This window comes from Myxocyprinus asiaticus, chromosome 6 (assembly GCF_019703515.2).
Source record: "Myxocyprinus asiaticus isolate MX2 ecotype Aquarium Trade chromosome 6, UBuf_Myxa_2, whole genome shotgun sequence".
In the NCBI taxonomy this organism is placed as follows: Eukaryota; Metazoa; Chordata; class Actinopteri; order Cypriniformes; family Catostomidae; genus Myxocyprinus; species Myxocyprinus asiaticus.
The window spans coordinates 48,664,471-48,808,649 of record NC_059349.1 but is presented as its reverse complement, the minus strand read 5'-3'; the positions used below and the strand labels follow the sequence as shown (position 1 = coordinate 48,808,649).

The 144,179-nt window shown below is 37.7% G+C and overlaps 5 protein-coding genes across 8 annotated transcripts; all 5 read left to right on the top strand.

Moving 5' to 3' along the window:
- Positions 1-40,743: 40,743 nt before the first annotated feature.
- LOC127443132 (supervillin-like) lies at positions 40,744-128,811 on the top strand. 2 transcript variants are annotated; one of them, XM_051701666.1, is made up of 39 exons: positions 40,744-40,914; positions 46,466-46,529; positions 50,693-50,772; positions 50,898-50,949; positions 51,276-51,439; positions 51,754-52,465; positions 58,400-58,570; positions 58,704-58,741; positions 60,311-60,375; positions 60,554-60,690; positions 63,200-63,295; positions 65,372-65,633; positions 65,994-66,080; positions 68,653-69,289; positions 72,014-72,608; positions 73,472-73,607; positions 76,403-76,450; positions 77,130-77,210; positions 78,536-78,683; positions 79,470-79,565; positions 80,946-81,026; positions 81,249-81,429; positions 81,783-81,955; positions 82,034-82,189; positions 83,782-83,918; positions 84,395-84,542; positions 84,667-84,812; positions 85,535-85,710; positions 91,346-91,493; positions 91,585-91,882; positions 95,050-95,204; positions 95,287-95,392; positions 96,574-96,781; positions 97,048-97,181; positions 97,298-97,453; positions 97,548-97,691; positions 97,838-97,962; positions 99,129-99,284; positions 127,850-128,811. In XM_051701666.1, the coding sequence occupies exons 1-39, from the start codon at positions 40,857-40,859 to the stop codon at positions 127,934-127,936; spliced, it is 6,642 nt and encodes a 2,213-aa protein (XP_051557626.1). In that variant the 5' UTR covers positions 40,744-40,856; the 3' UTR covers positions 127,937-128,811. The 2 variants fall into 2 exon arrangements, with proteins under 2 accessions (XP_051557626.1, XP_051557627.1); XM_051701667.1 differs by having other exon boundaries at positions 51,754-52,469; positions 58,404-58,570.
- Positions 104,339-109,644, top strand: LOC127443181 (uncharacterized). 3 transcript variants are annotated; one of them, XM_051701765.1, is made up of 5 exons: positions 104,339-105,632; positions 106,972-106,993; positions 107,190-107,280; positions 107,685-107,951; positions 108,733-109,644. In XM_051701765.1, exons 3-5 carry the CDS (start codon positions 107,193-107,195, stop codon positions 108,861-108,863), a joined length of 486 nt encoding a protein of 161 aa, XP_051557725.1. In that variant the 5' UTR covers positions 104,339-105,632; positions 106,972-106,993; positions 107,190-107,192; the 3' UTR covers positions 108,864-109,644. The 3 variants fall into 3 exon arrangements, with proteins under 3 accessions (XP_051557725.1, XP_051557723.1, XP_051557724.1); XM_051701763.1 differs by having other exon boundaries at positions 106,972-107,280; XM_051701764.1 differs by having other exon boundaries at positions 104,339-107,093.
- Positions 115,498-117,948, top strand: LOC127443159 (macrophage mannose receptor 1-like). The gene is made up of 6 exons (XM_051701719.1): positions 115,498-115,582; positions 115,654-116,016; positions 116,107-116,442; positions 116,544-116,852; positions 117,317-117,580; positions 117,767-117,948. The coding sequence occupies exons 1-5, from the start codon at positions 115,549-115,551 to the stop codon at positions 117,571-117,573; spliced, it is 1,299 nt and encodes a 432-aa protein (XP_051557679.1). The 5' UTR covers positions 115,498-115,548; the 3' UTR covers positions 117,574-117,580; positions 117,767-117,948.
- A 3,852-nt stretch (positions 128,812-132,663) lies between the features above and the next one.
- LOC127442752 (uncharacterized) lies at positions 132,664-135,261 on the top strand. The gene is made up of 4 exons (XM_051700924.1): positions 132,664-132,727; positions 132,811-133,119; positions 133,521-133,787; positions 134,556-135,261. The coding sequence occupies exons 1-4, from the start codon at positions 132,664-132,666 to the stop codon at positions 134,684-134,686; spliced, it is 771 nt and encodes a 256-aa protein (XP_051556884.1). The 3' UTR covers positions 134,687-135,261.
- Positions 135,262-141,397: 6,136 nt separating this feature from the next.
- On the top strand, positions 141,398-143,853 carry LOC127443160 (macrophage mannose receptor 1-like). The gene is made up of 6 exons (XM_051701720.1): positions 141,398-141,482; positions 141,554-141,916; positions 142,007-142,342; positions 142,447-142,755; positions 143,222-143,485; positions 143,672-143,853. Exons 1-5 carry the CDS (start codon positions 141,449-141,451, stop codon positions 143,476-143,478), a joined length of 1,299 nt encoding a protein of 432 aa, XP_051557680.1. The 5' UTR covers positions 141,398-141,448; the 3' UTR covers positions 143,479-143,485; positions 143,672-143,853.
- Positions 143,854-144,179: the final 326 nt, after the last annotated feature.

Genomic DNA, 144,179 nt, shown 5'->3' with positions numbered 1-144,179 from the left:
TGTTACGTGGGTGTTTTGCGGCTGCAGGAAACGGCTATCCTGACTATGTGACTGACACCATGGATTCTTTCAGATATCAGGCCATTTTGACATGAAAAATGTGATGCCTTTAGTGTGTAAATTGAAGCTCGGTGATCAGTGGACTTTCCAGCAAGACAATGACACCAAGGATACATCCAAGTTGTCTAAAATCTGGTTCAGGTATAGGTCGTGGAATGTCCTTAAATGGCCCTTTCAGTCCATCATTAAAATCCCATTGCAAACCTTTGTTGGGATTTCAAGGAAGCAGTGGCAGCACAGAAACCAAAGAATGTCAATGAGCTGGAAGCTTTTGCTCATGAGAAATGTGTAAAAATTATAATAGAGAAGTGTCCGAAGCCTGAGAACACTTACCTGAAATATTTATTTGCTGTTATTAAGGATAAAGGATGCTCCACATACGACTGATCTTGGGGCTTGAATATTTGTGACGACATCTGTGGAGAGAATTAGTTATTTTTTATTTAAAAATTTGGGTAAACTGAACTCTTTGTTCTCAAAATCACTCAAATGTGTTTTAAAAACTTACTTTGACTGTTTACTGAGGTTTTAGTTGATGTGTTTTAATTCACATCATTGCTGGTCAGGGGGGTTGAATAATTTTGATTGCAACTGTATGTATATATATATATATATATATATATATATATATATAAATATAATATATATATATATATATATATATATATATATATATATATATATATATATTGTATTGATTTGAATCTTTTTTGGTAGTGAATATTTTCATGGGTTGAAATATAGACATAATTCCTTATTTTAATATGAAATTTTACATTTTAAAAAGATGAATATTTGTCTTTTCTCTACCCTTAATTTTCACATTTAGAAAAAGAGCAGACGGATTATTGAATAGAATGCTGAAATTGTTTACAGTATTGTCTACAAAGCATAATAACATGAGGTATATATTAAAAAAAGTTTCAGAAGGCGTTATGCAGTTAAACTTCACATAAATCAGATACATTATTTCTGTGGATTAGCAAATCTTGTGGAAATTCCTTTTACTTAATTCAGACGTAGACAGTCTCATTTCTGATTTTATTTACTCTTAGAACATCTTAATATTTCAGTTAACCCCATTTTAAACAAGATTTATAACTTTGGCTAATTGCCATTTAGATTATGTTTGTGATCCAAAGCAATGTACAGTTGTGCTGGACAGTCGTCCTCATCCAATCTGAGATTAAGTATCTTGCTCAAAGCCACTATGTTGATGGAAATAAATTTACCTAAGTTTGATGTGTCTATTATTGTTCCACAAAGCAGAAGGTCACTTCTAGGTCATGATCCACATCGAAGAATGTCTCAATTGAGAGATTCAGTATGTTCTCTTTGGAAATGAGCCTAGAAGGCAGAGAAAGTGTGTTAATGGTTTTAAAAGGTGCAATCCATTCAAATAGCCCATAAATATAGAGTGTGCATGTGTGAGAGCAAATAATGTGAGAATGAAATGACTGTCCTCCAAAATCTAGAGCATGCTGCAGGATTTGAAGTTTCATTCATAAAATGCTCTAATGGCATGATGCATTGATGAAATGTTGTGCAAATATTATGATCCATCAGTGGTGTGCTTTGCAGGGACAGGGGCAAAAGGATAAAAAAGGGCACTGATTCTTTTTTTTGTTTGTTTGTTTTTTTTTTATTAGTAATTATAAATACTTAACTAATTTCTTTGCTTTTTTGAGTATTTAACCATTTTCTTGTGTGTGTGTGTGTGTGTGTGTATGTATATATATATATATATATATATATATATATATATATATATATATATATATACTGTACATTTTTCTTTTTTTCAATTTTTACTTTATCACAACTAATAGTCTATTCTGTTATATTTCTCACAAAAAGCACCATGATAATACACTTGTTTATTTATTTATTTTCAGACATGGTCTGTGATAACCCCATGTTTATGACGTGTCATATTAAAACCATGGTATTTTTTAAAGTACCTTGGAGTACCACGACAGTGTCATGAAATATGAACATGATCAATCAGTCAGCACCATGGCATTACCCTGGTAACGTGGCGATGAGAAAGTGCAAGCGCGAGGGGATCGACTTTGTTCCGTGAATGCTACGGGGTTCTTGAATAACGTTTAGCATGTGAGTAAGGGCAGCCGGTGGAGTTTCTGGTGCTCCCCTAGGGTATGATTTTGCCCCACTATAGGAGTTGGTGCCCTACGCAGACTGTGTAATATGCGTATAGGGAGCTGCGATACTGTGGTAGCCTAATGGTATTTTTTCTGAAAGTGATTAGTCTAATGGCTTATTATTTTTAACTAAACCAAACTGGCTTTGGCTGAACCTGACAGCTCCTTCAGTTTATGTCAATACTCTATAAAAGACTAATTTAATTTATATCACTGAAAGCGACGCAATTGCTCCCATTTTAATGAATAAATCTGTCTACACTAGTGGCACGCAATGTCGGAAATGTGGTAGCAATCGAGTATTCTTTTGATGAACTTAAAACACAATACATGGAGTGGACTTTTTATCTGACCTGTTACTCGTCTGAGGTAACGTCACTTCGATGTTCTGGGGCAAATTCAAAACTGCATTTCTTGCTTCCTTGAAGGGCACTGCTGTGGGAGGGGATGCCACTCGAAAGTTCGTTCAAAACGAAAGTGAGAAAATGAATCTTTTCTCAGAGGGCCCTTCCACAAGACTGTTAGCGAAGGGTACATCCATACAGTAATGCCATGTTTCCTTCAGAGTACCCACTTCAAGGTCTCTGCAGTTCGGGCTGAGTTTAGGGCATAGGGAGGATCACATGCGATTGGTATCCGCCCCCGATCTGCTGTAGCGCGCGCTCTTAAAGGCACCTCCGCTTAATTTTCTTTAACACATCTGCGATTTTCAAAGAAATCTCATAATAACGCATTACTGTTATTGTGAGATTGTGACGAGATTTTAATTTTGTTTTATTTAACTATTTTAATTTAATTGTTAAAATTTCTCCCCTTTTTCTGGACGACCAAAAGGGCACCTTTAGATTTGCAAACGAAAGGGGCAGGGGCTTGCGCTCCTGCTGCACCCGTTCTGTGCACGTCAGTGTGATCCATTGATAGAGTTTTGCCAACATTTGGATCCAACTGGCAGATTAGTGTGGCAGTCTGGCTAGAGAAAAGTGTTAAAATCACAAACAGACACACATTATCTCAGATTCTTCAGACTCTGTTCTCTAACAAATGGAAATGCATGTAGTTGTGCTTATGTAGGCTATTTATTAAAATAGACACTCAGCCACTTAAACTCTGTCATGGCACCTTTCACCTTCAAAATTGAATCAAAATGGAAATAAACATGCAAAACAAGTACAAAGATGCTCAAAAACAATAAAATGTAAAAATGGTTGGAATATGTCTTTACCTGCAGTAGAGTTGCTCAAAAGCAAAACACTCAGGTATAGAGTGCAACAATGCCCACCCACCTTTTCAGAGGTATGGGTTCCGAAAGTATTTTTCCCATTCATTTTTCCCATAGACTTTTCAGAAGATCCTTCATAAAAGAGTTGTAAGACATGAACCAAACCAACCAGCTCCAAGGTAAATCACAACATCTCGAACTTTGTTTTGAGGCAAAAACGTATTTGAAAATCAGACAAAAAGACAAAGGTATAAGACTGTGTACTTACCGTCTTTCATGAGGGCACAAACTACAATCCCATGAAGCATTGCGAATGATGTCATTGAATAAAAAAACAATAGGAATACTGTATATAAAACTATTGATTTTGGGTTGTTGATCATAAGTATAGAAACAATATATTTTACATTTGTTGCAAAATATTCTGATATGTACAAATAGATAAGTAGTTTAAGTGTGAAGAGACACCGACTCGATTACGTCATTCACAGTGTGTCATTGGAGTGGGCGGTCGCTCCCAGGCACGTTTCGTGGGCTTGGTTGGCCGCGGTTCTCTGATTGGTGAAGCTGGACCATAGGTAATGTAGTTGTTTACCATGAATTTTCAAACACAATTTTTAAACAATAAAGATGAAATAACACAGACAGATGGCTTCAATGGAAGCTTATACCATCACTGAACAACTTGTTAGTTTACGGTAGGTAGTTTTCCGAACCAGACTGTTGCGCTCTATTGAACTTGAAGGCCTTCTTCGTCACTAGCATAGGATGCATTTGTTGCAGTTTTTTTTTCAATGGATTGTATGTAAATATCCACTTCATCCAGCACTCTGTTGGTTCTCTGTGTTCTGAAGTATCCCGTTACTGTTTTACAGTGTGAGAAACAGTTCCAAATGATTCAGTGTCTGCAGGAGCCATCACAATGATTCTGAGAGAATCGCAAACCAATCAGACCTTTTAACCGAGACATCGAGCACGCGAGACATCGACTCTAGCTCAAAATGTCCCTTCCTCTGACTGCTTTATTAATAAAGATTATATAATATGTATTAGGCTACACAATAAAGTAAGCAAATTACGAACCGAAAATTATGCCTAAATACAGAAAAAAATAAAAATAAAATTTAATTGGGAAAACTTTTCCCCTCTGACAGTTTGTTCAGCAATAATTTGCCTCAGGATTAAAAGCTTATTTATCATACAGTTTTTAGAACCCAGTTATTTAAATACAATTTACTTTGCATCATTTATACAAGATTTGATTTAATGCTTTGTGTCGCAAAATAGATACAATTCCAATCAATTTTAATGGTGTTGTTCATTGGTTCGTTTCACACCGGAAATCTCGATCGACGTGTCAATCGGTGTAAAAATGCCACCAAACATTTTCATCCCGCGGGACTGAAGTGTCGGTCGGGTCAGCAAGAATGAAACATCTCTTGTATGGTTATTATAAAAGAAGGAAAACAATCCAAACACAAGTGAGCAATTTTCAAGCTTAGTTTGTGCACCAGTTTCATTCACACAAACGATCATTCAATGTGCACGTAAAGGTAAGAACACCTGTCGTTCATACACCGCTATTTTTCAGTTGCTATTTCTAATATGTATGCATTGCTTGTTTGTCTGTCAATTTAGAAACATTGTTTATATTATATCGCTATTTTCTTCTTATTATTTTTATGTTTTCTGCTGGATATTTGCGTGGACTCTGAATGTAATTCTAATTTTCCTAAAGTTTTAAAGGAAGTTTGATACGTAAAGAAAAGGTGCATCATGTTAAAAGTTTGAAGTGATAAATTAATGGAAGACCAAACCCCATGTCTGAGAGATATCTTTAAAAGGTTTATAAACTTAAGGAGTGAATCTGATTAAAATGTTAAGAAAACAAATGCATTGTTGGGTTAGGTCTGCACCTCTTGCAACCCAGGGATGTTAGTCAAATTACAAACCACTTTAATTAAAGGAATAGTTCATCCAAAAATATCAATTCTCTCATTACTCACCCTCATAGCATCCCAGATGTGTATGACTTTCTTTCTTCTGCTGAACACAATTTTTTAGAAGAATATCTCTGCTCAATATGTCCACACAGTTCAAGTGAATGGTGATCAAAACTTTGAAACTCCAAAAAGCACACAAAGGCAACATAAAAGCACCACATATACCTCCAGTGTCTTCAGAAGCGATCCAATTGGTTTTGGGTGAGAACAGACCAAAATATAACTAATTTTTTAACAATAAATCTTGACATCAACAGTCTTCTTGGCGATCATGATTTAAAGCTCGATTACACTTCCTAGCACCATCTAGCTTATTCTAAGTGTAATTGAGCTTGAAATCATGATCATGCCTATAGACTGCAATGACAAGATGTACAGTAATGTGACATGTTGACACAGCACACTTTGCCAGTTGTATATCACAGGTCAATTTACCTGTTGTTATGTACCTTTCTTATCGAATACACTGCAATATACCTTTTGTGTGTGTTGGTAAATACTGTGATTGCTTCAATTTAATGCGAACACAGACCATTTGAACAATAACCGTTTGTACCATAGCACACAGATTCATGAGTTCCTTAAAGATTTAGACTTGCACGAACGCTATTTAAGTATGCATTGCTGTTCCAATTCAAACAAAGCAGTCCTTACAGTACTGCTTGTAAATTCCTTTATTATATAATCTTGTAAGATATGCGCATTCGAAAAAAATTTGGCATATTGCGAGAGTAGTGTGTGTTCTTGTGAGGGCCAAAGTTTCCTCACAAATAGTGATGGGTGTTGAAAACCGACTTGTAAGGACAATTAAAATCAAGTAGTCCTAATTATTTGCAAGGCTCATAAATCAGCTAAATCATATTTTGCTACAAATCTAAGGATGTCAACAGGTTTCTGTGAGGGTTAAGTTTAGTGTATCGTAAATATCATTATTGTATTATGAAACCCATTGTGTCTATTAGATGTCCTAATGAATATACCTTCTAAGGTCTGTTTTTTTATTTTATTTTATTTTATTTATTTATTTTTTTTTTGCTTCTGTTCATGAAAGCAGCTGAAGTTGAAGATTCATGAATGAGCCCAATATGTGGCCTGGTGTGTTTGCATTGGTACTAAAGACTATAGGAGCACTAATCAGCTTTCCTCTGCCTGGTCTCATGCTGCCTGTTTGGGCATGGATAAAACTCATGAAGTCTAACACCATGACCCCGTGATTGAGGTCGGGTGCCGCGAATTGGATAACAATATCTCACTTCACGCTTCATGACCTTGGTCCACTTGGTACGGGGTGGTACATTCTGCATTTAAAGCATTACTGTTTTAAAACTTCCAAACATTGGGGAAGCAGCAGCCTAATGGCCAGTTAGTGCAATATCTACCAAATAAATAATGATTTTGTTTCTCAATTCATGTTTTGTCTCTCATACATGGGGAACTGTTTTAATGGCATTTTCCTCTGGATTAGGGAGCCCTGGGTAGTTGCAAGAATGTTGCTAGATGGTTGCTAGGTTGTTAGGGGTGTTTGTGGGTGGTTGCTTATTGGCTTGAGTCAGAAAGTCCAGCCCCCAAGTCAATATTCTTATCCCTAGATATGGTTGGGGTCCTCCTTCAATGGGATTTTTCAATGGATATATAATTGATTTTAGCCCATTTAATCATCTGCCTATAAGCAGTATTAATAGTATAAGCAATATTAGCAATCACGACTAATAACCTACTTGCATTACTACTCTTGTCATAGCAGGATATGTCCAGCAGATGGTTTCCAAACCTGCATGACTTTCTTCTGTGGAACACAACATTCAGTTAGGCAGAATGTTAGCCAATCACCATTCACTTTCATTGCATCTTTTTCTTTCAGTGGGAACAAGCAGACTCTGCTGCTAAAGAAACACTTTCTACAGATCTTAAAAAATGCTCCATACCACCCTCAGATTTGAAACATACCATAATCTCTTACATCAACAAATGGCAAACAGATTGGGATCAATGCATTACAAACAAATTGCATGAAATCAACCCTGTAGTGGGCAAAAGACGCATCTTTTAATTTCAGTAATAACTACTTTCAGATCATTTACACCGATTGCCGAATTGGACATTCCAGACTCAAAAATACGTATTTAAAATCTGACAAAGATCCACCATTATGCACCGTATGCCAGAGTCCACTATCTTTGAAACATATTTTATTGGATTGTGCTGGTTTTATTTCTTTTAGGAAATTATTTTACTCTGCAAATACTTTTGAAGAGATTTTTTTTAACAAGGCCAACTCTGAATCAGTTTAAAAATAAAATTTTGATCACTCTACCTTTTTAATATATTTTAACTTGTTTCTCGCCATGAAAATAGCCATGGAAGCTGGCATAGCGTAAAATCTCTAACTAACTTTTCTTACGATGTGAGTGAATAGTGACTGAGGCTGTAATTCTCTTTTTGTGTTCCACAGAGGAAAGAAAGTAAAACGAGTTTGGAACAACATGTTAGTAAATTGTGACAGAATTTTCATTTTTTGGGTGAAATATCCTTTTAATGTCAAGTAGGGGACATGCAGATCTGTTTTCTGATGGATTCACAACATTATGTACATATGCACATAAATTTGTGCTTACGCTTATGTTAATTAATCCAAATTACTCGAAATATGTGAGTGCATGCCTGCAGTTATTTATTAGCATAATATACACCCAAACCAATTGAAACACAATAAGCATCTTTTATAATGGCCTAAACTACTCTATTGGCAGCATTTTTTTTTTTAATTTTTTTTATGCAGAACCATCATTTTTGTTACCCTGAAATGAAAGACTTAATGTACAATTTCTAATAATTATTTTTATATATTTACTGTACAGCATTTTGGCTACTTATTTCTAAGTTTGTTTGAAGTCTGTGATATTTGTGAACTTTAAGTTTTATGTAGAGGTAGACCGATATAATCGGTGTCGATAGTTGATTTTTGAAACTATCATTTATCGGCAAAAAATCTATGCAGATATTTGCTGATATTTTTTTATTTTATTTATTATTATTTCTCTGTGTTCCTTTGTAGTCGAAGTTGGAGGATCTTACAATTAGAATGTTTTGGTATCTTTTGTTGGCCTTTTCCACCACCTTAGTTATCAGTATCGGCAAAATCCACTAATGTTCGACCTCTAGTTTTAAGTTTGTATCTTGATGTTAGACTAAACTTTTTGATGAAGAATGATTTCTGCTTGAACATTTTTGTAAAAATAATGATGTTTATATAATGCCTTTCCAAAAGCTCAAGCTCACAGTCAAGATATATTTTAACAGAAGTTACAATCACAGTTAGGGAAAAAACAAAAAAAAGAAAAGAAATTCAGCAATCAGCAATGGATAGATAGTTCTCTGAGAAAAGATGAGTTTTAAGATTAGACTTGAAGATGGAATGGAGGAGATGTTGTGGAGGATCTGAGGCAGTGAGTTCCATAGTTTAGGTACAATTACACTGAAGGATCTCCCACCAAAAGTGGACAGACGAAATCTGGTGATAGACAGCAGTTTGGAATCAGAAGAACGAAGAGAACGTGCAGGTGTGTATGGATGCAGCAGATCACATAAATAACAAGGTGCCAGATCATGGAGAGCTTTGTTGGTTAAGAGAAGAATTTTAAATTTAATACGGGAAGAGACAGGAAACCAGTGAAGACTAAACAAGGTAGGAGTAATGTGTGCGGACTGCTTAGTGTTTGTGAGAAATCTAGCTGCAGAGTTTGAGATATATTGTAATCGGGCAATGGTTTTAGTGGGTAGACCAATGAAGAGGCAGTTACAGTAATCAAGACGTGATGTTATGAAAGCATGAACTAGTAATTTGGCATCCTTCAAACTAAGAATGGGTCGAAGTCGTGCAATGTGATGTAGATGGAAGAATGCCGTTTTAGTGGTGGTTCTGATGTGGGCTTCAAAAGTGAGAGATGGATCAAAAGTGATGCCCAGATTTTGTTATGGTTTTGGAGGGTTTGGTCAGATTTCCATCAGTATCGATACAAATGTCAATATTTCTTGTAAGTGTTTGTGGTCCAAAAATCATGATCTCTGTTTTGTTCCCATGGAATTTGAGGAAATTGCTGTTTAACCAAATTTGTACATCATTGATACAGGTTGTTAATGAGTTGATTGCATGAATTTAATCAAAACGGGTGGATGTATAAATCTGTGTGTCATCAGTGATAACTTAGACCATGACAACAGATGATTTGACTAAGTGGGAGAACGTAAATTATGAACAATAGAGGACCTAGAATGGAACCCTGGGGGATACCCTGAGTGAGAGGAGCAGTAGGGGATTTATGTTTATTAATTGAGATAAAATATTGTCTGTTAGTAAGGTAGGAAGAAAACCAGGATAGAGCAGTGCCAGTAATACCAATATCTGAGAGTTGGGAAAGGAGTGTGTTGTGGCATATAGTGTCAAAAGCAGAGCTCAAATCAAGCAGGATCAGAATACTGAGGTACCCAGAGTCAGCAGAGTGGAGAAGATCATTAACAACCCTCAAGAGAGCAGTTTCAGTACTGTATAATAGACAAAAACTGCTAGATGTGATTGTAACTGGGAAGCTACAACTTTTTCCAGGAGTTTAGATAAAAAATGCAGGTTGGAAATAGGATGATAGTTGAGTAGGGTAGATGGATCTAAGTTGTGATTTTTAAGGACTGGTGTAACTGCAGCAGTTTTAAGATCAATAGGAACAAAAGTGATGTGTTTATCAGATGTGAAATAGGTGCAGAAATGACAAACTCAGTGTTTAAGAAGGAAGGTTGGGGCAGGGTCCAACTGACAGGATGATGAGTTAGACTGTAAAATTAAATCACTGACTGAAGATGGGCTAGTGGGATTGAAGCAGGAGAGAGGGTGGATAGGGTGTTCAGGTAGAACCTGTGAAGAGGAGCTTCAGGAGTCGTCGGAGTGAATGATTGGTAAATTAAATTTATTTTATTTTGAAAGAAGTGGAGAAAAGTGAAACAGAGTTAATCAGAGCTGTGAGATTCCTAAGCCAGTGGGTAAATTAGCTTGTTTACCGTGGCAAAGAGGACTTTAGGTCTACAACTTGCATTCTGAATGATAGAGGAGAAATACAATGAACATGCAGCGTTAAGTGCAGCTCTGTATTTCGGCTGATGTTCAGAAAGAGTTAAGGAGTGAGTAGTGTGGCCTGTTCTTCTACAAAGTCGCTCAAGGTGACGGCTGGTTCTCTTCAATGTCCAAAGCTCAGAGGTAAACCAAGGCGATGAGCATAAAGAGGGTACCAGCCTTGTCATAATGGGGGTGTGCTCTTCAAGAGCATCAGATATGACAGAAATATAATTTGAGAGGATCTCTGATGGACAGAACAGTTTAACAGAGTCAGAAAGTTAGGGTGCAAAGATGGATGCAGAGAAGGATTAAGGATCAGCTGCTTTGAGGTTGCTATAAGATATCATGGGTTTTCTTGTATGATTTACAGAGAGGAAAATTAAAAGAAAATTCTATGTTTGTGATCAGAGATGCCAATCTGTGAACCAGTTGTAGAGACATTATTAAGTCCTGAAGTACAAACTAAATCAAGTATGTGACCATGGTTATGGGTAGGAAAATTCACATGCTGTACTAAATTTAAGCAATCAAAACATTCATGAGTTCAGTTGCATTTGTACAGTCAGTGTGAACATGAATATTAAAATCACAAAGTAGTATAAAATGGGAGGACACAGCACAGGCAAGAGTGAGTAGTTCACTAAGTTCAGAGAAAAAATGGGGCTGAGACTTTGGAGGATGGTAAATCAATAACAATGAGGGGAGTTTCACCAACAATCTTGAAAGCCAGTTATTCAAAGGATGTGACATTATGGAATTCAGTCAAAGAAGTTCTCATGCCTTCTTGACAAACAAAAGCTAGTCCACCCCCCTTCCTTGAGGTCGGTGTTTAGACAAATGGTTGTATCCACGCGGAGTAAGCAAATTTAGTTGTAAAAAGTCGTTAGGTGTTTGCCAGGTTTCAGTTAACAGTAGCATGTCAAGTTTTTTTTTATTAGTAATTAATTCATTAAGAACTGACGCCTTGCCCATTAGGGAATGACAGTTCAACAGTACCAAATCTTGACGAAAATGTCCGGAGTGTTTTGATGTACTGTAATGGTCATCTTTAGTTAATTGCCTTAGTGAATGAAGGTTTGAGCACTTCGTCGATGTAATATTAGTTTGTACTCTGGTTTACGCACAAATGCTTGCGTACACAGACCAGTTGTCTCCTGTGCAGTCTTTATTGACTGTGCATACTCTATGTGCTTTCTGTTCATTCTATCTATATGTATACAACTTAGAGATTTTTGATCTAACAGCTGATTCAGTCCCAGGGTCCCATTACCCCTCTCTCTCTCTCTCTCTCTCTCTCTCTCTCTCTCTCTCTCTCTCTGTTTCTCTCTCTGTTAGGCTATTTGTGGCAGATTCCCCTCCAGTACTCTCAGTTCTCAGGCCATACATGGAGTCCACCGAGTGAGGTTACCGGTGTGGGTGTGTGTGTGTGTGTGAGCCGAGCATGTGCGTTGGCGTGACTCACAGTAGAATGATCTGTCACTCTGGAGTTGTTAGCTGAACAGGAAATTCAGAATATTCCCACCTGAGGATTTTCACTGACCGGCAGAAACTCTCCACAAAAACTGCATGGCTCCTTGGAATATTTTTCGGATATTGGACATCCTTGGAATTTTCTAATTTCGGCACCTGCATCGCGTTTTGTGTAATTGACTGCTTTATCATCCTGTATTTTCTTTGTCTTTCCTCCCTTCCAAATTATTAATTTCCCTTCCTCTCCCCCTCTTTTCCTCCTTTCCCTCCCCCTTTTACCCTCATTTTGCCAATCATCAACAACATTATTTGTTTATGCCATAGGCATAATTATTCGTTTATGTCTTCAATTCATATGGATCAGCATCCTTTCATTTATAGGGTGGAGTATGATGGACACCTGTTAACTCTTCAGCCCCCACCTTTCACAAACTGACTTGGACTCTTTTGCACAAAATACTCTTTTAGAAACTTTTAGATCTGCTATCAAAGTTGAGTTGCGCTTGGAATCTATACTGTAAAGGAAACTGGGAAAGTTTGTCTAAACCCTCTCCAAGGCAATACAAAGAAGTAACAGTAATTACCATTTCCGTCTTTCCCCTTTTCTGTTTTTCTTTCCACGTCTCTTTGTGGCGGCAGCATAAGCTCTCTGGCTTAGCCGGCTTTGTTAAGCCTCATGATAGCGTAATCTCCCCCTGTGACTCTAACCCACCCTGATATGCTCCCTGCTGGACAATGAACAGGTTGGAGAGCGTATGTCAGTGCTTGTTTTCTGTCTGTCTACGTCCTCTTACAACTCGGCTCAGGTACAGTTTGACAGAATTTTCTCTAATGTTCTGATGCTGATGTTGCGGCAAAGTCTCTTAAATCTTGCATTGGAGTTAGGGGCAGAGGAACCATTAGGGATTGTTACTGAAGGATCCAGGAACTTCTGTTAAAGGTTAATCTATTAGTGTATAAAGAAATCTCTTTTTGATAATTACTGGTGCAAGCAGCACTATTATCAGTGATGATGTAACAAAAAATTCAAAATTGGGGGGACCGAATGTAAAAGTTTAAGAATCAATCATTGATAAACCCTAATAAACCAGTTCTTGTGAATATTATGGGTTGTGGTAGTTATGGCCCTAACTACTATTATTGGTCATATTTTGGGTTAGGGGTTTGTTCAGATCCCAAAATATTAAACTTTGGTGCGAAACTCGTCCTGCATCGTTGTGCTATGGGCATGAATGATACTGTACCTAAAATTGTGTGTGTGTGTTTTAGAGAATTGTGCTATAACTTTTCTAATTGACAAGACTTGGCATTTTGGCCTTGCGGACAATTAAACGTGCATTAAATGTGCCATATCTAAGGTCCCGAATGTTATGGAGACTTGAAGGTGGGCTCTTTTGGCTTGTGCATGTACTGTAAGCAACCACCTAGAACACTGGAGCAACGTCCTGGAAACGCACAGTGGCAGTGAGTTCTGCACGGGCAAACACTTCTCTTATTTTCTTTAGAGAATTTATGCTCTGTATTTGTTCAGCAAAACCAAAGGTTGACACGGACATCTTGTCTTGATACATTGATATCTTTGCCGTGTTGTTTTGCTCATAAATGTGAAGGTTAGGACTCACTGTGCCTTCAAGTCGTCTGATCTCATCTAGAATCAGCTGTTAATGGCAGGGTTGTAACCGGAGTGTGTCTGAGATCTGTGCCAATGTTTGCCGGTATGTTGAAGCTTGGCAGCCCCTGTGTGTTTATGTTTGCAATATCTGAAGAAGCATGCAACCACATCAAGAAAATCATCTGCTCCTGTGGTTGCTCAGATATTGCTCAAATGATCACTAACAAGCAGTAGCAATTTTAATTTTACTTGGTATCCCTTCTGAGAAATACAGCTTTTTAAGCAATTTAAGATAGTTTGCTGATCTTAGCTGATACCATTCTGGTCATAATGGTCTATTTGTTGGTTTTAGGGGGGTTTTTGGCAGTTTTCAGCTGGTTAGGCTAGGAAACCTGCTGGCCTACCAGCTAAGACTAGCAAACCATCTTAGGCTGTTTTTGTTTTTGTTTTTTTTTGCAGCAGCATCAGGGATACTTGGTACAATCCACAATGCTTCTGCTTGTTTTGTTTTTTTTTGTTTCTGTTTTTTGACTAAATATGACAAATGTTTTATGATGTCATTTGAGGTCAGACCTTTAGTTCAGATTTATTTTTTTTATTTTTTTTTCTGAATTAATATCTATTTTTAGATTCAAAAAGACATAAATGTGGCAGTGCACAGATTTCCCCTCTCTAAAATTGTTTGGACTGCAGGTTCTGCAGTCATTTGGACTCAAATACATACATAAATTCTTGATCTATGATTCATATCACATGCTACTGTCCCCAAAGGATGAAGATTGGTCCAACAGACCTCAGTCCTAAATATGAGACTGGCTAGAACTCCATAACCTCCATGGCTGAAACCTTACTCTGCCCTGAAGATGACCTACCATCCAGAGCCAATGTTTGGGCAATGTGCTTCCATGACATTTCAAAACAGGGCATATGCATTTAAGATAATATTTGTTCTTGATATACAATTTCAAACGTGCATCTTGAATCTTGCTTCCTAGATACGGTGGCCATATGCAGAGCTGTATACAGTAATATAGAGTACAGAGAAACACTATACTGTAGCTTTCAACTTCAGGACTAGTGTAGGCCCTCATGAAATCTGCACATTGATTTCAAAATGTCTTCTATGGTTGTTGGGGAAAACCTGAGCTGAGAGTACTGGGTCATTCCATGTCAACTCAACCAGAGATCTGCAGAATTTTTTTTCTTTTCACCAGAAAAAAAAAAAAAATATGTTTAGAGCCAAAATATTAAATGTCATGGATTCATATTTACTAAGTAATCCATGAATTTGTAGAACGGGGTCCAAATGCCTATTTTTGCCTATGATTTCGAGCAAAACTTCAGGTTTATAAAGGTTTTGTAATATATATTTTTTTTATAAAGGTAACTGCATCATTGTTCTATTTTTACACAGAGATTGGTAGATATATTACAAAAATCAGTTGACTTCAGCATCTCTTGTTGCGTTATATGCCAATGGTGTGAGTACAAATTTTTCAAATTTGGAGTGATATCTCCAGAAGTATAAAGAATATTTTAATATCCATTTTAGATTCTGGTTCAGAACACGCTTTCTTTTTGGTGTCTTCATATTTAAAGGAAAATTCCAGGTTCAGTACAAGTTAATCTGTATCGACAGCATTTGTAGCATATATTGACTTCCAAAAAAAAGTTTACACCCTCTTCTTTTCTTTAATAAAGCAAAAATCTGGGTTACAGTAAGTCACGTTCAATGGAAGCCATAAACGTTATGTAAATAATCCCTTCTTCAAAAGTATAGCCACAAGAAACAATGTGTATTAAAATGATTTTAGTGTGATAAAATCACTTGCTAACCTTTTCTGTGTGAAGTTATAGCCAATTTTACAACTTTGTTGCAATGATGATGAAATGTCAACAAACCCTAAAACGACAGTAAAAGTGACTATTTAAACAACTTTACAGTTGAAATAATACATGAGTTTAAATAGAAGGATTAATGTAATTGCTTTTAACAAATTATAAGCTTCACATTTCTGACATTAAACCCTACTAAAAATTGGCCCCATTTACTTCCATTGTAAGTGCATCACTGTAGCCTCGAGTTTCTTTTTTTAAAGAACAGGGATGATTCGAAATAATTTTTTTGTGGTTATCAACATTATGCAACAAATGCTATCGACTGAACTTAACTTGTATTGAACCCTGAATATGCCTTTAAGACCTTGTATGCTAAAATCCATTTCATTGTTACATTTTACTAATTTTCAGTGTTCAAAAACCAAATGTGGGTCACATGCCATTGTATGAAGTTAGTTTTTAAAAATATTTATTCACAGAAAAACGATGTCAAAATCCTGAACTTAGAATTGGACAGAATGCATAATTTCCGCTCACATTTATATAAAGGTTAAAGGAAAGTGTCTTAACACTAATCTGTTATTTATGAATGTTTAGATTGCAACCTGTAGGATTTGCTCTGTTGTACGCCAAAGTACATGTGTGTTGATAAACGGACTAAATGTAGATCAGTTTGGAAATTCTGTGAAATGGAGATCTGCTGAGTCACTGGAGTTATGAGGCTGGATGCTAATTTCAGATGGCACTCAACAGCCCATGCATATAGCCCCTTTGTATTTTGTGTGTGTGTGTGTGTGTGTGTGTGTGTGTTTTTGGGGTGGAGGGGGTGTCTGGGTCTGGGGCCAGACTGTGATATTGCAGCTGTTGAGTTAGCCACACCTGCCCTCTCTGTCAAAATGAACAGTGAGATATACTGTCAACACTTAACCCGCTAAATTCACTGTTCTGTTAAACCAAGCTTCACACATGGCTTCTTCAAACATGTCTTTCAGATTTATTTATTCAGGTCATCCATCCATTCAAAACTGCAAAGTCTATTTTATTGTTGAATATGTAGAATTATTAGTTAGTGGTGTTTGCTATGGCAAGTATCACATTATATCAGTTTTTATTGATGTGAACAAACACCTAACTCTGTGTATTAAACAATAGTCATGCCACTCATCCTGCGATTTACAATCAGGTGGTGTGTAATCTTACTTTTCAAAATGATCAGACTCGGATTTTCACTTGGCACACAATAAAACAGGCAAAAAAATCCCACAGACTGGCATTGAAGGAGTGACGCGAGCCATGTTTTACTGAATAAGCTGCAGAGTGGACTAGACTTTATGCTGATAGTCAAAAGTCTGGGTTTGCAAGAATACTCCCAGTAACTAACTGCCGGCGTTCTATGACAACATGGCAAACATAAATACATTTCCCCTGCCTCGGTTAAGTGAAAATAGAGATTCTATTGTACTATGTGTATGTGTGCTGGTCTACATGCAAACCATGCTTTGCTCTTGTGTGTGTATGTGTGTGTCTGCGAATATGCTTTCACATTAGCTTTGCAATGTGTCACCATTTGATGTAATCTCAATAGAGTCTCAATTAAATTCATCCATAAATCTTCCACTCCCACTGGTAATGTTTGCAGCACACAGCAGTCAGTCTTTGTCCTTTGTGGTTAAGCTGCGGTTCCCTGCCACAGTTTATGTGAAACTGACATCTCTCTTCATGGAGGCTGAGTTTGTTGTTGGTGTAGTAGGTGGAGTCAGAGATGCGGTCGGGCTAGAGACAGTAGGAGGAGGTGGAGACGGGCCACTAGTAGGAAAATGTAAATGAGAAATCACAATGCTCAATATATCGTCTTTAAGAACGGAAGTTCTTCAATGGCTTTTTTTATTTACTGTAGTATGTGCTAGATGTTGACCAATATCAGATTTTGCTGTTACCGTTAACTAAGGAGGTGGAGAAAGCCGATAACTGATTTATCGGTTGATGGTTTTTAAAATGCCTTTATTTAATGTATTTTGTTTTTAAGTAAAAATAGCTATCTGGAGAGTTTCAATATGGTCGGTAAGTGAACATTTTTGCCTTAAAGACCCCATGAAATCAAAATGAATGTTTTGCTGCTTTTAGTTCATATCTACTAGCTTTAAGGTCAACTACATGCTAGTGTATTTCTAAAGGCTGACAAAATTCAGTTTTAGAAGATATAAGCATTTAAAATCTACAGCCATAGGTCGTGTGTCCACCAAAACTTTTTTTGCCAGCTGAAAATGCCATGCGCTCTTCTGAAAACACCCAGCTGGGAGCGCTTGAGTGCTTTGGAGGCGCAGTGTTTTTTCAGCTGAAACGCTTTGGTTGCTATGATACGGAATATCCGTGGAAGTAATGTGTTGCAAGTAACTAATTTCACTGATAGTTTGTGTTATCAACAAGTACTGAATGTAAAAATGTCGGCACAAGGAAGAGTGCTTGCTCTGGCCCTTGCTTTGGATGAAGGGAAAGCTGAAGCATGTAATGTTCCTCCAAGCATTATTTTTCATATTAATATTGTGGTAGTCCGGGAATGTCATCTGGTACAGACATGAATACTCAGGGACCAGCAAACTTCTCCATTGTCATTGTACAAGTAGGATGTGACGATTGGTCGGTGTGGTATTTGTCCCTGCCCTCCTCTACTGTGATTGGATGGCTGGGTAAAAAGTGACAGTGACGATCACTGTGTTTTACCCAAGTTAAACATTTTTCAGCGCTCGGCAGCCAGAAAAAAATGGGATAGACGCTCAAAAAATGCAAAAGCATTTTGGTTCACTTTGCTGTAATCAATCAGTGAGGAGTGAAGACGATAGAACAGTTTGCAAATCAATTTATGTAGTAATGTGGTCAGTTAGATTATCATTCAGTTCTCAAATCAGTGGGAAAGTGGCCGGACTCTGTGTTGAGATCATTTATGCAGACCCTCTCTGGCATAAGCAGCATGTGAAAAATATGTGTGTGTACGTGTGGCTTTGCTGCCTGCGATTATAAACTAAAGCCTAGTATCTATTTTTATAAAGGCATGAGCCGTTCAACATGTCCTGCCCCAACTTGCAAATTGTAGCAAATATGTCAACAGACCAGGCACTTAACAGGGACTTTAAAGATATGTTGGTCCGCCACAGGTACAAGTGTCAATTAAAAAAATTGGCCAACACCATTACCAACTGCAGATGGGCTTTGCCATCATCATGCCACTTTCCCATTACACAGCAGTAGTGTCAAAGAATGGTCGACTGTGTGTGTGTGTGTGTGGTGGTTTTTGGAGGACAGGAGAAAAGGATGGAAAAGATTGTAATGCAGAAGAAGAATGAGAATGATGAACACAGGTGTTATGTGGCAGAAGTTCAGAAATATTGACTGTTTAATGCCTTGTTTAGATCTACATCTTTGGGTGAATCGCACAAACATGTCCAGGCTATATTTCAACTCAATCTCAAAATTTTACAGATTGAATAAGATTGATTGAGAGGAAAGATTTTTGCATTGTGATGTGTCTTTTCATGACAATTAAGCACATTTTACCCCAGAATTCTCCTTACTGTAATTGGAAAAAATAATGATACATTTTCTAAATGAAGTATACATCATGGTTGTATTTTTTTGTATTGCCTTTATGCTGGTTTAAATTAACATTGTGTCCAGACATGTTGACACTCTTACAGTGTTACAATAATAAGAATCTAATGAGAATCATCATTAGCAATGAGAATCACAAAACAAACCTAAAATTAAACATCCAGATACATTAAGGTAACAAATTCTTGAGATTCACCCCTGTACTCTGTTTAGAATGTGTGCTGACGTGGAGTCAGGTATTTCCTGTCAATTAGAAGTTTTAAAGGCTAACGGTCTCTTTAAAGCATAACTGAGCCAAGAACGTCTCTTTAAACATTTCATGGAGAGTTCCGTTTTCTGAGCTGAGAGATGAGACCTGTGAGTGATTCTAGCTCTTCATAGCCTTATAAGAGCAGAGAATGTGAGGCCTCACAGTCTGTAGACCTCAGAGAGACTTATGGGCTGAATGATGTTCAGAATGGTATACTAGTTTTTACTGAATGCTGCACAATACTGCCCAGTGCCAACGTGTTTTTTTTTTTGGTATGTGAAACTAGTTTTTTTACATTTTCTGAAGATGCGAGTCATGCTTGCCTTTGCAAAACTCGCTGCCAGGATACTAGGTTGTTGTGGATGGCTGCCAGGGTATTGCTATGTGGTTTCCGAGTGGTTTTAGTGTGCTGCTAGGGTGTTTTGGATGGTTGATTTACTGGCCAAAATGAAAAGAGCACACCCTTAAGTGTATATGATATTCTTGTCCCTAGATATGTTCTGGGTCCCTCCTTCAATGTAAATATACATTTTATGTCTATTTTATTGATTAGAACAACATGATCACACAGGAATTTGGCATGTTGTTTCCTTGAGTTCCGGTACTCTATGATCGGTCACAAAATGTCGACTCGCAGACAAGCGGCACCTCCTATTAGACATTTTTGCATTTGCCCCAGCATGTTTACCTTCCCTTGTGGCATGACCAAAATTGTGTTTCGTCAGCGGCATGGTAGACCTGGGTTCGGATCCCGCATTGAAACCTGGAAGCGTTCGCGTTTGCATAGTCAGTGACTAGCGTGATTCAGAGGATGCATTTTTCCCTCTAACATAACATTTTTACTCCACTGATGGTTAGGTTCAGGTTTAGGGTTTGTTTTTGGGGGTACAGTTTATAAAATATTCATTCCTCTTCACTGTAGCTAAAAACAACTCTCTTCACAACTTTCTTTTGGTGCCCCTCCTTGGACATGACACCTGCAAAATAGAGCTCACATGTGCCCATATGCCCAACAACACTTACCGCTTTGGCCACTGTTTCATATTTTGGCAAGCGCACACATATTAGCTAAAGAAATTAAACATACAGTTTCCGATTTCACTGTGAGAACAGTCTGCTTAGAAAGATAATAGCACACTTCTCCTTAACCAGCAATATGATTTCAGGAATCATTTATATTGATGGCACAAATGGTGCAGAATGAATTAAGCACCATAATTTAAGTCTTCATGTAGTCTGCAGCAGGGTTTAGGAGTAACGAAGTACATGTAACGGGAATACGTATTTAATATACAAAATATAAGTAACTGTATTCCACTACAGTTACAGTTTAAATCACTGGTATTTAGAATACAGTTACATTCAAATAGTATTTTGATTACTGAAGAGATTACTTTGCATTTTATTGTCATTTGTTTCATTTAATATTTAGTCCTTTCAGATGAAGAACATTTATACATAGAAATGATGTGATCCAAAGTGCATTTGAACAGCGGTGAAACACTTTCTTATGATGTGTTACATTCATATGAGCAGACAGAGAAGTAAGTTTGAAGTAAGTTTGGAGCAGCAGAAATAAACCTTGTGTAAATTGTCAGCTTTACGCTAAGCTAAAATGCTATTTCTAGCCATTTTACATGCACATTACCAGGCACGATCTTATTTTTTTATCAAGAAAATTCAAGTTCGAACAATTACTTTTTTTCTAGTAAGACCTTTGATATTAGGGCAAAAATCATATTCTTGATGATAATTTTTGTATTTCCTGTAAAAAAAAATATCTAAAAATCCTTAAAACAAGATCAGTTTGATTTATCTTGTTTTAGAAACAACACTGCATAAGATATTTAGGTTTTTCAGAGAATGTATTTTTATAGTCAAAACAAGTGAAAAAATCTACCAGTGCTGAAGAAGTAATCCAAAGTATTTAGAATACGTTACTGACCTTGAGTAATCTAACGGAATGTTACAAATTACATTTTTACAGCATGTAATCTGTAGTGGAATACTTTTCAAAAGTAACCCTCCCAACCCTGGTCTGCAGTTCAGCAGTAATTCAAACAAACCCAGTCTGCCAGTGAGCTCTTGTGTCCTAATAAAGGCAGAGGATGGAGAGCAGAACAACTAGGGAATGTTTTCTGAATGAATCCCTCCTCCATACTCCGCCAGGACAAACGAAATGTAATTAATGTATTGGGGAGTTTTTCCAAGATTCCCCGAGTTATTTAAAAATTTCTTCTGTCACCCTAACATCTCTTTTATTTCTACAAAGAAAGTGATGAAATAAAGTCTTTTTCTAAAACAAAGTCACTTTAACGTCTTTAGTTAAACAAATCTACAATGATCTACAGAGTATTCAAGCATAAACTGGATTTTATATATATATATATATATAATATCTCAGTTGTGCTCAAGTTTGCAGACCCTGGCAGAAATTGACATTTTGGCATTGATTTTGAAAATATGACTGATCATGTCTTTTATTTAAGGATAGAGATCATATGAAGCCATTTATTATCACATAGTTGTTTGGCTCCTTTTTAAATCATAATGATAATAGAAATCACCTAAATGGCCCTGATCAAAAGTTTACATACCCTTGAATGTTTGGCCTTGTTACAGACACACAAGGTGACACACACAGGTTTAAATGGCAATTACCCACACCTGTGGCTTTTTAAATTGCAATTAGTGTCTTTGTATAAATAGTCAATGAGTTTGTTATCGTTCACATGGATGCACTGAGCAGGCTAGATACTGAGCCATGGGGAGCAGAAAAGAACTGTCAAAAGACCTGCGTAATAAAGTAATGGAACTTTATAAAGATGGAAAAGGATATAAAAAGATATCTAAAGCCTTGAAAATGCCAGTCAGTACTGTTCAATCACTTACTAAGAAGTGGAAAATTCAGGGATCTCTTGATACCAAACCAAGGTCAGGTAGACCAAGAAAGATTTCAGCCACGACTGCCAGAAGAATTGTTCGGAATACAAAGAAAAACCCACAGGTAACCTCAGAAGAAATACAGGCTGCTCTGGAAAAAGATGGTGTGGTTGTTTCAAGGAGCACAATACTTGTTAACCCCTCTCCAAACATAGCGCTTATGGTTGTGACCATAAAGCTCTATTTTGGTCTTGTCACTCCAAATTACAGTGTGCCAGAAGCTGTGAGGCATGTCAAGGTGTTGTCGGGCATATTGTAACCGGGCTTTTTTGTGATATTGGCTTCTTTCTGGCAACTCGACCATGCAGCTCATTTTTGTTCAAGTATTGTCATATTGTGCTCCTTGAAACAACCACACCGTCTTTTTCCAGAGCAGCCTGTATTTCTCCTGAGGTTACCTGTGAAATCTTTCTTGGTCTACCTGACCTTAGCTTGGTATCAAGAGATCCCTGAATTTTCCACTTCTTTATAAGTGATTGAACAGTACTGACTGGCATTTTCAAGGCTTTTTATATCCTTTTCCATCTTTATAAAGTTCCATTACCTTGTTACGCAGGTCTTTTGACAGTTCTTTTCTGCTCCCCATGGTTCAGTATCTAGCCTGCTCAGTGCATCCACGTGAGAGCTAACAAACTCATTGACTATGGGTCTAGTTTTGATTAGGGTCATTTGGATGATTTTCTGTTATTACAGTGCATCCGGAAAGTATTCACAGCACTTCACTTTTTCCACATTTTGTAATGTTACAGCCTTATTCCAAAATGGATTAAATTCATTATTTTCCTCAAAATTCTACAAACAATTCCCCATAATGACAACGTGAAAGAAGTTTGTTTGAAATCTTTGCAAATTTATTAAAAATAAAAAAACGTAAAAAATCACATGCACATGAGTATTCACAGCCTTTGCCATGACACTCAAAATTGAGCTCAGGTGCATCCTGTTTCCACTGATCATCCTTGAGATGTTTCTACAACTTGATTGGAGTCCACCTGTGGTAAATTCAGTTGACTGGACATGATTTGGAAAGGCACACACCTGTCTATATAAGGTCCCACAGTTAACAGTGCATGTCAGAGCACAAACCAAGCCATGAAGTCCAAGGAATTGTCTGTAGACCTCCGAGACAGGATTGTATCGAGGCACAGATCTGGGGAAGGGTACAGAAAAATTTCTGCAGCATTGAAGGTCCCAATGAACACCCATCAGCCATAAATGGAAGAAGTTTGGAACCACCAGGACTCTTCCTAGAGCTGGCTGCCCAGCCAAACTGAGTGATTGGGGGAGAAGGGCCTTAGTCAGGGAGGTGACCAAGAACCCAATGGTCACTCTGACAGAGTTCCAGCATTTCTCTGTGGAGAGAGGAGAACCTTCCAGAAGAACAGCCATCTCTGCAGCACTCCACCAATCAGGCCTGTATGGTAGAGTGGCCAGACGGAAGCCACTCCTCAGTAAAAGGCACATGACAGCCCGCCTGGAGTTTGCCAAAAGGTACCTGAAGGACTCTCGGACCATGAGAAACAAAGATTGAACTCTTTGGCCCGAATGGCAAGCGTCATATCTGGAGGAAACCAGGCACCGCTCATCACCTGGCCAATACTATACCTACAGTGAAACATGGTGGTGGCAGCATCATGCTGTGGGGATGTTTTTCAGCGGCAGGAACTGGGAGAATAGTCAGGATCGAGGGAAAGATGAATGCAGCAATGTACAGAGACATCCTTGATGAAAACCTGCTCCAGAGCGCTCTGGACCTCAGACTGGGGCGAAGGTTCATCTTCCAACAGGACAACAACCCTAAGCACACAGCCAAGATAACAAAGGAGTGGCTCCGGGACAACTCTGTGAATGTGCTTGAGTGGCCCAGCCAGAGCCCAGACTTGAACCTGATTGATCATCTCTGGAGAGATCTGAAAATGGCTGTGCACCGACGCTCCCCATCCAACCTGATGGAGCTTGAGAGGTCCTGCAAAGAAGAATGGGAGAAACTGCCCAAAAATAGGTGTGCCAAGCTTGTAGCATCATACTCAAAAAGACTTGAGGCTGTAATTGGTGCCAAAGGTGCTTCAACAAAGTACTGAGCAAAGGCTGTGAATACTTATGTGATTTTTTTTTTTGTTTTGTTTTTTATTTTTAATAAATTTGCAAAGATTTCAAACAAACTTCTTTCATGTTGTCATTATGGGGTATTGTTTGTAGAATTGAGGAAAATAATGAATTTAATCCATTTTGGAATAAGGCTGTAACATAACAAAATGTGGAAAAAGTGAAGCACTGTGAATACTTTCCGGGTGCACTGTATGATTTAAAAAGGAGCCAAACAACTATGTGATGATAAATGGCCACATATGATCACTATCCTTAAAAGACAGTGTTTTTTTTTTTTTTTTTTTTTTTTTTTTTTTTTTTTGCGTGATCGGTCATATTTTCAAAATGAATGCCGAAATTTCACAATTTCTGCCAAGGTATGCAAATTTTTGAGCACAATTGTGTGTGTGTGTTTGTTTTTTTTATATATATATATATATACAGGTGCATCTCAATAAATTAGAATGTCGTGGAAAAATTCATTTATTTCAGTAATTCAACTCAAATTGTGAAACTTGTGTATTAAATAAATTCAGTGCACACAGACTGAAGTAGTTTAAGTCTTTGGTTCTTTTAATTGTGATGATTTTGGCTCACATTTAACAAAAACCCACCAATTCACTATCTCAAAAAATTAGAATACATCATAAGACCAATAAAAAAAACATTTTTAGTGAATTGTTGGCCTTCTGGAAAGTATGTTCATTTACTGTATATGTACTCAATACTTGGTAGGGGCTCCTTTTGCTTTAATTACTGCCTCAATTTGGCGTGGCATGGAGGTGATCAGTTTGTGGCACTGCTGAGGTGGTATGGAAGCCCAGGTTTCTTTGACAGTGGCCTTCAGCTCATCTGCATTTTTTGGTCTCTTGTTTCTCATTTTCCTCTTGACAATACCCCATAGATTCTCTATGGGGTTCAGGTCTGGTGAGTTTGCTGGCCAGTCAAGCACACCAACACCATGGTCATTTAACCAACTTTTGGTGCTTTTGGCAGTGTGGGCAGGTGCCAAATCCTGCTGGAAAATGAAATCAGCATCTTTAAAAAGCTGGTCAGCAGAAGGAAGCATGAAGTGCTCCAAAATTTCTTGGTAAACGGGTGCAGTGACTTTGGTTTTCAAAAAACACAATGGACCAACACCAGCAAATGACATTGCACCCCAAATCATCACAGACTGTGGAAACTTAACACTGGACTTCAAGCAACTTGGGCTATGAGCTTCTCCACCCTTCCTCCAGACTCTAGGACCTTGGTTTCCAAATGAAATACAAAACTTGCTCTCCTCTGAAAAGAGAACTTTGGACCACTGGGCAACAGTCCAGTTCTTCTTCTCCTCAGCCCAGGTAAGACACCTCTGACGTTGTCTGTGGTTCAGGAGTGGCTTAACAAGAGGAATACGACAACTGTAGCCAAATTCCTTGACACGTCTGTGTGTGGTGGCTCTTGATGCCTTGACCCCAGCCTCAGTCCATTCCTTGTGAAGTTCACCCAAATTCTTGAATTGAATTTGCTTGACAATCCTCATAAGGCTGCGGTTCTCTCGGTTGGTTGTGCATCTTTTTCTTCCACACTTTTTCCTTCCACTCAACTTTCTGTTAACATGCTTGGATACAGCACTCTGTGAACAGCCAGCTTCTTTGGTAATGAATGTTTGTGGCTTACCCTCCTTGTGAAGGGTGTCAATGATTGTCTTCTGGACAACTGTCAGATCAGCAGTCTTCCCCATGATTGTGTAGCCTAGTGAACCAAACTGAGAGACCATTTTGAAGGCTCAGGAAACCTTTGCAGGTGTTTTGAGTTGATTAGCTGATTGGCATGTCACCATATTCTAATTTTTTGAGATAGTGAATTGGTGGGTTTTTGTTAAATGTGAGCCAAAATCATCACAATTAAAAGAACCAAAGACTTAAACTACTTCAGTCTGTGTGCATTGAATTTATTTAATACACAAGTTTCACAATTTGAGTTGAATTACTGAAATAAATGAACTTTTCCACGACATTCTAATTTATTGAGATGCACCTGTATATATATATATATATATATATATATATATATATATAAAATACTGTGTGTGTGTGTGTGTATAATATACTGTATATCTGCTGAGGCTTCATTAAAGTGAAACTTAAATTTGCTGAATCGTAAGATATGACAATGACCCGCTGTTACAGTCGATGTTGGTCGCTTTTGGTCAGTGTCAGTGTTTGTATAGGGTCGTTGTTATGGGAACGGATGAGCGGTTATGTCTGTGCAGTGACAACGAACACAACAAAAAGCAAAATGATTGGAGACTCTACTTTTCGAGACGATCTTGAACAAGAGTATCTAAACCTAGGCATGTGATATGGACCAGTGTAATTTCCAGAAGAAAATTGTATTGCTCTGATTTTCAGTTTTCAGTTGTTTATTTTAAGGATCAACTTTTGTTTCTCAATTTCTTAGGAGAAAAGGAAATAGACACGAGAAAATTCTTGACATACAGTAAGACTATAAATATATAACATTAATGTGGATAGAAGGCTACAGAACAGATAATTTGGTCTTTTACATTTTTTTTAGTTAAAATTGAAATCTGACTGTACGGATGCTAAAATACCACCACGTTATGTATGGCATGGTTGGTGTCTCAGTACTCCGATTCACACTTGCTATTGTTACAAACTTGAACATCACACAGCTTACAGTGATCTGAAGGGCTAATGCCAACCAAAAAGCAGTGTGCATGTGTGTGTATAGTGTTTAGTAATCTCTAGCTTAGGTCGAAGAATTTAGCCTGAACTTTGTGTTGTTTTAGTGTGATGCCGGTTCAAATGGAGAAACTTCCCATAATGCTTTGATGTGGACCACCGCTCCGCTTTGTCTCATGTAAACAAGATTGTTGCTTGGCAATAGCACTGAGAGTTGCTCAAGAGTGATGCATGTATGAAACCAATCACTTATTTGAATCCTGCATTTATTTTGATGTCATAGACTACTGTAAATACATGCTGGACATCATTAAGAGTTTTAAAACTTTTGCAAACGTGAATTGAATGTGTTTTACATTATTCCTATATTAATTCCTATATAAGTTTCTTCAACTTTGGGCACTTTTAGCTGTGTGGATTTCTAGAAAGAAAGGTTTCACACTCCAGTAATTTTCCAAATAATTTGTCTACTAACAATGTCCAACAGTGTATGTACATGGATCACAGGAAATGTGTCATTTATGTCATTTATTTTTATTTCATGGACATTCAAGCACATCTCAAATTCTGAATTGTGTTCAATAGAATTCTGTGGTGGAAATGACACAGAAGTAAAATAGCCCACTGCTTTTTCTTGCCAAGGCTAATTTTATACCTAACATTTTATGTATACTAAATGCACACAATTAGATAATCTTTTCACATTTTTGTATAATTTGGCAAAATAACAGCTCGTTTGGAAGTGACGGCAAATAAAAATACTCTGCTTACAAGTGAGATTAACCTTAAATATTATTTTTCTTCAAACATAATTTCTCATATTTAATCTCAGTAATGCCCTTCACTAACAATTTTGATGACTTGATTAACAAGTACACTAACTTTTGAAAGAAAAAAAAAATATATATATATATTTTGGAATTTTTGGGTGTGGTGGAAATGACGCCACAACTGTGGGACAGTTGTAATTTAGAAAAACTGATACATAATTTACACACACACACACACACACACACACACACACACACACACACAAATGAATTGGTTGTTTTTAATTCACTATTTGTTAAGATTTCCATAGTTTTAAACGTGTAGTAATTTTTTTTAATAATGTATTTTCATAGTTTAATATTGAAAGTTTAGGTCTGGGACTAGGCTAAAACTGTAAAATCAATACATTTTGAAAAGTACCGAATTTAAATAATGAAGGCCTGGTAAAAAGTTTCCAATTCAGTTTTAATGAGACCCTCATAGAACAAAATGGAAAAAAAGTAACAATCTGTTTGTTTTAATAAAAATCTACTCCTGGGACATTAAAGTGCCCAAAGTTGAAGAAACACCTCATTATGATGATCTAGGTTTTATTGTCTATTGATCTGTTACTTTATTGTTTTATTGTCTTAAGGTTCGGCAGTACTGCATTCTTTACAGTCATTCCCAGCTGAATTGAATTAAATTGAGGAGTTGAATATTAGATCCACTCTTCTTGTCATTCAGGCAACTAGCATCAGCAGTTTCATCCAAATAAATCATTCTTTATTATCTTCACTGCATGTTCCTTCTGTTATTTTATATTGTCTCTTTTATTCTGTTAAATAGGCGATACTCATGTGTACATTTACGTGACCCAATATAACCCAACTGAGACACAAACACGCGCATACACATAAAACTAACCTACTTCTAACCTTGATATTACCAGAATAAACGGAATGCATAACTCCTTGGCTTACTGGAAGCCTTACGTCTAGTTATTTTTGTTTGTGCTTTTTGGTGGTGGTTCTGGTTATGTGGTTTATTTTTCTTAAGTTTACACTCTAAAGAACAGTGCTTTCAGGGCAGGTAAAATATCAACATGATTGCATGAGAATTCGTATGTATTCTTACGTAAAGTGTAATTCTATCAAACGTACATTTGCTTACATATGTATATACACTGACACGTACATTATTGATGTATTGACAGCATCTAAAATGTAATAATTTTTATTTTATTAACACCTTTAGAAAAGTATTGTTTTTGGGAGTAGCAACCCCCCCCCCCCCTCCCCTCTGGGAGAGGTGATTACTGCTTTTGTCAAGGGTCATAAGTCATCAGTATATTACTCCCTGCTAATTCAGTGTCTGGGGGTCAGAGCTTTAACTTCTATCAAGAGATTATGGGAGAAAGATTTAAACTTGGTATTGGAGGAGGAAGTGTGGGCTAGGATTCTAAAAAATGTCAAGTCAGCATCTAGAGATGCAAGGGTGTGCCTTATGCAATTTAAAAATTTAACAAGCAGATAAATTCAATCACAGATTACATTCAGAAAAATGTAACAAAAAGTCAGTACTCAAGTAGTCCAAAGGACAATGCACTGCATCTGATCTGCTCCTGCGGGCTGAGCAAGCAAATATAAACCATCTGTCTCTTTTAGCGAGTTATCAGGATTACCGTAAATGCTCATATAAATGGGCACTATACAATTTATGCAAGTGAATTGTCATTCAGATCAGCAGTCATCTGTAATAAAGGCACATTTTGGGTCATGTTACATCCACCAAACCCTAAATAGCAGCAAAGTCCAAATTTCAAGCTTTTAAATTACACTTTTTGAGAAGCTTTTAATAAATTAGCTAGCAGTTCCAGGTTAAAGAGTTAAAAATTATAACTTTTTATTTTATTTTTTATATAGGTTATTGGTATCAGCCATAGTGAGCTGTGAATTATCGGTATTGGCACAGAAATTCCATATCGCTGAAAATCTTCTCCTGATCCACTCCCTAAAGGCACGGAGTTAATTTTTTTTCCAATTAACATTTTTTATTGATTCATATATACATAACAAAGAAAAACCCAACACATATACAACGAATCAACATTTAACCCCCACTAATATCCCTCCCCAATCACCAACCCCACACTGACCCCCAATGAACACCCCTGTGGTCACATATAATAATAAACACACACAAAACAGAAAATATAAGAAACATACATAATAAAACTAAACTTCTCTCTCCACATCCCCTCCCCGAGAGTCCCCTAAAAACGCTAAAATTGCCCCCAAAAAAGTCCCAAATCCTCAGCCTTCTACATGCCACCTCCTCAAAAGCTGCCACCCTCCCCATCTCCGCACACCACTCTGGAAATGAGGGAGCTCCATCAAACTTCCATCCCCTTAAAATAATTTGCCTGCCAATCATGATACTGGTCGGAACCCAATATTTGTTTTATCCCCCAAATTTATGACCGCCCCATCACCCAAAATACAGAGTCTGTGGCAAAGTAAGGTTTGAGTGGCCAAAACGTCACACATACAGCTCTGAACCTTCAACCAAAATTCTTGGATCTTAACACGCCCCCAAAAAACATGGGTTGCGTCTCCATCTTCTGATTGGCATCGCCAGCATGTGGGTGTGTCTTTAAGACCAAATCTATAAAATCTAGAGGGGTCCAATAGAAGCAATGTAAAATCCTGAATTGGTTGAGAAATTGTTATGGTTAGGTTTAGGAGTGGGATTAGCAGCTCTAATATATACTTACAGCTCTGGAAAAAATTTACGAGACCACTGCAAAATGATTAGTTTCTCTGGATTTACTAATTATAGGTATGTGTTTGAGTAAAATGAAAGTTTTTGTTTTATTCTATAAAGTACTGATAACATTTCCCCCAAATTCCAAATAAAAATATTGTCATTTAGAGCATTTATTTGCAGAAAATGACAACTGGTCAAAATAACAAAAGTTTTCAGACCTCGAATAATGCAAAGAAAACAAGTTCATATTCATTTTTTAAGCAACACAATACTAATGTTTAACTTAGGAAATGTTCAGAAATCAATATTTGGTGGAATAACCCTGATTTTCAATCACAGCTTTCATGCGTCTTTGCATGCTCTCAACCAGTCTTTTACATTGCTGTTGGGTGACTTTATGCCACTCATGGCACAAAAATTCAAGCAGCTCGGCTTTGTTTGATGGCTTGTGGCCATCCATCTCCCTCTTGATCACATCAGATTTTCAGTGGGGTTCAGGTCTGGAGATTGGGCTGGCCATGACAGGGTCTTGATCCAATGGTCCTCCATCCACACCTTGATTGACCTGGATGTGTGGCATGGAGCATTGTCCTGCTGGAAAAACCAATCCTCAGAGTTGGGGAACATTGTCAGAGCAGAAGGAAGCAAGTTTTTGTCCAGGATAACCTTGTACGTGTCCTTCACAAAGACAAATCTGCCCGATTCCAGCCTTGCTGAAGCGCCCCCAGATCATTACCGATCCTCCACCAAATTTCACAGTGGGTACGAAACACTATGGCTTGAAGGCCTCTCCAGGTCTCCATCTAACCATTAGATGACCAGGTGGAGGATCTGTGATCATCTGGGGGTGCTTAAGCAAGGCTGGAATCAGGCAGTTTCGTCTTTGTGAAGGATGCATGAATCAAGCCATGTTATCCTGGAAGAAAACTTGCTTCCTTCTGCTTTGACAATGTTCCCCAACTCCGAAGATTGTTTTTTCCAGCAGGACAATGCTCCATGCCACACATCCAGGTCAATCAAGGTGTGGATGGAGGACCACCGGATCAAGACCCTGTCATGGCCAGTCCAATCTCCAGACCTGATCACCAAATTATTCTAAAAATTATGTTGGAACTCTTCCTAAGTTAAAACATTAATATTTTGTTGTTTAAAAATATGAACTTGTTTTCTTTGCATTATTCGAGGTCTGAAAACACGGCAACTTTTGTTATTTTAACCAGTTGTCATTTTCTCCAAATAAATGCTCTAAATGACAATATCCGGAATTTGGGAGAAATGTTGTAAGTGTTCATTTTATTCAAACACATACCTATAAATAGTAAATCCAGATAAACTGATAATTTTGCAGTGGTCTCTTAATTCTTTTCAAGAGCTATATATAAATGATTAACTATACATTAATCTGCCTGTTGAATGTTAAATAGTAGTTATGTTTAGGGGTAGGATTAAGGGATCTAAAATATCTATAAAACAGTAAAAAATTATAAATATATTTATTTAGTATAAATATATAATTTATCGTTTTGTGGATTCAACTAATGTATAATGGATTTGAAAATATTTTGTTTTTAAAACTTTACGTACAAATGGTTACGTTTTAGATGCTTTTAAAACGTCCATCCAAACGCGCACAAATTTTCATTTAAATGTTTAAAATATTAACGTACAAATAGCTACATATAATAAAATCAGGCTGAAAATATAGTCTTCATCCAGATACAGTACATGGGGAAAATGTATACATGGGGAAAATGCATACCGTTAAGTCTCTATGGCAGTATTAATTCAACAAAGTAGGACATGGTCCTTGATGAACATACTTGTTCTAGAATAACATTCTATAGAACCCCAAATGTTATGGCGTATTGACATTTGTAACAAGCCTTTTTATTAATCAACTTTAGCATAATTTTTACTCAGTTTAGTTAAAAATGTTCTAGAACTGCCACTGGTATTAATGGTTATGGAAAAGGTTGGGTAAATGCAGATTTGTTTATTTGTATCCTGAAATGATAGAAAGCAGATGAAGGAAAAGTAGTGGTATGACTTCCATGATAGATGAGTGAAGAATGGAGTGAGAGAGTGTGGCAAAGAGAGAAGAGCACATGCACAGCTGAACAGGATAAACATAATATAGCCACGCCCCCTTGCAGATCTCTTAGCCAATCAGCTCCAACATTACCTTATTTAGGGCAGCAGTGGTTGAGTGGTGAGTAAAGGATGCACATTTGCATGTGCTTTTGGTGCTATTACAACCCTCTGTCTAGTATGGCTTGGGTTTTCTTATAAACACAGCAAGCTTATTTTTCAAATCTGTTCTGCTCTGGCCTCAATTTTCCTGGCCTTGCTTTATATCTGCATTCAGAATGGAGTCAATGTGTTATTTGTTTTATTATTTTTCTTTCCCTGAAAAAGACAAAGCTGTTGCACAAACAAATGGTTATGTCCAATCTAAATTTTGTCACCTTCTGGCTGCAATTTCAACATTATTAAACAGACTGGCCAGCCAAAGTTAGAGCCAGTTAGAGTTATAATTTAAGACTAGCGTTAGGGGCTTGCCCCATTCTTATAAACCTATCATTTCCCTTTAATTTTATGGTTAAGGTTAGGAGTAGGATTGTGGACAGAATTAAAGCGATAGTTCACCCAAAAATGTACTCGCCATCATTTACTTACCCTCATGTCATGCCAGATGTGTATGACTTTCTTCTGCTGAAAACAAACAAGGATTTTTAGAATAATATCTCCACATTGTAGGTACTTACAATGCATGTGAATGGTGGCCAGAACTTTGAAGACCCAAAAAGCAAATAAATGCAGCATAAAAGTAATCCACATGACTCCAGTGGTTAAATCCTTATCTTCAGAAGCAATATGATGGGTGTGGGATAGAAACTAGGGCTGTCAATCGATTTAAAATTTATGTAATTTATTACATGGTATGCCGATGAATTAATCACATACATGAATATTTGTTGAGAGCCCCTCAAATAACAATAATTCAATATATGATTAAATAATTATATTTATATTTAAATAATTATAAATAAAATCTATATTATAAAAAATAATAATAGAGATAATTAAAATGTATTACATTATTTTGGCACACAAGTGAAGCATTAAAGACAATATAAAAGTTGCTTTTGAATGCAATATATTGTTTATTTCCATATTATTGAACATAAGCCAATCATAGTGTTGTCTGCTCTCTTTAAGTGGATTGTTCTGTCTGTATAAGCTGCATGTTGCTTATACAGCGAGTTTCGCTTACTGCCCCCTGGAGAAAACAGGTGGTACTCCATGCTTGAATTGCTCATATGGAAGGAATATTCCTCATTACGGTCTGGGGACATGATTAGTTGCATACATTTATTTAACGTGTTTTTTTAAATATATTTAATCACACTGAATTAACACGTTAAATCGACAGACTTAATAGAAACAGAACAATATTTTTGTCCTTTTTTTTTAACCATAAATCTCCACTTTCACTTCCACATTCTTCTTCTTTTGTTTTTGGTGATTCACATGCTTTGTGCATATCGCCATCTACTGGGCAGGGAGAAGAATTCATAGTAAAAAAAAAGGACTTAAATATTGATCTGTTTCTGACCCACACCTATCATATCACTTCTGAAGATATGGATTTAACAACTGGAGTCTTATGGATTACTTTGATGCTGCTTTTAAATGCTTTTTGAACCTTCAAAGGTCTGGCCACCATTCACTTGCATTGTATGGACCTACAGAGCTGAGATTTTCTTCTAAAAATCTTCATCTGTGTTCAGCAGAAGAAAGAAAATTATTCACATCTGGGATGGCATGAGGGTAAGTAGCCTAAAAGAGAATTTTAACATAACTTTAAAAAAAACAGTGCTAAATGCAAATAATAAAATGCAGCAAACTTTGTCACGTTACTGTATTGTTAACAGTCATTCTCAGCCAAATAATTTTGTTACAGGATGAACAAACAATATCATAATGCATAGTTAGGTTAATAATACATAAATATTAGAGATGTCGAAGTTAACGCATTAACACGTTATTAACGCAACATTCCTTTAATACCATTATTATTTTTTTACGCCGTTAACGCACGTCCTTATGACCCTTTTAATAAACCATGAATTGACCGTTGTTAAAGCAGATGGTGGAAGAAATTATGCTGAGACCTGTGCCAACCATTTTATCAATGTAGCAAATCAGGGGAACATTTAGAATGAAGCACACAAAAAACATGATTGCAGCGGCAATTTGAACACCTGCCTTGCACTGCGTACCAGAGTTTTAGTGCTGTCCAACATGTCCAGGAATGATAAAGTTTGCCGAAAAACAAAAATCAGCTCATCTCTAAGCACGCTTATTTGAAGCTCTGTTAATTCAGGTATTACACTAAATTACTTTAATTATTATTAATTCTGCTCATAACATCATGTTTGTGCTTAGATTAAATGCAAGTATAATTAAGAGAAACGGTGCGCATTTTAACCGCTTTTTATTCTTTTACTTTTTGCACTATATCATGCAATAATACACTGACACAGGCCTAATGATTAATGTGTCATTATACCACAGTCTCTCCCGCAAAATCCTAACACAAGTGGTCAGAAAAAGAAGCATAATACGACCAGTTATAATAGTGATGTGTCTCGCTTGTCCACTAGAGTGCGTTTGATGCACTAGCCACTGTAGAACTGCAGAAGATGCTGAAACCCTGCAAGTAATCTACACTATCATTAGCCCATTTAATCCCACAGAACTGGGTGAAAGGGGTCTAAAAGGAGTTGTTGATATATTTTACACAGAGATGTCAACTGTAAATGACAGTGCAGACTTATTTCCCATGAGTGGTGCAAATAGTCTCATGACCAGAGCTATTTAATTCCACTGTGCTCCTCTAAATATTATGTCTGTTAAAACACCATAACAGGAAGCAAATAAGTCCTGTCATAATACACATACAACTAATATATATATATATATATATATATATTCCACTGGTGGCCAAAAGTTTGGAATAATATACAAATTTTGCTCTTATGGAAAGAAATTGGTACTTTATTCACCAACGTGGCATTCAACTGATCACAATGTATAGTCAGGACATTAATAACATGAAAAATGACTTACAATTTGAAAAAACATTTTTAAACTACGTGTTCTCATCAATTAATCCTCCATGTGCAGCAATGACAGCTTTGCAGATCCTTGGCATTTTAGCTGTCAGTTTGTCCAGATACTCGGGTGACGTTTCACCCCAAACTTCCTGTAGCACTTCCCATAGATGTGTCTTGTCAGACACTTCTCACGCACCTTATAGTCAAGCTGATCCCACAAAAGCTCAATGGGGTTAAGATCCATAACACTCTTTTCCAGTTATCTGTTTTTCAATGTCTGTTTCTTTGCCCACTCTAACATTTTCTTTGTTTTTCAGTTTCAAAAGTGGCATTTTCTTTGCAATTCTTCCCATAAGGCCTGCACCGTTTCTTTTTTGCCATTTTTGACCTAATATTGACCTTAAGACATGCCAGTGTATTGCATACTGTGGCAACTCGAAAACACAAAGATGATGTTAAGCTTCATTTAACGAACCAAATAGCTTTCAGCTGTTTGATATAATGGCAAGTGATTTTCCAGTACCAAATTAGCAATTTAACATGATTACTCAAGGATAAGGTGTTGGAATGATGGCTACTGGAAATGGAGCCTGTCTAGATTAATCAAAAATGATTTTTTTCAAATAGTGATGGTGCTGTTTTTTTACATCAGTAATGTCCTGACTATACTTTGTGATCAGTTGAATGCCACTTTGGTGAATTAATGTACCAATTTCCTTCCAAAACAGCAAAATCTGTACATTATTCCAAACTTTTGGCCACCAGTGTATACATATATATTTTTAATACATATTTTGAATTGTGCTTTGTTCATTTTCTGGTGTACCAACTCTGTTGGTAAGGTAGGTTATGTGTAAATGACTGAAAAATAATAAAAACTCCTGAATGAAGCAAATTTTGTCCACTCATGAGATGCGATTTATCGCGATTAACTGCAAGAAAACATTTACACTTACATTGTCATATTAGCAGACACTTTTAACCAAAGCAACTTACAAATGAGACACATAGCAAGCAATTTGTCATACAAAGATTAACAACATCTGCAGTATAGGAATGCCAAGTTCTCACTGTGGCTGGAGTAGTACAGATGCTAGCACAGAAGAAAAAGACGGACAAGGATTTTTTTTTTTTATATACATTAAGTGCAGGTTAAGTGTGGTAGTAAGTGCAATTAGTGTGGGTTGGTTAAGTGCTTGCGGAACAAATGTGTTCTTGAATGCTGAGAAGGTAGCAGACTGTGTGGAGGTTGGAAGTTCATTCCAACACAGAGGAGCAGAGAAAGTGAACGATCGTGAAGTAGACTTTGAGCCTCTTTGTGATGAGACCACCAGGCATCACTCATTCAAAGAACGCAGAGAGTGAGTTGGAGCATAGACCTGAAGAAGTGAATTGTTCCATTGGCTGTCCTGAAAGCCAGAGTCAAAGCCTTGTATTTGATTTGGGCAGCTACAGGAAGCCAGTGGAGTGAAATCAAGAGTGGGGTGACATGAGCCCTTTTTGGCTGATTGAAGAACAGACAAGCTGCTGCATTCTGTACCATCTGCAGTGGCTTAATTGTGTTAGCTTGAAGGCCAGCCAACAGAGCATTGCAGTAGACCAGTCTTGAAATGACCAGAGTTTGGACCAGGAGCTATGTAGCATATTCGGACATGAAAGGTCTGGTTTTACTGATGTTGTAAAGCACGAATCTGCAAGACTGGGTGGTTGATGAGATGTGTGCAGTGAAATTAAGCTGCTCATCTACCAACACATTTCCAGGTTCAGGGCTGTTCTGGTTGGTGTTAGTGTAGTTGAACTAGGGCTGCACGATAATGGTTAAAATGATAATCACGATTATTTTGCTTCATTTTAATCACTATTATTAATCATGATTATTCTGCCCTTTTGAAGTTTTATTTATTTATTTTTATTGCAGGGCTGCACGATTTGGACAAAAAAAATAAATAAATAAAAATAAAAAATACTGTTGCCACAGCTTTGATATTTTTTTCTTAAATGAAATTTACATTCCATTTAAACAGCAGCTCTCATGTTGAACAAGATGTTAAAACTACAAACAGGTAAATTATCTTTTTGACCAAAATTAAGTAATGTTTTGCCCATGCTTTACTTCCAATTTAAGGATTTTCACACTTAAGTTCTCTTAAAAAAAAAAAAAAAAATATTATTATTGCAATAAACAGTAGTAATATATTTCTGTAATAATTTAGCAGGCGACAATGCTAAACGGTCTCAAGCCTTTACTTTTTGATGTAAAAAAAAAATAAAAAAAAATAAATGATGGAAGTGTGTGTGTGTTTCTGTTTGACAACAGTTTTTGCAGGCTCTGGTGCTCCATCCAAACATGGTGAAATGCTCTTATTTCCTCCTCGACCCACAAAACCCTGGTGCCATGAGTTTATTTTAGATTTTTTAGACACTTGTAATGGCCAAACAATGTGCAAAGAGGTAAATCTGGAGCGCTTTTTAGTGCGTTCAACACATGTTAGCGACGAGCACAAACTGAACTGAACTCCGGGCACAGCTGCTGATGTATTATGAGAGCACAAGATGGAATTCATGACTTTTGAGCACAGAACCGTTCTAAAACTGCTGTAACACCATGCTGCAACCAAAGTTTATTCAGCTGACTTACTGCATAATCAGTTAATGGCTGAACAGACAGAGTTGTTGAATGACTGGTCTCAGAATAGTTTGAAAGGCACCAGATTTTCATCCTACCTCCACATGTTCCAGCTTTCTCAGTGGAATTAAATAGCTCTGGTCATGAGACTATTTGCACCACTCATGGGAAAAAAGTCTGCACTGTCATTTACAGTTGACATCTCTGTGTAAACATCTGCGGCTCTGTATGTCAGTACGTGCTCAACTGAAAAGTGATTGGTCGGTGGGGAATTCTGAAGAGAACTCGATTTGTCAGGTGAGGTGAAAATAGACTCAATAGCGCTTGTGATTTGACCTATCATCTTTAGACACAGCCTATTATAAAAATGAGCAACAATTTGCAACTTTAGCTGGATGATAATTTCTGTTTGCTTGCTCACTAATATCGCAGATGATTATGCTCAATTAATTGTGAGGCAGAAATCATGATCGTGATTAAAATATGATTAATTCTGCAGCCCTAAGTTGAACCAAGATGAAAAGTGGGGTTATGGTCATCAGATCGGTTGGTTGGGATCATGAGGAGTTCTGTTTTGGCAAGGTCGAGCTGATGGTGTTGTTCCTTCATCCAGGCTAAAATGTCAGAGAGGCAGGCAGAGATACGAGCTGAGATAGTAGGGTCATCAGGCTGGAACGACAGGTAGAGCTGTGTATCATCTCTGTAGCAGTGGTAGAAAAGCCATGTGCCAGGAAAAGCCATGTGCCTTAATGACTGGTCCGTGTGATGTTGTGCACCTTGAGAAGAGGAGGGGTCCAAGCACTGATCCTTGAGGAACCTCAGTGGTCAGCTGGTGTGTCTTGGACACCTCTCCTCTCCAAGAAACCTTGAACCATCCAAGTGCAGTTCCTGTGATGCCCAGGTCAGAGAGGGTGGACAGGAGGATCTTGTGGTTCACTGTGTTGAAGGCAGCAGACAAGTCAAGGAGAATGAGGATGGATGATTTGGAGTTAGCTCTCCCAGTCGCAGGGTTTCAGTTACTGACAAAAGGGCAGTCTCTGTTGAGTGTCCTTTTTTGAAACCAGACTGATGTCTGTTGAGTAGGTTGTTCTGTGAGAGAAAAGCAGACAACTGGCTGAATATGACCCTCTCAAGAGTTTTAGACAGGATGTCAACTACTGTGGGGTTATGTGTTGGTTTTTTAAGCAGTGGGGTTACTTGAGCCTGCTTGAATGTATTGGGAAAGTTTCCAGTTGTGAGAGATGTTGATAATGTGTGTGTGTGTGTGTGTGTGGTTAAGATTGATGGAGAGGCAGCTTGCATAAGACGGGAGGGGATAGGGTCAAGTGGACAGGTGGTAGGACGGTTAGAGGCACCTCAGTCTCGGAGAGAGGAGAGGAGGAGGAAAACAGAGGATGGGATGCTGGAAGAGAGTAGCTGTGGGTGTTAGGTGTAGAGAACTGGCTGCTGATGCTCACTACCTTGTCAGTAAAAAAATGTGGCAAAGTCATCAGCAGTCAGAAGTAGTAGGTGTGGTGGAGGAGGATAGAGAAGAGATGAGAAAGTTGAAAATAGTTTACGGGACAATATTAAATACGGTTTTAGGTACATCACACTCCAGTTGTTTATGCATTTATAAAATTCATAGTTTTCCCCATTTCCTATTAAAATTTTCCAACAATTTTTCCCATTCATTCTACGTCATGTTAACCATTTTGCTTATTGTTGGGCCTATGCATAGTATTATAAGTTTCAGCGTTTGATTTTAAGGACATTTTTATTTACTTTTGTGTGCTAATCAGTTTTGGTACTGTACCATGTTGAGTCACCACTTGATATCCAGTGTAAAATCTGGGTTCTGAAGCAAACAAGTTGAGACCTAAACTGATCTAAATAAGGTTCTGTCATGTAAACTTAATGCAGCACGCACTGACATATGGAGCCGCAGATGTTTACTAGTATGTTTCATATATCGCTATGATTGATACAAGGCTCGCATAAGAAGCTGGGACATACTGCCTTCGGAGACTGTGTGGAGGTTGGATGAAAATCTGGTGCCTTTCAAACTATTCTGAGACCAGTCATTCAACAATCTCTAGTGTGCAGACTTACCGACTGAAATATGTTAAAGGGAAGACAGTCCTAATTAAAGACTTTCGTCTTTGCATCACCAAGTATTTGTGACTCCTGGATTGCTGATGTGAGAGTGTGTGTATCTGTGTGTAAATATGGCTGTGTTTGTGTCATAAGTCCAGGAATCCACTGTGCTCCTGCAGTCCACTTTTATCATCCAGTCTAATTTCTGCCTGTAATCAGATTACTGCCTGTGAGCTGCCGTAGCATCTCTCTCTCTCTCTCTCTCTCTCTCTCTCTCACCCTCCCTTCTGCTGGTGTGTTTACTTTAGTCCTCCAGTTTTGCTTCTGTCCATTTCCATCACGTTGAGTTCGTTTGTGGCGGTCCCTCTCTCTCTCTTGCTCTTTTTCTCTCTGTGTCCTGATCACAGGCTCAGACTATCTGTCTTTTTCTTTCTTTCCTCTGTTTGCTCTCTTACCTTTTCATTCCAACATGTTTCATAACCAATGGATTACTAACTATCTCAACCATGTCCCACAGTGTGATCAAGGTAAGCGTGAAACACTATTTGCAATTGTAGTGGTATGTAAAATTGCAATTGTAGTGGTATATAAAACCAGTTTCCGGGGGGGGGAATGAGTGATTGGGTAGTTACCAAAATGATACAAGGCTGGATGGATTTGTTTTACTTCGTCTGGCATTCGTGGAAATAAATAAATTTAAAACCATGCCTGCTTTTATCTTTAAAGATTACTTTTGTGGTATAGAACAGATGTTCTGATTGATCAGATTAAGTCTAAATCTGAAGAATTGTCATGATGCGCTGTAGGTAGTTTAGCAGTGATGGACAGATCAATAATCAGCTATAGGCCAATTAAACAGCTGATTTTGAGATTAATGAATAATTGTCTGATAACCATGTCCACTGACAGATAAACAGAAGTCTGAAGTGTTTTTTCTGTTGTCAAATAAATTTGAGGAAATTGAGTAAATATTGTGTAAAATGTATCTTATATTCTAGGACTGTTTGATATGACATTATATACTGTGTAGCGGTAGAAATATGTTAATTGGTAGAGAGTTTGATATTCCATTTACATACAGATAAACCATTTACATTATGATATATATTTGTGTAATGGATTGCATTACATTATTTACACATGAAAGTGACTAAGAAACGTGGAGTAATATGAAAATAGAGAAAGGGATGTGTTCCCAACAAGTCCAGATGAAGTCAGATTTATTAAGGGGTGTAAAACGAAAGTAGATTATGTTTACGGTTGATGAGCAATGTTGCAACTTTGCTAAGCATTAATATAGAATTCAACTGATGTGTGGTTACTGGTGTGTGTTTATCCATTTTCGGAACTGTTTTTTTTATATTACATAATATATCAGTTTTACTGTTTTTTTTTTTTTTTTTTTTTTTTTTTTTAAATGTTTACATAAAGTGAAGCGGTTGTTTTTGCACTGAAGCCATCATTCATTTGTTATAAATGAATGGGAAAATTTAAAATAGGGTTTTCCAGGGTTGGAAAAGACATAGAAATTAGGTAAATCTGGAAAATTCATTGACATTTTTATAGTGAATATACATTTTTCAAGTTATGCTATGCTCTAAAATATTTCTTTAGTTCGAAGTTGCTCTGTGAGTGTGGTCCAAGTAAACTTTAGAAAATATCTGGAAAATCATGGAAAAGTCAGGGAAATTCATTAGTCAAAAGTTGTGGAAACGTTTGTCCTGTTGTGGTGTCTCTTTTTTTTTTTTTTTTTTTTTGCGTCCATCAAGATCTACATAAAGAAAGTGATGCAGTATATGAGACATATGAGACGTATCGAAACTATATCAGGCATCACACTACTCTCTAATGTTGGAGACGCTACTTTGAAACTGTAGATTCCCAAGATATAAGCTACTCATAACTTTAACTACAGTCAAGGTTCTCTTTTAAAAAAAAAAAAGTAGTTAGAAACACAGTCACTAACAAAAAGTAGCTAACTACATTGAAGCTGTTTAAAGTAGAAACTATTTTTTAATGTTACAATTAGATGGTATTTAAATAGGGTGACATTAAACAATTAGGGTGACAACATTAAGTTGAACACAGTTTATATTAAAATATAAAGTAATAAACCTAGAAAACATTTTATATAACTGATTTGAAATATAGTGATAAACAACGGCAATTAACAAAATATTTTGCTTAAAAAAAGATCGTCATTTTATGTCTGCGCAGGGGTCAAGTGAATCATGTAACCTAGCGTTTTGTGACGCTACACAGCTACTCATTAGAAAATGTAATGGGGAATTAGCTGAATGTGCCACTAAAAATTTAGTAAAGTTAGTAGCGTCGCTACTTTTAGTTAGTTACTCCCCAACATTTCTAATCTCTAGATATCAGTATTGAAATCAGCCACTGGAAAAACAAAACATTGCTCTACCACTAAACTTGGAATCAGGTCTTGTTGAAATGGAACAGGAAAAACCAATTAGTGTCTCAGGTGTTTTGAGAGTGTGCTTAATTTTGTTTCCAAGTCTGATCTCTTGTTGTCAGCTGCCACACTTTTACATGCTAACTGGTTCAATGTTGTATCGCCATAGTACATGCAGCTGTCACACTGTATATAAACCTAAACATATGCTTTGCTCATCTCCCTCTGTTGCTCATGAAACAACCCCAGCTCTGTATGTCAACACTGTGTTAACATGATGGCAGTAAGTGATAATTACTGTTATGCTGTCCAAACATTAGATTATCTGATCCTTTACACAAACTTTGTTCATGTAGTTTACTGGACGTCTGGCTTTCTCTGCTGAAAACTACATGTGTTTAAGTGGGTGGGTGGATCTTTGAGCCGGATCTATTTTTTGCCTTGATCTACCATCTTATATTTTTAGAAAATCTCTCGTTCATTCTGTCCCCTCGCAGCTAATTTGTGGCTGTCAGCATCCTGGAGTGATTCTCTGGCAACCCTGTATCGGAAACTCATCCGCCAGACTTAAAGTTAATTAGGATGTCTTCACACCCACCTTTACTTTGTTCTTCTAAGCTTGATGTTCTCTGAGCAATCCCTCCCCACTCCAGGTGCGCACCGTTTGGGAGGCTAAATTTATAAGACAACCCCATGCTGGAGGATCTAAAGCGCAGTAACTTAAGCTGTTGTCTGTGTATGGCGGGGTAAAAACACTTTATAATAGGTTTCAAATGGCTAAAACACAGAGTCCAGATGGAATGTTCTAGAATTTGGAGGTGAAATGACTAAGGCCATGTCCACACCAACAGGTTTTGGTTTGAAAACACATTGATTTTGCTATGTTTCTGGATCTCATTCACAGTAGAACAGCGTTTTCTGGAGCGTTTTGAAAGCGTTTTTCATTACCACATACTTTGGGGGGAAACAAAAATATGTTAGGAAACTGAAAACTTAGTGTACTTCTCTGGTACATTAGGTACAAAATATTAGAGGTAGACCAATATATCAGTTTTACCGATTAATCTATGCCAATGCTTTTTTGGAACTATCGGTTATCGGCAGAAAAATGTATTGATAAAAACCCAGTAAAATTGACAATATTCATATTTTCACCCTTCATCTGGTGAATATATATATATATATATATATATATATATATATATATATATATATATAGGCTATAAAAGCTTAATTTGATACATACTTGTGTATAAAGCATTGCAACAGAGCCAAGTCTCTGTCCTTTCAGAATAAGAGTCCCCGGTGTGTTTCGGGTTTGTTTATAGTTAATGGTCCCACATTATGCACCAATTGTTTTTTTTCTGGTTGTAATTGGGATTTTGTTTTATCTGGGACTTTATTCATTTCTGACTCTTGTTGCCTCTGTGTCTGCGCCCGTCATAATTTGGAAAGATTTAAAGGATTAGTTCACCCAAAAATGAAAATTCAGTCATTGTTAACTCGCCCGTGTTAAAACCCCATATGACTTTCTTTTTCTTAACACAAAGGGAGAAATTGTGAAAAAACGTTGTGCTCAGTGATGTCATACAATGGTAATTTATGGTGACCAACTCTTCAAGTCTAATAAATTATTGTATGCAACTCGTGTCTTGTTCTGAAGGAATACGATAAGGTTTGTTGATAAACTGAAATCTGATATATTATAAGTGAAACTCTTGACCAGTTGAACTCCTGTGCACGTTCACGAGACAGCCTGCACGTGAGCTTTAGAGCTCTTTGCAGGAGAGCAGTAGTTATGCAGCACATGCGAGATGGGGCGTTCAAGCGAAAACTCGTTTTGTTTCACTTCAAGAGGACCACAAGTGATATTAACGACAGAAAACGCAACATAGCTGCGCACAAACCAGAGAACAGAACTTACAAGCATGTCTGAAGAGTTTGTAGTCAAACTCTAGAATCAAACAATAGATGCATTTCAGTGTCCAGCTTAATTTGTTGGAACCGGAATCCTCAATCAAACAGTGTGATTGAGGAAGCTGAAGGTAGCTACCATTGCCACCGCTCCATATTACGCAGTCTGCTTAGGGCACCAACTTTCTAGGGGGGCATCATCTTACCCATGGTGGGCACCAGAAACTCCACCGGCTGCCTTTACTCACACATTATACGCTATACAAACACCCGAAAGCAGTCGCGGAACAGAGACGATTGCCTCACGCTTGCACCACACATCGCATTTTGGACCGGTGCCAGTACATAGTGGATGGGGTTACCTGGTGAGACGCCAAATATAGAAGCCAAGCGATCAACAGAATGTCCCGTTGCTCGTCACAGCTGCTTAAGACAAAAAACTCTGATTAACATAGAAAAGATAACTGTTATTGCATGTCGTTTGCCGTCTGAGTAGGACACGGTGTGACTGTAGCTACCTTCAGCCCCATCTCTCTATTTGTTTGAGGACTCTGGTTCAAACAAATAAGGCTGGGCATAGAAATGCATCTATTTTTCGACTACAAACTTTTCAGACATGTTTTTAGTTCTGCTCTCTGGGTTATTTGCAGCTATGTTGTGTTTTTTGTTAATATCGCTGGTTGTCCTGAGTTTTGGCTTGAATGCCCCACCTCGCGAGCGGCAGCGTAACTACTGTTGCTCTCATGCAAAGAGCTCTAAAGCTCGTGCAGACTCATGAATGCACACAGATTTTGTTTTTCACCAAATCTAATCTTGTTCCTTCAAAACAAGACATGAGACGCATACAATAATTTATTAGACGTCTGAATTATACTTTTGTGTCCTTTTGAAGCTTGAAGAGGTGGTCACTATAAACTGCCATTGTATGACATCACTGAGAATAATAATAATTATTCTTATTATTTTTTTTACAATTTCTCCCTTTGTGTTAAGAAAAAGAAAGTCATATGGGGTTATAACAACAAATGGGTGAGTAAGCAATGACTGAATTTTCATTTTTGGGTGAACTATCCCTTTAGTTTTAACATTCTATAAATCGATTTTAAAATATATCAGCCGACCGTTTATTGGCCTTTTCCACCACCTTGGTTAAAATCCACTATCGGTTGAGTACTTTCAGATACTTAGGATCAATGTACTAATATGTTTTTGTTTTAAATTTCACTGATTTTTCTACGTTTATGCCTTGCACACTGGAATGGCGTTTTACTCCACCGAAAGCGAACACTTTAGAAAATTGTCTATTGTCGTATACTTTTGGATATTAGGGTAATGAAAACAGTTCTCAAACAAACGGATTAGTGTGGACATGGCCTAAGATTCTGGAGAAATGTGCCATTTAATTTTGTGTCTGTGTAAGACAAATTTGTTTATTTCCTTAACTTAGTACTTTTTAATTCTTGGGTTGTTTTAACTGTCAGTTAGTAAATTCTTGGGTTGCTTAACTGTCAGTTTTTAAATTCTGTTTAAGTGTGAATAAATCTGGTGTGCTCCATTTTAATTTATATCTGTAGACTCCTTTGGAAAGATTTCAGCAGCATCCCTTTGCATAAAACCTAGTAATGCTCTGTGAAAGCACTCATCCTTTCATACCCAGTTAATATTCATCCAATACATAATCTTAGACTTATCTGAATGAATTTTACCTACAAGTACACCCCAATAAGTGATCGTCTTTTTTCTTTTTGCAGGATTTGTTAGTGAAACTTCTGTTAAGTTCTGCAGCCCTGTACTACTAAAGAAAAGAGCAGTAAGGTAAGAATCCTTGCATCTCACCAATATATAAAGAACCTTTTCTCTTCTAAATGATGACAGAGGTTTTGCCAAGTAGCAAATATCAATCAGATTTTAAGGTTATGATTAGGGTTAATGTTAGGGTTGGGGGCACACTATTCTTATCAACCTATCATTTCTCTCTAATTTTAGGGGTAGGGGTTGGAAGTAATGTTGTTCCAGGAACAACAGTATATGTCTAGGAAAACATCTCACTTATCAAAATCACAGTGATCTTAAATCTGGCCCCATAAATCCATAGTTTGAAAGCACACTTCAAGCACTTTAACGTTTAACTCTAAATGGATTAATCCAAAGTCCATTTGGAGATGTCTGCATGAACTCTGTGACCCTTACCGTACACCAGAATTTAATCAGATCTGTGTGGTCTTGTTAGACCACTCTACATCCATATTTATAGGAATTGTACAGTTTTACTTTTCAGATTAAATGATTTATATTTATATGCTGCTGATGTTTTATGGACAGCCTGGGTGATAATTTGCTATAATGCTTGCTACAGAAATGACAAGTTTTATGCTGTGAGTCATAAGACACTGATGGTTTAGCTTAGTTTTATGTTTAACTTGAGTTAAATGGAAGATTTGGTATTTCATCACAAATTGTGATTTAAAGAATCAGTGTATTGTCCTGACCAGTCAAAATGACGACTGTGTCCTAAGAGAAAGGGAGGGTGTCTTTCACAATAGCTAAACACACTTCACTGTTATCATCCAGAAGAGAGAGAGAGAGTGTGTGTGTGTGTGTGTGTGTGTGTGTGTGTGTGTGTGTGTGTGTGATCTTTTGTTGATTAAAATGATTAAACTGTATAATGAGGTGAATGCCTTTTAAGGAGTTGAATCAAGTAATCACTTATCTAAGAGTCTTGTGACACAATTTTAAACATCCATGATTGCACAAACTTGTAGAGTCTCTGTCAGCTGTAATACTAATAAATTCATTTTTTTTCCCCTTAAACTGTAATGCTAATAATAAAATGTATAATGTAATTATTTTGTTTGAAATTAGAAAAGAACAGAATAATGGAATTAGAACGGAAATAAGCATTGAATTTGACAAATAGCAATTTCTTTCGTGATCTCATGACTTTTGGACCCCACAGTACAATATTGAATTGTTCTATTGTTCAGTTTGAATGAGTCTTCCATATGGGGTGTGACTGAAATACACAGATCATCCACAACATTAAAACCACCTGCCTAATATTGTGTGGGTCCCCCTCATGCCGCCAAAACGGCACCAACCCGCATCTCAGAATAGCATTCTAAGATGCTATTCTTCTCACCACAATTGTACAGAGTGGTTATCTGAGTTACTGTAGACTTTGTCAGTTCGAACCAGTCTGGCCATTCTGTGTTGACCTCTCTCATCAACAAGGCGTTTCCATCCGCAGAACTGCCACTCAATGGATGTTTTTTGTTTTTGGCACCATTCAGAGTAAATTCTAGAGACTATTGTGTGTGAAAATCCCAGGAGATCAGCGGTTACAGAAATACTCAAACCAGCCCATCTGGAACCAACAAACATCCATGTGATTATCTAATCAGACAATCATGTGGCTGCAGTGCATAAAATCATGCAGATACGGGTCAGGAGCTTCAGTTAATGTTCACAACAACCATCAGAATGGGGAAAAAATGCGCTCAGTGATTTGGATCGTGGCATGATTGTTGGTGCCAGATGGGCTGGTTTGAGTATTTCTGTAACTGCTGATCTCCTGGGAGTTTCACGCACAACAGTAACTAGAATTTACTCCGAATGGTGCCAAAAAAAAAAAAAAAACATCCAGTGAGCGGCAGTTCTGTGGACGGAAATACCTTGTTGATGAGAGAGATCAACAGATATCGGCCAGACTGGTTCGAACTGACCAAGTCTACAGTAACTCAGATTACCACTCTGTACAATTATAGTGAGAAGGTTGGCGCTGTTTTGGCAGCGACCTACACAATATTAGGCAGGCAGTTTTAATGTTGTGGCTGATCGGTATATTTACCTTCCCCCCCCTAAAAGTTAATGCAAATTAAATCTAATCCTTTTAATACTCTGATTCTCATTCTACCACTCTGCTTGTATGAGAATATTGTGCATAGTTCATGTGAAGCATTGGCTGTGCTGTAAACAGAGTAATGGGAGTATGCTGTTTGGTCCGGCAAGGCTGGTACCATGGTGAAGGGGGAACTCTATATGTGCAAATACCTTGGCAGCTAATCTATTCCTGTGGACAGAGAGAATGTTCAATATCTGCTATCCTAATTCAGCTTAAAATGCCACACAGGAACACACTGGTAGGGTTGACCGCATGCTCACAGTCTGCCAGTGTAGAAATCTGGAGCATTTGGAGGCACTTGAGCAAAATCCAAAAAAGTGTAGACATTCGATGTTGGAGAAGTCCACAAAGTGCAAACCTAATGGGTCTGATTGGGGCCATGGCCTAGTAGTTAGCATGCTTGCTGTGGTTTCGCCAATTTGGACATGTTTCTGAATCAACATCCTTGTTGGTCCTGGAACAACTTTCCAATCAACTAATCTGTTTGGGGTTGGGGTAAGGAGACAGAAAATAATGTAGTACTAGCTTGCTACAGTTAGCTCTGTTGTATACTGCACAGGGGTCCCATGGGTCCTTAAAGTCTTAAAATATCTTAAATCGAAGAACAAAAGTCTTAATTATCATTTAAAGAAGTCTTAAATTAAGGAGTGGAAAAACAGGAATCACTATATGGCCTAATGCATTTATTAAACTGCAAAAGGCTGTGATTTAATTAAATAAATACTGTATATAGGCTTTATGCATTGCACCTGCATGCTTCAAAGTGAAGACATGGCACTGTACTTCAAGCATGCGGTGCACATGATATAGTGTTTCCAGCGGTTTCAGAGTGGTTCACAGTCAGTGAAATCCTTTGAATTACTGCTTATATTTAAGACAATGTTTTCTTTACAGTGTTGACATAGTAATACATTGTAGATGATTGTAATGCATATTTAATTTCCCTGATCTGTTTGCGTAAGCAGTAGGAGCACAGACATTTCAAAATAAGAATCTGTGGTGTATTTTTGGCTGTTTATTGAACATGTTATGAAACAAATCTTAATTTTTTTTTCTGGTGATTATTGGGACTTTGATCTCTTGTTTCCTCTTGTGTCTATGCCCATCACAGTAAGGAGACACAGTTCAATATATACATTTTTATCTGCCTTTCTTACAACACCTTATTGTATCAGCAAATTACCAATTTCAGTCAACCTTTGATATGTATTTATATATTTGTACATAAATCAATTTTGAAATGATCTGGTATGGACATAGGATATTGATTGAATTTGTTCAGGTCTCAAATGATCTTAAAACATCTTAAATTTAATTTCTTGGGGGGGGTTCTCCCCAATTTGAAATGCCCAATTCCCAATGCACTCTAGGTCCTCGTGGTGGCATAGTGACTCAATTCGGGTGGCGGAGGATGAATCTCAGTTGCCTCCGCGTCTGAGACCGTCAATCTTATCACATGGCTTGTTGAGCACTTTACTGCGGAGACCTAACATGTGTGGTGGCTTCACGCTATTCTCCGCGGCATCCACGCACAACTCGCCTCGCGCACCACCGAGAGCAAGAACCACACATTATAGTGACCACGAGGAGGTTAATCCAACGTGACACAACCCAGGTCAATTGCTTGCTTAGGAAGCCTGACTGGAGTCTTTAAATTTGATTTTAAAATCTGTGCAGCAACCCTAATCCAGATATTTTGTACGTACAGAACATTTGCACTGTAAACAGCAGTATACTGCAACAATAGTAGAGAACTACAATAGGATATCATTTCAAACATAGCCTTGTTTGACAAGAATATAGTTCCATGACCAACAAATGATGTTGATTCAGGAACACATCGTCCTTGGCAAAATCTTGGTCATCATTTCCCAGTCCAGTTGCCCTGTCTTTCCCCATAATTTCCCGTCTTCTCTCCACTATTGTTTGAATAAAGTGTCAAAGAAGCTTTGATTAAAAACCAAGATTAAAAAAACAAAAAACAAGATTTAATTTAACGTGAAACTGTCAAACAGTTCTCATGGACAGATGTTTTAGAATGTTCACCAAAGCTCTTCTGAAATATTTTTTCATATAGCTTTGGTGCTGATGACCAGACTTCACTGGTAAGGAGTACCACAGATATTGATGCAAACATCCTTGCTGTGTTGCCCAAAGGTGAGAAATTCTAACAATGCACTAATACCTTTTAAACATAAAGGACATATGGTGGAATGATTTTTGAAAGTTCCCCACAGTTCCAAAAGAGAACACTTTTCACTGAAATACTTTTGTCATTTTAGTTTCAGAGCTAAGGAAGCAATTTGAAAGCACAAGTGATCCAATAATGAATAGGTACGTTTTGTCCTCCAATGGTTGTCTATGTATTTAAAAATGACTGAATGGTTTTGAAACATCCTATTGTCAGTTTTGGAGAGTGTTACTTTTAAAAGTATATTCTTGCGCTACACCTAATAAAATAATGATTGGCTAGCAGTTTTTTTTAAGTTACGTATTTTAAATCTCAGTTATGGTGTAAATTAAAAGTGTTGTTAGCTACTTCTTATTATTTCTTCTAACGTGTTACAACATTGTTTATGTGTGTGTGTGTGTGTGTTTGTGTATGTGTAATTAATATATATATATATATATATATGATATAATGGGTTTTTATTATGCAGGAAAGAGAGGATAGCACGAAGACTGGAGGGGATTGAAACGGATGTTCCAGCAGCTCTTACTACAAATGTGCACCACACAGCCGGTCTCGTGACCAATCGGCTGCTGGAGGAAGACACCCCTCGCTACACACGAGCCTCAGATCCCAGCGATCCGGGCATTGCTGGTAAGCACAAATGCCATGCTAATACAGTCATATATTGTTATATAACTAGATTATTTTTCTCACAATATTGCATTGAAATGTCAGGTCATTCAAATGTTTTTATTTTTTTTCAAAAGATCACATTTATTATTCTTTTTTTTTTTCATTCATGTTGCCTACAGTGCAATGAATGAAGGATGAAGGAGCTTACTTATAGATGTCTTTGTACAGTGGTAAAGGAGAAAGTAGTTTTTCGTTGTAATTATGCACTTCACTTTTAATAAAATATTGCTCTCCTATTCACTCTCATTTCCTCTGTTTTTGTCACACTTCAGTGCGTCGCTACAGTCGTGATGAAACAGAAGCTCCAGAGCGGCAATCCAGAACTCTGACTCGCCCGGATCCACAGCCGAAAATCCATCCTGACCCAGTCGTCCCTACCCCAGCAGGGTCTGATGCTACCAACCTCAGCTCCAAGGCCGAACGTATTGCACGTTACAAAGCCGAACGTAGACGCCAATTATCAGAACGTTATGGAATCCTCCTCGACCAAGAAGTGGATGTAGATTACGCCCCACGCTACACTCGTGCACGAAGAGAGTCTGACCTGTCGGACAAAGGGGCTCCTCCCGACAGGGGACGTGGTGAGAACAGGATGAGGGGCGGGACTTTGCAAGAGCATGGTGAGGGGCGGGACCGAAGCAGCAGCAGGTCTAAAGGAATGGGGCGGGTTTCCATGTCTTCAGACCCCACCCCCGATTCTGCCTCTTCTCCATCAGGCTTTGATGCCGACCGAGAGAGAGAGAGGGCTATGAACTTGGAAAATAAAAGGCGAGCACCTGACCGAAGTCCGAAACCACACCCACAGGAAGCTCCGGTTCGCATGGAAGCAACCTCCACCCAGCCAACGAAGGGTGTTGCTGTTGTCGCAGTGCCAAGTTCTCCAAGTACAGCTCGCCGAGGATCATTACCCTCGACGCGGTATGGCATCTCTCCTGGTGACCTGTTCATCGAGCAACAAGCACAAAACATCCTCAACAGACAGGGGCAAGTATTTTGTGGAGCTCTGTACAGTATATACCATCTGCTCTTAATCGAACTGCTCTAAACACAAATGTTTTTTTGTAAATAATCTAGTCTCCATTTAATGCGTGAGAGGGCCCTGATTTTATTTTGATAATTATAGTAATGATATTATTAAAAAATGACTGCTCTTGTCCCAAATTTAGTGAGCTGCATCACTGTCTACATTGGCAGCTGCCTTCTAAGGCAGCATCGTAACTTAAATGGAACCTCATAAGTAACTATTAGTCACTCCATTTGCCACACTAAAAGTGCTCCTCGTATGAAGTGCTGAGGAGATTTGACTTAAAATTGATTCCAGCTTGATGTTAAAATGTTGCATAAAAACACATAGAACACATGTATAGTGAGTTGTATAGTTTGTTTGAAAATACTGTTCCTCCCTTTTTCTCCCCAATTTGGAATGGCAATGCTCTAAGTCCTCGTGGTGGTGTAGTGACTCGCCTCAATCTGGGTGGCGGAGGACGAATCTCATTTGCCTCTGCATCTGAGACCATCAACCCACACATCTTATCACTTGGCTTGTTGAGCGCGTTACCGCGGAGACATACCGCGTGTGGAGGCTTCACACCATCCACTGCGGCATCCACGCACAACTCGCCACGCGCCCCACCAAGAGCAAACCACATTATAGCGAACACGAGGAGGTTACCACATGTGACTCTACCCTCCCTAGCAACCGGGCCGATTTGGTTGCTTAGGAGACCTAGCTAGAGTCACTCAGCATGCCCTGGATTCCAACTCGTGAACTCCAGAGGTGGTAGTCAGCGTCTTTACTCACTGAGCTACCCAGGCCCCCCTTAGTTTGAATTTTTTAATAAATGTTGTCGCAATACACTTTAGGTTTGCTTTGTTTACACATTGGGATCAAACTTGTGATACCTTAATGTTGTCTAGTTTGACAGCCCACTAGGTTTATGAACAAAGCTTTTGACTGGATTATAAAAGGGCTTTGTTTGTAAGAAGACACATGTCATAGTGGATTAATTAATTTCAACATTCGTATTTGAAACTCTGCTGACAACAAGAGAGATTCCAAGTTATCAGATTTTATGGAAATATCCTTTAAAGCAAGTGATGCTACAAGGTTTATTGACATCATCTGTCTATACCAATGAACTGGTGGACCTTGTCAAAAAAAAAAAAAAATGCTTCATTTTTTTGTATCAGTCAGATAATGCTAAAGCTCTTAAATATACTCCAGGTTAAAATGCTGACTAGTGCAGCATTTGTGTTTAGTCAGGTTCAAATTCATGCCAGAGCGCTGGGGTGAAATATGTAGAACTGATTTCTGGGCATCAGCAAGATTTTCACACTGATCTTTGAGGCCCTGCTAAACATTGCCCCTACCTTTTAATGGTCTTTACAGTGGCTGGAAAGAAACACAGTTTAAAAAAAAAAAAAAAAAAAAAGGGCAGTAATTTGTCTTTAAAATACTGAGGGTAAAACTAGGTGATTTTATTTAAAACTGATGTGTTTTTTTTGCTACCATAAATAAATGATTTTCTCCCATGCCAGCTTAATGCTTCAGTTTGGGGCCATTTGTGGCACTGAAATTGCACACACCAGCTTTAAGGTTTATTGACTACAAGTTTGTGAATGTCATTGTGACAATTAACACAGATACGGCTTTTGAAAACATTTGTTTTTTCATGTGCTTTCACGTGACCAATTACACAAAGTATGCCTGCGAAGACCCCTGCAACATAGTACAGGAACTCATGTGGAGTTAGAAAAGTGTTATGCAACTGTGATATTTTAAACTCTGATACTACGTGAGGAGAAAAAAGATTCAAGTTGATGAGAACATCATATTTTTAAAATGAGGCTTCTGACGTCATAGTTGTGGAATCTCATACTAAACTAAATACCTTGATTGAAGGTGCCAAAAAACCTAACCAGTCCTCACAATGGTCTTTAGAATCTCTTTCAGGATTGGTGAATGGTGTGTTGTGTTATAGTAACAAATATAATGGTAATTTTGCTGTGGTAACCTGGGGTCTAAGCCTCTGTGTTCTTTAGCTTGGCAGCTCTCTCTCAAAGTGAGTGGTCCCTCAGGCGAGACGTGGACAATGAAACACACTCACAAATCAACTGGCCATCCAGGTATTAGAGCGGGAGTGTAACCCTTTAAATTCCCTCTGTAGAACAGCTAACTCCATTTCCCAACATGCACAAACATTTATTCTCCCAAATTGAGAACACCATACCATTTTACATCATTATTTAACCTTTTTATATTTACTGTAACCATAGATGATGGCAAACAGTTCCCTCATTCATCCTCCCCCATCCACTGTGGTTTTTGTATCCACTGATCTTTGCCCTTAACAAACATATTACCAGCTCCTAACAATAACCCTTATTTAATAGTTGGCTTCAGTTTTTCCCTTTATTAAATAACAAGTGGACCTAATTTCTGTGTCAGTGAGTCACTGTTTGTTGAGAAGTTACCAGAGAATGGTTATAAATAATCATTTAAAAAGTTACCAGAAAATGGTTGCAAATAACCATTAAAATTCTAAGGGTGCTATTTGTTAATTATTTCATTTTAGTCTAGTTAAAAACATCTCATGGAATAGTCATGGACATTTCAACAGTCAGTATAAAATGGTTGATAGTAATTGGACTTGGCTTGACAGATACTAGGTTTTGCTTTACAGTTTTTGAATTTTGATTTTTGCCTTTCAACTATGTGGCTTAATCAGTGTGATGTACTTTGGCTTTACCGGTCTGCCGATGAGTGGCCAAACATCTTCAGTGAATGAAAGTAAATTAATTACTTTTAGGGAAATTCTGTCCATATTATTGTAAGAGGAAGAGGTGATCCTTATCCTTGAACTGTGTGTTACAGTGAAGAAAAATTATAGATCTAAAGAGTTCTTGAATTTTGATGACAATTGATTTCTTTCAGGATGAAAGTAGGTAATTTTTAACTTGATGAATGTTATTTTTTATTTTTCCTCCCTTCATGAAGAATACGAGTAAGAGAAAGACAGGCAAGGGAGGACAGCTCGGGAAGGGGTTCAGACGCAGGGTCAGATACACCCTTAGTCAGACATCACCCAGCAGTTATCCCACCATATTTGGCTCCACAACCTCAATCTGCAAATCAGCCACAAGCACAGGGCACAGAACCCCCGACACAACAGAACCAAGGTGCAGAGACCCATCAACAAAGAGCACGCAGTGCTGAACGGCCACGATTTCAGCACCCTCATAGTATAGATTCGCCAGCTTACCAGTACTTACCTGGAAGCGAAATGGCAAACCATCAACATGCCCAAAGTGCACAGCCCCCAAGCTTCGAACAAAGCCCTGGTGTACACCCCAGCACCTTGGGTCATCAACCATTTGGGCAAATCCAGCAATCCTTACCAAGTCTAGGTAGGCAAGATGCTCAACAACCATCACAAACACACAGACCTTCTCAACATCAACACCAAGCATACAAAGACCTCCAGCAGCCACTGCTTGGTCTCAGAGATGCCCCACCGCCTAGGCAAAAGTATCGGGCCATCCTCCAACCAATGTCTTCAGAACGGGACACTTGCCAACCAGCTCAAGTGCATGCACCTTCTCAGAAGCCTCTGCATGAACATGAATGCACCTTGCATGCACATCCATCACATGGGCAGACACAACATTATGGTCCAGTGTTTGGTCACAGCAAACCTTTGCAATATGGTCCAGTCCAAACACTACCTCCTGCCTATGGACAAACTGCCCACTCAGGTCTTTCTCATGGGTCTAGTTATCTACCTCCACCTGGAACTCAGCTTGGCACATCTGAGATGCTGGATCCTAAAGGACACTTGGCCATGCTGGGATCAACATGTGTAGCCAGAGAAGGTGCAGAGACTAGACTGAGGGACAGCTCTGATCACATTCAGCTCATCAAGAGAGAGGGTCTATTGGCATCTAGGGCAGATCCAGCATCAGAAGGGTTACTTAGAAGCAGAAAGGCTGTTCTACCCTCAGAAATCCGCCGCAGGGAGAAGAGTTTGGATGATCCAGTGCGTGGACATACTGATGAAGGTTTAGAAAGTCAGGGAATTGGAAGGATTTGCCAGTTGGAGGAGGTAGAAGGGAGAGGAGGACGGAAGTTCTTCCAGATGGAAGAGAGACCAGGTAATGATGGGAAAGGACCCACACAGATGGAGGAGGGAATAAAGGCAGGTGAAAAGGTGTTTCATCAACGAAAAGACAGACAAGGGCGTGATGATAGAAGAACCAGTCAGTCTGAGGAAAAAGAGGTAGAAGATCGCACAAAGTGCAGTTGGACTGGTGAAGATGTAGGGCGTAGTGTAAGAAAGATTGGTCAAACAGAAGAAAATAAGATAGGTGGTATTAAAAAGGAGGAAAGGCAAGGTAATTGGAGCACTAACCAGTTAGAGGGTGTAGAAAGGGTAGGTGACAGGAAGGTTGACAAATTCAAAGAAGGAGAACGGCAAGTTGATAGAAGAACTGCACAGTCAGTTGAACCTCAAGTGCAAGGTGATAAGAAAATCAGCCAGGAGGTAGGGGAGGAAAAATACCAAAGGCTTCTGCAAAGAGAAGTGGTAGAAAGACATGATAGGAGACGTCGGATCAATCTGTCAGTGGATGGGGAAGGGCATGTCAGAAGAAGAAGGATAAGCCAATCAGATGATGATTGGGAGAGACGTAGGGTACGTAAAATTGGCCAGTTGAAGGAATGGGAAGAGCAAGGAGTGCATCAACTTGTCCAATCAGCTGATCAGTTTAAGGGATGTGAGAAAGGACACCACCAATTGAATCCAAACCTATCTAAAGAAATAGACACCACACTCTCAGAGGTGCAACTAACCAATGAGCAGAATTCTCCACACCATAGACTTGGTGAGGTAAGAGGGTATTTGCAGAGAGGCTCCTTCCTCCCACAAGCTCAACATCGAGTGAGTCAAGATGCAGTTGATCTCAGACCAAAGGTTCGTATTCGCTCGATGTCAGATATCGGAGTGAATCAGCGTTCTGCTGCATTACGAAATCTGGAGCGTGCTGCCAGTCGAGAGGCTGCCATAGTGATGGGGGCAGGGCTTCATACCAGGGAGACAGTTGGTGAAGCCAATGGTGAAATGGGCACCTTGGACACAAGAGTTTCTGTGGCAAAGCTGAGACATTCCTACCTGGAGAATGCTTCAGGACGCAAGTCAGAACTGTACGTGGACTGGCATGTCAGCATGCAAGCTTTTGATGTTAATTAAAGCCACTAACCTTAAAGCAATTACCTTTTACATTTGGATGTAGAGTTTTTTTTTAAATTAAATGCAATGACATTAATGTGTCATTCTGTACAATTGTAATCAGTAAGTGCTGAAACTTTGCTACTCAGCATCCAAGAAGCAGAGTCGTCGTCTTCGTGAAGGAATATTATAGTTCATCCACTAATGGCTTTGCATTAATATTACTTGATCTGAAATACTGTCTTTTCCTCTAACAACATGGGCAACAGGATGAGATCTTAGTCTGTATAAGCATGTCTGATGTAGAGAAAATATTTTTTGATTAACTATAAGGGTAACTAACTATGCACAACTAGATTTCTGGGTTTCAAAGTGTTTGATCTTAATCTTGCCTTGATCAGTTAATTAATTTATTAATCAATTAATTTAATTCTGTCTTCACCAAATGCATGATTATCATCGCAAAATAAAATCTTGATTGTGTGATTGTTGATTTGTGTATTGCCAAGTACTCTGAAATGTGATGTTACATTAATTCCGTTGTGGCACACAAGACTATGGGAATTTGGTATAATCTAGAGTGATGCATTTAGAATAATGTTTTGGCAGATTATTTTGAATGGAGTTGTCTAAACTTGTAAGCTTTGACACAAGTTAGCTTTTTATAAGTAAATTCTTCTCCTGTCTAACAAAGGGAGTCTAAAGGCGACCTGGTTACCATTGATACTGATCCAGTTGGAAGCAGTGACCGGGAAATAGGGACACGTCGACCCAGGCGTTACATTTCTCCTGGTGATGACAGGAAATCCTCTGAGCGGTTTAGAACCCAGCCTGTCACATCTGCTGAAAGACTGGAGTCTGATAGGTATAGTGTAAAAGGAAGTTATTTGTTTCACTGAAACGACCTATTTATGTTAGCATAGGAATATTTTGTTTTTGTTTTTTTATTAATATGTAAAATTTTCTTATGTAATTAACCTTTTTTATTATTTATTTAGGTCCCGCCTTAGTCCAGAGCTTGCAGAACATGCAGAGTGTGAGTTTGAATTCATATATAGTTTGTATAATCCAGGGTTTCCCAAATGGAGGTTTGTTAGGGAATTCCAGGGGGGTTGTGAGAGAGTGAAGAGGATGCATAAAAATTTTCTGTCATTTGCAGAATTTTTAAAAACCTTGACGGATAATTCAAAATGTTGTCCGTCATTTGACAAATAAAAAAACAAGAAAGAACATAACATAACTGCGTTGTGTCTGTGTGGCTTACTCTCTCTCTCCCTGCGCATGCTGTGTCTCTGTGTGCAAGAGAGTACGCTCTCATGAAACTGCTAGTGATAAAATGTAACTTTTTAAATGCAAAAGTAAATTATGCGTAGCTCTCCATTCAAAGTTATGACGTAACTTAATTACTTTCATTATCAGCAATGCAATCATGTTTTAAAAGTAATATTATTAACTTGACAGTTTGCCCTGTAGGTCAGTCTGTTTAAATGCTAAACCGACCGGTTGACGGAGACTTCTGCTGGGTCTTAAAGGTGTTGTGTAGGCTGCCGACTACTATTTCCTTGCACTACTGCCAAAATTAAAATATTATGTATAATTTCCTAAAAATATTAATAAAATGTTTCAGTTCCTAAAATATTTCTTGAAGTGAGGGGGACATGTCCCCACCCCAGGTTTTAATGGATGCTTCAGCTCTGGCCATTTTTATCCTAATTATCCTAATTATTGGAAATGTCTTGTAAATATTGGCTATATCATATCAAGATATCAAATGTACATGCACACAAACTGAGTGACATATATTTTCTAAAATTATCAGGGAAATGAAAACAAAAATAACAGATAAAAATAGACAATTAAAAAAAAACAAAAAATTGTTGTAAAATTTTAATACTGTGATGGATCTCTGATTGGGATAGAAATGTCTATAGTGAATTAAATGCAATAAAATGTATAAATATTCTAACAAAGGAACAATAGGGGGCCTGGGAAGCTCAGTGAGTAAAGACACTGACTACCACCCCTGGAGTTCGTGAGTTCGAATCCCAGGGCATGCTGAGTGACTCCAGCCATGGCCCAGTTGCTAGGGAGGGTAGAGTCACATGGGGTAACCTCCTTGTGGTCGCTATAATGTGGTTCGCTCTTGGTGAGGCACGTGGTGAGTTGCGCGTGGATGCCGCGGTGGATGGCGTAAAGCTTCCGCATGCTATGTCTCCGCGGTAACGTGCTCAACAAGTCACGTGATAAGATGCACAGATTGAGGCGAGTCACTACGCCACCACGAGGACTTAGAGCGCATTGGGAATTGGGCATTCCAAATTGGGGAGAAAAAGGGGGGAAAAAAAACAAAGGAACAATAGATGTAAAAAAGGGTTCAGTAAAATTTAACAATAATAAGAAAAATGAAGTGTAAAGACATCAAATTAATTATATTTAGAAAGGTTAATGTCACTTAAAATATCAGGAGGTTCTTCAAATAAATCATTTAGGTCAAAGGGGTTCAGCTGACAAAAAAGTTTGGGAACACCTGATTTAATTATATTGCTTTTGGTCCCTTTACAACAGAGCAAAAAAATAAATGGTTTTATCCCTTTTCTTTCTGTAGTGGATGAAGAAAAAATGGATGAACGAGCTAAGTTGAGCGTGGCAGCCAAGAGGTCTCTCTTCAGGGTATCACAGGCTTTTCACATCTCTCTCTGCATACTATATAAACCGTTCTATTAACAATGCCTTTGTATGCATTGCCAAACTTTCATTTTTTTTTTTTTTTTTTATACTGTAAATCGTTACAAATATTTCTTTGTGACCTTCTCCTCTGGGCTCACTTGTTTTTTTTCTCGTCTCGTAGGAGATGGAGAGGACTTTAGAGGGAGGTGTCCCTAAACCTCGGTCACGGAATGCTGCAGTTGAGCGAAGGCTCAGACGCGTTCAAGATCGATCCCGAACACAGCCTGTCACACCAGAGGAAGTGGTCATTGCTGCTACGTATGTCACATACTACTTGAATAATTTGTTTATATCATTAAAAACACCGATTAGGTTATGTGAACACACTTTCAAAGTTTTTTAATCTCTTCCGTGCTTTTTCCTTTAAATACTTTTATAAATCTGTCATTGACCACACTTATTGCTATTATGACTCTTTCACTGCATTACTCCTTGACAGTGTCAGAAATGTTACTTATAGAGGCAATATTTGCCCTCTGGAATTGATTTTCAAGGTCATCTTTTAAATATATGAGGGCATTTTTTCTTACCATGTGGCATCCATTCATGTCAATAACTGTATGTCTAAATTCTCAGTCTGAAAAATGATCATCACCTATTAAAAACAACATACAGAAACATACAAAAGTAGCTGTAAATAATACATAAGATGCATACATAAAACAATAATTACTCTGTTTGAATACTTTTTAATTAATTTATACTGGCTCCTATATTCTACAGCTCCCTACGGTCTACGTTCACAGTAGATTTCAATGGAATTTCAGTTTCAAGTTTTGGAGTTGTTGTGTTTCTACACGTTGAGGGTTTTCAGAGCTGATAATATTTTTTTCATTGTGAAACACCATAGCTACACATTTAAAAAGAATTGCCTCTGAGATAGCGAATACAGATCTGACCATTACAGGTCACTATTGTGTCTGCAGAGGCACTAAACCAATAACCATATATGCTTAGAATAAATTAATATTAAATATATGAAATGTCAGATAAAAAAATAGAAATTCTTAAAATAATAATAAACTATGGGGACATTTTTGCCCTCACATTGTACAGTAAATATCTGGAAGGATGCATCACAATCCTCTTTTGAATGGTCTCTATCGTTTCTTAAATCCCAAGATCGATTATTTTACTCTATGTGCAGCCCTCTACAATGAGAGGAAATCCCTCACATTTGCAACCAAATTTTGCGCTATGCGACTAAAATGTATATATTTGGCAACTGGGTGCTAAATGTTTAGATTTCATTCACCAGTAATTGTGTAGTATATTTTTAAGTATTCAGCTGCGAGATCCTTTTACTGCATGTTGAGAGTAAAAGTTGTTCAGTGTAACGTGTGTCCAAAGATGAGATCCTGACAAACCGTTTGTCATTTAATAATGTCTCTTTTAATAACCTTTTGTTGTTTACAGTCAATTGTTGATCTAATACAACAAAAAAAATCATGCATAGCATGGATGAGATAAAGCCATTCGAGTCTCTCGTTAACAGTCGCTCATTACAACTGCTGGTTTTCTTAAAGGTGCACTCAGTAACTTTTCTCTTTGTGTCAACTTGGACTTACACTGACACCTAGCGGCTTGGATGCAGCATCATTTAAAATCAGTAGTTTTTAATTTCAGATGCCATTGTAGAAATTTAGTATTCACACCATGATTACTTAATCAGTGAGTGAAAGTGTCAAATAACAGGACGGTTACTGAGATTAAGTGAGTAGTATTTGGCTGGTCATTCTATCATGGCAACCCCCATGTGCGGACCCACTCCATGTAGAATAAAACGGAGCGTAGACACGATGAGCTATTTTCATGTTGATATTACGTCATCCACTTAATTTATAACCGATATATTACCTTGAGATAAGAAAACAGCAGCACACACATTTAGAGAGACACAATTTGGGAATCTCAAAACTGCAGCAATGTTATTAAATACTCATAAGTCATGAATATTAGTAAGATTGTGACCGTAACTTCACTGAGAAAAAAAAAACGTATAAACACATTGCGATCGGTACATAAGTAATGTTCGATTCATTAAAGCATGACAAACAATTTAAGCTTCGACAATCCTACCAGAAAACATATGCAAGCAGTATAGCAGGTAAAAACTTTGCAAAACGGTTAAATCCATTAGGAGAGTCCGCTGCTGTCCTGAATCCTGAAACCGCAACTGGATTGACTGAACAGCTGTCGCTGTAGCACTTGCTCCCTGCTTCTCGACACACAGCCGGACCTTCATTATCAGCTCACGGATATGACATAAACACCCAGGGACGAATGACAAATGCTTGTGATTTCATGCCAAATCCGACCAGACTGCTCCGATTCCCTCAAAATAAAAATCACTATTGTAGGCTTACTGTAGTGAATCGGGGTAAGACAAGGACATGTTTTTGAACATGGATTTTTTTTATGTACTAACTCAAAAATGAACTCTTGTTAATTGTAACCAAAAAAAAATCTTACATAGTGCAGCTTTAATGTACATGGTTAGAAGGTCCCCTGTTTAATCAACAGCATTAGCTGGGAGAGAATTCCTTTCATATGTAAGCAAAAGGGACATTATAACTTTAAATGTACCCATATGAATTGATATCGAATTGAAATTGGAATCGAATCGAGAGCTTGTGAATTGGAATCGAATTTAATCGGGAAAGCTGTATCAATACCCAGCCCTGTGTTTTAGTAATTTCTGTTCACTCCTACTCTTTCACTGATTGTTGTTCACCCTCACTCCTTTTTGTTTTGTCCTTCTTAAAAGTTCCCCTGCTCCCCCTTCCCAAGTCATCACTGTTCAAGCAACTGCTCCCAGAATCCCCAGCCCTGCCGTAGTCAGCACTTCCATGACTAGTTTCAGGTATCATGTGAATGCTTCATTTTATTTTGCATGTTTGGGACATGAGAATTTAGGGCTTGCTATGCCATTAGAGATTGCATACTGTTTTGTAACTTTAACTCATTGAAAGCATGATGAGTGTTGGGAATGTTTATGGTTCCCTGTGCCTTCTGCTGGTGGATGCTCAGGTCAACCTTGTTGTAAATTGTTGCTGGAGTGTGAGAACAGAATCTCTATCAGAATCAGAATGTAGTATACAAAAAACTGGTTTGTACACTGTAAAAAAAAATGATTACATTTTATCCAGCTTATGGGGGATTTTCAGTCACAGATACTAGGAAATAATTACTTTGCATCTACATAAAAAAAAAAAAAAACATGTTAGACCAACAATATTCCCCCAAATGTTGTCCCGACTAGTCTGAATGACCAATTTCATATGGAACAATTTTGCTGATTTGCGAGTACCGAGCATGCATTGCAGCATGAGTAAATTATGCAGTTAGTGTCATAGGCTTATTTTTTGCTGTTTGCTGACTTTATGCTGTTTTTTTTTTTTTCTTGCCGCTGTTAGTCAATTGTTGTGTGGTGATGTTTAGAGCTCATCTTTTAACTTAATTAGGTTTGTTGAGTGTCACCATTATAAAGGTTTGTGTGTTAGGTTGAGGTTTGTTGTGCGTCTATGTCAAGCAATTGTACGTGCTGTCTTGCCTAACTTCATGGAAAAGTCATTAAAAACTATATATAAGATTGAAAGGGTGACGAAAGGAAAGTTCTCGTATTGCGAATTGATAGTTGGCTGAACAAGAAATTTGTAGTTCTCAAGAAATTTTGTATTTAGTGAACAAACAAATTCAAATTGACTAAAAGCAATGTTACTGAGGACAATTATTTAGACAGTTGTTGAGAGAAATCATTTTTTTTTTTTTTTACTTTGCTTAACATTTCCTTTTCACAGTGTATCATATATGGATATGTGTACATTTGAGGTTATACGGTTCCGTTATTTTGAGATGTGATAAAGTGCGTGTTAGTAAGAGTATATTAATGTGTGTTTACATGTGCAGATGTTTTGGGTGTCTACATCAGCACACGATCACCCAGATTAGCTGTAAATAGCCACATGCCAAGCAGTGAAAACATTCTCTGTTCTACTTGCGCACCCAAATGTCAGAGGTGTTGCAAGACGATCAACAATTTTACAAGACTGACCGAGAGGGTGGAAGAATAACTTGAGCTAAAAAGGCAAATAGAGAGAATAAAAATGAATGAATGAATGATGGATAAATACACACGCAAGGTCTTCAGTGTGGCTTTCATGATACACCATTTGATTCCTGATGATTTGTTTTTTAACTGAGAATGACTTTACTAGGTTAAAAACTTGCACGATCTGATTGGCCAAGAATCGCCCACTTGGACAGAAAAGGGTCGTCTTACTGACTTTTAAAATGACAAACCACATTTAGTTTTTTACGCAATATTTCACGTAAAATCTGAGACCAGCATGAAACAAAGTGATGATGCAACAGTCTTTGGGAATGATGAAAACATAAAAAATAATAAATAATAATTGAAAACTTTGTGTAGACTTTGTGGTCAGAATTTCAGTCCGCCCAAAAGTAAAAAGTACAGATTAATGAAACTAATATAACTCTTCAAAGTGGAATAAACAGTTGTGCTCATAGACATCTTTTTACTTGATACTAACTGCCTCAAAACCTTTAAATATCTGTCAAGGATTTGCTACCATGATGAACCTCACAAACTTTGCCAAGTTCTTCTTTGGAAGTGCTCATTCTTACACACATGACTTTGTTCCCAATGGACTGGTAATACCGTGTGTACCCCTGACTCTTTTAAAAAAAAAAAAAAATAAATAAATAAAAAAAAAAACAACTTATGAAATTGCGTAAAACCAGCAAAACATATTGGAGCTGGCGTATTTTGGTAAGATCTTATCATTTTTATGCATTAGATGGCCTGTTAACAGTCCATGGACATGCCATCCAAAAGTGAAACTTAGCCAAACTGGTCTTCAGAACTCTGTGTGTAATATTTTATTATGGAATAAACACCCTGTAATTCTCCTCCCAGTCTACAGGCATCCTCAGCACATGACTCAGTTCAACATGAGCAGGAGAAAGAGGCTTCTCCAAAGGAGGAGTTTCCAGGAGAAGGGGCGGGGCCTGAGGATCCTGACCTATCAACGCTGAGCCTGGCTGAGAAGATGGCATTATTCAATCGCCTGTCGCAGCCCACTGGCAAATCAGCAAACGGAGTACGCTCTGACACTCGGCAGCGTAGGGCCAACACTCGTTTTCAGACCCAGCCTATCACCCAGGGTGAGGTTGAGCAGGTGAGGTCTCCCTAATTTTTTTCTTTCAACTTGTAAGATTGCAATAGTTTTGTAGACTTTAAAGGTTAAGTTTTTAATTTCTCATCCATTAGCAGCACCAAACAGAATTCCAAAATATTGCCAAACATATAGAAGTTTATAAAGGCTATCCATTATTATTTTTCTGTCTTTATGTTATGGCCTTATAAGAATAATTTTTTTTGCAATTACCTTTGACACTTGTGGAGCTAAAGTTACACACTTTGGTAAAGATAAAATTAAGAAATGTCTGGCAGAAAATTTGGATTAAATCATTCAGTAGACGTAGTCCACATCAGTCAATACTTTATTGAAAGTGAAGAAACATTGTGCAATTCACAGGAAATTACAAAATGTGTTGATGCATCCAGTCACACAGATCAACCCACTGTGACTAATGATTCTGTTGGTCCCCCTCAGAAAGAGCAAGTAAGACACTCTGGACTGAGGCTTTTGATTGGCTGATTAGGAAGAGCCTTGCCTTGACAGCAGCTAATGATTGGTTAATTGCTAAGGCTACAGCAATATCGCATTCTTCAACTTGATATTTGCTGTTTCTCGATTGCATTATAACTGCTTTGATTTTTAACCTGTTTAATCTGTTGTCCTTTTAAATGCATTTTACTCTGCATGTTAAATTATCGGGGTCATATGAGGATTTTTTTTTTTTTTTTTTTTTTTGCAGTTCAGAATAACCATTGTTTAACAATATGATACCATGCGTGGACGTTGTATTTTGTCTTCACTATTCGCAACGCATAATTTAAATTATTTTAAACCAGCTGATCTCAGTTCAGGAGACTCTTTGCTATCAGTAAAGTGTTCATTATTCAACACACGAGTCATGTGACAAAACAACATGGTGCTAATCACAGCAGAGTTTGTCTTTGGGAGAAATGACAACAAAACTACATCTGGTAAGAAACCTAATTACGTTTTTACATTGAAACCTGTTTGAGTCAAAAGATTAGATTCTCTAGTTTCATCCGATATGCCATTTTTAACATTTTAGCGAATTATCGTGAAACGCGTGTAGTTTCTAATGTGTACTTCAGCACATTTTTTCCTTAGAAATTCTATATTTTCTGTTCATTATCATATTGAGAATCAATGGGTTTATCCAAAAGCTAAAAATGGTTGCTTTCAGAGGTTTTAGATGGAGATAGGATGAAAATAAGGTGCATTTTGAACTGTTCTGAGAACAGTGCAGACAGACAGCACACTGGAGGTTAAGTCATTCTATAAATAGGGAGCAAGGGAGCATCCTATAGCTCTCTGTGCTAAGTGCATACAATCCAAACTTCCTATCAAAAGTTCAGTTTCAGGCTGAAGATGATGTTTGGACCACTCAACATGTTTGGTAGACATGGGACAATGGTAGTCAGTACATGCAGCAGATTCAGAATTTATAATGTATAATTTTATTTAACATGGTTGGGAGTGATTGGATGATGCTGGCCATTACTTTGAATCAGAATTCATTGCTAATTTCTGATGTAATGTCTGTAACATCTCCAAAAACATGAATAACCAACAGTTCTGGAAACATAATAAACAATTTGATTCAAATAATCTCTTTCTTGTGCTGTTCCCGACTGTGTAGCACCTGCAGCTCTGCGTAGCCTTCCGAAGAATCCCGACAAAACATGCAGCTGATGTTTATTTTTAATAAGGACCCTGATTATTTCTGTCTGATTTTAACAATTTGTGTGGCACATTTCAGCACGTATTGTTATGAACCTGTCACCAGTGCTGGGTAGATTATTTCTGAATTGTAATCTGGTACTGATCACAAATTACATGACAAAAAATGTAGTTAGTCGTCCCTTGGATTACATTTTTCATTTTCAAATGTAATTTAATCTAATTACAAGTACTTGGTTTTTGTAATCTGATTACATAATATAGATCACATGTAATCCGTTATTACCCAGTATTGCCTGTCACAATGTAATCCAGACTATTAAAGGATGAAGCGGTCAATAACTAAATTTGTCTCGCAAACCCGCAGCTCTCAAGTTGAAGTGCAGCAAAGTACTGTATTTTGCTTTGCTCATTTCACATGTAAAGAGGGCGTTTACATGGGACAAAGAGATTTTTTGTGACTTTACAAAGGATAAGTCACATTTTTCTTTGCACAGCAAAATTCCATACAAAGAAGGCGTGGTCCAATGTTAAGTGTGAAACCAGCAAAAGTAACTTGCACTTTATACTCTTAAGTAAAAGTATAAAGAATCCCACTGCTTAAATGATTTCCTCCACCGTTGTAAATATTTAGTGTGTCAATGTACGAAGCACCGCCCACACAGAGGTCACTGCCAGACCAAGGAGCTTCCTATTTGTCAGCACTGCAAATTTAGTTTAGTAATTAAAATGATCAAATTCTTCACCACCAGAAGCCTATCAGGTAAAATTTATGATCGTACAAATTCCCATTGAGATGACTGAATTTTTCACTCGTGGAATTGAAGTGCAAAGATTAGTGTCAAAAACTGCCTGTTTAATTCTAAGGATTAAAAAAATAGGGAGGAAAATGCTCATAGAAAACTAAAACTTCATTATCATTAATAGTGGACCTCAGGGAACATATAAATAATAAGAATGTATGGTATTATGACCCCTTTAATGTCTTGCTTGATTAAACAGATTAATCTCTTACATCGCTTATCCTTTAAATATCCTTTAAATTCTTTATGCCTGTTTTAAATTATTAAATAGCAAACTTATATTTGCTATTAGAGAAATCATTTTTTGTGGAGCTGCTGATATTAGAATTGTGTTTTAAATAGTCAAAAAATGTCTTGTGTTGCATGTCTGTGTGTCTGAGGGGGTTACTGATGGGGTTATTTGGTATGCCAAGCACATACAATTTGTGCATGCTCTCTCTGTGTCCTGTGTTCTGTAAATGACCTTTGACCTCTATCAGGCCTGTAAATGTGAGCACAAACTAAAATGACATCTAGGAATAATAATGTCTCTCTCTCTCTCTCTCTCTCTCCAGCTGCAGAATACAAGTGTAAAGTTGGAGCCTCTCTCTGCATCACTGGTCCGCTCCATTGCTGCCGTCACTGCCCAGGCCTCTGTTGCCACAGTGACAAGCGCTTCCCCGTCAATGACTGCAGATGTTCACATGGGGATGTCCACAGCAACCTCTAATACTCCGCCTTCCATTCAGAGCTCGCCCAATCAGCTGGGCTCTGCTCAGCTCCCGGCTTACGAGAGAGGGGTTCGATACTTCAGTCTTACAGAGAGTGGGGAAAACCCCACCCCTAATGTTCAGTCCCTGCTCCCCACAGAGCAGATCACCCAATCACTATACAGCAAGAGTGGGGCTCCACAGATTTCAGCCAAAGGGCAGAGACATGAGGAGAGTGGGCAAACAGGAAGACACGGTTATATAGGGAGAGAGACAGAGCTCCCTCATGCTCATAATGCGACCTCCCTGCAACACACGCATGCACACAGACACACACCCCCTCATGGCAAGGGAGATGCAAAGCTGAGCAGCCCGCCAGAGAGGGAGAGAGAGAGACGGCGAGAGAAAGAAAAAGAGAGAACGCCCATTTCGCAAGGGGGCTATTTGTCACCAGACGCACATCAGACAACAAAAGGAAACAATACGAGACCCAACCTCTCAGGTAAGCGATAAATGAAGGTTATAAAGAAAGATAGAAAACCGAAGTCCTTAGAAGCGCACAGGACGTGGTCAAAATGGGGCGTAGGGTGCAAACCTCTCAACTGTGTCTATTGTCTCGGCTATACACAGTCACAGACACACGCACTCGCACTGCTCACCCTGTTACACTTGCATGTCCGCATGGTACGCTGGCCTCTGATTGGATTAACCAGGTCAGATTGAGTTGCAGCCTACATGCTGTTCGAGTCGAATGTGATTAGCATAATTTATCATACACCAGGCGCGCGACTCTTTGTCTGAGCCGTGTAAAACTAATAATGCTGAATGAATCGTGCAGAAGGCAAAGTGAAGTGACACTCTGTTCCGTGGCTTTTGTTTGTAATGCCAGAGCTGTTAGTACACCTTATGGAAACTAGAGACGTGTGTATGTGCAAAATAGAGAGAGTGGAATTGGGGTTATTTTGTTGTAAAGTGGAAAATGAATGAATGAATGAGAGACGGGGTATAAGTGGTAAGACAGTTGGAGGTGTATGCAACACACTTACACACTCTCGATACAGATGTTGTCATCCTATAGGAAATACACAATGGGGAAATTGGTTATTAGGTTCATTTACACATTTGCCATTTGTTAAAGGACATCCATGACGACAGAATGCGACATTGACTTTCTCAGAAAATAATGTTTTAATCCATTCCACATTGATAGTGTCTCCTGTTTAAGGATAGTTTATTAGATTGGGTTTTCTTATTGTGTGTCAAGTGTTGATTGAACCCTTTGATAAATGTGTCTGCTTTTATTGTGTATGTCTGTAAGCTGATGTGTAATGCTGTTTCTGGGTTTTGATGCATTAAGTTCTTGCTGTATCTGCTGCAATGAATAGCTGCAGCTACACACTGACTGTATTATTAACATGATGGTTGTGAAATATTTGAGTACTTGAATAATTGTGTTATCTGCACTTAATGCATCAGATTTAATTAATGCTGATATAAGGGGGTGAATCTCATGAAAACGGTTATGACATGTCCGGGTCATGTTTCACACCAAAATCATGAAATAAAAGTAAAAAATTTTGTATGAAAATAAGCCTATTTTAAGGACAGACATTAAGCACACTTTCCCCTCAAATTGTTGTTACTGTAGTGCATACATAACATTACAGAAGAAGAATTTCACAATGAAGAAAAAACAAACAAAAAAAAAAACAAAAAAAAACAATTACGGTTCTAAAAATAGGTTTAATTTTCCTTGAGCTTAAAACCTGTTGATGTGCATGCCCCCCACCAGAACTGATGTCACTTTACTTAAATTAGTTCACATTTACTATATAGTATAGTCAAAAAAAAGTTAATAATGTTGATACATTTATATATATATTTGTCAACATTATGAACAATTTTGAACAGCACACTGTATAGTAAATGTAAACTAATTTAAGCAAAGTAAAGTCAGGCCCATCGGTGGGGTCAATGAGCATCAACAATTTAACGGAATAGTTCACCCAAAAATTATAATTCTCTCATTTACTCACAATCATGCCGTCTCAAACTCATTTGACTTGCTTTCTTTTGCAGAACAGAAAAGAAGATATTTTGAAGGATGTATGATATGTTTTTGTACATACAATGCAAGTCAGTGGGGTCCAAAACATTCAATTGCATGTTGAAATTCACCCTGTGTGTGTGCAGTGCTGGGTAGATTACTTCTGAATTGTAATCGGGTACAGATTACAAATTACATGACAAAAATTGCGATCAGTAACGTAATTTTGCAGATTATATTTTTAAGGTACTCTAATCTGATTACTTTTGTATTACTTCCAACATTGATTTCACTTGCATTTCTTATAGGTGTTTCTAGAAATATGGATGGGTTGCTGGGGCGCGTTACACAAATGTGGTCATGCCAGTTATATTTGAGAATTAACGTGAAAGTTATCACTAAAACAAAAGTGCATTCATTTACATTTTTGAAATGGAGTACAAAAGCAATTCACGAAACTAAAACATATTTTACGGTGCTAATACAATTGGATTACATTGTGAATATGAAGTATGCATTTGGGAATTTTGATGAGTTTGATGGACAAACCCCTTCCAAACACATAATGACACATGGTTATATTACACAAAGATTGATAATTCAAATAATAATTAAAATGTGTTCGTCAGGAGGTAAAGTTATAAAAACATACAAACATACCTTCAAATGATTCTTTAAATCTGACATTGAATCATTTGCATTTGGCATGATATTAACCTTTGGAAGGCAGAGTTTTTATTGCACAGTGACGTTTTTGCCCTGTGTTGCCTTAAAAGTGAAATGATCAGTGTACATCTAGTGGTCAAATGCTGATTTAGACTGCTCCATTTTCACGGGGCTCCAATGACAAGTATCAGGTCTGTGTGCAATTTCACAACCCTTCCCCTCTCCCTCGGAACATACATGTATATCATAGGTAGGGTGATTAAGAGTGAAAAATGTAAAAGATTACGGTGATCAATAAATTATGAACAATTTACTGCCGTTGCCTATTTATATTATTATGTAATCCATAAAAACATAACTGTAGTCCGAATACAAGTTTTTTTAAAATTGTAATTTAATAAAATTACAAGCACTTCATAATCTGATTACGTAATCCAGATTACATGTGTTCGGTTACTACCCAGCACTGTGTGTGTGCACGCACTTATGCAAAACTTTTTGGTGTTTCCTCAGATGTCCCTGATCCCACTGTTCTCGCGAGGGTGGTGAGCTCCCCTGCAGTCTCCTCCAGAAGTTCTTTGCACACTTCACACGCACTCCCTTACCTACCGCAAACGCAGTCGTACACCATTCCACAACCTCAATCGAAACCAACGCAACACCATCAAATCTACACCCAAACCTCCACAACAACACACACACGACCTCAGACACAACCGTACAGTCCGGCTACACCGCCGCAGACCCAGTCAAAACCACAAAAGCACCTCGCATCCGACCATCAACTTCACCCCTACATAGACTCTCAGGCTCCTCCACGCCCAGCTCAGGTGTACACTGAACCTCAGTGGCAGGCACAACCCAGAGAACCTCCACAGACTCAGCCAAAACCACTGTCCTTCCTTCTGCCCCAGTCACATGCCTACATTCCCCTGCAACCCAAGATACCCCCTGCAACCCAGCCAAAACCTCAGTGCATCATACCACCCCAAACCCAAGAAGAGATCTGTGGGAAATACAGCCTGTCTGGACCTATTATCTCCAAAGACCAAAGGCCAGATATCCACGAAGACCCAGAGACCATGTCGTCCATGTCCATCAAAGAGAGGTGTGTCCTTATTGCTTTTATCTTGTATTTTGTACTTCAGCTGTGGACGTATAGATAATAATCCAACTTGCAATAGAACATGCAATTAAGACTATCAATGCAAGAGAAAGTGGTCATTCAAAAGCGATAAAGTATTTGCTTATGAGCCCCATTAGCAGACTACATCAGTAGGGTTTCAAAGTATAAATGCCATTAAAAATATCTATAGAAAATTTTGTTTTTAGAGATGATGAATAACCTTTCAAACCAGACCTACTTTGAGCTAAGATATACCAAACAAGTGAAAATAACAGTATGTGCATAAGAGCCCCATTAGCAGACCAAAAGATCCATCAATCGGAGAAGTTGACATTAACCACAGACCTTATTTTACTCATAAATCAAAAACCCATTCAAAATTGCAGGGGGAACATAGGATTTCAAAAGCACATTCATGACATATTAGCATATTGCGCTGTAAGAAACAATTGCAGATGTGTTTGAGCGGTCCAATGGGTTGATGTTGCAGGCTGACTGGAGCTGTTCTCCTTCTGTCTTATCTGATAAATGAATGTGGGTCAGCACTGCTTACTGCAAGCGCTGAAAACACAGACAGCACTATTTTAAAACTCTCAGCATTCCTCTGCAGGGCAAGATGAAATGAGAGAGAGAGGGAACAAAGCATGATGACAGATTATGAGAATGCTGAAATCTGTATGGTGAAGAAAAAGAGTGATCATGCCAGTTTTGCCCTCCATTTTGTATATTGTAGTATTTGGTATGAATCGCATAGAGAGAAGCATGTTTTTTTTCCATCAGAGTTTTACAGTCATTGATCAACCTTAGATTTTTGCATTACGTATGAGAAAACCTTTCTTTCTCAGGTTGGCCATGTTAAAGAAGAGTGGAGAGGAAGATTGGAAAAACAGGATCAACAAGAAACAGGAAGTTATACAGGATGTGGTGTCAGCAAGTGAGAAGAATAGTCAAATATGGGAGGAGCAATGCTTTAAGAAAAAGGTAAGAATCTTCCACCTAGCAACATCAAATCTGGAAACGCATCACAGTGAATTGTCTTGACAGTATGCAGTGCAAGAGTCTGGCTCTGGAAGTTAAAATCCTATAAATTTTTTTCCATATGGGAATTGGTTAAATATAATCGTTATTTCGTTGTAATTTTTATTTTATTTTATTTTTTTATGTTTAAAAGTGGAATTTCTGTTGACGAACCACTACCCATGATCCTGATGGCAAAAATCCACCAATTAGAGAACCACAGCAAACAATCCGCAACAAAAGAGCTCTGCAGCGAACACCCACATCCATGACACAATTGAATTGGTCTCCTTACACTATCAAACTACTTATATATTGATATACTGTATATCTCAATACTTTGCAATATACTGTACTTTAAATATATTTAATCTATACTTATAGTTTGTTTGAATATATTGTTTTTAATTGGACTACATCTTTCACAATGCTTCATGGGATTGTAGTTTATTCCCCTTGTTTGTTTGTTTTTATTCTCCCAATTTGGAATGGCCAATTCCCAGTGTGCTTTTAAGTCCTCGTGGTCACATAGTGATTCGCCTCAGTCCGGGTGGCGGAGAAACGAATCTCAGTTGCCTCCGCGTCTGAGACTGTCAACCCGCGCATCTTATCACATGGCTTGTTGAGTGCGTTTTCACGGAGACATAGCATGTGTGGAGGCTTCACGCCACCCACCGCGGCATCCACGCTCAACTCACCACGCGCCCCACCGAGAACAAACCACATTATAGTGATCACGAGGAGGTTACCCCATGTGACTCTACCCTCCCTAGCAACCGGGCCAATTTGGTTGCTTAGGAGACCTGGCTGGAGTCACTCAGAACTAGCGAACTAGCGAACTCCAGGGGTGGTAGCCAGTGTCTTTTACCACTGAGCTACCCAGGCCCCCAGTTTATTCCCCTTGTTAAAGACGTTAAGTACATAATATTTTACCTTTGTCTCATCATTTTCTCAAACTCATGACATCCCACGTGTATGACTTACTTTATTCTGCTAAACACAAATGAAGATTTTAAGAAAAATATCTCAGCTCTGTAGGTCAATCCAATTCAAGTGAATGGTGACCAGAACTTTGAAGGTCCAAAAAGCACAAAGTCAGAATTAAATTAATCCATATGACTCCAGTGGTTCAATCCATATCTTCAAAAGTGATATGATAGGTGTGGGTAAGAAAATGATCAATATTTAAGTCCTTTTTTACTATAAATCTCCACTTTCACTTCTACATTCTTTTACTATTGTTTTTGCCGCCTACTGGGCAGGGAAGAGAATTCAAAGTAAAAACAAAAGGACTTAAATATTTATCTGTTCCTCACCCACACCTATCATATCACTTCTGAAGACATGGATTTAACCACTGGAGTCGTGTGGATTACTTTTATGCTGCCAGATATTCTTCTAAATATCTTCATTTGTGTTCAGCAAAAGAAAGTCAGACTTTCATTTCTTGGATGGCATGAGGGTGAGTAAATGATGAGAGAATTTTTCATTTTTAGGTGAACTATCCAATTAAAACACTTTATAAAGTATGTGAAATCCCTTTGGAAAAAATGAATGGGAAAAATACTTCCAGAAAAGTGAAAATATTGACAGGCATTGTTGCGCTCTAATGGTCTAAGCTGGGGCATAGCAATCATTATAACTGAGGCATAAATATCCCCACAACTTTTAGACATTTTTACTTTCATACCCCCAATTTTTGGTAAATAACCATTTAATTGCAGGTGAAGGGTCATTTTATATTTATGAGAAAAGCACTACCTGGGTGGTTAGGGTTCGGTTAAGGGGAAGGGTTAGTGTTGGGTTTTATATATATATATATATATATATATAGGTATGGCTTTATTTATAAATATTTACTTTTCCCCTACAATCTAATTTTTTCAAAATTCGCTACCTAGAACATCAGACAATTACACAGTTTAGAGGTCATTGTACAAAAATATTAAATGTCTAGATTGAGTATCAAGTATTCAAGAGAGCCATATGACAAAGAAATGTGATAAACAGCATAGACCAAAGCTGAACAATTTTCTATAATATATGCAAAATGATACTCTGTATCTGTAGAGATTTCAGTCTCACTCAGAATCCTTAAAGCATGAATCAAATGTGTTATTCTAATTGGTGAATAGTAACAGATATGTTTGCTGTTTAATCAAAGTTGTGAATTGGCTGCGTGAACCTTTTACAGTGTGATGAGTTAGAGATTTATATATATATATATATATATATATATATATATATATATATATATATATATAAAGTGAGTCATCTCGCAGCGTGGAGTACTCAAATGTGCAACATGAAGAAACTGTGTGGTCTTCAACCTCTCATTCTGTGCAATTTTGCAAGTTCATTGGGGCATATTGTAACCTATGTGTGTTCTTGCAATGCATTGCATTATTCTGTGCAATGAATACATTTCTCCAAGGTTAAAGGGATATTCCAAGATGTTTTCAACAAAATGACTAAGAACCACATCTGTGGCATGCTATTGATTTCCACAGACTTGTGCCTTCCTGTTCATTTATACAGTACATATTGAGGGACAAGTTGAAATTATTGTCTGGTAATCAACAGCATGCCACAGATGTAGTCCATAGAAATGAAATTATAAAATAATAATGATTATTTTTTGAGTGGGTTCAGTTTGTCTTAAGGATTAAGTCTTGCACACCAAACACTACTTTCATGTAGCTGAATCAAGCTGTTGCTCACACTCTGACACACACAAATGCACCTACTGTGTGTCATAGGAAGAGCAGACCGTGATCAGTGAGTTCACATCATCTGAGCAGCTATGGGTAAGGTCTTACTTGAGTGACTATATTCTGCTTTCTACTACGCACTGATAGTCGATTGTCTTAATGTTTTTGTCTTTAGCTGCAAGCAGATTGGCTTAGCTGCTAGTGCAAGCTGCAATTTCTTAAACTACTGGCTTTATGACTTGGCACCACTGCTCTCCCCATCTTTTTTTCTGAATTAATTAACAAACTTGGTTTTCTGCTCAGAATGAAAGCTTGTATTAAACATGTTCTATTGCTTATATACAAAATTATTTACACATTTCAAACCTTTCAGGTGGTAGCTTAATATGTGTCTCTTCACACATTTTTATGAAAAAGGCGCTGCATTAACTTCACTTGGCCTATGATTTTGAATGATGCATAACAAAATGTCTCATTATGGACATTTTTGCTGTTTTTTTTTTTTTTTAATTTCCTTGCACCTAAACTAAAACGTGTGACCTGATGAATGGATTTTAAAGATCTGAATGGGTTTACTGGTCCTTCAAGCTGGATAGACTAGCCTTGCGCCCTTCCCAAGCTTTCTTTTACATGCACTTTCTTTCATTTCAGATTTATTTTCTTCTCTGTTTGCACTTCCTTTGCGTCTGTCCCTATTTATGCCCTGTAATCTTTGACTACTAGCTTTCATTCACTCCTGTTTTCTATCCACTTCCTGCATCCTTCATCTCTGTAGGAGCCTGTCTTTTCCTCTACCTACTCTCCTCCACCTATCCCATCTTCCCCAAAATGCCAATATGTAGAACGTCAAGGCCAGGTAAGAGAGGGTGTGCGCATTTTGGTACCATTTCTGTTAACTTATTTCTCTGAAAGGTCTGAATTTTGTCAGTGAAGAACATACACTCACTGAGCACTTTATAGGAACACCTTTACACATACTTATTCATGGGATTATCTAATCAGCCAATTGTGTGGTAGCAGTGCAATGCATAGAATCATGCAAATATAGGTCAGGAGTCAACCATCAGAATGGGCTGGTTTAAGTATTTCTGTAACTGCTGATCTCCTGGGATTTTCACACACAACAGTCTCTAGATTTTACTCAGAATGGTGCCAAAAACAAGAAACATCCAGTGAGTGGCAGGTCTGCGGACAGAAACGCCTTGTTGATGAGAGAGGTCAACGGAGAATGGCCAGACTTGTTCGAGCTGACAGAAAGGCTACGTTAGCTAAGATAACCACTCTGTACAATTCAGTGAGCAGAATAGCATCTCAGAATGCAAAACATGTCGAACCTTGAGGCGTATGGGCTACAACAGCAGAAGACCACATCGTGCACTTTACTAGGACCATAGAGTTCATAATAAAATGCTCAGTGAGTGTATATTTATCCATCAATCCATTCTTCCAACATTTGGACAATTGCTTTGGTTTCTTTAAGAAGTTTCTGTTTGAGAGATCATAAGATCCCATTTTTTTTAAATTAAGTTTTAAATTAAGTATTAAACTGTTACTCACCCTAAACAGTCCTATGCAAAATTAATAGGGGACGAAAAAGGGTCGGTTTAATTAACATTTCTTTTAATTACATTTATTATATTCTTATTCTGTTTGTTTGTCCAAAAAAACTAAAACAAAAAACAATTGGCATAATTAGTATTTATTATGATGTAAATGATGGGTGAAAATGCCTTTTGGAATCGGGCAGCACAGCCAAATGTGCTGTAGATTTGTCAGGGCATGCACATTCATTAAATGAGTGTGGGTGGCATAAATGAAGAAATGGCATTTATATTGAAATACATAGTTCTTTTTTAGTAAGGATTACTGCCTGTTTGTTTTTTTTAGCTTTGACATTTAATCAACTTTTGTATTTGACAGATTTCACTATGTACTGTATGTAAAATGAATATGTATGCGCACTATGTGCAGTAAAAGATGTGTTCAAATGTTTTATATGTACAATTCTGTGACAGATTGTACAGTGTGAATGCTGGTATAAATTATTCTCACTTGGTCCATTCTGTCTATCCTATTCATTGGTCCTTGTAGTAGGGGTTGTGTGTGCAGGATTAAGACTTAAGTGGGTATTTAACGTGTTACTGTTTATTGCCATTTTTTTTTTTTTTTTTGTCCAATCAGAAACTTGGAGAAGATGGGGAGGGCCAAATGTCAGTTGAAGAGAGGAAACAGATGATATCGACTCGAGAGGAGGCGTGGCAAAGCACTGGAAAGGGTGTGGCCAATGACTCCTCCCAGTACACAGTGGCTGCCAGGATGTTGAAAAAAGGTCAGAACATACAAACACACACATGCACTTTGACCACATTTACATGGATATCATTTTTCCAATCAAGATCAATATTCTGGTATACGCTTTTATCCTGAAAATTTTACATGCTCCTTATATTCTGAATAAACCTAAGACATGCACACTGTTTCCCTAATTATTCTCCTCTGGAAATACTGCAAATGCTGTCTCTTGCCCTTTATTATGATGCATTTAATTAATTCTCCAAAGTAATTTAATGAGCTCACTGATTTTTATGTCCATAAAAATATTACACAAGGGCTATGAATTGCAATATGCAGTCCATGAGACTGCTATATTGATTTATGTTCATTTCTTTTGTTTGTAAAAAGTAAATCTATCTTCCTGATTTCAGAAAGGTGTTTCGTTAATCGCTAGACCCAGAATGACTTTTCGTTTGGACATGTCGCAAATATGAATTAATATTCTGTTGCAGTGGATATTCTGAATAAGGTGCTTACATGACCTAGATTTTCAATAAATACAGGCATATACCAGCTATCTTATTTGGCTTTCTAGAAACCGGAATTTTGTCTTCTGGTTATAACAGCCGGTTAACACATCTACAGTACATGATGCATTCGTAATTGGAAAATGATCAAATTCTGATTAATATAGAAAATTATTGTTAATGTAAACGTGGGTATGCTGTGATTTATTTCTTTGTATGAATGTTTTATATATTTGTCTGTCTCTAATGATTATCTGTACTCCTGCCTATGTGTCTGATTACCCGCCTGTCTGTCTCACTTCCTCTTCAATTAGGTCTGGCAGCTTCCTCTGCAGTGATCAGCCCGATTCTGTCTCCAGCCTCTGGTAAACTGAAGAGCAGTGTGCCAGCTATCTCCAAACCACAGGAAGGTAAATTTAACACACTCATACATGAACATACACTCGCTGAGCACTTTATTTGGAACACTATACTAATACTGGGTAGGGCCTCCCTTTGCTCTCAAAACAGCCTAAATTATTTGTGGCATTGTTTCCACAAAAATTGGAAACATTCCTTTGAGATTCTTGTCCATGTTGACATGATTGCATCACGCGGTTTCTGCAGATCTGTCAGCAGCACATTCATGCTGCGAATCTCCCATTCTACCACATCCCAAAGGTGTTCAATTGGATTTAGATCTGGTGACTGGGAAGGCCACTGAAGAACAGGGAACTTATTGTCATGTTCATGAAACCAGTTTGAGATGACTTTTGCTTTGACGTGGTGCATTATCATGCTGGAAGTAGCCATTAGAAGATGGCTAAATTGTGGCCATGAAGGGATGCACATGGTCACCAACAATACTCAAATAGGTTGTGGCATTCAAGCGATGACTGATTGGTATTAACGGGCCCAAAGTGTGCCAAGAAAACATTCCCCACACCATTACACCACCGCCACCTGCCTGGACTGTGGACACAAGGCAGGTTGGGTCCATGGATTCATGCTGTTGGTGCCAAATTCTGACCCTACCATCTGTGTGTCTCAGCAGAAATCCAGATTCATCAGACCAGACTACTTTTTTCCAGTCTTCAAGTATCTGGTTTTGGTGAGCCTGTGCCCACTACATCCTCAGCTTTCTGTTCCTTGTCACGTCGGCTTCCACTTCTGTCAGCGGACGTGGTCTTCTGCTGTTGTAACCCATCTGCCTCAAGGTTCGACGTGTTGTGCATTCTGAGATGCTGTTCTGCTCACTGCAATTGTACAGAGTGGTTGTCTGAGTTACCGTAGCCTTTCTGTCAGCTCGAACCTGTCTGTCCACTCTCTGTTGTCCTCTCTCATCAACAAGGCACTTCTGTTCACAGAACTGCCGCTCACTGGATTTTTAATTTTTTTTCGTACTGTTCTGAGTAAACTCTAGAGACTGTTGTGCATGAAAATCCCAGCAGATCAGCAGTTACAGAAATACTCAAACCAGCCCGTCTGGCACAAACAATCATGCCACAGTCGAAAGCACTGAGATAAAATTTTTTCCCCATTCTGATGGTTGATGTGACCATTAACTGAAGCTCCTGACCCATATCTGAATGATTTTATCCATTGCACTGCTGCCACACAATTGGCTGATTAGATAATCGCATGATTAAGTAGGTGTACAGGTGTTCCTAACAAAGTGCTCAGTGAGTGTATATGCCACACGAAAAGACCTGTTTTCAGTCCACAAACACATTTTCCTCTTTTGAAAGTCACACAGTTTTTAAAGTGTGATTTGAAGCAAAATAACTGGGGCAAAACCTGATGTGCTGCAGAAATTGAGGCCAGAGCAGAAATGGAATCTGATAAGAAGCTGGAAAAGCTGGAGACGTTTTTGGGCCGTTTGAACAGTAAAGGTGAGATTGATGTAAGATCTGCTCTGATTTTCTGAGGTCTTTTTATGGAAGGATATTATAGGTCCAATTTAGAATGAGAGTGGAGTTAATAGCATAATTTTGTGTCAAAACCTTTGTTAAGAAGCTTTTTATGAGTGCTTATCTAGTGTCCTGACCTTGGAAATTGAGTTAAACCTTCTTTTCATGTTGTCACATGTTCATTGTTCTCTCTCCCTGTCTCAGTATCAGGTTTACAGGAGACGACTTTGACGGTGACTGAAAAGGCCGTAAAGGAAGTGATGCGATTGGATGATGAAATCTTCTCAAAATTCTATCGTCACATGACAGATATTCCCCGCAGCATGAGCAACAGAATGCATCTGGATGAAGATTTTGATGCCATCTTTGGAAAACAAACACCAACGTGAGATTTAAAATTATATCTAGAAAAAGCAATATGAAAAACAAAACGATATATATTCTTGTTTCATGTTAAGGCTGGCATCTCACAAACCAGTCTGCAAATATTTGCCATCAGATTGATTTGACTGGTGTAGTTGATATATTCCAATTCAAGGTCTAGATGATGACGTTGACCAAGTGTAACAGTTAGAACACAGCAGTTTACAGCTTTTGAGCCACTTACCTTGTCAGACAATTAACCCTCCAAAAGCAGTTTTAAAGTAGAATACAACATTCCCCCCCCCCCCAAAAATAGATGTTTACGTCATACCAGTTTTGAGTTTATATTGACTTTGACCTTTCTTTGGACCCCAGGCTGACGTCAGCGATGGTGCAGCACAGGCTTGCCGTTCGTCCCTCTCGTAACGTTCAGGCCTCCAAGAACCCCTTAAAGATTCTCGCAGCAAGAGAAGACATCCGACACGAATACACGGAACAGAGACTGAATGTCGGCCAGCTGGAGAGCAAGAGAATTAAACAGGAGAAAAGTGAGTAGATGAGCATTGGATGGATGCTGTAGCACTTGCTAGTACATATTTAAGGTGATTTTTATGTGTGTGTTACAGTGAGTAAGAGCTCGAGTTTGTCTGATGCAGCTCTGGCTGCTTTGGCCAGTAAAGAGAACTACAGCAGCGTGAGTCTGCGCAGTGTCAGCATCTCAGAGCAGATGACCAATAACAGCGCAGCTCCCTACAAGAAACTCATGCTCATGCAAGTCAAAGGTCAGTCTATCCAACTGTGGCACCTTGTCCTGACAATGACATCTCATTTGTCCAATGTCCTCGTCGACATAGCTGTATATTAACCTCCTCCATTTACCTTTTTGGGTTTTTAACTAGTAGCACCTTAATATACAAGCAAAAAATCTAGAGCAAATAGTTTTCCTAAAAATTAATGTCCACATATGTGGACAGCGAGACTATGTTGTGAAATTTTAAATAACACTAAGCTATAGAAAGTCTTTTTTTTTTCTTCATCAAATTGATTGTTTCCAGGAGTGTTGGTTATTCATGTTTTTGAGATGTTACAGACATTACAGCTGATTTTCTGTAAAGCTGAATAAATTATTCAAAGTAATGTCCAGCATCATCCAATCACTGCCAACCATGTTAAAATAAAATGTAGCATTATTCAATTCTGAATCTATAGTATGTACTGATTACCATTGCCCAATGTCTGCCAAACATGTTGAGTGGTCCAAACTTCATCTGCAGCCTGAAACTGAACTTTTAGTTGGACTATAGAAAGCTATAGGATGCTCCCTTGCTCACTATTTAGTGAATGACATAACCTCCAGTGTACTGTCTGCACTGGTCTCAGAACAGTTCAGTGTGCACCTTATTTTCATCCTAACTCCATAAAATCCTCTGAAAGCAAATTTTTTTGCTTTTGGTGAAAATGCACAGTAAATATATAGGAATGCATTTACTAATGTTCAGGAATAGAATCGTATTGCACAGTCATAACAAAATTAAACACAACAAAATGTATATTAAAATGTAGCTAAATGACCCACAGATGTGTTAGAGTTTAAAGTTATTCAAAATAACTAACATGTTTTTTCTACTTTTGAGGAAATACGGTGCCAGTGTCCACATATGTAGACATCATGTTTATCAGCATGCAGATTTTCTAAAGCGGCATATCAAACGAAACTAGAGATGCTACTCTTTACAACCAAACAGGTTTCAATGAAAAAAACGTAAAGATATTTTATTACCAGAGGCACTTTTGTTGGCGCTGTGTCCATAGGAGCGCTTCAAGAAAATCGATAGCATGCTGTTGTCACGTGACTCGGTGTGGCAGAAGTTAACCCTTTAAATGATAGTCTAGAGTCTTGTGAACCATATTCAGTTGTTTTTTTTATTCATTTAAATTATGCGTTGCGTAGAGCAAAGCCAAAATATAACGTACACGCATGTGGACGTGGGGTCGCACAAGGTTACACCTCATATACAGTATGTTCTGATTGGCTGTGATTGTGTCACTTTAAACTATTTTAATTTTAGTGAGGACAATTTGACTTTGTGTCTGGTTAGAACTGTATAATACTCACAGGAAATGAGAAATATTATATAAATCAAAATATATTGAGGTATTTTACTCCAGTCATTTGGCCTTTATTCAAGAGCCCTGAGCAGAATCAGTTCCTGTGTAGTTCATAAATACATTCTTATATACATTTCTCAAAATGGTGTGATTTACACAGAAATTTGTTTAATCGGTAAAGCCAATTGTGCATTTTTTTTTATTTATTTTTTTTAGTGTTTGCATTTAGTGTGTATTGAACTATGAGTGCATACATGTTCCCCAGGCCGACGGCATGTCCAGACCAGATTAGTGGAGCCTAGAGTGTCCTCTCTGAACAGTGGAGACTGCTTTCTACTGGTTACGCCTGAACATTGTTTCGTTTGGATTGGGGAATTTGCAAATGTCATAGAAAGAGCCAAGGTATATAATGTCTGTTATTCACCATTGTACATGATCTCAGTAAAACTTTTGGACCCTCTTTATATTAGGTGTCATTAACTACTATGTAGTTAATTATCTGATACACAATGTACTTATTATGTAAATACTTGTTGTTGCATAGTACTTACATTTGAAGTACCTGCATTTAATTACTTCTGTAGTTATACTGTTTACCTCAACCCTAATCCTAAACCTAACCCTTACCCTAAATTCCACCCCTACCCCTAAATGTGTCCATACCTTAACCTTAGTAGAAGTGAAAGTGAATTTTGTGAGAATTTTGCAGAACAACATGTAGTTACACAATAATTAGTTTGTATTGTATATATTTTAATGTTAGTACATAGTAAAGACACTTTAAATAAAGTGGGACCAAACTTTTTACCTAGATATGTCATACATGTAGTACAAGACAGCTATTAATATACTAATGTATTTGTCTGAATTTTGTCCAGGCATCAGAGCTGGCTACTTTCATCCAGTTGAACCATGACCTTGGTTGTCGAGCAGCACAGGTGGAGACCATTGAAGAAGGTGTGAACTCACAGAACCCAGCAGCTGCAGAGTTCTGGAAGATCTTGGGAGGACAAGCAAGCTATCAATGTATGTAACCTGAAACGCACAAACATGGACAAAAACATCACAAAAAATTGAGGAATGTGGCATTTATTGGATTTAAGAATCTAAAAATGATTTCAAAATTGTTCTGTGTGTGAAATGGTCACAGCGGCTGGGTCTCCAGAAGAAGATGAGATGTTTGAAAGTGCAGTTGTGGAGACTAACTGCATCTTCCGTCTGGTGGATGATAAACTGCTTCCTGACAATGATTTCTGGGGAAAAGTGCCTCGAAGTTCCTTATTGGGCTCCAAAGAGGTCAGACAACATATTTGAGATTTTAGATATTGTATTAAAAATATTTTTCTGAATCATTATGTGGTAAGTGAATTTCCATGTTTGTATACTCTGTTAATTATTATTGTATAGTAAGTTAAAGTATTTTATTATTGTTAGCAGTGTTGGGTAAGTTACTCTAAAAAAAAAAGTCATTAATTACTAACTACTAATTACATCATCTACAGTGTAATTAGATTACTGTACTAATTACTTTCTAAAACCCTTTTCAACCTCGACCAGATGAAAAATACAAGGATAGACATGAAACTGTTCTTTTAATTCTTTCAAATACATCATATCAAATCAAATAAGTGATTCATGAACTGGTCAAAGAATTTAAGGGGGCAGCATTCAATTAGAAAACACATATTTTAACATTAGACGTTAAATATTGATTTTCAATTCATGATCGTTTTATATAGAATTGGTCTATAGTCTATACAGTATGTAATGCAATTACATCTGAAGTAACTTATTAAATTACTGAAAAATTAAGAGTAATCCCTTACTTTTTTCAATGAAAAGTAATTTAATTACAGTAATTAATTACTTAGTAATGCATTACACCCAACACTGATTGTTAGATTTTTTTTTTTTCTTCTTGCCACATTCAGCACAAATCTGCATTTGTAGCCGGAATTATATAACATGGTATATTTTCCATATTCGTTTTTTATGGGCCTCTCTCTTTCTCTCTGTAGGTCATAGTGTTTGATTTTGGTAGTGAAGTGTACGTCTGGCATGGTAAAGAGGTCACGCTGGCACAGAGGAAGGTGGCGTTTCAACTCGCCAAACACCTTTGGAATGGAACCTTTGATTATACCAACTGTGACATCAACCCTCTGGACCCTGGAGGACACAACACATTCATACCAAGGTGGACGAACAAAACACATTTCCACTAGTCAACTTGATTCATGCAAGATGTAATTTACTCACCCTTATGTTGTTCCAAACTAAACCTGTGCCGATATTAAATTTTTATATTGTGATGATAATACAGTAAGCTTTTATCGCTGTATACGGTGGCATCGCAGTAAAACAAACTTTATAGTTGTTCTTAATAACAACAAGCTATTATTATTATTTTCTGAACACCAAATTTCCATTTTAAATTAAAAGACAAAGTAACTTTGAAAAGAACCTTGGACATTTAAGAAACTAAATGAACAGTTAAGTAAATGCACAAATAAAAAACTAAAATAAAAATAATTAAACATTAAATAAACACATATTTGAAAAAAAGCAGAATAAAATCGAGTCAAGTGGTAATATTTCCACACTTTAGACTTTAACTTTTTAAAAGGTAGATAAAGTGTTGGAAGCTTTCCTCCTTTTAGCCATGCTTCTTGTTTTGTTTTGTTTTTAGCTCCCAATCTCAATATCCATATACAGTATATCATAAAATAATAATGTTAAAATACATTTGACCTGTATTTTGCATTATTTTTGTGTGTGTGTGTGTGTGTGTGTGTATATATATATATATATATATATATATATATATATATATATATATATATATATATATATATATATATATATATTAGTATAACATTTTATGTAACACATACAGAACAGGTCACTGTGTCAGTTGAGAAGAGTTCGTCTCAGTCTCAGAGACGGCTGTTGACGAAACACGAAGATACGTTCTTCGTCTTATTTCCATTTTGGTGTCTTAATTCAAGCAATATTCCACATATATTGCCTCATGGAGTTCTGGAGAAAAATTTTAGGCATCTTAGATAAACTTCCATGATAAATGTTCTTCTGAGGTTAGCTGTTAGAAGAAGCGCCACTCGCACCTAAAGGCCACATCGCAAGCGTGAGCAGCGCGTGAGCAGAGCGTATTTTTTCGGCACCCATGTTAACAGGTTACAGCATGCACAATGGAAGCATCAGCAGTGCATCAGGGCATAGCATGTGCTGCAATGCAGCGGGGGGTTCGGCTCCGAATTTATTTTTGCAGTGCTGGTCAATCACAATTAAAGTGACTGCACCCTGTTGATGTAGAATCAACAAAAAAATACAAATTTCACAGAAGAAGCATATAATTGTAGTCTAGTGTGTGTTGTATATGAATTAAAGCACATAAAAAACTATTTTATTTACCGTATTTTCTGGAATATGTCAAAACAATTTTCATTATCTGAAAGGTCCTGCAATTTATAGTCCAAAGTGACTTACTGTGCATTCAGAAAGTATTCAGACCCCTTCATTTTTTTCACATTTTGTTATATTGGAGCCTAATGCTGAAATGCTTAAAAAAAAAAAAAAAAAAAATCACATCAGTCTACACTCCATACCCCATAATGTCAAAGCAAAAACCAGATTTTTGATAACTTTGCAAATTTATTAAAAAGAAAAAACTGAAATATCACATTGACATAAGTATTCAGACCCTTTGCTATGACACTTGAAATTTAGCTTGGCATTTCTCTGGATCATCTTTGAGATGTTTCTACACTTTGTTTGGAGTCCACCGGTGGCAAATTCAATTGATTGGACATGACTATAGAAGGTCTCACAGCTGAAAATACATATCAGAGCAAAAATCAAGCCATGAGGTTAAAGGAACTACCTGCAGAGCTCAGAGACAGGACTGTGTCAATGCACAGGTCTGGGGAAGGCTACAAAAAAACGTCGGCTGCATTGAAGGTCCCAAGAGCACAGTGGACTCCATAATTCTTAAATGGAAGAAGTTTGTAACAACCAGGACTCTTCCAAGAGCTGGCCGCCCGGCCAAACTGAGCGATCGGGGGAGAAGGGCCTTGGTAAAGGAGGTGACCAAGAACCCGATGATCACTCTGGTTGAGCTCCAAAGATCATGTGTGGAGATGGGAGAAACTTGCAGAAGGACAAATGTCACTGCAACACTCCACTGATCGGAAGCCTCTCCTCAGTGCAAGACACATGAAAGCCTGCTTGGAATTTGCAAAAAAAGCACCTACAGGACTCTCAGACTGTGAGAAACAAGATACTCTGGTCTGATGAAGCGAAGATTGAAGTCATGTCATTTTTATTTGTATAGCACTTTTCACAACACACATAATTTCAAAGCAGCTTTACTGAAAATCATGCATTAACAAAAAATGAAACTGTAAAATCTATGAAGTCTTAAGAGTGATCATTGTGTAGTTTGATTAAATATGATTGTAAATTGTGTATAAAAAATAAATAAATTATTGTATTTAGAACCCCTGTGAGCAAGGAACACAAAACTCCATAAGGTTTTAGTTCATGGAGAAAAATAACCTTGGGAGAAACCAGGCTCACTAATTTTGTATTCTTCCACTTGTGCGCCATTTTCCGAGCTGCTCTCTTGAGAGCATGAGTGTGATCATTGTTCCAAGGTGCAGGGCTTTTTTCTTGAATTATCTTTAATCGAAAGGGGGCGACACTATCGAGAGTGCTAGAGAAGACTATGTATATTTTCGGTTATTACATCAAGTTCTACTAGACTTTTTGGCTTACTGAGTATGTGAGACAATTCTGGATGATTATTAGTGAAGCAATCTTTAGTGATCGAAAGAATAGTTCTACCTGAACTATAGCGTGGTGTAGATTGAGTGACATTAGCTGATCGCAGCAAACAAGAGACAAGGTAATAATCTGAGATGTCATTGCTCTGCGGTAGAATTTCTGCAGTATCAACATAACTCCATATGAAAGAATTAAATCTAGCATATGATTATGGCAATGAGTTGGTCCTGTCACATTTTGTCTGACTCCAAGAGAATTGAGAATATCGATAAATGCTAATTCCAATGTGTCATTTTCATTATCTATGTGAATGTTGATGTCACCAGCAATTAAAGCTCTATATCTACATTTAACTGCTAGATCTGATAAAAAAAAAAAAAGTGCAAATTCACCAAGGAAATCTGGGTATGGCCCAGGTGATCTATATACTGTAGCAAGGGCTAAAGACAACAGAGATTTATTTATATCTGATGGTGTCACATTAAGAATTATTAGTTCAAAAGACTTAAACTTATATCCTGTCCTCTGAGTAACACCAAAATCTTCACTGTAAATTGTAGCAACACCACCTCCTCGACCCTTCAGACGAGGCTCATGTTTATAATAATAACCTGAGGGAGTAGATTCATTTAAATTAATATATTAATCCGGTTTAAGCCAGGTTTCAGTCAAACGGAGCGCATCCAAACTATGATCTGTAATAATTTAATTTACAATTAGTGTTTTGGTAGAAAGAGATCTAATGTTTAGTAGCCCTATCTTTATATGATGTTTATCTTCAAAAAAAATTTTTTTTTCCAAGTTTGACCTTAATCACATTTTTTTTAAATGATTTAGTGAGGGGTATGTGTTCGGTAGTTTGGGGAACAGATATACAGTCTCTATATGATATCTAGGTGATGCAGTCTCTATGTGTTGTAGTTTATGTGAACTTTGTGACGTCTCAAGGCAGCTAGCAAACGTTTGGATTAACCAGTTTGTCTGCTTCCTGACCTGGGCCCCAATTAGTCAAATACTATCACTATTAAGACTATGAGCCAAATTACTAGAGAGGAGAGCGGCACTTTCCCTGGAGGGATGGAGTCCGTCTCTCTTTAGCAGGTCAGGCCTACCCCAAAAACTCTTCCAATTGTCTATATTGTCCAATCCTGTACTATTCTCCGGACACCACTCGGACATCCTGCCGTTCAATGACACTAATCTACTATAAACCACGTCACCACAATGAGCAGGGATGGGGCCAAAGCATATTATAGAGTCTGACATCATTTTTGCAAGTTCAACACCTCTTTAACATTATCTTTAGTGATCTCCGACTGGCGAAGCCAGACATCGTTTGTGCTGACATGAATAACAATTTTAGAAATCTACGTTTAGCATTAGCCAGCACTTGTAAATTTGATGTCGGATGCTCTAGCCCCAGAAATGCATTTAACAGTGCTGGATGGAGTCTCTATTTCCAATAATTGGTGATTACAATAGAATCACCAATTATTAAGGCTCTTTCAACATGATACTCAGTGGGTGCATCACTGAGTGGGGAGAATCGATTGGAAACCCTAACAGTAATGGGAGAGTGGTGTTGCTTTTCTGAGCGGGTATGCCGCCGAGACATCAACCAAATGCCCTGCTGCGGGGGCTCTAGAGCAGGAACCGGAGTGTGTGTGTTGCTCGCTGTACTACCCATATCCGAAACCGTATCTACCGGCTTCTCTTTCTCACTGATCTCCACTAGTGTTCGGATGTGTGTCTCTAACTCATTAACTTTCTCCGTCAGCCTGAATAATTCCTTACATTTATCACATGTGAATCCCTCAATGCTGTTGGAAGAAGCTATAGTAAAAATGTGGCATGCATTGCAGGAGGAAATAACATGAGCGGATGCCATGACTTACCGCAATTGTTTGTTGTTGTTATGGTTGTTCTTGAGTAGCTAGGGTTTGAGATCGATGTGGTTTGATGTGGTTCCTGATCAGTAGATGTTTGAGATTGATGCAATAATCCGTGTAAAACACAGTGGAGAAAACGAATACATGCAGTTGAGACACGAGATGCAGAAAAGCGGAAAAAGAAAAAAAAAGATAGAAAATAGGTGCGCACGGTAAAATACACGCAGTTGAAACAGTAGAAAAGCAGAAAAACCCGAAGCATGCTGTAAAATGGCATAGGATAAAAGAATGAACGTATAAGAATAAGCAATGCTAAACAGGCTAGCAAGCTACAAAGCAACCGGAATAGGAAGTCAACCTGATAGATAGATTGAACTAACTGTTTGGCCTCAATTCCAAGCGTCATGTCATGAGGAAACCAGGCACTGCTCATCACCTGCACAATACCATCCCATCGGTGAAGCATGGTGGTGGTAGTGTCATGCTGTGGGGGTGTTTTTCAGTAGCAGGGACTGGGAGACTAGTCAGGGTTGAAGGAAAGCTGAACACAGCAAAAACAAAGATATCCTTAATGAAAACGTGGTCCAGAGCGCTCAGGACCTCAGACCTACTCCCGTGTCCTACAGTAGTGCCTGCCGTATTTAATCTCTGTCAGTGTGACTTATCTGTGTTTTTTCTCTGAACAACGTGATTTTGACCAGGTGCAACTTGTATTCAGGTGTGACTTATTTCCAGAAAATACAGTGTATACAGTAGCTCGTGGATGGAAGCAATGGTGCACTGAGAACAATTTTAACAATTTGGCTAAGTGTTTATATTGATTTTTTTCAAAGTATTTTGAAGTCTCAATGATAACTTAACCATGCGTGGTATACTATATTACCAAATACTTGCACATGTTTATTCCAAACCCATGTGACTTTCTTCAATAAAACACAAAAGAAGATGTTAGGCAGAATGTAAGCCTCAGTTATCCTTCTCTTTCACTGAATGGAAAGAATTTCATTCTGTGTTGATAATGATTAAAAAAAATTGTGTGAACTATCCCTTTAAGTTTCAGGGATAGTTCATTATTAGTATTTTGCTTGCATATGTGTATACTGTATAAATAATATAGTGGTGTCTTTGTTCATTTTTTAGGAAAGGTCAGGGACGTCCAGATTGGGCTATATTTGGCAGACTGACTGAACATAATGAAACAAGTCTTTTTAAAGAGAAGTTCCTGGACTGGAAAGATGCATCCATGTTGTCACCTAAAAATGTCATCGAGCAGCCCTTCCAGCAAAAGGTGGCCAGATTTCTGTCTTCCTTTCTTCTTTCATTTTCTTTCAGTCTTGTAATCACATCTCTTTTTCTCCCTCCTCTCAATCATTCTTCAGGAGTCTCCGAGCACAGAGTCTTGCTCTGAGTATCGGGCGTACAATGCCTCTTTGATGCTGCCAGTCCTGCAGTCACCCATCAGTACAATTTTGGATGGTCAGGACGTTGGTCGAGGGCACGGTCCAGTGGAGAATTCCTCTGAGGACTGCCTGCGCTCACTGGAGATCAGCACGGTTGGTGTTGATGTCTGGCACATTCTGGAGTTTGACTACAGCCGTCTGCCCAAGCAGAGCATTGGACAGTTCCACGAGGGAGACACTTACGTAGTGAAATGGAAGTACATGGTGAGCGCTGCAGGTCAGTAATGGCACCAGGAGAAGCATTTTTGTGCTTGCATGGAAATGTATGTGTGTGTCATGTGTAATAAATATATAGTTTGATAGATGGAATAGAAAGCTGTTGTTTAATCATCACCCTTATTGTGGTTAGTATCTAATAGGTCAAAATTTTGCCTGAAATTCCTGAAATGACTATGTTGGCTTGTCAAAGCCAGCATGCTGTCAACAAACTTTGTTTAAGGTTTTTTTCAAAATCACTAAACGAAGACCAATATTTATGATTGTAACTGCTCTTAGAGCTTTCAAGCTACCTCAACCCAGTTCCAATTTGCGGTTTAGAATGTTCGTGTTGTCACATCCAGTGTTGACAGCCTCAAGCTGTTGCATCCAGTGTAGGGTGTTATGCTGTTCTGACTCGGGTTGCTTTATCCTTTCTACTGTAACTGATCAGACTTATGGTTTCCACACAGTCGATGATCAAAATAGGAAACATCCCATTGACTTACATTGACAGAATGTTTGAATGGGCCAACGGAATGCTCGTTAATTCAAACTCCAACTGTCAAAAATTCAAATGTAAACAAACCCAATAAAGGTCTTTTGGTCTGACTGATTTATGTGACAGTCTGTCTTATTGACTATCAAGCTTGTTAGATGTTTGTCTTACTGTAATGTCTGTTACCATCAAACTTAATTTTAAAACTAGTTGAAACTTTCAGACAAGGCTTTGTCAAGAAAACGTTTGTCTTGAAAAACTTTACTTATATAGTTGAAACTAAGCTGCACAAATAGCTCATTAAGAAATTGTCATGTATATAAATCATAATAATGAGCACACAAACACTTGTGTATAATTTTTTTTCAGTTTTAAAATACTTTATCCCAGCTTAATGCTGATTGTCAACCATAAGTAAGCAATTTAAGGCTTGATTCCCCCGAAAACTGTTACACTCAAAATCGAATCCCTTTATTGTCACTCAACCATATACACAAGTGCAATAGTGGGTGAAATTCTTGGGTGCAGTTCCGAGCAACATAGCAGTCATGACAGTGATGAGACATATACCAATTTACAATAAACACCAGATTTACACAACACAATTTACATATCTAATATACACGAAATTACACACAACACAATATACAAATAATAATATACAATGTACAGTATACAATACACACAATATAGAACACACATACACAATAAAAATAGAATAGTATATATACAATAAAAATAGTGTATATATAAAATATACAGTAGGTTGTATTGTGCTGTATTGACATTCAGGATGTCGGCTGATAGTCAGTTGCCAGTGTGTTGTTAAGAGAGAATATAATTTATGACAGTCCAGTGTGAGGTAATAAGATTAATAAAGAGCAGTGCTGATGTATTTTGATCGTGAGAGATCAAGAGTTCAAAAGTCTGATTTCTTGGGGGAAGAAGCTGTCATGGAGTCGGCTGGTGTGGGTCCTGATGCTGCGATACCACCTGTCTGATGCAGTGAGAGCAGCCCATGGCTTGGGTGGCTGGAGTCTCTGATCCTCCGATCTTTATTCACACACCGCCTGGTATAAATGTCCTGGAGGGAGGGAAGCTCGCCTCTGATGTGTCTGGCAGTTTGCACCACCCTTTGCAGGGCTTTGCAGTTGAGGGCAGTGCTGTTGCCGTACCAGGCAGTGATGCAGCCATGTCAGCCTGACACAGCAGCATTGACTTAACATATGGAATAAGTTTGAGGTGGAACTATTTGTTTGTCCAACAAATGCCAGATGGGATGAGTGTCTCTGAAACCCAATATTTCTGCCAATTTTGACAGGGCCATTGTTACTCATTTTACATGCAAAGAAGTTAGCCAACCATTAAAAAGGTAATTTGCATATAGAAGCCTTAAAGTTACAGGAACAAAATCAGCCTGTTTAAAACTAAGGGTCAGGAAGAGGGTGGAAAGTGGTTATGTAAAATTAAATAACTTTTTAGGTGCATAAAATGCTACAAAAATGTAGAATATGTCCCCTTTCGGCTTACACTTGTAAGACTGTCATTGGTCTCTTCCAAGTGTGTGTCATTGGATTCGTTTGTGTTCTTCATCAGCAACCCTTACTTGTGGCATTCCTCAGGGCTCAATGCTTGGGCCTATTTTATTTTCTATATATATGTGTCCATTAGGTTCTGTTTCCTGCAGCATTAACATTTCTTACCATCTTTATGCTCAGTTGTACATTCCTCTTAATCTAGGAGATATTCACTCTTTCAATTCCATCCTTAAGTGCCTGGAAGATGTTAAGTTGTGGTTGGTGAGAAACTTTCTCCAGCTTAAGAATAAGACAAAATGTATTGGTTTTTGGTTCTCCTTCCAATAAGATCAAGAACAGATTAACTTCTATTTCAATGAATGTGTCTGACCTTGTTAAAAGCCTTGGTGTAACCTTTGACCCAGCCTTAAAATTTGATAAACAAATAGTGTTGTAAAAGGTAGCTTCTTTCAACAGAGAGGTATTTCTAAACTGAAATCTATTTTATCTGTTAAAGATCTGGAAACGGTTATTCATGCTTTTATATCCTCTCGTCTTGACTACTGTAATTTCCTATACATGGGAATTTCACAGTACCATCTATCCGCTTGCAACTAGTACAGAATGCAGCTGCAAGGCTTCTGACAGTTATTAAAAAGAGGGAACATATTACACCAGTGCTGGCGTCTATTCACTGGTTACCAGTTCAATACAGAATTGAATTTTAAAGGTGTTATTTGTTTTCAAGGCTTTGCATGGTTCAGCTCCACAATACATTGTGGATCTTATCTGTCCCCATTAGACATCCAGACCTCTGAGGTCTTCCAGTCAAATGCTACTGTCTGTCCCCCGTTTGCGAATGGGTGATCGTGCCTTCTCTCATTGCTCCCAAACTTTGGAGCTGTCATCCTTTAACCATTAGATCCTCACCAACTATAGTGACTTTTAAATCTCGTTTTCAAACCAATTTTTTATTTTATTTTATTTTTTGGCTTTTGAAGCACAGCAATGACAATGGTGTTGATGAGTCTTTTGAATGTATTATGTTTTCGATTTCATGTTATTTTATGTCTTATGTGGCTTTTGGAAAGTTTTGGAAAGCACCTTGGCCAACTGAAATCCTTTTTAAATGTGCTACAAAAATACAATTGTATTGTGTGTGTCTTTGTGCAGTGGGCAGCAGGCAGAAGCCGGATCAGGTGCGTAGTGCAGGTCCCGGCAGGGAGAAGTGCTGCTATTTCTTCTGGCAGGGCAGAAACTCCACAGTCAGTGAGAAAGGAACATCAGCGCTGATGACGGTCGAGCTGGATGAGGAGAGAGGAGCTCAGGTAGGGCAAGATATGCAGATTACACACCGGTTTACTGCATTCTCTCTTTCACTCACTCCCTCTTTCTGTGTCATATGTTCAGATGCAGGTGCTGCAGGGGAAGGAGCCGCCCTGTTTCCTGCAGTGTTTCAACGGGGGGATGATAGTGCATTCTGGGAAGAGAGAGGAAGAGGAGGAGAACATTCAGAGTGAATCTCTCTCCTTTTAACACTAACAAATTTCAAAAAACTCTATTTCTGTCTGTTCTGTGGTGATGTTCAAAATGGCTTACTGCGTACCTTCTTTTTAAAAAGATAGTATGCCATATACATATTGTGCACAATGTGCATGTTTTCATGGAATTGAATGCATGGAATTTCTGAATAATACACAGTACTATATTCTACCTGAATGACATACCACATACTATATACCACAGTGTGATAATTGAACCGAAAGCAATATCAACCATGATATATTTTTTTAAATTTCTCACTTTTAACCAATGTAACCAGTAACCATTGTTGAACTACGGTATTTGTAGTAAAACCATAGTAATCACAAAATGTACCATGGTTTTTACTACAGATACAATATATTAACCATGATATGTGTAGTAAAACCAAAACTATGGTAATAAAAATAATAATCATTCTGAAAAAACAAACAAACATGAAACTACAGTTTTACTCTAGTAACACCATAGTAAATTTTTGGTACAAAGGTTTTTATCTTGATTTCCACCAATAAACATGCCCATATGAAAATCATGGATTTATATACCACACTGTAAACTGTAGTTTCATGTTTGTTTTTTGCAGAATGATTTTTATTACGATAGTTTTGGTTTTCATGTGTTATTAATATGGTTTTTAGTGTTCGACTGAGATGTGTTTTTCAGTGGCCGATGCCGATATCCTGTAAATGCAGATAAACATAATACAATTTAACAACAGCAAATCAGATGTATTTTGCATTCTATTGTGAGATAGAAAACTATTGTGAGGGAATGCAAATTTTTTGTAAGGAAACGAAAAACTATTTCAGAAAATAAATCCCCTTCCTGTTCTCTAAGAGACTTTGCATATATTTACACAAAATCGGGTGGAATAAATCACCATATTTATACACTCTGTACTGTTTCACATACTATTTAAAAGAAATATATATTAGGTAGCATACAGCATATATTGTGCAGGAAGCGGAACACTAGTATTCCTTTCCAAAAGCCTTTCCTTTGTCTTTTGTGCCTATTTCACCTATTTTTCTGGTCATTTATATATTTTTGTATTTGATTTTTTAGAAATATCAGTTCTATCTTTTTTGTGTTATTGTCTTTCTCAGTTTGTACTATATGAGTGTGTTTGACCCCCTTCTCTCTGTGTATCAGATGAATGGCGTATGTACTGTGTGCGTGGTGAGGTGCCAGTAGAGGGCCATCTGCTGGAAGTGGCCTGTCACTGCAGCAGTCTGCGATCACGCACCTCAATGGTCCTGCTGAACATCAACAAAGCCCTGATTTACCTGTGGCACGGCTGCAAGACACAAACACACACACGGCATGTAGCTAGAACTGCTGCGGACAAGATCAAAGAACAGTGAGTCTTGGTCTCTACACTTTTAATGTGAACATTTTTCAAAAACAGAAAGCAAGGCACATATTTGGTGCACATCAGAACATGAATCATTCATAAATAATACATTAATGGAATGCACAAGTGTACAAATTCAGTGCACTGAATTGGAATATAATGCATACTGTATATTAGCAAACAGAATACAAGTATACACGACTGTGCATTTGCACACATTTAGTACAAGTTAATACAGAATACGTTTAAACTTTGTTCCCTTTGTTTTCGAGGCGACCACTGGAGGCAGGACTTCACAGCAGCTGCAATGTGACTGTTCATGAATGTGAGGAAGGTTTTGAGCCAGTGGGATTCTGGGAAGCATTAGGCAGAAAGGACCGCAAGGCATATGATTGTATGCTACAAGGTAAAACCCAAGACATCATAAGTATACTAAAAGTATCTATTTTTGAATTGAAATTGTAAAATGTTCTGCTTTAAATCTCCCTTTCCATATTTTGTTTCTCTCTCTTTCTTTTGTAGACCCCGGCAAGTTCAACTTCAACCCACGCCTGTTCCAGCTCAGTAGTTCTTCAGGTGAGTTTGTGGCACAGGAGTTTTACAACCCCTCCAGAGCTCCAGACCTGGTTTGTTCCCTGCCATTCCTACAAGAGGACCTGTACTCTGCCCCTCAACCAGGTACAGGAACAACACGTATTCTTTCATAAGACATAAAACAGTGAGCTAAACTGATGCATGTTTACCTCTCCTCTCTCTGTCTTTCTGTTTCTAGCTCTGTTCCTTGTGGATAACTATCATGAAGTTTACCTGTGGCAGGGCTGGTGGCCACAGGATACAGAGAGTACTGGTTCTGCCCGCATCCGCTGGGACTCCGACAGAAAGTGTGCCATGGAAACCGTGCTGCAGTACTGTAGAGGTGGTTGACAGCTTTATTAGGCAATGATTGCTTGAGTGAGATTTTCCAGCATAGTTGAAAGTACACACCAGACATTATTCAATAGAAGATATCAGACCTCTGTCAGACCTCTAAGAGACTGATAACTGACACTTCTCTTTGTCCAGCAGAAAAGAACGAGAAGAAGCCTCAAAAGTCCTATCTTATCCATGCTGGACTGGAGCCTCTGACCTTTACAAACATGTTCCCCAGCTGGGAGCACAGAGAGGATATAGCTGAAATCACCGAGAGGGTGAGACTTCTCACTCATACTTCATACAAATAGTCTTTTGGATGTAGGCATTCCATGTATCCTTATTTGATGAGGCGATTTCAAAATGAAGATTTTCATCCATGATGGTGGATGAAATAGAGGTAAATGTCAATTTTAGATTTAACTATATTGTACTGTTCCTATTTTCCTTCAGTACTCAAAAGAATATAATTAAATTAACAATTTAAACAATTAATTTGTGTGTGCTATTTGTTTTTGTATTTATTCAAGTATGTCAAGTTGTTAGTTGCCTACATAGACAATAGACAGTGAGGCTGCACACTAGGTTTTGGAACATTGTCTTTAAAGCCGCTAAAACTGCTTAAAGTGTTTAAAAAATGTGTGTTTCTACAAGGGCTGTCAATTAAAATGACAGATTTTAATCAAATTTATTACATGGTATGCCGATTAATTAATCGCATATATAAATATTTGCTCAAAGTCCCTCAAATAACAATAATTCTATATATAATGATTAAATAATTATAAAGTTATATTTAAATAATTCTAAATAAAATATATATATATATATATAAAATAATTCAGATAATTAAAATGCATAACATTATTGTGGCAGACGAGTAAAGAATTGATAAGACAATACAAAAACTGGCTTTAGAATCCAATATATAGTTTATTTCCATATTATTGAACATAAGCCAATATGTCAGACTGGCTTATGTTCACAGCAAATTATAATGTACTCCTGCATCAGACGGTCGGTTTTGGTGCGTCTCACTTTGTTAAACATTGTTTTTAGGTCACTGTGTCACGTTAAACATAGTTTGAAACTTAGAAAAACAACTCTTGAGATCCCTGCATTATGATAAAGCTGTGTTTGAACGCTAGAACGTGTTCTCATCTTCTGCTGTCGGTAAGTGTGGTTTGTTCTCTGTCTGTATAAGCTGTGCACTGCCTATACAGCTGGAGTGCCGCTTACTGCCCCCTGGAGAAAACAGGTGGTACTTCAAGCTTGAATTGCTCCGATGGTAGGAATATTCCTTACTACAGACCAGGGATGCACTATTTTTTTTATATAATTAATCACACTGAATAAACATGTTCAATCGACAGCCCTAGTTTCTACATAAAGTTGTCTTACTGTTGACATTAAAATATTCAGTGTGTGTTTGTGTTGTGTGCAGGAGGCAGAGGTGTGTAATCAGATCATTTTAGTGGAGGATGTTTTGGCTCGACTCAGTCAGAGCATTTATCCTCCCGCAACACTACAAACTCGCCCCCTTCCCCACGGTGTCGACCCCTTGCGACTCGAAATGTACCTGTCAGAGGAAGACTTCGAGGTAAGCCACACACTCCCGGTAGAACACTTGCAATGCCAAAGTCATGGGTTTGATTCCCAGGGAATGCATGGACTGATAGAAATGTGCCTTGAATGCACTCTAAATCACTTTGGATAAAAGTGTCGGCCAAATGCCTAAATGTATTTCTAGATTTTTTTTTATGTTGAATGACTGCTGAGAATTTGATGTTTTGCCCTTCTGACTCTAGGCTGGGCTTTAGGGAAGTCTGTGTAGGTAAGTGGTTTTTTTCCGACATCGATCGTTGTCACAGGGATAGATTGTTTCTATGGTAACTAGACTGCCTCACCTGCTTTATACTTTGTTTCTTCCTTTTGTCTTCCTCACTTTGGACAACTTCTCTTGTCCAGTCTTTCTTCAGCTGAAACCCGGGGAGCTTTTTTATTACCTACACCAAAACACACTCACGCATGCATACAAAAACAGAATGTGAAAATATGCAAACATTATCTCATAGATTTGAAATGCTGTGTTTTCTTTTCCAGCAGTACTTGACACATTTCTAAGAACTTGTTACAATGTGTCCTAACCAGGTGTGACAAGATAAAGCAAAGTAATAAATGTATGTCCCATGGAAATCTCTTCCATGTTCAGATATATTCACATTGACAATGATCTACAGCAATAAAGCGATCCAAAGTCATTCATTTTCAATCAGAGTTTGCGATTTGAGGCGACATGAGAAACTGCAAGAGATAAAAAGTACAGATATTACAAAGGACGCACCATACAGGTTCTGCTAGGGAAAAACAGTACAGATACTAAGGATGAACAATGTAAATACTACTAGGGACAAATGGTACAGATACTACTAAGGGATAACCGTACAGATGCTACAAAGGGTAAAGGCCTCGATATACTTCCGGTGAAGTTCTTCTGCGTTCTTCATTCAGGGGTAAAGAGAAGTTCGAAACAGCCAAGCAATGGTATAATGTTTGCAAATATTCAGTCACCCGTCACACTGCTGTTGGGAGGCATCTAGAAGAACATTTAAATGAGGATGCTCAGTAAAACTATTGTGATTTATTAAAATGTGTTATCAATGGCTTTATGCCTCATTCTATAAGTAGAATTCACATTAGGTCAGTAAAAGAAGCTGTTTTAACACCTCGATGATGATTTAAAGTAATATATGTGCAGTATAAAATGTTTAATTTGTCTCGTTTACAACACACAGCCATAATATGCGCTTATTACACTGTTATTGTAATTTATGATGGCACTGATACTACTCCAAAGATTGGCGTATAAAAGAGATTTAAAGTCTTTCTAGCAAGTCAGTCCACTGGCAGTCATCTTTGGAATGCTCCTGGGAAGCTATTTCCAGTTATGAAAGTACAGTTCCTATTTAGTTGAATGGGGAAAGATCGAAATCTCAAAAATGGTTGGTCAAGATTATGATCAAAGAACACGTTTTAAATCAGCAGTAAAATCTGACAACACCAGAATCATAAATTGTGCTGCTATACCTCAGATTATGCTAAAAAAACAACATTTTCCTGGCTTGTATAGCTAACGCGCATGCACGTTCTCGAGTTGATTAACAGGCGTTTTTGTGTCTAAAAGGAGATTGGCCGTTTTACCTGTAAGGTGGGACTTCCTTTCTACATCCGTTGACCGTTCATATTAATAGAAGTGCCCCATTTCTGCTAAAGAGTCTCTGGTATTAACGGGCAAATACAGACAAAAGAATGATGATAAGAGAGGCATACAATCTCTTACTTTGGGCAGATGTGTGAATGGCTTTCGGTGCAGATGGCACATGAGTAAATGGGCACTTGAGAAATTTCTTTTGTAGACCAATTAAACAAACAAAATCAAAAAAATCCCATGACATGTTCTTGGAAAATGTCTCCACGCCAGTGATCGTACAGATGTAGGTAAATTTGCACAAGTTTGCTAATAACTGCACGCCAGTGTGTTCGTGTTGACAGATCTTGACTGACTGAACTTCATAAACAGAATTAGCTGTCGGCCTCAATAGCAGTAAGGTGTTTAGCAGCCGAAAAAGACATTTTCCTAAAAGTTTGCCCAGGCGAGCTGTTAGGGAACCACCGAACCGAAGGCGAAAACCTTCTTTTTGGCAAAATTTTGTTCTAAATGATGTCACACCCATTTGTTCTTCGATTCCGTAGGAAGTATATTGGGGGCATTAAGCAGTACAGATACTACTAAGGGTGAACAGTACAGATGCCACTAAACACTGATGTGACCTTCAGTACATGTACATCGCTGTTCATTTGATTTGTACGTTTAATCTACCATTTTGTTCTAACCAGCTGCGACCACAAGTAGCAAGACGTTTTGTCGGTCGCTTGGTTTCTGTTTTAGTAGCCCCGCCCACAGTGGATTCATATTGGTCCATAATCCTGCTTTGCATGGTTGTATGTTAAACATCAGATATGTTCTGATTGGCTGTGAATTTGTTACTTTACACTAAGTTTCATTTTCAAAATGACTTAACATTGGAAACTTGTCGCATCATGCCTAATTAGGTCACAGTGTTACTGCAACCCTTTTCCCTCGCCCTTTCCTGAATCCGAGTGTGTTTTGTGCATATACAGTATATGAATAATGGTAATTTTTTTGTAAATGTGTGTCTCCCTTCTTTCATAATGATTTTTCTGTGTTCTCAGAGCGTGTTAGACATGAAGAGAGAGGAGTTTGACACTCTGCCCGGATGGAAGCAAGTGAACCTGAAAAAAACCAAAGGACTGTTTTAGAAACCTGACAAATCTTCATGACGACAAAATTATCTATTTCCACCATGGCCACCAGTTCTGCAGTTACCTCGGCAGTTTGACCTCTTTTGGTTAAGCAAAGGTGGTTGTGCACTTAAGAACAGGGTAAACGGTCAGGTCAAAGGTCGTTTTAGGATCTACAGATGCACCTGCTGTGGCGTCCGCTTGTGATGTATTTATTAAGTCCGTGGAGGTGATGTGTGTCTCTGTGGGTTTGTCTCCTTGCCACGTTTATGTGCAAGTCAGGATTTTCAACGTACAATCTGTGAGCAGTACGTGTTTGTAACATCTAAAACGATACCTGTCTTTTAACTCACCTGTAATTACTGATTATCTTTTGAAGTATAAGAAGGAAATCAAATATTTTGCTCACCTCTGCAATCAGGATGCCCTGTGGTGAGTGCCTCTATCTGGGTGTGCGTTGGTCTAATATGCGATGGGGTTTTGTTGTGATGTGTGTCTATGTTTGAGAAGTCTGCTGCATAATTTGAAATTGTATAAATGTGTAGGAAACAAACTATAAAAAATCATGTGTGATGCTGTCGTATGTCTGTTCCTTTTATGATTTTAGAGGAGTTTACATGCTGCGTCTGTGTTTTTTCTGTATTCTTTCTGTGTGAATGGCTGATGGTTGTGGTGGTGATGCGGTGTGAGGGGCATTGTGTTTGTTTATATTCAGACAGCATGGAATATTGGAGGAGAGAAAGAAATGACATTAATTTAAATGTACAGTATAGTGCCTTGCTTTGTGTACAGTTTCTATACCAAACACACACTAGTCTGCATTTCAAAGACTTACTTTGTGGTAAAAGAAATATTGAATAAAGAAAGCATATCAAAAATAATTCATGTCCAAGTGTGTCTTTTAAAGCACAAGTTTTTGTGCAATAACTTTGTAATTTAAAATGCGTATAGAGACCACTTAGGTGTTTGTGCAAATTTGCTGTTGATTTTGTCTTTGTATAATGTATACATTATTGGCTTAACTGTAAGTGTTTTGATGGCTGTTGTGTTTAAATGCATATGTGTGTTTCAGATGCAGTGGAGGCTCCTGTCTTGACTGTTGTCTCAAACTGGTCCAGCTATGAAACCTATACTGTGAACATCATGTGTAAAGGTCATGTTTGTGCACTTTGGTCTTGGTCTGCACAAGTACAGACTTCACTGTTGAGGTCCCCGCGGTTCCTTGCTACACATAGGCTATTGATACATGCTATAAGCAGTCATTTCCTACGCTGATTCCGCATTGTATAGCTGTGCTGCTGTGTAAAGTATAAAACAGATTAATAACAGGGGTTCAATACAAGTTAAGCTCAGTCGACAGCATTTGTGGCATAATGTTGATTACCACAACAATTAATTTCCACTCATCCATCCTTTTCTTTAAAAAAGTAAAAGTCTGAGGGGCCATTTACACGACAACGTTTTCAACTTAAAACAGGAAAGATTTAATGCGTTTTGGCTGTTCGTTTACACGACAACAGCGTTTTGAGGCCTGAAAACGCAAACTTTTGAAAACGGGTTTCAAAGTGCAAGTTTTTGAAAACAATGCCATTATCGTCTCCTTGTAAACATACAAAAACGCGAATTTGTGAAAACGATGACGTCATGCACACGCGTATTACGTGTTCAGTCTATAGGCATGTGCGCGAGTACTTCAAATCAATGCGCGAGACATTCAAAACTATAGTGGCGGACTACAGGACTGTGTGCTGCTCAAGATTTAGAGTTTGACGCTTCTCCAGCAAAGTGTAGATTTACTGCATCACTACTACGACCAGCGATCGCCATCTTCATTGTTTGTATTCACTGCTCTGTGGAAGAATGCTTATGTGTGCAGGCGCGTAGTGTTTCTTTACAAAGTGACATCGGCAACTACTGGCCTGGCATGCATAATACAGTGTTTTTAGTCGTTTTCGCAGATCCGTGTGAACGGGGATCGTTTTGACAACGTTGTCATCTGTATACGAAACTTTTCAAAAACGCAAAGGAAAAACTTTTCCATTTTTAGTACATCGTTGTCGTGTAAACGTAGCCTGAGTTCCAGTGAGGCACTTACAATGGAAGTGAATAGGGGCCAATCAGTAAATGCTAAAATACTCACTGTTCTAAACGTATAGCCACATGGAATAAACAATATGTGTGTTACCATGATTTTAGTGTGATAAAATCGCTTGCTAACCTATTCTGTGTAAAGTTGTAGCCAATTTTAAAGGGGTAATGAAACGGCTTTTTTTTTTTTTTTTTCCTTTTTTTTTAGTTTTATTATCTTCCCTGATTTCCATTTATAAAGTTAGTAACGTTGTTTTAATGTTTAAAAATTTTTAAATTTTTTTTTAAAAATCATAATTTAGTAATATCTGATCATTTTCCACCCTGTTTCTGGCACACTGTCTGAAATGCTCTGTTTTGGCATAAGCGCCTCCTTAAAACTTCAACGTAAACTCCCACTGTATGATTGGCTAACAGCATGCAGCCCCTCAAATTAAGCCATTTTTGAAACTCAATCTGAAGCGAATGAACAAGCTCCACAACATTATAAAACAAAATTTTAGGGGTTACACAACGCACATCCAACACATTGCATCTAAATATATTAAACTGTTCATCTCAAGCACAACTGTTAACACTCGCACCCTGTCTACACCGGAATGCGAGAGTCACATTGCGTCAAAAGCAATAGAACCCATTATAAGCTTTGTCTACCATGGATACTTTGCTGCGCATCGTGCCCACAGTAAATGTGTCCCATTCCATTTTGCACTGCATGTGGTGGTGCTGCTACTGCCAACAACAAATAAAGGTTTAGAATGTTTGTGTCAACGCGCCCAGTGTACATAGCCTCAAGTGTATACAGCCTCAAGCCGTCGTGACACTTCAACGGACGCGCCCGGTGTTAACAAGGTGTCGGCACCATAAACTATCAAACAGTCATGACATTTGAAATATTCATTAATGGAACTTTTTACTTACAGTTTTGGATTGGGTCCAAGTGTTTTTAACTGTGCCATCCTTCAATAACGGATGCTTTGCAAAGCTTGAATCATTTTATGACTGTTCACAAGCAATCAGCACTGAAATACGCTGAAGACACATCCACGTGACGCACATACAAACTCCAAAGCACAGTGTAAACTACGCACACACATCCAGTTTCCAGTATCATCCTGCACTGAAATGCACATCGCCGGAAATGCATCTAAACGGTCAAAGATGTCCATCCAGTGCATGTTTACAATTAAAAATAGTGCAGATGGGCGAAAGAACGAGTCCATAATTGGCCCCATTCACTTCCATTTTAAGTGCCTCAATGTAACCTAGAATTGTATTTTATTTTTTTTAAAGAAAAAGATGGGTCTAAATTTTTTAATTAATTAATATTATGCCACAAATGCTGTCAATTGAGCTTAACTTGTATTGAACCGGTAATATACCTTTTTAAAACCGTTTTCTCTGTATCTTTGTTTTATTTTATTCTCATGTCAACCTCTTCACTCTTGAAATGTTCTGAAATATATGTTTACATCTGTGTCCTAGAGACAGAAATGTAGAGAGCATGGGTGACATTTATCCTGAATGTAGGCTACAGGTAACATGACTGTGCTGTTGGTCTTTCAAAAAATGAGGCATTATTTTTTAACCTGAAAAAAAAAGAAAGCATTCGAAGATGCCTAGGCATATTTAATTGAATTGTGCATGTACAAAATTATTTCATATGATGAGAGAATTTATTATTATTTTTTTTTACATCTTTCACACTGTTCTGGCATCAGTTCATCGAACTGCTCTTCAGACATCAAGGCTTGCTTTTCTTTGAAGATGCTTCAAAACCACTATATAAAAAAATTATATCAAATATAGCATCAACTTAGCAGAGCTAACCCTAACCCTAGATTCGAAGGCCTTCCGGAGAAACTGAAATAAACGCAGAGACTATTCCTCTCATTCTGTTGGTTATAATGGCATTCACTGACCATGTCGTAATCTTCATTATTATTGTGGTCTCCACTAGAGGTAACGTGTCCAGTTTAACGACTTGACCATGTGTTTGCTGCTTAATTGCCGATTTGTAATTTTAACAATGTTTCTGTCGGCCTAAATGGTAATAGAGTTTTCTGTCTTTATGTAAAAAATAAATTAAAATTAAAAAATTGTGTGTGTGTATGTGTGTATATGTGTGTGTGTGTGTGTGAATGCAAATATAAATTTTACATTTTCATAAATGTACAAAATATATATGTGTATGCAAATATAAATGTAACTTTTTCATAAATGTATAATTACATGTTGTCCAATGTACATTCTAAACTCTTCAGTTGAAAAGAACTGAAAAAAGATACTCTGAATATAAAGCATGCAATCTTACATGTTGTTTTATGGGTTGAGATTATTGATTTTTCAAAAGAAATACTAAAAACTTGTCTGTAGCTTTAAATTCAACGCAATATATCTTGTGTGGCAACATTATTTTTCCACTTCTGAATGATATTTCTGTTGCAGAACATTTTTCTCGTGTATGATTGAATTTTGCAGTATCTAGCAAATACAGGTGCCTACGTAACAGAAGTAAATTGTAAATGGCCAAGAAGATTTCAAACTGACTAAACTGTATCTCTTAAAGGGATAGTTATATTCTATATAAGTAAATATTCTGCCATGTACTAACCCTTGATGTTTCAAACCTGCATGCATTTCTTGTTTGGAGCACAAAATGAGAAGTTAGGCAAAAAGACCGTCACCATTCATTCACTGTATGGGAAAAAAAAGATGCTAAAATGATGAGTTTCTCCTTGTGTTCCAGAGAAGAAAGTCAGGTTATAGATTTTGAACAGCATGAGGGTGAGTAAATGATGACGACATTTTAATTTTGGGTGTGAACTATCCCTTTAAGCATGCTGTAACTGTACATTTTGTCTCTTTCTCCTCAGTGTCCAGTGATGAATACTCCAGGTTTGTGCTGACGGGAGGTTCTGTTACACTGGATATACAGACTGATAAACTGCAACAGTTTAATGCATTGGTCTGGATGAATGATAAATCCGAAAATATAGTGCGTTTTACAAGGGAGCCTAGAGTTATGAAACCTTACAGTCCATATGAGAATAGAGTGGAGTTCAATACTGACACCTTCTCTCTAACACTGAAGAACATGCAGAAGACTGACAGAGGAGTCTACAGAGTTCAAACAACTAGAGAAAATGAGACGCATGTTGCTGAATATGAAGTATCTGTTATAGGTGAGGTTAATGAGGGAGTTGTTATGTATGAGATGATTGTCATTTATGTTCTTATATTCATATTATGAGCAAGTTAAAGTTTCTTTACTGCAGTTTCCTTTCGATCTACTGGACACTGATATTGAGAGGTCTAAGAATTAGGCTTGTTGATATTATTACGTAATATTTAATCATTAATACAACTATTATATCACAAAATGGTCTGTTATGAAGTCAGTGAAATCTCTAAAATGATTTTTAAAAATCCTTCTCCAGTTATCCTAATGACTTTTCGAGTGACAGAAATTCTTTAGTGGAGGAGACCTTGTTTTTGTGCAGACTTGCTGTTGATTTAGTCTTTGTATAATGTATGCATTACTGACCTTCGTTTGTTTTTGTTGAATATTTTGTTGTGTTTGTTTCAGATGCAGTGGAGGCTCCTGTCCTGACTGTTGTCTCTAACTGCTCCAGCAATTACTCCTGTACTATGAACGTCACCTGTAGAGGTCATGACCTCACCCTCAGCTCTACCTTTCAAAATTACAGGTGCTCTCATGTGGAAATTGCATCCTTCGGCATTATCACTCTCATCCTGCATTTCACTGAGGACTCCATCATCTGTAACCATAGCAACCTCATCAGCTGGAAGAGTGAAACAAAAGATACTGAACAACTTTGTTCCCTACATGAAAGTAAATACACGTCCTATTCTAAAACATGCACACATACATACATACATACATCAGGGTTGGGAGAGTTACTTTAAAAGTGTATTCCACTACAGATTACAGAATACATGCTGTAAAATGTAATTTCTAACGCATTTTGTTAGATTACTCAAATTCAGTGACGTAATCTAAATACTTTGGATTACTTCTTCAGAACTGGTGGATTTTTTTCACTTGTTTTGACTATAAAAAAAATCTGCTTGTACAGTAAGACAAAATACACGTTAAAAATACATTTTCTGAAAAACCTAAATATCTTATGCAGTGTTGCTTCTAAAGAAAATGTATCTTGTTTTAAAGAGTTTTAGATAGTTTTCACAGAAAAACGATAAAAAAAATTCTCATCAAGAATACGATTTTTGCGTATGCATGTAACGCATCTTAAAGTGTTTCACCACTGTCCAAATGCTCTTTGGATCGCATCATATATGGATAGGCATAAATGTTTCCAACTGAAAAGATGACAATAAAATGCAAAGTAATCTCTTAAGTAATCAAAATACTTTTATATTCTAACTGTATTCTGATTACCAACCATTTAAATTGTAACTAGTGGAATACAGTTACTCATAATTTGTATTTTAAATATGTAATCCCGTTACATGTATTCCGTTACTTCCCAACCCTATACATACATACATTAGAATTAAAGTTTAAAATTAACTTGTGCTTCAGAGATTGTGTTAATACATTATATCCAGACTTGTACAGCAATAAGATCTATGAAACTTTGTACATTGGTTAGGTGCAGCAGTGTCTCCCCCTGCTGGTGTGTCTCTGTGTCTGCTGAAGACAGTGCTGTTCTCTGTATCCCTGGTGATCATGATGTCTGCAGTCATCACTGTTCATATCAGAGAAAAACTTAGAAGATCTTAATCTCTCTTTCTCTCTCACACACACACACACACACACACTTGTTTTTGTTTTTTTATAATGGTGGAGATTTCCATTGACTTCTATTGTGTTTTTATACTGAACTAATACTATTTTAATCTAACTATACCCCTAAAACTACCCCAAATGAAAAACTTTTTGAAAATGTATTAAGTCATTATTTAGGATGTTTATTAAGTTGTTTTTGTCATATGGCCCGTTGGCTGGTGACTATAATGTAGGTAGGCGATTTGATCTAAATGAGGACATACCATACATCATTATTGTTTTATATAATGCTAAACCAAACAGTTATTTAAAAGACCTGCATGTCAAAATGATATGCATGAAAATGATACTGGGTTATTTCAGGGAAGCTGACTCACTTTCATGTGATGTGTTCTGCTTTCATGTGAATTTGCATTGAGTAATGCTGTGACCAAAAGAAAAAAAAAAAAGCTCAACATTTGTCAATAGTTTCTTTGGTAATAATCACAATGTCCGCTAAGCACAGAAGTATACTTTTTAATACTACTATGAGACTTTTAAATACTGTTTTAGTCGCTTGCTTGTCTGGCAAAATAAATACATATTTACTCTTTAAAGACCGTTAATTTTTGCTAACGGCCCCTTCACTGAGCTCAGATTCTGCACTTTTTGTGATTCTTCATAGGTTGAAGTTATGCTTGTATGTCTGTTAAAGAGATGGTTCACACAAAAATGAGAATTCTCTCATCATTTATTCACTTTCATGCCATCCCAGATGTGTATGACTTTCTTTCTTCTGCTGAACACAAAGATTTTTAGAAGAATATCTCATCTTTGCAGGTCCATACAATGCAAGTGAATGGTGGCCAGACCTTTCAAGCTCCAAAAAAATCACATGAAGTAAGCATAAAAGTAATCCATACGACTCCAGATGTTTAATACACTGTATGTCTTCAGAAGCAGTATAATAGGTGTGGGTTAGAAACAGGTCAAGATTTATAATTTAAAAAAAGGACTAAAATATGAGTTGTATAGATTACTTTTATGATGCCTTTGTGATTTTTGGAGCTTGAAAGATCTGGTCACCATTCACTTGAATTGTATGGACCTGCAGAGCTGAAATATTCTTCTAAAAATCTTCGTTTGTATTCTGCAGAAGAAAGTACACATCTGGGATGGCATGAAGGTGAGTATTTTCATTTTTAGGTGAACCATGTCTTTAAATACAGGGGGTGAAGGTGTGGGTGGGGGTGAAGTTAGCCCCTGCTGGCAGATGCCATAACTTACCAAAAAAATCTGTTTAACATTGATAGCCATTTAAAAAGTAGCTCTCTCTTCTGAAAAGAGTGGTCTATAAGCATTCCCATTCACCTCAATGGCAATTGCTTGGCTGGCCTGGAAGTACGTAATCTGCATGTTGCCACCTTACCTCATGGGCACTCTGACAGGTACTATGTCCCAATTCGCTCACTTGTACGCTCATTAACCATATAGTGAATGCCAGTGAGAGCACTATGTGAGGAAGGTCATTGGTTGTACAGTCTTAATCAGAGTACATTATGGGTATAATCAAGTGAATAATGTATGGGATGATGATATTCACTGAGAATTCAACAGCTAGGGTTTTTTCAGGTTCATGTTAATGAAGAGTCTCTAGTAAAAACAGGAAGTCTAAAGGAAGAGGGCACTGCCCACAATTGATTGAGACAAAAGATGACCTGACTTGCTATCAGATAAATATTTTCTCATCACACCAGTTTAAATGTTAGCGTTTTTTTCCAGTGAAGATGCTGTTAGTGGTAAACTAACAGAAACCATGTGTGGGAACTAAGCAGCCAGACTCTATTGTGCAAGAGATAAAGAGATAAAAGCAAGCTATACACACAAAAATGATGGAAAATTAAATAAGCTGCAAAAGACAATAGAACTGAAACAAGCAATATATTAAAAAAAATATAAATAAATGTAAAGTAAAAAAAAAAAAAAAAAGCAAAATTAAAGAACTATGTGAAACCAGCATGGAAAGATATGTATCAGATGCACAGATATGTTAGATTCAGAATTACAAAATCATCTTTAATAAATACAATCATTGTAATCATTTTTTATACCTAGAACATACAGGCAGAGTTGATATAAAATTAATGATTATATACAGAACACTGATGAGCCAAAACATTATGGCCACTCACAGGTGAAGTGAATAACATTGATCATCTCCTAACAAGGCCACATGTCAAGTTTTTGGTAGATTAGATTGTAAGCGAACAATCAGTTTTTTGCAGTCAACGTGTTGAATGTGGGCTGAGTGACTTTGACAAGGGCCAAATTGTTATGGCCAGACGGGGTTAGAGCATCTCTGAAACGACAAGTCTTGTGGGGTGCTCCCGGTCAGCAGTGGTGAGTACCTACCGATAGTGGTCCGAGGACTGACAAACCACAAACCGGTGACAGGGTGTTGGGCGCACAAGGCTCATCAATGCACGAGGGCAAAGAAGGATATCCCATCTTGTCTGAACCGACAGAAGGTCTGCAGTGGCACAAGTCACAGAAAAATGTAATGATGGTTAAGGGAGGAATGTGTCACAACACAGTGCGTCGCACCCTGCTGCGTATGGGGCTGCGTAGCTGCAGACCGGACAGAGTGCCCATGATGACACCTGTCCACCGTCGAAAGCGCCTACAATGGGCACACAAGCATCGAAGCCGGACCTTAGAGCAGTGGAAGAAGGTCGCCTGGTCCGATGAGTCTCGTTTACTTTTACATCACATGGACGGCCGTGTACGTGTGTGCCGTTTACCTGGGGAAGTGATGGCACCAAGGTTATTATAGTTTTGCATTTTCAAATCATTTTTTATTTTATATCGTTTTCAAATGTGCTATACATTTCAGTTTAGTTGGTTTCATTAATGATTTTGTTAGTTTTAGTTTTTTTTTAAACATTCATATTTCATTTTTATATATATTAGTTTTAGTAATTATAGTTTTGAGAGTTAACAGAACACTTCCAGAGTGTAGACTAAAGCAAGACATTTGAATTTAAGCTTGGCAAACTTACAAAATACACCTAAAGCAAAACGAAACAGTTGAATATTTGCACAGTTTACTTAGACTCAGCATACTTGTGCATAATAACAATATCATAATGGTTTGAGATTCAACAAAGTCACAAAGAACCAAACAAAAGCAAATCTAAAAGTTACATGTATGAATTTCAAATGAACTCAAATTCATGTTAAACATAAAATCGTGTTAAACTGTTGATGCTCACTGTACTGACGGTGGGCACTCCATCACTTTGTTTATATATGTTTACATTTACTGCATACATATGATACGTGTCTCGTATAATCTTGAAATCCGTGGTCATCTGTATATTGTATGTTATCCATTTAATCACGCCGCTGCAGCGCAGAAATCATCCAAATATGGATATGAAGAAAAAAGTGCTTCACATCAGAGACCACATAAACAGACTTCCTTATTCGGATCTATAGTATAAGCTCTGTGTAAAGCAAAAAATAAATAAATAAATAAATAATAATAATAATATATATATTTAGTCTGATGAAAGATGTCATGAATATATAGATGACTATGAAAATGTATGGTTTGTCAATATTTCCCAAGGGATGGTATTTGTATAAGTTTATTGATTAATTGATTATTGATTCATTCTGTGAATGGAATCCACATGAAATCAGTAAAAGAAACTGTTAAAACAACTTGATGATGATTGAAAGATATTTGCGTTAGATTGTGTAATTTGTAATGTTTACATGGGCTAATGCTAACACGCTAGCGCCTTTGCCATAGTATTGCACCTGTTACTCCAGTATGCCAGCCTTTGCCACAGTAGGACCTGAAAATATTTATAGAAGAAATTACTCTGACGTCACACCTCAGGAAACCGTGCTTCCGGGTTCTTTTGAGCTGCAGATTTCAATGGTGGAAATAGGCAGCGCTGCAGTTTTAATAATCTTTTAAGCTTTACAGAATGTAATAATGTCCGTTAATAAAAGTAATATCTATGGTTTACAGTGAAGAAATTATGTGGGTTCTTTTCTGAAATGTCAGCAAACCAAGTTTAAACTCGGTTCAATGAGCATGTGTGATTATGTCGGACATGTAACAGATTGATGAATACACATTCTCACACGTTTAACACTTCTAAAGCCTAAGAATTTGTGTACTTAGGAATTAAAAGTACCATCAGACATACAATATGTGTCTTAACTGCTTAAATTATTAACCCACATACAATAAATGATGTTTTTCTAAAATATGATCATATTCCATATCACAGCCATTTTCGATAGAACAATATTATTTACTGCATTCAAAATAAATGCAAAGACATTATTTTCACAATATGACATATTTTTATTCACTTATCCTTTCACAAACAGCAGTCCATGTGCTGTGGTGGTGGAGACGGGATCTGTTACATCTGATCATATAAGATCATCGTTAGATTATATTTGACCTCCTAGTAGATTTTTATACCAAAACTATAGAAATGTACTAACATAGAAAGCCTAGACTGTGTGTGACCCAGGAGAGGGCACTTGAGGACATTGATAGTGCTGATGTTACAAGAATGCTCTGTGTTCTCAGCCATAGCAGAGACAATGGTACTGACATGAGAAAACTCTGGGAAAGCACAGTAAAGTTAAAGATTAACACAACCAATAATCAAATAGTGCTCAGATTGTGATATATGATTACTTATGTATACTTTCATAATAAATGCATTTAAACAGTTATTTAAAAAAAAAAAAATAGACTAACAGCCAGGTTTCCATCATTAAAACGAAGTCAGAGCCTTTGTGAAATAATGGTAGTGGGCCGAATTCATTTGATACAAAAAATATTAAGTGGGTGTAACTATGAGGTAATGCTAGATAACAAACTGTATAAGATGTGGAGGTTTTGACCGGGACACTCAGGCTTCAGCTGACGTCTCGGGTTTGTTGGTTCTGTTCAATAAACTCTAACCTTTGACACCTGGAACTCCTGACTTCGAGAGTTTTCTTATTGCTTGCTCCACTACAATATCTGTCACAGCGACAGCACTTTGGAAATTAAAAACAGCTGTTTGCATGATTTTTTTGGATAAAAAAAGTGAATATCAACCAACAGCTGCTGTGGGTCAATTGTGTCAGAGCAGAAGCGATAACAATGACGGTGACCCGTGAAATATCATCATTTATGTTAAATCCTATGTTTTTCCTGATACAGTGATCAGGTGGAAATTTGAAGAAGTCCTAATCTCCAATAATCTGTGGAAAACAGGATGTTTCAACCCCACAAACAACACTTTTTGGGCAGTTTCAGCGCAATTTGTGCACAGTGCCCATAGACGGTAGTTTTTTTTTCTGGGCTACCAAAAGAACCCGGAAGTGGCTGAGCAGAGCGTTTGTTTGTGAACAGTAACTTCATCTATTGAATATCGTGAAAAAAAATGTTATACTTGTTTTTAAATGTTTTTGTTTCAGTTTTAGTTTACGAAAATAACCTTGGATGGCACCAGGGAAGACGACAAGCCGGTGGAGGGAGTGTGTAGCTCTGGCCAATGTTCTGCTGGGAAACCCTGGGTCCGGCCATTCATGTGGACATCAATTTGACATGTGCCACCTACCTAAACATCGTTGTGGACCAGGTACACCCCTTCATGGCAATGGTATTCCCTGACGGCAGTGGCCTCTTTCAGCAGGATAATGCATCCTGCCACACTGCACATATTGTTCAGGAATGGTTTGAGGAACATGAAGAGTTTAAGGTGTTGCCCTGGCATCCAAATTACCCAGAACTCAATCCATTTGTGCATCTGTGGGATGTGCTGGACTAAAAAGTCTGATCCACGGCGGCTCCACCTCGCAGCTTACAGGACTTGAAGGATCTGCTTCTAATGTCTTGGTGCCAGATACCACAGGACAACTTCAGGGGTCTTGTAGAGTCCATGCCTTGGAAGGTTGGTGCTGTTTTGATGGCACGCAGAGGAACAACAGCATATTAGGCAGGTGGTCATAATGTTTTGGCTCATCAGTGTATATAAAGTATACTGTATAGTATTGAGTAGATTTCAGTATTTCAGTATATCTCAGTGTTTGCTATGTTCCTCATTTGTAAGTCGCTTTGGATTAAAGCATCTGCTAAATGATTAAATGTAAATTTCATTATTGAATCCTTTAGAATATTGAAGAAAATGCAGAGGACCCAAGACAGACAGAGCAAAATCAAGTAAAAACTTAGTATTTGTTATAGGTGAGTGTAATTTGTGTTGTGTGAAGTGATAAGATGCTAAAAAGGCAATATTTTTGTTGTTAGATATTTTGATTTCAGATAAATGTAATGTTGTTTCTTTGTAAAACTTGATTTCGGAGAAGCCGTGTTACAATTAATTAAAAAATTTGTTTATCGCTGTATCAGTTCCACATCATAATTACAGTTATTGAAAATAGCTGCTGTAGTAAGTTAATGTTGAAGACAATTTGTTACATATGCTTTTGACAGTGTCGAAGTAACACTAAACATATTGTCACAGGACAATTGAGGCTCCTGTCACTTACTTTTGAGTTTCTGACCAAGGAACAGGAGGGCCAAAAAAAAAAAAAAAAAAAATGCTTGTTCATCTTCCTGTTTCTCATATGTACTTATTTAGGAGTCTGCAGCATGTAGTGAGCTGTGTGAATAATTATGGAGTGTTTGTTAGTCCTTTTTCTGCTTTCAGGTTGGTATCGTAATTTATAATCTGTTTACAAATGTATGCATATGCCAATATTTAAACATTTATTTCAACAGGGCTCTTCTGGAGCAGTTCTGGTCTTTCTCGACAGTATCACTATATAAATGAGAGAATGTCCTGGAATGATGCTCAGAGTTACTGCAGATCGAGGTACACTGATCTGGCTACTGTAGACAGCATGAATGATGTGAGCAGGCTGGTAAAAACAGTGGATGCTGGTTACAGTGGATCAGTGTGGATTGGACTGAAGAGGGGGACACAGAGCCACTGGGGTTGGTCTGTGGGAGACAATACTCTCACACAGTACAGTGGCTGGAAACCAGGGAAGCCTGATGGTGAAGGAGAATGTGTCTATTTTGCCTTTGGATTTTGGTTCAATTACCCATGCTCAAAGCGGCTATACTTTGTGTGCTACAATGGTGAGTATTCGGTTGTTGATCTGTTTGAATATTTAGTTTAGCTGAGAAAGAAAAGCTGTGGACTGATTCTTTTTGTTCAACTGTTGATAGAAAGCACTGGCTACAACATGATAAAAGCTTGGAAAAACTGGACAGAAGCGCAGAGCTACTGCAGACAGTATTACACTGATCTGGCCACCATCCGCAGCTCTGAGGAACAAAGCCAGCTTTATAGTATTGTTGGGGATGGGCCATGGGTCTGGATTGGTCTGTTCCAGGATTCTTGGGAATGGTCTGACCAATGGAGCCTTTTCTTTAGATACTGGGCAGCAGGACAACCATCCCAGAGTTCAGGTTCTGGTGACTGTGTTGGCATGTTGACAACTGATTCTGGGAGATGGGCTTCTGATAGCTGTGATCTAAAACGTCCGTTCATCTGTCATGGAGGTGAGTTTCTTTAACAAATAAATTCAAACCAAAGTCAGATGTCTGAGTAACAAAAGTAAGCACGGCGTAACTTTTTTTTTTACATTTTTCTCTCTCCCCAGTGCCCAATGATGAGAAAAGTGTGTTTGTGCTGACTGGAGGTTCTGTTACACTGAATATACAGATTGGAAACCTGCCACAGTTTGATACATTGGTCTGGATGAATAATACATTAGAAAGTTTTGTGACATTTATAACTAAAACTAGCAAGACAATGACTTGTACTTCTTACAAGGACAGAGTGATTTTCAATCAGACAAGCTTCTCTATAACACTGAAGAATATGCAGAAGACAGACAGTGGAGTGTACAGAGCACACATATTTGGACACATTAACACAAATGTTGCTGAATACAAAGTATCAGTTATAGGTGAGTCTAATGAGGGAGTTCATATTCTGATCAAATTCAAATTAAGTGTATTTGTGTGTGTTATTTCCGTTTGATCTACCGTACAGTATCACTGATTTTGAGAGTAAATTATCTGGAACATTTAGGCCTGCAATTACACAGACTTCTTTATTCTTTTTCTTTTTTCTTTTCTTTTTTCTTTTCTTTTTTTTTTTTTTTTACAACAGAAGCAAGGTAATTTGGAAATTGTGCTTTCCAGGCCAGGAAAAGTTGTTGAAATGAATGCATTCTTAAAAATGATTTTTAAAGATCCTTGTAATCATGAACGACTAGCAGAGTCATGGAATTCTTTGGTCAAAAGGAGAGGGAATCTGGTTTATTCTATGTTTAATGTATATAGTACATTAACATTATTACATGAGTACATTTTTGTTAACTATATACATGTGTGCTGTCGTGTTTAACTGTATGTGTGTGTGTTTCAGATGCAGTTGAAGCTCCTGTCCTGAATATTTTCTCTAACTGGTCCAGTGACTCCTCTATTGTGAAGGTCACATGTAGAAGTCATGACCTCAGCCTCAGCACCAGCTACAAAAACAACAGATGCTGTCAAGAGGAAATTAAGTCCTTTGGAATCTCCACTCTCATCCTGAATTTTACTGAGGACTCCATCATCTGTAACCATAGCAACCCAGTCAGCTGGAGGCAGGAAAGAAAGGAGATTAAACAACTGTGTCCCTGATATGAAAGTAAATACATGTCCCAACCTAATACATGCAAACACACACACTCCCACATATAAACTAGCAATAGTAGTTTTGTGAAGAAATTAAATGAAGACATTTTTACGAATTAAACGTTCTTCAGTGATTGCGTTAATAAATTCTGAACAGACTTTTGCAGCAAGAAGATGTTTTTGTAACTTTGTGTTTTAGGTGCAGCAGTGTGTCCCCCAGCTGGCGTGTCTTTGTGTCTGCTAAAGACTGTGCTGTTCTCTGTATCTCTGGTGCTCATGATGTCTGCAGTCATCACTGTTCATATCAGAGAGAAATTGAAGAAATCATGAAGTCAAAATTGTACTTTTAATAAAGATACTAGGTCAATTTCAGGATGCTAAGTCACTTTGTTGTCTTCTGTTGGCATGTGAATGTACATTAAGAAGTTCTTTTGTGATTATCACAATGTTAGCTAAGCACAGCTTCTTATCCCTCAAATTATGATTACAGCTTTTTTGTTTGTCAGGTAAAGAGATACAGTACACACTGTATATTCATGGTATAAATAATGCTGGGATGTCAGGTGAAGTTCCATCTAACCGTTAGGTGGCACCATACATGAGGCGCTTGTTCTGTATTATAATTATGATTAAATGCACCTGTTTTGCTATTTAAGTTCAGCTGTTATGTCTGTTGTAGGGAATTAACGACTTTGTGTCAGGGTATATTTACAACTGCCAGAATTTATCACCATATGTAGGGAATTTGCATAATGGTTAGCTTATGGTTTTAAGCTTATGCCTGTGGCATTTTCCAACCACTAAATCAAGGAATTAGATCAGTAAGAGGATTAACTATTGATTTGGGGAATATAAAAGAATCAGTGTTTACGTCCGAGCAAAGTCTGCGGCCGGCGATGAGTTGATCGGCACGTAAGATTAATTCTTACAGTAATACTATTTTCATGGCCATTGAAAATAATATCACAAATAGATTTAAATACAGTTTATGTGCAATGCAGGGTTTCAGGATCAACATATTTCTAGGGACTGATATGTTTTGACCAAATACAGAGTAAAATTCTCTTTGAATACAAACAAGACTTTATTAACTAATCTACAACATAAAACTAAACACACATACAGTAGACAAGCATAAAACACAGTGTGGTGTGTGAGCTTTGACATAAGATGAAATGGAAATCATTTGTAATGGAAAAATGAACTTAATAGAGTCGACAGACCATGCCTTGTGAACCATAATTACTTAATTTAGTATGCTTGGATTTGCAAACAAAATTATTTATAAAACACCAGCACTTTAAGTGAAAGTCAAATCCCTTTATTGTCACTCAACCAAATACACAAGCGCAACAGTGGGTGAAAGTCTTGGGTGCAGTTCCGAGCAACATAGCAGTCATGACAGTGATGAGACATATACCAATTTACAATAAACACCAGATTTACACAACACAATTTACATATCTAATATACACAAAATTACACACAACACAATATACAAATAATAATATACAATGTACAGTATACAATACACACAATATAGAACACACATACACAATAAAAATAGAATAGTATATATACAATAAAAATAGTGTATATATAAAATATACAGTAGGTTGTATTGTGCTGTATGCTGCGATACCTCCTGTCTGATGTTAGCAGTGAGAGCAGCCCATGGTTCGGGTGGCTGGAGTCTCTGATCCTCCGAGCTTTTTTCACACACCGCCTGGTATAAATGTCCTGGAGGGAGGGAAGCTCGCCTCTGATGATGTGTCTGGCAGTTCGCACCACCCTTTGCAGGGCTTTGCGGTTGAGGGCAGTGCTGTTGCCGTACCAGGCAGTGATGCAGCCATGTCAGCCTGACACAGCAGCATTGACTTAACATATGGAATAAGTTTGAGGTGGAACTATTTGTTTGTCCAACAAATGCCAGATGGGATGAGTGTCTCTGAAACCCAATATTTCTGCCAATTTTGACAGAGCCATTGTTACTCATTTTACATGCAAAGAAGTTAGCCAACCATTAAAAAGGTAATTTGCATATAGAAGCCTTAAAGTTACAGGAACAAAATCAGCCTGTTTAAAACTAAGGGTCAGGAAGAGGGTGGAAAGTGGTTATGTAAAATTAAATAACTTTTTAGGTGCATAAAATGCTACAAAAATGTAGAATATGTCCCCTTTCGGCTTACACTTGTAAGACTGTCATTGGTCTCTTCCAAGTGTGTGTCATTGGATTCGTTTGTGTTCTTCATCAGCAACCCTTACTTGTGGCATTCCTCAGGGCTCAATGCTTGGGCCTATTTTATTTTCTATGTATATGTGTCCATTAGGTTCTGTTTCCTGCAGCATTAACATTTCTTACCATCTTTATGCTCAGTTGTACATTCCTCTTAATCTAGGAGATATTCACTCTTTCAATTCCATCCTTAAGTGCCTGGAAGATGTTAAGTTGTGGTTGGTGAGAAACTTTCTCCAGCTTAAGAATAAGACAAAATGTATTGGTTTTTGGTTCTCCTTCCAATAAGATCAAGAACAGATTAACTTCTATTTCAATGAATGTGTCTGACCTTGTTAAAAGCCTTGGTGTAACCTTTGACCCAGCCTTAAAATTTGATAAACAAATAGTGTTGTAAAAGGTAGCTTCTTTCAACAGAGAGGTATTTCTAAACTGAAATCTATTTTATCTGTTAAAGATCTGGAAACGGTTATTCATGCTTTTATATCCTCTCGTCTTGACTACTGTAATTTCCTATACATGGGAATTTCACAGTACCATCTATCCGCTTGCAACTAGTACAGAATGCAGCTGCAAGGCTTCTGACAGTTATTAAAAAGAGGGAACATGTTACACCAGTGCTGGCGTCTATTCACTGGTTACCAGTTCAATACAGAATTGAATTTTAAAGGTGTTATTTGTTTTCAAGGCTTTGCATGGTTCAGCTCCACAATACATTGTGGATCTTATCTGTCCCCATTAGACATCCAGACCTCTGAGGTCTTCCAGTCAAATGCTACTGTCTGTCCCCCGTTTGCGAATGGGTGATCGTGCCTTCTCTCATTGCTCCCAAACTTTGGAGCTGTCATCCTTTAACCATTAGATCCTCACCAACTATAGTGACTTTTAAATCTCGTTTTCAAACCAATTTTTTATTTTATTTTATTTTTTGGCTTTTGAAGCACAGCAATGACAATGGTGTTCATGAGTCTTTTGAATGTATTATGTTTTCGATTTCATGTTATTTTATGTCTTATGTGGCTTTTGGAAAGTTTTGGAAAGCACCTTGGCCAACTGAAATCCTTTTTAAATGTGCTACAAAAATACAATTGTATTGTGTGTGTCTTTGTGCAGTGGGCAGCAGGCAGAAGCCGGATCAGGTGCGTAGTGCAGGTCCCGGCAGGGAGAAGTGCTGCTATTTCTTCTGGCAGGGCAGAAACTCCACAGTCAGTGAGAAAGGAACATCAGCGCTGATGACGGTCGAGCTGGATGAGGAGAGAGGAGCTCAGGTAGGGCAAGATATGCAGATTTACACACCGGTTTACTGCATTCTCTCTTTCACTCACTCCCTCTTTCTGTGTCATATGTTCAGATGCAGGTGCTGCAGGGGAAGGAGCCGCCCTGTTTCCTGCAGTGTTTCAACGGGGGGATGATAGTGCATTCTGGGAAGAGAGAGGAAGAGGAGGAGAACATTCAGAGTGAGTCTCTCTCCTTTTAACACTAACAAATTTGAAAAAACTCTATTTCTGTCTGTTCTGTGGTGATGTTCAAAATGGCTTACTGCGTACCTTCTTTTTAAAAAGATAGTATGCCATATACATATTGTGCACAATGTGCATGTTTTCATGGAATTGAATGCATGGAATTTCTGAATAATACACAGTACTATATTCTACCTGAATGACATACCACATACTATATACCACAGTGTGATAATTGAACCGAAAGCAATATCAACCATGATATATTCTTTTAAATTTCTCACTTTTAACCAATGTAACCAGTAACCATTGTTGAACTACGGTATTTGTAGTAAAACCATAGTAATCACAAAATGTACCATGGTTTTTACTACAGATACAATATATTAACCATGATATGTGTAGTAAAACCAAAACTATGGTAATAAAAATAATAATCATTCTGAAAAAAACAAACAAACATGAAACTACAGATTTACTCTAGTAACACCATAGTAAATTTTTGGTACAAAGGTTTTTATCTTGATTTCCACCAATAAACATGCCCATATGAAAATCACGGATTTATATACCACACTGTAAACTGTAGTTTCATGTTTGTTTTTTGCAGAATGATTTTTATTACGATAGTTTTGGTTTTCATGTGTTATTAATATGGTTTTTAGTGTTCGACTGAGATGTGTTTTTCAGTGGCCGATATCCTGTAAATGCAGATAAACATAATACAATTTAACAACAGCAAATCAGATGTATTTTGCATTCTATTGTGAGATAGAAAACTATTGTGAGGGAATGCAAATTTTTTGTAAGGAAACGAAAAACTATTTCAGAAAATAAATCCCCTTCCTGTTCTCTAAGAGACTTTGCATATATTTACACAAAATCGGGTGGAATAAATCACCATATTTATACACTCTGTACTGTTTCACATACTATTTAAAAGAAATATATATTAGGTAGCATACAGCATATATTGTGCAGGAAGCGGAACACTAGTATTCCTTTCCAAAAGCCTTTCCTTTGTCTTTTGTGCCTATTTCACCTATTTTTCTGGTCATTTATATATTTTTGTATTTGATTTTTTAGAAATATCAGTTCTATCTTGTTTGTGTTATTGTCTTTCTCAGTTTGTACTATATGAGTGTGTTTGACCCCCTTCTCTCTGTGTATCAGATGAATGGCGTATGTACTGTGTGCGTGGTGAGGTGCCAGTAGAGGGCCATCTGCTGGAAGTGGCCTGTCACTGCAGCAGTCTGCGATCACGCACCTCAATGGTCCTGCTGAACATCAACAAAGCCTTGATTTACCTGTGGCACGGCTGCAAGACACAAACACACACACGGCATGTAGCTAGAACTGCTGCGGACAAGATCAAAGAACAGTGAGTCTTGGTCTCTACACTTTTAATGTGAACATTTTTCAAAAGCAGAAAGCAAGGCACATATTTGGTGCACATCAGTACATTAATCATTCATAAATAATAAATTAATGGAATGCACAAGTGTACAAATTAAGTGCACTGAATTGGAATATAATGCATACTATATATTAGCGAACAGAATACAAGTATACACGACTGTGCATTTGCACACATTTAGTACAAGTTAATACAGAATACATTTAAACTTTGTTCCCTTTGTTTTCGAGGCGACCACTGGAGGCAGGACTTCACAGCAGCTGCAATGTGACTGTTCATGAATGTGAGGAAGGTTTTGAGCCAGTGGGATTCTGGGAAGCATTAGGCAGAAAGGACCGCAAGGCATATGATTGTATGCTACAAGGTAAAACCCAAGACATCATAAGTATACTAAAAGTATCTATTTTTGAATTGAAATTGTAAAATGTTCTGCTTTAAATCTCCCTTTCCATATTTTGTTTCTCTCTCTTTCTTTTGTAGACCCCGGCAAGTTCAACTTCAACCCACGCCTGTTCCAGCTCAGTAGTTCTTCAGGTGAGTTTGTGGCACAGGAGTTTTACAACCCCTCCAGAGCTCCAGACCTGGTTTGTTCCCTGCCATTCCTACAAGAGGACCTGTACTCTGCCCCTCAACCAGGTACAGGAACAACACGTATTCTTTCATAAGACATAAAACAGTGAGCTAAACTGATGCATGTTTACCTCTCCTCTCTCTGTCTTTCTGTTTCTAGCTCTGTTCCTTGTGGATAACTATCATGAAGTTTACCTGTGGCAGGGCTGGTGGCCACAGGATACAGAGAGTACTGGTTCTGCCCGCATCCGCTGGGACTCCGACAGAAAGTGTGCCATGGAAACCGTGCTGCAGTACTGTAGAGGTGGTTGACAGCTTTATTAGGCAATGATTGCTTGAGTGAGATTTTCCAGCATAGTTGAAAGTACACACCAGACATTATTCAATAGAAGATATCAGACCTCTGTCAGACCTCTAAGAGACTGATAACTGACACTTCTCTTTGTCCAGCAGAAAAGAACGAGAAGAAGCCTCAAAAGTCCTATCTTATCCATGCTGGACTGGAGCCTCTGACCTTTACAAACATGTTCCCCAGCTGGGAGCACAGAGAGGATATAGCTGAAATCACCGAGAGGGTGAGACTTCTCACTCATACTTCATACAAATAGTCTTTGTGTCTTTTGGATGTAGGCAGCAAAATTATGCATTCCATGTATCCTTATTTGATGAGGCGATTTCAAAATGCAACAAAAGTGAAGATTTTCATCCATGATGGTGGATGAAATAGAGGTAAATGTCAATTTTAGATTTAACTATATTGTACTGTTCCTATTTTCCTTCAGTGCTCAAAAGAATATAATTAAATTAACAATTTAAACAATTAATTTGTGTGTGCTAATTGTTTTTGTACTTATTCAAGTATGTCAAGTTGTTAGTTGCCTACATAGACAATAGACAGTGAGGCTGCACACTAGGTTTTGGAACATTGTCTTTAAAGCTGCTAAAACTGCTTATAAAAGTGTTTAAAAAATGTGTGTTTCTACAAGCGCTGTCAATTAAAATGACAGATTTTAATCAAATTTATTACATGGTATGCCGATTAATTAATCGCATATATAAATATTTGCTCAAAGTCCCTCAAATAACAATAATTCTATATATAATGATTAAATAATTATAAAGTTATATTTAAATAATTCTAAATAAAATATATATATATATATATAAATATATATATAAAATAATTCAGATAATTAAAATGCATAACATTATTGTGGCAGACGAGTAAAGAATTGATAAGACAATACAAAAACTGGCTTTAGAATCCAATATATAGTTTATTTCCATATTATTGAACATAAGCCAATATGTCAGACTGGCTTATGTTCACAGCAAATTATAATGTACTCCTGCATCAGACGGTCGGTTTTGGTGCGTCTCACTTTGTTAAACATTGTTTTTAGGTCACTGTGTCACGTTAAACATAGTTTGAAACTTAGAAAAACAACTCTTGAGATCCCTGCATTATGATAAAGCTGTGTTTGAACGCTAGAACGTGTTCTCATCTTCTGCTGTCGGTAAGTGTGGTTTGTTCTCTGTCTGTATAAGCTGTGCACTGCCTATACAGCTGGAGTGCCGCTTACTGCCCCCTGGAGAAAACAGGTGGTACTTCAAGCTTGAATTGCTCCGATGGTAGGAATATTCCTTACTACAGACCAGGGATGCACTATTTTTTTTATATAATTAATCACACTGAATAAACATGTTCAATCGACAGCCCTAGTTTCTACATAAAGTTGTCTTACTGTTGACATTAAAATATTCAGTGTGTGTTTGTGTTGTGTGCAGGAGGCAGAGGTGTGTAATCAGATCATTTTAGTGGAGGATGTTTTGGCTCGACTCAGTCAGAGCATTTATCCTCCCGCAACACTACAAACTCGCCCCCTTCCCCACGGTGTCGACCCCTTGCGACTCGAAATGTACCTGTCAGAGGAAGACTTCGAGGTAAGCCACACACTCCCGGTAGAACACTTGCAATGCCAAAGTCATGGGTTTGATTCCCAGGGAATGCATGGACTGAAAGAAATGTGCCTTGAATGCACTCTAAATCACTTTGGATAAAAGTGTCGGCCAAATGCCTAAATGTATTTCTAGATTTTTTTTTTTATGTTGAATGACTGCTGAGAATTTGATGTTTTGCCCTTCTGACTCTAGGCTGGGCTTTAGGGAAGTCTGTGTAGGTAAGTGGTTTTTTTCCGACATCGATCGTTGTCACAGGGATAGATTGTTTCTATGGTAACTAGACTGCCTCACCTGCTTTATACTTTGTTTCTTCCTTTTGTCTTCCTCACTTTGGACAACTTCTCTTGTCCAGTCTTTCTTCAGCTGAAACCCGGGGAGCTTTTTGATACCTACACCAAAACACACGCACGCATGCATACAAAAACAGAATGTGAAAATATACAAACATTATCTCATAGATTTGAAATGCTGTGTTTTATTTTCCAGCAGTACTTGACACATTTCTAAGAACTTGTTACAATGTGTCCTAACCAGGTGTGACAAGATAAAGCAAAGTAATAAATGTATGTCCCATGGAAATCTCTTCCATGTTCAGATATATTCACATTGACAATGATCTACAGCAATAAAGCGATCCAAAGTCATTCATTTTCAATCAGAGTTTGCGATTTGAGGCGACATGAGAAACTGCAAGAGATAAAAAGTACAGATATTACAAAGGACGCACCATACAGGTTCTGCTAGGGAAAAACAGTACAGATACTAAGGATGAACAATGTAAATACTACTAGGGACAAATGGTACAGATACTACTAAGGGATAACCGTACAGATGCTACAAAGGGTAAAGGCCTCGATATACTTCCGGTGAAGTTCTTCTGCGTTCTTCATTCAGGGGTAAAGAGAAGTTCGAAACAGCCAAGCAATGGTATAATGTTTGCAAATATTCAGTCACCCGTCACACTGCTGTTGGGAGGCATCTAGAAGAACATTTAAATGAGGATGCTCAGTAAAACTATTGTGATTTATTAAAATGTGTTATCAATGGCTTTATGCCTCATTCTATAAGTAGAATTCACATTAGGTCAGTAAAAGAAGCTGTTTTAACACCTCGATGATGATTTAAAGTAATATATGTGCAGTATAAAATGTTTAATTTGTCTCGTTTACAACACACAGCCATAATATGCGCTTATTACACTGTTATTGTAATTTATGATGGCACTGATACTACTCCAAAGATTGGCGTATAAAAGAGATTTAAAGTCTTTCTAGCAAGTCAGTCCACTGGCAGTCATCTTTGGAATGCTCCTGGGAAGCTATTTCCAGTTATGAAAGTACAGTTCCTATTTAGTTGAATGGGGAAAGATCGAAATCTCAAAAATGGTTGGTCAAGATTATGATCAAAGAACACGTTTTAAATCAGCAGTAAAATCTGACAACACCAGAATCATAAATTGTGCTGCTATACCTCAGATTATGCTAAAAAAACAACATTTTCCTGGCTTGTATAGCTAACGCGCATGCACGTTCTCGAGTTGATTAACAGGCGTTTTTGTGTCTAAAAGGAGATTGGCCGTTTTACCTGTAAGGTGGGACTTCCTTTCTACATCCGTTGACCGTTCATATTAATAGAAGTGCCCCATTTCTGCTAAAGAGTCTCTGGTATTAACGGGCAAATACAGACAAAAGAATGATGATAAGAGAGGCATACAATCTCTTACTTTGGGCAGATGTGTGAATGGCTTTCGGTGCAGATGGCACATGAGTAAATGGGCACTTGAGAAATTTCTTTTGTAGACCAATTAAACAAACAAAATCAAAAAAATCCCATGACATGTTCTTGGAAAATGTCTCCACGCCAGTGATCGTACAGATGTAGGTAAATTTGCACAAGTTTGCTAATAACTGCACGCCAGTGTGTTCATGTTGACAGATCTTGACTGACTGAACTTCATAAACAGAATTAGCTGTCGGCCTCAATAGCAGTAAGGTGTTTAGCAGCCGAAAAAGACATTTTCCTAAAAGTTTGCCCAGGCGAGCTGTTAGGGAACCACCGAACCGAAGGCGAAAACCTTCTTTTTGGCAAAATTTTGTTCTAAATGATGTCACACCCATTTGTTCTTCGATTCCGTAGGAAGTATATTGGGGGCATTAAGCAGTACAGATACTACCAAGGGTGAACAGTACAGATGCCACTAAATACTGATGTGACCTTCAGTACATGTACATCGCTGTTCATTTGATTTGTACATTTAATCTACCATTTTGTTCTAACCAGCTGCGACCACAAGTAGCAAGACGTTTTGTCGGTCGCTTGGTTTCTGTTTTAGTAGCCCCGCCCACAGTGGATTCATATTGGTCCAAAATCCTGCTTTGCATGGTTGTATGTTAAACATCAGATATGTTCTGATTGGCTGTGAATTTGTTACTTTACACTAAGTTTCATTTTCAAAATGACTTAACATTGGAAACTTGTCGCATCATGCCTAATTAGGTCACAGTGTTACTGCAACCCTTTTCCCTCGCCCTTTCCTGAATCCGAGTGTGTTTTGTGCATATACAGTATATGAATAATGGTAATTTTTTTGTAAATGTGTGTCTCCCTTCTTTCATAATGATTTTTCTGTGTTCTCAGAGCGTGTTAGACATGAAGAGAGAGGAGTTTGACACTCTGCCTGGATGGAAGCAAGTGAACCTGAAAAAAACCAAAGGACTGTTTTAGAAACCTGACAAATCTTCATGACGACAAAATTATCTATTTCCACCATGGCCACCAGTTCTGCAGTTACCTCGGCAGTTTGACCTCTTTTGGTTAAGCAAAGGTGGTTGTGCACTTAAGAACAGGGTAAACGGTCAGGTCAAAGGTCGTTTTAGGATCTACAGATGCACCTGCTGTGGCGTCCGCTTGTGATGTATTTATTAAGTCCGTGGAGGTGATGTGTGTCTCTGTGGGTTTGTCTCCTTGCCACGTTTATGTGCAAGTCAGGATTTTCAACGTACAATCTGTGAGCAGTACGTGTTTGTAACATCTAAAACGATACCTGTCTTTTAACTCACCTGTAATTACTGATTATCTTTTGAAGTATAAGAAGGAAATCAAATATTTTGCTCACCTCTGCAATCAGGATGCCCTGTGGTGAGTGCCTCTATCTGGGTGTGCGTTGGTCTAATATGCGATGGGGTTTTGTTGTGATGTGTGTCTATGTTTGAGAAGTCTGCTGCATAATTTGAAATTGTATAAATGTGTAGGAAACAAACTATAAAAAATCATGTGTGATGCTGTCGTATGTCTGTTCCTTTTATGATTTTAGAGGAGTTTACATGCTGCGTCTGTGTTTTTTCTGTATTCTTTCTGTGTGAATGGCTGATGGTTGTGGTGGTGATGCGGTGTGAGGGGCATTGTGTTTGTTTATATTCAGACAGCATGGAATATTGGAGGAGAGAAAGAAATGACATTAATTTAAATGTACAGTATAGTGCCTTGCTTTGTGTACAGTTTCTATACCAAACACACACTAGTCTGCATTTCAAAGACTTACTTTGTGGTAAAAGAAATATTGAATAAAGAAAGCATATCAAAAATAATTCATGTCCAAGTGTGTCTTTTAAAGCACAAGTTTTTGTGCAATAACTTTGTAATTTAAAATGCGTATAGAGACCACTTAGGTGTTTGTGCAAATTTGCTGTTGATTTTGTCTTTGTATAATGTATACATTATTGGCTTAACTGTAAGTGTTTTGATGGCTGTTGTGTTTAAATGCATATGTGTGTTTCAGATGCAGTGGAGGCTCCTGTCTTGACTGTTGTCTCAAACTGGTCCAGCTATGAAACCTATACTGTGAACATCATGTGTAAAGGTCATGTTTGTGCACTTTGGTCTTGGTCTGCACAAGTACAGACTTCACTGTTGAGGTCCCCGCGGTTCCTTGCTACACATAGGCTATTGATACATGCTATAAGCAGTCATTTCCTACGCTGATTCCGCATTGTATAGCTGTGCTGCTGTGTAAAGTATAAAACAGATTAATAACAGGGGTTCAATACAAGTTAAGCTCAGTCGACAGCATTTGTGGCATAATGTTGATTACCACAACAATTAATTTCCACTCATCCATCCTTTTCTTTAAAAAAGTAAAAGTCTGAGGGGCCATTTACACGACAACGTTTTCAACTTAAAACAGGAAAGATTTAATGCGTTTTGGCTGTTCGTTTACACGACAACAGCGTTTTGAGGCCTGAAAACGCAAACTTTTGAAAACGGGTTTCAAAGTGCAAGTTTTTGAAAACAATGCCATTATCGTCTCCTTGTAAACATACAAAAACGCGAATTTGTGAAAACGATGACGTCATGCACACGCGTATTACGTGTTCAGTCTATAGGCATGTGCGCGAGTACTTCAAATCAATGCGCGAGACATTCAAAACTATAGTGGCGGACTACAGGACTGTGTGCTGCTCAAGATTTAGAGTTTGACGCTTCTCCAGCAAAGTGTAGATTTACTGCATCACTACTACGACCAGCGATCGCCATCTTCATTGTTTGTATTCACTGCTCTGTGGAAGAATGCTTATGTGTGCAGGCGCGTAGTGTTTCTTTACAAAGTGACATCGGCAACTACTGGCCTGGCATGCATAATACAGTGTTTTTAGTCGTTTTCGCAGATCCGTGTGAACGGGGATCGTTTTGACAACGTTGTCATCTGTATACGAAACTTTTCAAAAACGCAAAGGAAAAACTTTTCCATTTTTAGTACATCGTTGTCGTGTAAACGTAGCCTGAGTTCCAGTGAGGCACTTACAATGGAAGTGAATAGGGGCCAATCAGTAAATGCTAAAATACTCACTGTTCTAAACGTATAGCCACATGGAATAAACAATATGTGTGTTACCATGATTTTAGTGTGATAAAATCGCTTGCTAACCTATTCTGTGTAAAGTTGTAGCCAATTTTAAAGGGGTAATGAAACGGCTTTTTTTTTTCTTTTTTTTCCTTTTTTTTTAGTTTTATTATCTTCCCTGATTTCCATTTATAAAGTTAGTAACGTTGTTTTAATGTTTAAAAATTTTTAAAAAATTTTTTAAAAATCATAATTTAGTAATATCTGATCATTTTCCACCCTGTTTCTGGCACACTGTCTGAAATGCTCTGTTTTGGTATAAGCGCCTCCTTAAAACTTCAATGTAAACTCCCACTGTATGATTGGCTAACAGCATGCAGCCCCTCAAATTAAGCCATTTTTGAAACTCAATCTGAAGCGAATGAACAAGCTCCACAACATTATAAAACAAAATTTTAGGGGTTACACAATGCACATCCAACACATTGCATCTAAATATATTAAACTGTTCATCTCAAGCACAACTGTTAACACTCGCACCCTGTCTACACCGGAATGCGAGAGTCACATTGCGTCAAAAGCAATAGAACCCATTATAAGCTTTGTCTACCATGATTACTTTGCTGCGCATCGTGCCCACAGTAAATGTGTCCCATTCCATTTTGCACTGCATGTGGTGGTGCTGCTACTGCCAACAACAAATAAAGGTTTAGAATGTTTGTGTCAACGCGCCCAGTGTACATAGCCTCAAGTGTATACAGCCTCAAGCCGTCGTGACACTTCAACGGACGCGCCCGGTGTTAACAAGGTGTCGGCACCATAAACTATCAAACAGTCATGACATTTGAAATATTCATTAATGGAACTTTTTACTTACAGTTTTGGATTGGGTCCAAGTGTTTTTAACTGTGCCATCCTTCAATAATGGATGCTTTGCAAAGCTTGAATCATTTTATGACTGTTCACAAGCAATCAGCACTGAAATACGCTGAAGACACATCCACGTGACGCACATACAAACTCCAAAGCACAGTGTAAAGTACACACACACATCCAGTTTCCAGTATCATCCTGCACTGAAATGCACATCGCCGGAAATGCATCTAAACGGTCAAAGATGTCTATCCAGTGCATGTTTACAATTAAAAATAGTGCAGATGGGCGAAAGAACGAGTCCATAATTGGCCCCATTCACTTCCATTTTAAGTGCCTCAATGTAACCTAGAATTGTATTTTATTTTTTTTAAAGAAAAAGATGGGTCTAAATTTTTTAATTAATTAATATTATGCCACAAATGCTGTCAATTGAGCTTAACTTGTATTGAACCGGTAATATACCTTTTTAAAACCGTTTTCTCTGTATCTTTGTTTTATTTTATTCTCATGTCAACCTCTTCACTCTTGAAATGTTCTGAAATATATGTTTACATCTGTGTCCTAGAGACAGAAATGTAGAGAGCATGGGTGACATTTATCCTGAATGTAGGCTACAGGTAACATGACTGTGCTGTTGGTCTTTCAAAAAATGAGGCATTATTTTTTAACCTGAAAAAAAAAGAAAGCATTCGAAGATGCCTAGGCATATTTAATTGAATTGTGCATGTACAAAATTATTTCATATGATGAGAGAATTTATTATTATTTTTTTTTACATCTTTCACACTGTTCTGGCATCAGTTCATCGAACTGCTCTTCAGACATCAAGGCTTGCTTTTCTTTGAAGATGCTTCAAAACCACTATATAAAAAAATTATATCAAATATAGCATCAACTTAGCAGAGCTAACCCTAACCCTAGATTCGAAGGCCTTCCGGAGAAACTGAAATAAACTCGGCTTCAACTTTTCTCACGATAGTACGATATAACGCAGAGACTATTCCTCTCATTCTGTTGGTTATAATGGCATTCACTGACCATGTCGTAATCTTCATTATTATTGTGGTCTCCACTAGAGGTAACGTGTCCAGTTTAACGACTTGACCATGTGTTTGCTGCTTAATTGCCGATTTGTAATTTTAACAATGTTTCTGTCGGCCTAAATGGTAATAATAGCATAGGTTTGTGTTGTATCAAGATTTTGGTACGCTCATTATCTGTCTTTATGTAAAAAATAAATTAAAATTAAAAAATTGTGTGTGTATATATATGTGTGTGTGTGTGTGTGTGTGTGTGTGTGTGTGTGTGTGTGTGAATGCAAATATAAATGTAACTTTTTTTCATAAATGTACAATTACATGTTGTCCAATGTACATTCTAAACTGTAGCTTTAAATTCAATGCAATATATCTTGTGTGGCAACATTATTTTTCCACTTCTGAATGATATTTCTGTTGCAGAACATTATTCTCGTGTATGATTGAATTTTGCAGTATCTAGCAAATACAGATGCCTACGTAACAGAAGTAAATTGTAAATGGCCAAGAAGATTTCAAACTGACTAAACTGTATCTCTTAAAGGGATAGTTATATTCTATATAAGTAAATATTCTGCCATGTACTAACCCTTGATGTTTCAAACCTGCATGCATTTCTTGTTTGGAGCACAAAAGGAGAAGTTAGGCAAAAAGACAGTCACCATTCATTCACTGTATGGGAAAAAAAAGATGCTAAAATGATGAGTTTCTCCTTGTGTTCCAGAGAAGAAAGTCAGGTTATAGATTTTGAACAGCATGAGGGTGAGTAAATGATGACGACATTTTGGGTGTGAACTATCCCTTTAAGCATGCTGTAACTGTACATTTTGTCTCTTTCTCCTCAGTGTCCAGTGATGAATACTCCAGGTTTGTGCTGACGGGAGGTTCTGTTACACTGGATATACAGACTGATAAACTGCAACAGTTTAATGCATTGGTCTGGATGAATGATAAATCCGAAAATATAGTGCGTTTTACAAGGGAGCCTAGAGTTATGAAACCTTACAGTCCATATGAGAATAGAGTGGAGTTCAATACTGACACCTTCTCTCTAACACTGAAGAACATGCAGAAGACTGACAGAGGAGTCTACAGAGTTCAAACAACTAGAGAAAATGAGACGCATGTTGCGGAATATGAAGTATCTGTTATAGGTGAGGTTAATGAGGGAGTTATGTATGAGATGATTGTCATTTATGTTCTTATATTCATATTATGAGCAAGTTAAAGTTTCTTTACTGCAGTTTCCTTTCGATCTACTGGACACTGATATTGAGAGGTCTAAGAATTAGGCTTGTTGATATTATTACGTAATATTTAATCATTAATACAACTATTATATCACAAAATGGTCTGTTATGAAGTGAGTGAAATCTCTAAAATGATTTTTAAAAATCCTTCTCCAGTTATCCTAATGACTTTTCGAGTGACAGAAATTCTTTAGTGGAGGAGACCTTGTTTTTGTGCAAACTTGCTGTTGATTTAGTCTTTGTATAATGTATGCATTACTGACCTTCGTTTGTTTTTGTTGAATGTTTTGTTGTGTTTGTTTCAGATGCAGTGGAGGCTCCTGTCCTGACTGTTGTCTCTAACTGCTCCAGCAATGACTCCTGTACTATGAACGTCACCTGTAGAGGTCATGACCTCACCCTCAGCTCTACCTTTCACAATTACAGGTGCTCTCATGTGGAAATTGCATCCTTCGGCATTATCACACTCATCCTGCATTTCACTGAGGACTCCATCATCTGTAACCATAGCAACCTCATCAGCTGGAAGAGTGAAACAAAAGATACCGAACAACTTTGTTCCCTACATGAAAGTAAATACACGTCCTATCCTAAAACATGCACACATACATACATACATACATACATACATCAGGGTTGGGAGAGTTACTTTAAAAATGTATTCCACTACAGATTACAGAATACATGCTGTAAAATGTCATTTCTAACGCATTTTGTTAGATTACTCAAATTCAGTAACGTAATCTAAATACTTTGGATTACTTCTTCAGAACTGGTGGATTTTTTTCACTTGTTTTGACTATAAAAAAAATCTGCTTGTACAGTAAGACAAAATACACGTTAAAAATACATTTTCTGAAAAACCTAAATATCTTATGCAGTGTTGCTTCTAAAGAAAATGCATCTTGTTTTAAAGAGTTTTAGATATTTTTCACAGAAAAACGAATACGATTTTTGTGTATGCATGTAACGCATCTTAAAGTGTTTCACCACTGTCCAAATGCTCTTTGGATCGCATCATATATGGATAGGCATAAATGTTTCCAACTGAAGAGATGACAATAAAATGCAAAGTAATCTCTTAAGTAATCAAAATACTTTTAGATTCTAACTGTATTCTGATTACCAACCATTTAAATTGTAACTAGTGGAATACAGTTACTCATAATTTGTATTTTAAATATGTAATCCCGTTACATGTATTCCGTTACTTCCCAACCCTATACATACATACATTAGAATTAAAGTTTAAAATTAACTTGTGCTTCAGAGATTGTGTTAATACATTATATCCAGACTTGTACAGCAATAAGATCTATGAAACTTTGTACATTGGTTAGGTGCAGCAGTGTCTCCCCCTGCTGGTGTGTCTCTGTGTCTGCTGAAGACAGTGCTGTTCTCTGTATCCCTGGTGATCATGATGTCTGCAGTCATCACTGTTCATATCAGAGAAAAACTTAGAAGATCTTAATCTCTCTTTCTCTCTCACACACACACACACACACACACTTGTTTTTGTTTTTTTATAATGGTGGAGATTTCCATTGACTTCTATTGTGTTTTTATACTGAACTAATACTATTTTTAATCTAACTATACCCCTAAAACTACCCCAAATGAAAAACTTTTTGAAAATGTATTAAGTCATTATTTAGGATGTTTATTAAGTTGTTTTTGTCATATGGCCCGTTGGCTGGTGACTATAATGTAGGTAGGCGATTTGATCTAAATGAGGACATACCATACATCATTATTGTTTTATATAATGCTAAACCAAACAGTTATTTAAAAGATCTGCATGTCAAAATGATATGCATGAAAATGATACTGGGTTATTTCAGGGAAGCTGACTCACTTTCATGTGATGTGTTCTGCTTTCATGTGAATTTGCATTGAGTAATGCTGTGACCAAAAGAAAAAAAAAAAAAAGCTCAACATTTGTCAATAGTTTCTTTGGTAATAATCACAATGTCCGCTAAGCACAGAAGTATACTTTTTAATACTACTATGAGACTTTTAAATACTGTTTTAGTCGCTTGCTTGTCTGGCAAAATAAATACATATAAATACTCTTTAAAGACCGTTAATTTTTGCTAACGGCCCCTTCACTGAGCTCAGATTCTGCACTTTTTGTGATTCTTCATAGGTTGAAGTTATGCTTGTATGTCTGTTAAAGAGATGGTTCACACAAAAATGAGAATTCTCTCATCATTTATTCACTTTCATGCCATCCCAGATGTGTATGACTTTCTTTCTTCTGCTGAACACAAAGATTTTTAGAAGAATATCTCATCTTTGCAGGTCCATACAATGCAAGTGAATGGTGGCCAGACCTTTCAAGCTCCGAAAAAATCACATAAAGTAAGCATAAAAGTAATCCATACGACTCCAGATGTTTAATACACTGTATGTCTTCAGAAGCAGTATAATAGGTGTGGGTTAGAAACAGGTCAATATTACAATATTCATTTTTTACTACAAATCTCCACTTTCAGAATGTGAAAGAAAGTGAAAGTGGAGATTTATAGTTGAAAAAAGGACTTAAATATGAGTTGTATAGATTACTTTTATGATGCCTTTGTGATTTTTGGAGCTTGAAAGGTCTGGTCACCATTCACTTGAATTGTATGGACCTGCAGAGCTGAAATATTCTTCTAAAAATCTTCGTTTGTATTCTGCAGAAGAAAGTACACATCTGGGATGGCATGAAGGTGAGTATTTTCATTTTTAGGTGAACCATGTCTTTAAATACAGGGGGTGAAGGTGTGGGTGAGGGTGAAGTTAGCCCCTGCTGGCAGATGCCATAACTTACCAAAAAAATCTGTTTTTACATTGATAGCCATTTAAAAAGTAGCTCTCTCTTCTGAAAAGAGTGGTCTATAAGCATTCCCATTCACCTCAATGGCAATTGCTTGGCTGGCCTGGAAGTACGTAATCTGCATGTTGCCACCTTACTTCATGGGCACTCTGACAGGTGCTATGTCCCAATTCGCTCACTTGTACGCTCATTAACCATATAGTGAATGCCAGTGAGAGCACTATGTGAGGAAGGTCATTGGTTGTACAGTCTTAATCAGAGTACATTATGGGTATAATCAAGTGAATAATGTATGGGATGATGATATTCACTGAGAATTCAACAGCTAGGGTTTTTTCAGGTACATGTTAATGAAGAGTCTCCAGTAAAAACAGGAAGTCTAAAGGAAGAGGGCACTGCCCACAATTGATTGAGACAAAAGATGACCTGACTTGCTATCAGATAAATATTTTCTCATCACACCAGTTTAAACGTTAACGTTTTTTTTCCACTGAAGATGCTGTTAGTGGTAAACTAACAGAAACCATGTGTGGGAACTAAGCAGCCAGACTTTGTGCAAGAGATAAAGAGATAAAAGCAAGCAATACACACAAAAATGATGGAAAATTAAATAAGCTGCAAAAGACAATAGAACTGAAACAAGCAATATATTAAAAAAAATAAATAAATGTGAAGTAAAAAAAAAAAAAAAGCAAAATTAAAGAACTATGTGAAACCAGCATGGAAAGATATGTATCAGATGCACAGATATGTTAGATTCAGAATTACAAAATCATCTTTAATAAATACAATCATTGTAATTTGTTTTTTTTATACCTAGGACATACAGGCAGAGTTAATATAAAATTAATGATTATATACAGAACACTGATGAGCCAAAACATTATGACCACTCACAGGTGAAGCGAATAACATTGATCATCTCCTAACAAGGCCACATGTCAAGTTTTTGGTAGATTAGATTGTAAGCGAACAATCAGTTTTTTGCAGTCAACGTGTTGAATGTAGGCTGAGTGACTTTTTGAGAAGGGCCAAATTGTTATGGCCAGACGGGGTTAGAGCATCTCTGAAACGACAAGTCTTGTGGGGTGCTCCCGGTCAGCAGTGGTGAGTACCTACCGATAGTGGTCCGAGGACTGACAAACCACAAACCGGTGACAGGGTGTTGGGCGCACAAGGCTCATCAATGCACGAGGGCAAAGAAGGATATCCCATCTTGTCTGAACCGACAGAAGGTCTGCAGTGGCACAAGTCACAGAAAAATGTAATGATGGTTAAGGGAGGAATGTGTCACAACACAGTGCGTCGCACCCTGCTGCATATGGGGCTGCGTAGCTGCAGACCGGACAGAGTGCCCATGATGACACCTGTCCACCGTCGAAAGCGCCTACAATGGGCACACAAGCATCGAAGCCGGACCTTAGAGCAGTGGAAGAAGGTCGCCTGGTCCGATGAGTCTCGTTTACTTTTACATCACATGGACGGCCGTGTACGTGTGTGCCGTTTACCTGGGGAAGTGATGGCACCAAGGTTATTATAGTTTTGCATTTTCAAATCATTTTTTATTTTATATCGTTTTCAAATGTGCTATACATTTCAGTTTAGTTGGTTTCATTAATGATTTTGTTAGTTTTAGTTTTTTTTTAAACATTCATATTTCATTTTTATATATATTAGTTTTAGTAATTATAGTTTTGAGAGTTAACAGAACACTTCCAGAGTGTAGACTAAAGCAAGACATTTGAATTTAAGCTTGGCAAACTTACAAAATACACCTAAAGCAAAACGAAACAGTTGAATATTTGCACAGTTTACTTAGACTCAGCATACTTGTGCATAATAACAATATCATAATGGTTTGAGATTCAACAAAGTCACAAAGAACCAAACAAAAGCAAATCTAAAAGTTACATGTATGAATTTCAAATGAACTCAAATTCATGTTAAACATAAAATCGTGTTAAACTGTTGATGCTCACTGTACTGACGGTGGGCACTCCATCACTTTGTTTATATATGTTTACATTTACTGCATACATATGATACGTGTCTCGTATAATCTTGAAATCCGTGGTCATCTGTATATTGTATGTTATCCATTTAATCACGCCGCTGCAGCGCAGAAATCATCCAAATATGGATATGAAGAAAAAAGTGCTTCACATCAGAGACCACATAAACAGACTTCCTTATTCGGATCTATAGTATAAGCTCTGTGTAAAGCAAAAAATAAATAAATAAATAAATAATAATAATAATATATATATTTAGTCTGATGAAAGATGTCATGAATATATAGATGACTATGAAAATGTATGGTTTGTCAATATTTCCCAAGGGATGGTATTTGTATAAGTTTATTGATTAATTGATTATTGATTCATTCTGTGAATGGAATCCACATGAAATCAGTAAAAGAAACTGTTAAAACAACTTGATGATGATTGAAAGATATTTGCGTTAGATTGTGTAATTTGTAATGTTTACATGGGCTAATGCTAACACGCTAGCGCCTTTGCCATAGTATTGCACCTGTTACTCCAGTATGCCAGCCTTTGCCACAGTAGGACCTGAAAATATTTATAGAAGAAATTACTCTGACGTCACACCTCAGGAAACCGTGCTTCCGGGTTCTTTTGAGCTGCAGATTTCAATGGTGGAAATAGGCAGCGCTGCAGTTTTAATAATCTTTTAAGCTTTACAGAATGTAATAATGTCCGTTAATAAAAGTAATATCTATGGTTTACAGTGAAGAAATTATGTGGGTTCTTTTCTGAAATGTCAGCAAACCAAGTTTAAACTCGGTTCAATGAGCATGTGTGATTATGTCGGACATGTAACAGATTGATGAATACACATTCTCACACGTTTAACACTTCTAAAGCCTAAGAATTTGTGTACTTAGGAATTAAAAGTACCATCAGACATACAATATGTGTCTTAACTGCTTAAATTATTAACCCACATACAATAAATGATGTTTTTCTAAAATATGATCATATTCCATATCACAGCCATTTTCGATAGAACAATATTATTTACTGCATTCAAAATAAATGCAAAGACATTATTTTCACAATATGACATATTTTTATTCACTTATCCTTTCACAAACAGCAGTCCATGTGCTGTGGTGGTGGAGACGGGATCTGTTACATCTGATCATATAAGATCATCGTTAGATTATATTTGACCTCCTAGTAGATTTTTATACCAAAACTATAGAAATGTACTAACATAGAAAGCCTAGACTGTGTGTGACCCAGGAGAGGGCACTTGAGGACATTGATAGTGCTGATGTTACAAGAATGCTCTGTGTTCTCAGCCATAGCAGAGACAATGGTACTGACATGAGAAAACTCTGGGAAAGCACAGTAAAGTTAAAGATTAACACAACCAATAATCAAATAGTGCTCAGATTATGATATATGATTACTTAGAATGTATACTTTCATAATAAATGCATTTAAACAGTTATTTAAAAAAAAAAAAAAAATAGACTAACAGCCAGGTTTCCATCATTAAAACGAAGTCAGAGCCTTTGTGAAATAATGGTAGTGGGCCGAATTCATTTGATACAAACAATATTAAGTGGGTGTAACTATGAGGTAATGCTAGATAACAAACTGTATAAGACGTGGAGGTTTTGACCGGGACACTCAGGCTTCAGCTGACGTCTCGGGTTTGTTGGTTCTGTTCAATAAACTCTAACCTTTGACACCTGGAACTCCTGACTTCGAGAGTTTTCTTATTGCTTGCTCCACTACAATATCTGTCACAGCGACAGCACTTTGGAAATTAAAAACAGCTGTTTGCATGATTTTTTTGGATAAAAAAAGTGAATATCAACCAACAGCTGCTGTGGGTCAATTGTGTCAGAGCAGAAGCGATAACAATGACGGTGACCCGTGAAATATCATCATTTATGTTAAATCCTATGTTCTTCCTAATACAGTGATCAGGTGGAAATTTGAAGAAGTCCTAATCTCCAATAATCTGTAGAAAACAGGGTGTTTCAACCCCACAAACAGCACTTTTTGGGCCGTTTCAGCGCAATTTCTGCACAGTGCCCATAGACGGCAGCTTTTTTTTTCTGGGCTACCAAAAGAACCCGGAAGTGGCTGAGCAGAGCGTTTGTTTGTGAACAGTAACTTCATCTATTGAATATCGTGAAAAAAAAATTTATACTTGTTTTTAAATGTTTTTGTTTCAGTTTTAGTTTACGAAAATAACCTTGGATGGCACCAGGGAAGACGACAAGCCGGTGGAGGGAGTGTGTAGCTCTGGCCAATGTTCTGCTGGGAAACCCTGGGTCCGGCCATTCATGTGGACATCAATCTGACATGTGCCACCTACCTAAACATCGCTGTGGACCAGGTACACCCCTTCATGGCAATGGTATTCCCTGATGGCAGTGGCCTCTTTCAGCAGGATAATGCATCCTGCCACGCTGCACATATTGTTCAGGAATGGTTTGAGAAACATGACGAGTTTAAGGTGTTGCCCTGGCATCCAAATTACCCAGAACTCAATCCATTTGTGCATCTGTGGGATGTGCTGGACTAAAAAGTCTGATCCACGGCGGCTCCACCTCGCAGCTTACAGGACTTGAAGGATCTGCTTCTAATGTCTTGGTGCCAGATACCACAGGACACCTTCAGGGGTCTTGTAGAGTCCATGCCTTGGAAGGTTGGTGCTGTTTTGATGGCACGCAGAGGAACAACAGCATATTAGGCAGGTGGTCATAATGTTTTGGCTCATCAGTGTATATAAAGTATACTGTATAGTATTGAGTAGATTTCAGTATTTCAGTATATCTCAGTGTTTGCTATGTTCCTCATTTGTAAGTCGCTTTGGATTAAAGCATCTGCTAAATGATTAAATGTAAATTTCATTATTGAATCCTTTAGAATATTGAAGAAAATGCAGAGGACCCAAGACAGACAGAGCAAAATCAAGTAAAAACTTAGTATTTGTTATAGGTGAGTGTAATTTGTGTTGTGTGAAGTGATAAGATGCTAAAAAGGCAATATTTTTGTTGTTAGATATTTTGATTTCAGATAAATGTAATGTTGTTTCTTTGTAAAACTTGATTTCGGAGAAGCCGTGTTACAATTAATTAAAAAATTTGTTTATCGCTGTATCAGTTCCACATCATAATTACAGTTATTGAAAATAGCTGCTGTAGTAAGTTAATGTTGAAGACAATTTGTTACATATGCTTTTGACAGTGTCGAAGTAACACTAAACATATTGTCACAGGACAATTGAGGCTCCTGTCACTTACTTTTGAGTTTCTGACCAAGGAACAGGAGGGCCAAAAAAAAAAAAAAAAAAAAATGCTTGTTCATCTTCCTGTTTCTCATATGTACTTATTTAGGAGTCTGCAGCATGTAGTGAGCTGTGTGAATAATTATGGAGTGTTTGTTAGTCCTTTTTCTGCTTTCAGGTTGGTATCGTAATTTATAATCTGTTTACAAATGTATGCATATGCCAATATTTAAACATTTATTTCAACAGGGCTCTTCTGGAGCAGTTCTGGTCTTTCTCGACAGTATCACTATATAAATGAGAGAATGTCCTGGAATGATGCTCAGAGTTACTGCAGATCGAGGTACACTGATCTGGCTACTGTAGACAGCATGAATGATGTGAGCAGGCTGGTAAAAACAGTGGATGCTGGTTACAGTGGATCAGTGTGGATTGGACTGAAGAGGGGGACACAGAGCCACTGGGGTTGGTCTGTGGGAGACAATACTCTCACACAGTACAGTGGCTGGAAACCAGGGAAGCCTGATGGTGAAGGAGAATGTGTCTATTTTGCCTTTGGATTTTGGTTAAATTACCCATGCTCAAAGCGGCTATACTTTGTGTGCTACAATGGTGAGTATTCGGTTGTTGATCTGTTTGAATATTTAGTTTAGCTGAGAAAGAAAAGCTGTGGACTGATTCTTTTTGTTCAACTGTTGATAGAAAGCACTGGCTACAACATGATAAAAGCTTGGAAAAACTGGACAGAAGCGCAGAGCTACTGCAGACAGTATTACACTGATCTGGCCACCATCCGCAGCTCTGAGGAACAAAGCCAGCTTTATAGTATTGTTGGGGATGGGCCATGGGTCTGGATTGGTCTGTTCCAGGATTCTTGGGAATGGTCTGACCAATGGAGCCTTTTCTTTAGATACTGGGCAGCAGGACAACCATCCCAGAGTTCAGGTTCTGGTGACTGTGTTGGCATGTTGACAACTGATTCTGGGAGATGGGCTTCTGATAGCTGTGATCTAAAACGTCCGTTCATCTGTCATGGAGGTGAGTTTCTTTAACAAATAAATTCAAACCAAAGTCAGATGTCTGAGTAACAAAAGTAAGCACGGCGTAACTTTTTTTTTTTTTACATTTTTCTCTCTCCCCAGTGCCCAATGATGAGAAAAGTGTGTTTGTGCTGACTGGAGGTTCTGTTACACTGAATATACAGATTGGAAACCTGCCACAGTTTGATACATTGGTCTGGATGAATAATACATTAGAAAGTTTTGTGACATTTATAACTAAAACTAGCAAGACAATGACTTGTACTTCTTACAAGGACAGAGTGATTTTCAATCAGACAAGCTTCTCTATAACACTGAAGAATATGCAGAAGACAGACAGTGGAGTGTACAGAGCACACATATTTGGACACATTAACACAAATGTTGCTGAATACAAAGTATCAGTTATAGGTGAGTCTAATGAGGGAGTTCATATTCTGATCAAATTCAAATTAAGTGTATTTGTGTGTGTTATTTCCGTTTGATCTACCGTACAGTATCACTGATTTTGAGAGTAAATTATCTGGAACATTTAGGCCTGCAATTACACAGACTTCTTTATTCTTTTTCTTTTTTCTTTTCTTTTTTCTTTTCTTTTTTTTTTTTTTTTTTACAACAGAAGCAAGGTAATTTGGAAATTGTGCTTTCCAGGCCAGGAAAAGTTGTTGAAATGAATGCATTCTTAAAAATGATTTTTAAAGATCCTTGTAATCATGAACGACTAGCAGAGTCATGGAATTCTTTGGTCAAAAGGAGAGGGAATCTGGTTTATTCTATGTTTAATGTATATAGTACATTAACATTATTACATGAGTACATTTTTGTTAACTATATACATGTGTGCTGTCGTGTTTAACTGTATGTGTGTGTGTTTCAGATGCAGTTGAAGCTCCTGTCCTGAATATTTTCTCTAACTGGTCCAGTGACTCCTCTATTGTGAAGGTCACATGTAGAAGTCATGACCTCAGCCTCAGCACCAGCTACAAAAACAACAGATGCTGTCAAGAGGAAATTAAGTCCTTTGGAATCTCCACTCTCATCCTGAATTTTACTGAGGACTCCATCATCTGTAACCATAGCAACCCAGTCAGCTGGAGGCAGGAAAGAAAGGAGATTAAACAACTGTGTCCCTGATATGAAAGTAAATACATGTCCCAACCTAATACATGCAAACACACACACTCCCACATATAAACTAGCAATAGTAGTTTTGTGAAGAAATTAAATGAAGACATTTTTACGAATTAAACGTTCTTCAGTGATTGCGTTAATAAATTCTGTACAGACTTTTGCAGCAAGAAGATGTTTTTGTAACTTTGTGTTTTAGGTGCAGCAGTGTGTCCCCCAGCTGGCGTGTCTTTGTGTCTGCTAAAGACTGTGCTGTTCTCTGTATCTCTGGTGCTCATGATGTCTGCAGTCATCACTGTTCATATCAGAGAGAAATTGAAGAAATCATGAAGTCAAAATTGTACTTTTAATAAAGATACTAGGTCAATTTCAGGATGCTAAGTCACTTTGTTGTCTTCTGTTGGCATGTGAATGTACATTAAGAAGTTCTTTTGTGATTATCACAATGTTAGCCAAGCACAGCTTCTTATCCCTCAAATTATGATTACAGCTTTTTTGTTTGTCAGGTAAAGAGATACAGTACACACTGTATAATCATGGTATAAATAATGCTGGGATGTCAGGTGACGTTCCATCTATCCGTTAGGTGGCACCATACATGAGGCGCTTGTTCTGTATTATAATGATGATTTGCACCTATGTAAAATTATGATTAAATGCACCTGTTTTGCTATTTAAGTTCAGCTGTTATGTCTGTTGTAGGGAAT

Bases quoted from the DNA above. Each gene is read 5' to 3' on its own strand.
- LOC127443160 (XM_051701720.1), top strand. From the start codon at position 141,449: ATGGAGTGTTTGTTAGTCCTTTTTCTGCTTTCAG. The intron at 141,917-142,006 runs GTGAGTATTCGG...AACTGTTGATAG, and splicing joins ATACTTTGTGTGCTACAATG to AAAGCACTGGCTACAACATG. The intron at 142,756-143,221 runs GTGAGTCTAATG...TGTGTGTTTCAG, and splicing joins ATACAAAGTATCAGTTATAG to ATGCAGTTGAAGCTCCTGTC.
- LOC127443159 (XM_051701719.1), top strand. From the start codon at position 115,549: ATGGAGTGTTTGTTAGTCCTTTTTCTGCTTTCAG. The intron at 116,443-116,543 runs GTGAGTTTCTTT...CTCTCTCCCCAG, and splicing joins TCCGTTCATCTGTCATGGAG to TGCCCAATGATGAGAAAAGT. The intron at 116,853-117,316 runs GTGAGTCTAATG...TGTGTGTTTCAG, and splicing joins ATACAAAGTATCAGTTATAG to ATGCAGTTGAAGCTCCTGTC.
- LOC127442752 (XM_051700924.1), top strand. From the start codon at position 132,664: ATGATGAGTTTCTCCTTGTGTTCCAGAGAAGAAAGTCAGGTTATAGAT. The intron at 133,120-133,520 runs GTGAGGTTAATG...TGTTTGTTTCAG, and splicing joins ATATGAAGTATCTGTTATAG to ATGCAGTGGAGGCTCCTGTC. The intron at 133,788-134,555 runs GTAAATACACGT...TACATTGGTTAG, and splicing joins ACTTTGTTCCCTACATGAAA to GTGCAGCAGTGTCTCCCCCT.
- LOC127443132 (XM_051701666.1), top strand. From the start codon at position 40,857: ATGTTTCATAACCAATGGATTACTAACTATCTCAACCATGTCCCACAG. The intron at 97,454-97,547 runs GTACAGGAACAA...TTCTGTTTCTAG, and splicing joins GTACTCTGCCCCTCAACCAG to CTCTGTTCCTTGTGGATAAC. The intron at 99,285-127,849 runs GTAAGCCACACA...CTGTGTTCTCAG, and splicing joins TGTCAGAGGAAGACTTCGAG to AGCGTGTTAGACATGAAGAG.
- LOC127443181 (XM_051701763.1), top strand. From the start codon at position 107,070: ATGAATGATAAATCCGAAAATATAGTGCGTTTTACAAGGGAGCCTAGA. The intron at 107,281-107,684 runs GTGAGGTTAATG...TGTTTGTTTCAG, and splicing joins ATATGAAGTATCTGTTATAG to ATGCAGTGGAGGCTCCTGTC. The intron at 107,952-108,732 runs GTAAATACACGT...TACATTGGTTAG, and splicing joins ACTTTGTTCCCTACATGAAA to GTGCAGCAGTGTCTCCCCCT.